The sequence below is a fragment of the Leptodactylus fuscus genome, chromosome 11 (genome assembly GCF_031893055.1).
Source record: "Leptodactylus fuscus isolate aLepFus1 chromosome 11, aLepFus1.hap2, whole genome shotgun sequence".
Taxonomy (NCBI): Eukaryota; Metazoa; Chordata; class Amphibia; order Anura; family Leptodactylidae; genus Leptodactylus; species Leptodactylus fuscus.
The window spans coordinates 14,375,146-14,519,324 of NC_134275.1; the positions used below are offsets into that span (position 1 = coordinate 14,375,146).

The 144,179-nt window shown below is 43.9% G+C and overlaps 8 protein-coding genes across 9 annotated transcripts in view; 3 read left to right on the forward strand and 5 right to left on the reverse strand.

Annotated features, from left to right (window-relative positions):
- Window positions 1-4,197, reverse strand: part of KIF4A (kinesin family member 4A) — an 18,403-nt gene extending 14,206 nt beyond the window's left edge. Inside the window, exons 1-7 of the mRNA XM_075260232.1 lie at window positions 4,090-4,197; window positions 1,940-2,073; window positions 1,753-1,867; window positions 1,303-1,493; window positions 685-777; window positions 433-599; window positions 1-32 (exon numbers count right to left, since the gene is read on the reverse strand). The exon at window positions 1-32 is cut by the window's left edge and continues 63 nt beyond it. Coding sequence (XP_075116333.1) covers window positions 1-32; window positions 433-599; window positions 685-777; window positions 1,303-1,493; window positions 1,753-1,867; window positions 1,940-2,056 — 715 coding nt within the window. The 5' untranslated portion in view covers window positions 2,057-2,073; window positions 4,090-4,197. The remainder of the gene's footprint in view (window positions 33-432; window positions 600-684; window positions 778-1,302; window positions 1,494-1,752; window positions 1,868-1,939; window positions 2,074-4,089) is intronic.
- Window positions 4,198-10,295: 6,098 nt separating this feature from the next.
- On the forward strand, window positions 10,296-18,932 carry PDZD11 (PDZ domain containing 11). Its single transcript, XM_075260461.1, has 7 exons — window positions 10,296-10,465; window positions 10,539-10,633; window positions 12,864-12,947; window positions 13,301-13,357; window positions 14,167-14,265; window positions 15,901-15,961; window positions 17,847-18,932. Exons 2-7 carry the CDS (start codon window positions 10,541-10,543, stop codon window positions 17,879-17,881), a joined length of 429 nt encoding a protein of 142 aa, XP_075116562.1. The 5' UTR covers window positions 10,296-10,465; window positions 10,539-10,540; the 3' UTR covers window positions 17,882-18,932.
- Window positions 18,933-20,239: 1,307 nt separating this feature from the next.
- LOC142185239 (START domain-containing protein 10-like) lies at window positions 20,240-32,746 on the reverse strand. The gene is made up of 6 exons (XM_075260532.1): window positions 32,408-32,746; window positions 26,917-27,064; window positions 26,297-26,400; window positions 25,321-25,438; window positions 22,428-22,480; window positions 20,240-20,862 (listed from the first exon to the last, which is right to left on the reverse strand). The coding sequence occupies exons 1-6, from the start codon at window positions 32,567-32,569 to the stop codon at window positions 20,626-20,628; spliced, it is 822 nt and encodes a 273-aa protein (XP_075116633.1). The 5' UTR covers window positions 32,570-32,746; the 3' UTR covers window positions 20,240-20,625.
- A 5,925-nt stretch (window positions 32,747-38,671) lies between these two features.
- RAB41 (RAB41, member RAS oncogene family) lies at window positions 38,672-52,411 on the reverse strand. Of its 2 annotated transcripts, none has more exons than XM_075259858.1 (8): window positions 52,241-52,411; window positions 46,668-46,726; window positions 46,127-46,180; window positions 45,463-45,571; window positions 45,260-45,371; window positions 43,173-43,266; window positions 42,342-42,408; window positions 38,672-40,618 (listed from the first exon to the last, which is right to left on the reverse strand). In XM_075259858.1, exons 1-8 carry the CDS (start codon window positions 52,314-52,316, stop codon window positions 40,554-40,556), a joined length of 636 nt encoding a protein of 211 aa, XP_075115959.1. In that variant the 5' UTR covers window positions 52,317-52,411; the 3' UTR covers window positions 38,672-40,553. The 2 variants fall into 2 exon arrangements, with proteins under 2 accessions (XP_075115959.1, XP_075115960.1); XM_075259859.1 differs by having other exon boundaries at window positions 45,463-45,568; window positions 52,241-52,409.
- A 4,120-nt stretch (window positions 52,412-56,531) lies between these two features.
- ARR3 (arrestin 3) lies at window positions 56,532-77,619 on the reverse strand. Its single transcript, XM_075259850.1, has 16 exons — window positions 77,575-77,619; window positions 72,428-72,456; window positions 72,018-72,048; window positions 70,204-70,264; window positions 70,066-70,110; window positions 68,341-68,537; window positions 67,149-67,208; window positions 66,586-66,653; window positions 65,554-65,689; window positions 64,916-65,000; window positions 63,421-63,493; window positions 62,138-62,275; window positions 61,869-61,952; window positions 60,497-60,520; window positions 60,270-60,332; window positions 56,532-56,790 (listed from the first exon to the last, which is right to left on the reverse strand). Exons 2-16 carry the CDS (start codon window positions 72,442-72,444, stop codon window positions 56,697-56,699), a joined length of 1,176 nt encoding a protein of 391 aa, XP_075115951.1. The 5' UTR covers window positions 72,445-72,456; window positions 77,575-77,619; the 3' UTR covers window positions 56,532-56,696.
- A 3,127-nt stretch (window positions 77,620-80,746) lies between these two features.
- On the forward strand, window positions 80,747-101,866 carry LOC142184784 (phosphatidylinositol 3,4,5-trisphosphate 5-phosphatase 2A-like). Its single transcript, XM_075259861.1, has 23 exons — window positions 80,747-80,786; window positions 82,549-82,704; window positions 83,590-83,653; window positions 85,372-85,501; window positions 86,699-86,885; window positions 87,921-88,008; window positions 88,252-88,323; window positions 88,573-88,674; window positions 88,769-88,847; window positions 89,961-90,154; window positions 90,435-90,552; window positions 90,659-90,755; window positions 91,220-91,358; window positions 92,272-92,371; window positions 93,975-94,060; window positions 97,304-97,385; window positions 97,711-97,794; window positions 97,885-97,983; window positions 99,276-99,364; window positions 99,449-99,536; window positions 99,624-99,800; window positions 100,009-100,072; window positions 101,652-101,866. The coding sequence occupies exons 2-23, from the start codon at window positions 82,571-82,573 to the stop codon at window positions 101,863-101,865; spliced, it is 2,487 nt and encodes an 828-aa protein (XP_075115962.1). The 5' UTR covers window positions 80,747-80,786; window positions 82,549-82,570; the 3' UTR covers window position 101,866.
- A 4,961-nt stretch (window positions 101,867-106,827) lies between these two features.
- Window positions 106,828-113,903, forward strand: P2RY4 (pyrimidinergic receptor P2Y4). Its single transcript, XM_075260544.1, has 2 exons — window positions 106,828-106,934; window positions 112,012-113,903. Exon 2 carries the CDS (start codon window positions 112,050-112,052, stop codon window positions 113,640-113,642), a length of 1,593 nt encoding a protein of 530 aa, XP_075116645.1. The 5' UTR covers window positions 106,828-106,934; window positions 112,012-112,049; the 3' UTR covers window positions 113,643-113,903.
- An 8,918-nt stretch (window positions 113,904-122,821) lies between these two features.
- On the reverse strand, window positions 122,822-131,069 carry LOC142184780 (diacylglycerol O-acyltransferase 2-like). Its single transcript, XM_075259857.1, has 8 exons — window positions 131,030-131,069; window positions 130,327-130,455; window positions 129,094-129,201; window positions 128,762-128,832; window positions 127,133-127,337; window positions 126,561-126,735; window positions 125,578-125,780; window positions 122,822-122,976 (listed from the first exon to the last, which is right to left on the reverse strand). Exons 1-8 carry the CDS (start codon window positions 131,067-131,069, stop codon window positions 122,822-122,824), a joined length of 1,086 nt encoding a protein of 361 aa, XP_075115958.1.
- Window positions 131,070-144,179: the final 13,110 nt, after the last annotated feature.

Here is a 144,179-nt window from a genome sequence, read left to right on the forward strand (position 1 = left end):
CAAGGTGTAGTTTTGAACGAAAACTGCTGTTTCTACAAAACAATTATAATAAAAATTAATAATAGCTTTATATAGCACCAACATATTGCACAGCACTGCACAATTTGTAGGGTTCAAGTACAGACAAGATAGATACAGTACAGAGTAATAGTCAATTCAAAGAATGGGACTGAGGGCCCTGCTCGCAAGAGCTTACAATCTATGAGGTAGAGGGGGTGACACGAGGTAGTAGGGGCGGCATCAGAGGTAGCAGGCGGTGGCATCGGAGGTAGCAGGGGGCGGCATCGGAGGTAGCATTACTTATACAGTGATGTGATAGAGAGAGTAGATTACAAATATTCACATGTCCACACAAGTCATTAAGACAAACATGGCGACATTGCGAGGGACACTGCTAGCACCTTGTCAGCTAGGCTGTAATCATTGCCTTACTTGTCTCCTTTTTTCTTCTGTTCTATGGAGATGGTGAAGATGGCATGTGATCGAGAAGACTGAGAATTCATAGCTGTAGAGGCCACAGTGCGAGAGCTGTTCCCCTGCTCCAAGCAAGTTATTGTATCCACATCAGTCTTCACATCACGCTCAGTCAATCCACAGATCTGAGGAGAGTAAGACCCCTTAGCTGCGCCATTCGATTAAACCCACAACCATTGTACAAATGCAACGCCCGGGGACATGACGTACCTTAATGCCTTCCTTAGGGTCTTCACGGATGCTAATTGGAGAGGCTTTATCTCGAGGAGAATATAATAAGTCAAGAATTTCCTCATTATAGATCTTGAAAAGAAAAAGACATTTATGGGTCATTTTTTTTTAAACATTTTTCTTAGTGTACGCACAGACATTTGGTGAACAAGTCGCCATTGTCTGGACCCACAAAGTAGGAAAGGGAAATGTAATTGTTGTTAAGAAGATATGGATGGGATAAGACTGCTGGCTATCAGGAGAAATTGCGCAGAACCCCCCCTCCCCCTTCAAGTTAAGTCTCAAACACCCTAGTATAAAAACTTAAGTTGCATCCTGGTCCATCCCCTTTGTCAAATAAGACCGGTCACCTTCATTGTTAATGGGGCCGGCTGCAGCTCCCCGCACAGCAGGGTCACCATAAAAGTCAGATAAATTAGCAAAGCACAGACTTTAGTTTATCCTCTGGTCCTTCATTCTTAAGATTGCTGTGAGTCTCAGAGCAGGATCATAAAATGTGGTCACATCCTAGTGATGTCATTACTTTATAAGAGGGGCGATCGTATCTCCAAGGACTCATTTTACAATGTTTGCACATAACGACGACAGGTTAGTTACCTCCAAGTAAGAAACTTTAAGAAGAAATTCCCAGTCTGCCCGTTGTTCAATTTCTTGAAACAGCGCCTTTACAACTCTTGGGATGACTCCCACGGTCGGTTCGTTCTCTTGGTCATGGGTGTAAGCGCCTCCCATCGAAAAGGTCTTTCCAGATCCAGTCTGTCCATAAGCAAGAACTGTTGCATTGTATCCTGAAAGAAAAACACATCAGACGCCATACAGACAAATAGTCCAATATCCAAAAGGAGAAGTTTGTTTGTAGCCACTGGATTTCCATGAAGAAAGGCAAGGAGACGTCTTGATCTCTGCTCTGGGGATCATTGGTGGTTTCAGAGTTTTAACCCCGCCCCCTGCGACGTACCAGTTATTTATCCTTTGGACAAGTGGTACTTGCTAAAAACTAGAAAACCCCTTTAACTTTACTTTGGTACATCATGTTCCAGGACTTACCTTTAAATAGGCCTTGAATCAGAGGAGATACAGCTGAGGTATATACCTCCTCCTGCTCAGCCGACGGATCGAACACAAAATCATACGTGAACGATTTTTCATTGCCAACAACCACCTGTAAATTAGAAATTACGTCAGTACGTAAAAGCAGAACCCGGAAAGAACAGACATTGTGTCATTCACCCACCTGAGGCTCCCCGGGAACAAAAGTAAGACACGTCTTACAGCCTTCATTGATCTCCTTCGGTACCAAGGGACGACATCTTAAAGCTACTCTCACTGGGATACCCTCATCCTTTCCCATGTTGTAACCAAACAAGCCTGAAAAGGAGGGAAAATACATTTTAATTCTGAATAAAGAATTCGGAAAATATCCTCATTGGTTACTTTAGGCAGATTACTCAGGATCATGCGATAGACAATGGAGTTTTGGAGGGGACGGTATTGCTGCACCATCCTAACATTAGGGCCACCAACAAACTTAAACTGATGGACAGTCTTAAAGGGGTTATGCCGGGGAATGTATGACTGCTAAGACCCCTACCAATTCTGAGAATGGGGGTTGTTTTCCCTCATGTTTTCTCCATGTTATTCATTCAGCTTGACCACAGCCAGGCAATGGACAGCGCTCTCATCCGCTGCAACGGAAGGGCTGGAGATAAGTGAAGTCATGCACCCTGCTATTTCCAGGTCTCCCAAATACTTGGCTTGGTGGACAGATGAAGTCGCAACATTGAGAAAACCTCCATCGTCAGGATTGATGGGGATCTCAACCATCGGACCACCGGCTGGGCATTTATACTCTATTCTATGGATACAGGATAAATACTTTTAAAGAGGTTTTCCCAGAAACGTAACTTTATTTAATATTTAACCCTTTCCCACTCAACTCTGTACTATCACGTCGCGCTGACTGTCTAGTTAAGGAGATATGCACACGATGGCGACCGAGAGGCACATTCATTGGGGACAGCGAGCACAGTCTGCGAAACAGACAAGTATAGGAAGCGCCCTGAGTTTTGCTCATGGCCCTGTACACCAGACTGTGAAAATACATGGTTGTGTATATGGGACCATGGAAATGAACGGGTCAGTACACAGCTGGTACACTGACTGTGCATAAGCCTGCACGTTCTTAGAAACTCCCAATCGTTACCCCCATGAGTGTGTCCAAAATAAAAAATAAATATGAGACTACAGTTAGCAAAAACATCTGCAGTCTGCAATATTGTATTCAGTGACAGCGCCCTGCAGCAGTTTTTCAATGTCACCACTCAAGCATGACTTGCAGCATTGTGAGCTTTGCAAACTTCACGCTGCATGACCAAAGTCATCAAGTATCCCAAGTCAAGGAAGGAAACTGTGTTGGCCATTGCAACCGGTTTTTGCTTTTCACAAGTTCTATAAGGCCCGGGTGACATCTGCTTTCGGTGTTCCATTCGGGGAGTCTAAAAGTGGTTAGCTAAGAAATCACACAGACCCCATAGACTATTGTCTGCACGAATCATGCGGAGAGAAAAGTACTGAAAGCATGAGGACACCACACAGACCCCATTGTAGTCTATGGGGTTGATGTGGTTTCTTAACCGCTTTTTAATGCGTTCATTGTTCCCCCAAGTAGATGCCCCGAACAGAATACAGATGTGAACCAGGCCTCTGGCTGGGGCTACGTTGTAATTTTTGCTGTGACTGCTGCTACAAGTGCAAAGATTGTCAGACAACCCTGAATGACCTGAACAAGGCCAATCTTTTTGCACCTCACCAGGCACTGATCAAGCTTTTGGTGAATTAGTGGACAACCCCTCGCTGGCATTAGTACAGATGTCACACAACAAGATTCGCGGTCCATCAGAGATCCAGAAATACAAACAGCAAGACTATAGTAGGCACAAACCTAGCCAAAGGGAACCCACTGACTATATAACGGGGTTCAGTCCATTCTTTTATCCAGCAATTTATGACCAATCAGTGCCAAGCGGACCCTCGGGATAGATGGGAACAACCCAAATGTGTGCGATTGGTTACTATGGACAGCAGAGTATATACGTGTAGTCTCACTTTGTTGGTGGGGAGGTCAGATTGTATGTATGCATGCATGCAGCTATATACAGTATATATATATACAGCTTCTCAGTACAAGGACTGCACATTAGTGTAGAGAGAACAGACCTGCACATGCACATAAAGCAGGAATTAGATTGCCCTGCACTAGAAATCACTAGCCCAAGCTGATACCAGGGAGCAATAGACTGCACAACAGACTTGACATAACGGTCAGACACCCCGGAGATGCCCAGTGATGAGCCAGCACACACCGCCCACATGTATAGCACATACCCGGGGAGCGCCCGTGCTGTCACCCGCGCCTTCCCGCTTGCGTTGCCGGCTTTGTGCTGGAGCTGATTCCCGCGCCCGCTGCAGTCTCCTCGGCCTCAGCTCAGTCCTCTGCCCGATACGTGCAGCCGGATCTCTCCGCTGCAACCGCCAAGTTTTCAAAATCCACAACGCCTTGAAGCAACCAATCAGCGCGCACGCCTGTCACCAGAGCCCGAGCACGCAGGCTAAGCCGGAAGACGGTGCATAGTACTCGGCCGCCATCTTTGTTAAGGTCAATGTGCCCGAAGCGTCACGGACTATGAAATGGAGGCGAGTCTAAGAGCGAATATTTATTTCACGGAACGCATCGTTGTGTAGCCGGTGGATTGACGGGAATCGCAGACTAGTGTGCGAGTTTAGGATCGTGGTAATTTGCACGTTCCCGCAGTTGCGCAAACCGGACAGCACGCATGCGCAATTTTTAAAGCCAAGTCTATGAACGGTTGCGTCTAGAATGGAGCGGCTCCTGGCAGGGCCTCCCTCCAGCAATCTAGTCACCTCACTAGTGACCGGGCTACAATGGAGTTGCTGGAGGGAGGCCCTGCCAGGAGCCACTGCAATCTGGACAATTCACTAGTGAGGTGGTGGCAGGAACTACTAGAATCAACTGCAAAGTACAGTCATGGCCAAAAGTTTTGAGAATGATACAAATATTCAATGTTACAAAGTCTACTGCTTCAGTTGTTCTAATGGCAATTTGCATCTTCTCCAGAATGTTATAAAGAGTCATCAGCTATTACTTGCAAAGTCAATATTTGCCTAGAAAATGAACTTTATCCCCCAAAACACATTTCAACATCATTGCAGCCCTGCCTTAAAAGGACCAGCTAACATCGTTTCAGTGATTGCTCCATTAACACAGGTGTGGGTGTTGATGAGGACAGGGCTGGAGATCAATCTGTCATGATTAAAGAGGACCTTTCATCAGATTGGGCACAGGCAGTTCTATATACTGCTAAATTCAGCGCACTGTCGGCTTTCCCGATCTGTGCCCGGTGTAAAGCGCTATCGGTCCCAGTACTGTAGGACTTTACAAGTCAGAAGGGCGTTTCTGACACTTAGCCAGGGACGCCCTTCTGCCTATCGCGCTGTATTGTGGAGCGGGGAGGAACGCCCCCTCCCTCTGCTCACACAGCTCGTCTATAGACGAGTATTATCAGGAGGAGAGGGGGCATTTCTCCCCAGTCTTAGAGCACAGCGTGATAGGCGCCGCGAGGCAGAAGGGCGTCCCTGGCTAAGTGTCAGAAACGCCCTTCTGACTGTAAAGCCCTACGGTACGCATATATATGCACACACACACATTCTGCAAAAGGTACAGGGAGTGGACTGCTGAGGACTGGGGTAAAGTCATTTTCTCTGATGAATCCCCTTTTCGATTGTTTGGGACATCTGGAAAACAGATTATTCGGAGAAGACGAGGTGAGCGCTACCACCAGTCTTGTCTCATGCCAACTGTAAAGCATCCTGAAACCATTCATGTGTGGGGTTGCTCCTCAGCCAAGGGAATCGGCTCTCACAGTCTTGCTTAAAAACACAGCCATGAATAAAGAATGGCACCAGAATGTTCTCCAAGATCAACTTCTCCCAACCGTCCAAGAGCAGTTTGGCCATCAACAATGCCTTTTCCAGCATGATGGAGCACCTTGCCATAAAGCAAAGGTGATAACTAAATGGCTCAGGGAACAAAACAGAGAGATTTTGGGTCCATGGACTGGAAACTGCCCAGATCTTAATCCCATTGAGAACCTTGCAGCAACTCCATTCTAGCTGTCTCACTACAGAATTGACTACATTGGAGTTGCTGCAGGTAGGTCCATGGTCTGGGTATATTCTGTAGTTACTATAGGTAGGTTCATGGTATGGGTATATTCTCTATAGGTTATTCAGTATAGGACCTATATCTTATGATAAGCTCCGTCTACAGTAATATTAATAAAACAAACATACTGTATATGCGCTCGCATATATATGCACTCACATTTTTTTTAGGACACCCTGTATATGCGCGCGCATATATATACGCTTGCATATATATGCACTCCCAAAAAAGTGCCGGCGCACAGGTGCGCGGGTGTCCCAAATATATGCGCTCGCAAAAAAATGCATGCGCACATGTGCACGGGTGTCCCATATATATATGCGCTCGCATATATATGCGCTCGCAAAAAAGTGCCGGCGCATATATATGCGCTCCCAAAAAAGTGCCGGCGCATATATATGCACTCGCAAAAAAATGTGCGGGTGTTCCATATATATGCGCTCGCATATATATGCGCTCGCATATATATGCGCTCGCATATATATGCGCTCGCATATATATGCGCTCGCATATATATGCGCTCGCATATATATGCGCTCGCATATATATGCGCTCGCATATATATGCGCTCCCAAAAAAGTGCCGGCGCATATGCGCTCGCAAAAAAATGCGCGTGTGTTCCATATATATGCGCTCGCATATATATGCGCTCCCAAAAAAGTGCCGGCGCATATATATGCGCTCGCATATATATGCGCTCCCAAAAAAGTGCCGGCGCATATATATGCGCTCCCAAAAAAGTGCCGGCGCATATATATGCGCTCGCAAAAAAATGCGCGGGTGTTCCATATATATGCGCTCGCATATATATGCGCTCGCATATATATGCGCTCCCAAAAAAGTGCCGGCGCATATATATGCGCTTCCATATATATGCGCTCCCAAAAAAGTGCCGGCGCATATATATGCGCTCGCAAAAAAATGCGCGGGTGTTGCATATATATGCGCTCGCATATATATGTGCTCGCATATATATGCGCTCCCAAAAAAGTGCCGGCGCATATGCGCTCGCAAAAAAATGCGTGGGTGTTCCATATATATGCGCTCGCATATATATGCGCTCCCAAAAAAGTGCCGGCGCATATATATGCGCTCGCATATATATGCGCTCCCAAAAAAGTGCCGGCGCATATATATGCGCTCCCAAAAAAGTGCCGGCGCATATATATGCGCTCGCAAAAAAATGCGCGGGTGTTCCATATATATGCGCTCGCATATATATGCGCTCCCAAAAAAGTGCCGGCGCATATATATGCGCTTCCATATATATGCGCTCCCAAAAAAGTGCCGGCGCATATATATGCGCTCCCAAAAAAATGCCGGCGCATATATATGCGCTCGCAAAAAAATGCGCGGGTGTTGCATATATATGCGCTCGCATATATATGTGCTCGCATATATATGCGCTCCCAAAAAAGTGCCAGCGCATATATGTGCGCTCGCATATATGCGCAGGCATATATATGCGCTCACATTCTTTTAGGACACCCTGTATATGGGTTCGCATATATATGCGCGCAACACAATGCATTGCATTAGTGATCAGACCTTTGCAATTGCATTGCATTGCAAAAAAATCGTCATTTCTTTTGCAGGCTGCATAGAGCAGCCTGCAAAAGAAAAGCACTGCAGAAAGGCCAGGGAGCCTTTACAAGCCTTTACTCCAGGTGCCGGTGATCACCGGCGCCAGAAGGGTTAATGCCCACGGTCGGTGTGGGCACTGACCGGAGGCATTAGTGCTGGATGTCTGCTGACACCAGCAGACACCAGGCGGCTATGGCGGCTGCCCAACTCCCGGGTGTCCGCGAGCAAGCGCCGGAGGAGGACGGGACCCGAAGACATCGGAGGAAGTAGAGGCGGGGAAGAAGATGAAGGCACACCCTGAATGCCCGCCCAGCGTGCACGATCCGTAAGTAGAGCACATTCTTTTTTAGGTTATTATTTTAAAACGGGGGGGGGGGGGTAGTTTAATATAACTTTACCGGTGCCTGAATAGCCTTTTTAAAGGCTATTCACGCATATGTGGGGCTCTATCAGCGTGATTTTGCTGATAGAGCCCCTTTAACTATGGCGGCCATCCAGGAGTCGGGTGGCCGCCATAGCCGCCTGGTGTTTGCTGGTGTCAGCAGACATCCAGCGCTAATGCCTCCGGTCGGTGCCCACACACGCTCCCATAGAAATGAATGGAAGCGCCCGGCACACCAATTAACCCTCCGCTTGCCAGCTACTTCCATTCATTTCTATTCACAACGTCTTACTTTCGGGGGAGCGCCTTATATTAGGCAAGGCAGTAAAATGTCTGCCATGCCTTACTTTCGGGGTACGTCCTATTTTCGGGGAAACACGGTATCTCTGCCAGATTCATGATGTGGCGCTGATTTTGAGACGAAATCCAACTCAAAATCAGCACCAAATTTACATGATAGCATGACTATATCATATAATACGGCCAGTGGCATAACTACCACCATAGCAGCGGTAGCAGCTGCCACAGGGCCCGGGGCATTAGGGGCCCGGTGACAGCTGCTACCGCTGCTATCATTATTCTCGGAGGTCTTTTCGGACCCCCGAGTATAATGATCGGGGCCCCCTGTTGGTGGAATACTTTCCACCAACAGGGGGCCCCGAAGCTGCAGCAACGGCTGAGACACAGGAGCTGCAGCTCTGGCTCCTGTCAGCACTTCAGGACGCTCTCCCTCTCTCTCCCCCCTCCCTTTCTCTGCCTGTCCTCTGCCCACCAATGAGAGGAGGAGGCGGGGCTTATCCCTGCCGAGCTCCTGCCGTCCTGCACTGGAGAAAGAAAGGAAGAAGGAAAGTGAAACTAAAGCTACACAGGTACGTACTGGGGTTACTTATTAATGTCAGGCATATGGGGTGATTACTTGTGTTTTAGTAACTCAATGTGCCTCATATTAATAGCAGTTAACCCCATCATCTCCCTCACATTAACCCCTGTGTGCCTCACCATAAGAGTTACTGATATGTGAGACATATGGGGGTAATAATAATGAAGATACTTTATTATTACCTCCATGTCTCTCACATATCAGTAACTCTTATGGTGAGGCACACAGGGGTTAATGTGAGGGAGATGATGGGGTTAACTGCTATTAATATGAGGCACATGGAGTTACTAAATTGTAATGCACATGACCAGATTTTTTATCCACAATTTGTCCTGGTATAGCGGTCAGCGGTGACGTGACAGTATTTAGTCCTGTAGGGGCCACTATTGGGTATAATACTGTGTGCAGGGGCCACTATTGGGTATAATACTGTGTGCAGGGGCCACTATGGGGCATAATACTGTGTGCAGGGGCCACTATTGGGTATAATACTGTGTGCAGGGGCCACTATGGAACATAATAGAGCGCGCAGGAATGCGTAGGAGGGACTCGGTCGAGATCTTCGGTGTCGGGGGGGGCCCCATGTCAAAAATTCGCCACGGGGCCCCGCCATTCCTAGTTACGCCACTGAATACGGCGGTTATTGTAGTCACAAGTGGGCGGGGTTTTGGCATCCTATGGCTAACATTTATTTATTTACGTGTATAGCGCCAACATATTCTGCCATATAAGGGCATGCACCCTAAATGGAGGACTGCTTCCCCCCACAATATGCCCATTATTGCACAAAATGTCGGATCATAACTTCTCGTTCATTGCGACCACATTGGCAGATCATACTAAGGTCCGGTTCGCATCTGCATTCGGGAAGTCTGCTTGGGGAACCCCCCGAATGGAAACCTATATGGATTAAAAAGCGGTTACCTTCAGAAAACCCATGGACCCAATAGACTATAATGGGGTCTGTGTGGTTTCTGCAAAAAACATGCAGAGAGAAATGTGGTTCTTGCAGGGCCTTCTCTCTTCATGTTTCGTGCGGAAACCACATGGACCCCATTATAGTCTATGGGGTCCATGGGTTTTCTGAAGGTAACCGCTTTTTAATCCGTATAGGTTTCCATTCGGGGGAAGGGGGGGTTCCCAAGTGGACCTCCATTCGGGGGGTCCCCAAGTGGACTCCCCAAACACAGAGATGTGGACCGCGCCTAAGATTTATTAGCAGAGGTTATGGACACCATTTCCTCTTGTAGCTGGGGATAAGAACATATTTAGTAAAGTTTCTTCCACTGCCTTAGGCCTCTGTAAACCATTTTAGTGTCTCTAGAAATAACTTTATTGACATAAAACTGAGACAAAGTCTCTTTGCGCCCCTATCATTACCGCACTGTTATGCTGCACCGCCATCTAGTGGCCAGAATTGTGCTTGTCGGGCGGCCGCTTTGCAGCTGTGGTCGGCGCTAGCACTAGCGCTATGGACAGCACACTGACTATGACTAGCGCTGACATCAGTGATCACAGCCTGGGAATCATGGAGGCGGGACCGGCAGCAAGGTGATGCCGGAAACTGGAGAGATGCTGGAGCTGCAGAGCTCGAGGATGAGCCCGGACAACCGGAAGTAGGAAGGGATCCGAGCGATCTGGTTGCAGGGATCGTCCTCTTACCCCGGAGCCGGTGAGTGCCGGGCTGTTGTTAGCGCACTGTGCACACTTATGCATCCTCTTGAAAACTGTACTTTCTGTTGCAGGGATGGAGGGGCGTCCGGCATATGATGAGTACCCCTACCCTGTGGTCTTCCTGCCTCCATACGAGAACCCTCCGGCATGGATACCCCTACAGGAGGTAATAAGCCACCAGGGGCCACTGCGCAGACTGATCACCCCATCACCAGCTGCTACAATGAAGGGGGCTTGCTGCACTTTTTTGGGCACCACACCTCAGGATCTTCTGCTGTCAATGAGCTGTCCTCTTAAAGGGCTTGTCCACTTGAGCGCCTCTCCCTATAGGGCATGTATACATCGTGCGTTGTCTGCTGTGGAAATCTGCAGCTGCAAAAACTGTCTTGCAAGGAGTAAAATCTGTCTTTAAATCCACACCACAGGGCAGTGTCCCCCTATGGATTCTGTAATCCACACCACAGGGCAGTGTCCCCCTATGGATTCTGTAATCCACAACACAGGGCAGTGTCCCCCTATGGATTCTGTAATCCACACCACAGGGCAGTGTCCCCTATGGATTCTGTAATCCACATCACAGGGCAGTGTCCCCCTATGGATTCTGTAATCCACTCCACAGGGCAGTGTCCCCTATAGATTCTGTAATCCACAACACTGGGCAGTGTCCCCCTATGGATTCTGTAATCCACACCACAGGGCAGTGTCCCCTATGGATTCTGTAATCCACTCCACAGGGCAGTGTCCCCTATAGATTCTGCAATCCACTCCACAGGGCAGTGTCCCCCTATAGATTCTGTAATCCACTCCACAGGGCAGTGTCCCCTATAGATTCTGTAATCCACACCACAGGGCAGTGTCCCCCTATAGATTCTGTAATCCACTCCACAGGGCAGTGTCCCCTATAGATTCTGTAATCCACTCCACAGGGCAGTGTCCCCCTATGGATTCTGTAATCCACACCACAGGGCAGTGTCCCCTATGGATTCTGTAATCCACTCCACAGGGCAGTGTCCCCTATAGATTCTGTAATCCACAACACAGGGCAGTGTCCCCCTATGGATTCTGTAATCCACACCACAGGGCAGCGTCCCCTATAGATTCTGTAATCCACAACACAGGGCAGTGTCCCCCTATGGATTCTGTAATCCACACCACAGGGCAGTGTCCCCTATGGATTCTGTAATCCACACCACAGGGCAGTGTCCCCTATAGATTCTGTAATCCACACCACAGGGCAGTGTCCCCCTATGGATTCTGTAATCCACTCCACAGGGCAGTGTCCCCTATAGATTCTGTAATCCACACCACAGGGCAGTGTCCCCTATGGATTCTGTAGAGATTATCCATCCCCTTACCTTAATGTAAAGGGTAAAATACTGACAGATTGGGGACACGTGGTGGGTTTGCACGCTGCTCGCCTTGCTACAAAGTGGCAGTGAAGGGATCAGGGATCTGCAGGTTTTGGAACATGCTGCAGAAATTCAGCAAAACCATTCTAGCTGCAGGGGTTAAACATGTTGACCGCCAGGTGTTTTCCAGATTTCCCACTGCAAGCTAAAGATAAAAATCCACAAAAATGTGCTTAGTGCAGTATTTTGGCGCCGTATAGGTCAGAATTTCTCATTCCTTGCTGCTGAACATGTATCTGCTGCTTATGTGTCACCAATCACTATAAGGTGGAGTTCACATTGCATTTGCTGAATGTTTGCTGTATGCACCTGAGGCACATGCTAAATGTATCCACCAGACAGGGGCAAATCAATTGTCCTCTGATCCCCTTTGGTGTCCCTTTATTCAGAGGTGTGAAATAGTGATGTACTAAATAGTATACAAGGAAATCCAATGCAGCGCTCGATGTGAGCCAGGGACTGCCAGAAGAAAACCACAATTGTGGGGTTGTAAATAACCTAATGCAGGAAAGGTTGGTGGTGGTGCATGGTGGAGGCAACAGAGGTATACAGCTAAAGGCCATGTCCTAAGGGGCTGGTCAGAAAGTGAAGAGGAAGATGAGGCGTTCTGGGAGGCCACAATTTGGAGCATGTTTGCAGCAGTGCTATTTACCCAAATTAGGATTGCAACAAATCTGCCACATACTTTATCAACCCTGATAGATAGATAGATAGATAGATAGATAGAGAGATAGATATTGATTGATTGATTGATTGATTGATAGGGCAACTCTATGAGTCTTGATGGGATTAATATAACTTCCATGTCACTGTGCCCGCAGCCCTATAGAAGTGAATGGACTGATCACACAAGCACTCTGGTGCTCCATTCACAAGGAGGTCTGATCACTGGGGCCCCAACAATCAGATACTTATATAAGTGTCCATGACAGCATAACCCTATATAAATGCCGACAGGTTACTAATCTCTGACTTTGTCTATTCCAGCGCATCTACAACTCAGACTACAACAATGAGCTGACACATTTTCTGCCTCGCTCTATCCTTTTGAAGAAGCCACCGGGGGCCCAGGTTTGTCTAGTTCTGAGTCTGAGCACCAGGAGTTCTTATTTGTACATGCTTGGAGGGATACTTGTTTGTCAGCTTCCCTATAAACATCCATGTTTAGCTGATCCAAGCATGCATGTCCATGAAAGGGGTTTCTCATGAACAGAACATATTTAAATTCCGTAGACAAACGTGAAACATTGTTGCAAATATAAATAAGTAAATAAACATTTTGCAGGATTTTAAAGACTTAATATTAAATATTACCATTATTCAGAACAATTTGCCCCACATCCGTCACCATTGCAGCTCCAGCAGGGAGCAGCGGATACTAAGCAGGACGCAATGGATTTATGCCGATTCCATTTTTTTCACAGCTTGGGTTTAATATCAGAGGTGGAAAGGCTTCCCAGCTTGGAATCTTTATTTCTAAGGTAAGGCTCTAGTACATCCGAATTGACATGACATCATGATCCTATGAGAATCATACACAATGACATCATTTTGAGTCCTATAGAAATGAGTAGGAAATGCAGACTTATTTTTTTTTTCCTTTAGAAGTTGTCTTATTTTCCCCACCCCCGCAGAGCTCAGATCTCATCCATGTCCAGCGATCATGGATATACAGACCCCACAAATATCAGCAGATCCACCATCCTCTGGTCACTACGGTGGATCGGAGGAGAAGCTGCTCCACTTCTATTCAAGTTAGAGTAGAATAGAGTTCATCTGTCCCTGCAAAGTACTGTAATCCATATGGGACGGTATCTCATGGGGAAACGGGGATTCCAAGCATCATAGATGACTATAATATCCCTTCCCTCCCCATAGCCTTCAGGCCAGTAAATCTGACAGTCCTTTATTCACATCAGCACAGGCCAGTACTGCAGTGTATACGTCCTGAATGGTCTAAACAAGAGAGAAACTTTTAGAGCAGATTCTCCTCTACTTACTGTATGGCAGCCATATTATATTCTACCCAGTACGCTCAGAGAGAACTGATAACTACAGATAGAAGCTGCAGTGATAAAATGAAGAATAGAAGTTGTATAATGTCTAACCATAGTGATATTCTGTACACACATGCCACACGGGTACACCTGAACTGACGGGTGCATATATGAGAAGTGTCTTTTCTTTGGTTTTATAAACACTTGTATAACAATGGGTATTTGAGTTCACTCTAAATTTGGGGACTGCGGTTATAAGATATCCTACTTAGCGGTCATTTGTGTTTGTGTAGGTCATCCCGGACTCGGACGCTCATCGTGCCGGCCTACAGGAAGGAGACCAGGTGCTTACTGTCAACAATGTGGACTTCCAGGATATCGAGCACAGCAAGGTACTGGTTTCATTTTTGGATGCTTTCATTCGTTTATATCACCGTTAGTACTAGGCTTACCAATCCATATTATAGGGGGTTGTTCTAGAATGGAGAAAAATAAACGTCCATTCATCCAGAAGACCGCCATTCTTAAAGGGATTCTACCATTAAAACCTCTTTTTTTTGTGGATAAGACGTCAGAATAGCCTTTAGAAAGGCTATTTGTCTCTTACCTTTAGATGTGATCTCCCATGCCGTTACTTAGAAATACCGTTTTTTACCGGTATGTAAATTAGTTCTCTGGCAGTGATTGGGGTGGGCCACAGCGCTGGAAATGCGATGGAGCGTCCCCACTGCTGCTCGAGAACACGATCCTGCGACGCCTCCATCTTCGGTTGGATCCTCCCCTTCTCTGTCGTCTTCCTCCTGCTTCACCGCCTGCGCAGTTGGCTCTGCCAGTGAGACACTAGTAGAGCCGACCGCGCATGCCGGCTGGCGGCCATTTTTGGGAGGCCGCTCTTGTAGTTCAATGCAGGAGCGGCCTCCCAAAAATGGCTGCCGACCGGCATCAGGAGCGGCCTCCCAAAAATGGCCGCCGGCTGGCATTCGCACTCGGCTCTGCTGGTGTCTCACTAGCGGAGCCAACTGCGCAGGCATCGGAGGTAACGCAGGAGGAAGACGACAGAGAAGGGGAGGAATCCAGCCGAAGATAGAGTCGTCACAGGAGCCTGTTCTCGAGCAGCAGTGGGGACGCCCCCATCGCTGCCAGAGAACTAATTTGCATACCGGTAAAAACCGGTATTTCTAAGGAATGGCGCTGCGGAGATCCCATCTAAAGGTAAGAGATGAATAGCCTTTCTAAAGGCTATTCCGACATCTTATCCACAAAAAAAAAAGGATTTTAATGGTAGGATCCCTTTAATGTATATGTAGATTTTATTTCTTTATGCACTTTAGCAGATCTATTTACATAGAGATTAGAGATGAGCGAGTACTGTTCGGATCAGCCGATCCGAACAGCACGCTCCATAGAAATGAATGGATGCACCTGGTACTTCCGCTTTGACGGCGGCTGGCTGCTTAACCCCCCGCGTGCCGGCTACGTCCATTCATTTCTATGCGAGCGTGCTGTTCGGATCGGCTGATCCGAACAGTACTCGCTCATCTCTAATAGAGATCAATCTTTCTCTTACACTGATCTCTATGTAAAAGGGATGAGCTGCAATATCGAGCATAGCTGCTTTATAATTACACAGCTTGGTGAGCCGGCCAAATACTGCAGCCAGTTCAAATAGCTGATCAGTAAGGGTGCTGGTCTAATAATGATGACCTCTCATTAATAGGTTATCAATATCTTAGTCAGGGAATATTCCTTTAATTATATGTATCTGTAGATTACTTAAACATTCAGGGCTCCACGCCCCGGAACTGGCCTGACGTTATGCCTAACTGGTTCATGGACAATGCAGCCTTTATAAGCATGTGCTTTTGTAGAGCTTACTTATTATTACACCCTGTAATACACTCATCACTAACATTATATCCATATTACATTGCGGATTATAGTCTAATTGTATCTGGTACTTTCTATACAATAGTCTCTGACCCGCATACAAAAGTTCTTAGACTATAATTATTAATATTTTCTTCTAGGCAGTGGAGATCTTGAAAACCGCCAGGGAAATCTATATGCAAGTGCGATACTTCCCATACAGTGAGTATTTGGTTCATATTACATGACAACAACTCTGAGAAGTGCATGGCTAGACTTGATATTCCCATATACATACTTAGTTCAGGAAATGCATCTGTCACGTGTACAGTGTTTCCCAGTCCAAACACTAACTGGCAGCTTATTAAACAGGAGTTTATGGCTGAGGCCCCACATTGCAGAAATGCAGCTTTTTTTTTTGTTGCAGATTTTGCCGAGGTGTTTTTGAGCCAAAACCAGAAGTGGATTGAGTAGAAGGTAGAAGTATAAGAACTTCCTATGTATCTCCCATTCCTTTTGTAACCATTCTTGGCTTTGGCTCAAAAAAACTCAAAACCCTGCAACAACAAAAAAGCTGCGTTTGGGGCAACACGGTGGCTAAGTGGTTAGCCTTGCAGTGCTGGAGTCCTGGGTTCGGATCCTGCCAAAGACAACATCTGCAAGGAGTTTGTATGTTCTCCCCGTGTTTGCGTGGATTTCCTCCAATTCTACAGACATACTGATAGGAAAAAAAAAAGAATGTACATTGTGATCCCTATATGGGGCTCACCATCTACATTTAAAAAAAAAACTGCGTTTCTGCAACTGGGGGCCTCAGCCTAACAGATGTAGAGCGACTGTAGCCCTTGCAGCTGAAAATCAGCCCGCACGACCTGCAGGTGGTCACTTCGTATGTACTATCCAAATATTCATGCTTTTACATCAGTGGGTCTGGCTTCTAGATATCTAAGAATGCGTCTCATACTCTTTACTATTGGGACCGGATAGCATGAGACTTCAGGGTCGTGGCTGCTACGTAGGAGGAACTGTTAGCACAGCTGTAGGATTTTCCAGGATATTAGGGCCTGTTTGTTTGGCTCTTACCATTAGCAGAACGTTTTCCCTTTTAGATTATTTCTGCTCTGTTTTCCATATCCTCCTACTAATCCTATCCTTCCTACAATAATAATAATAAATAATATATAATTAATTAATATAAATGTTAAAGTTTGTTCCTCAATCACGCAAAAAAGGCTGCAGGGATTCGGCTCATATTTGGAATATGCATACCTTGGAACCTGGAAAGATACATAGGCTACATATTAAGCTGCTAAATGCCCACACAATGCCACCACAATCCCCGAATTCGCTGTTCCACAAGGCTAATGGAGCCGAGATGACGTCATCCGCTCTGCTTCAGCCGCTTACCGATAGGCCCGCGGCATTATGTGGGCGGTGCTGAAGACGCTGGGGCACAGGCCTCCCGCTGCAAGCTCTGGCCTGTCTGGTGTGAGCGGCTGTGGTGTAGGTGCGCAGGACTCAACCGTTCAACCACTGCTGTGGAGAGGTTGCTTGCCCCGCTATCACCAACGGCAAGTCTGCCTGCAGTGGCTACTGTCTAGATGCACACGGCAGGGCAGTTTGGGGAGGAGTGGGATGGGTGGCATAAGTAAGGGGGCCAAAATGGCAACCATTTGGGGTGGGGAGCAGGGGATCCCGAGTCAGGGTGGGTAAATGGGGGGGAATGTGGGAGGGGGCAAAGGGTGAGGAGGGGGTTCAGGGACCCACAGTACTACGAGGGACCCCAGGATGGTGGTCACACGCATGTGCGAGGGTGCTTGGGGGTTACCAGATCACACCTGCATATACTGCACAGCGTGGTGGTGTGGGGGGGCAGCCGTTGATGGGAGAGAGAGCGCGCCGCGGATGACATCACAGGAAATGCTAAAATATATATACATTTTTTTGTTTTAGGTACCAAGCTGATAAGAGTATGTTCACACACCTACTTAGTGCTGACACCAGGCTGTAGGATGTTTATCAATGTCATTTAGTGATTGCAATCTCTATACCACTAAATATGATGGTGTTGGATAGGAAACCGGAAATATTGTGTTTTTTCTTCCAGATTACCAGAGACAGAAAGAAAGAACGGTTCACTAGTATCTTATGTTGGTGGCGGAATTCAGAACCACTGCTGGAGAGAAGATTTTTGCAACAGAGACCCCCGAATCTGGCTGCTACTGACGGGTCTGGCACACGGGCACGCGTCTGTTACATATATATGTGGTGCATTACTAAACATTTTACTGACACTAGAAATAATTTCTCTTTGCTAGAACACTATTAGGGTATGTCCAGACATTCTGCAGATTTTCCATGACAGACATTCCACAATAACAAACCGCACCAAGTCAATTGGTATCATTTGCAGAATTGCTGTGGCTTTCACCAGATGTATTGCAAAGGGTGAAAATCTACGGCCTACTCTGACACAAATGTACAATTCTCACCATAGGATAACTTTGAATACAGATACAGTATGGAAGTTGATGCATCATATGGTTGAGATTTGGTTAAGGAGTCTGTCACCAGAACTCAGCATAGCAACCCTGACCTACAGATGGCTTATAATGCCAAGGGACCATGGTCAAGGGAACACCAGTGGTGTCTATTGAAATTCCAAGGGAACACCAGTGGTGTCGATTGAAAGATAGATTGAGGTCACCTTAAGCAGTCCTTTCCCATTGGTGAGAGATCGCTATTTCGTCAGGTATTTGGCACACCAAGGGTGTTACTACTTACCTCTTTGGAGCAATAGAAATATCCTCATTTGATGACCTTGTCAACAGCCACTTATTCACAAGGCGAACACACCGCTTGATTCAGTTGACCCTATCCTATCCATCTGCAAGGCTGGGTTCGGATAGCAGACTCCCTCTAAATCTCATCCACTGTATACTCTGCTAACGGATCCATTCTGCCTGGACACAACCATAGAAATGCATGTATAAGAATGGGGGATCTACTGACACTTTGTAAATGGTTTGACTTATTAAATGTATTTTTATAACTTTTAGCTTGCATTAGGAGTAAATCTGAAATACTTTGTGTTTTACTACACTGTCTATTAATATTCATGTCTTGCAAAATATAGTACCGTATTTACCACCATTAACATTTGCAGTGCTAAGAGCCCAGACCATGTCAGTGTATTAGGCAGTGAACACCTCTGTACAGTCAGGGTTACAGCAGCTTGATGGCTTTATTGGTTTGAATTGACAATTTCATATTAAAAATACATGTATCAGCTTGGCTAACTGAATCCTAAAAGGGAATGTCTAGCAGGATAAAGTGGAAGGATGGGCTTAAACACGCACACACACCGACCTCACCGGTTCCCTGTCGCTGCTGTTCCAACACAAAGGCTAGCGTCGCCACAAATAAGGAGCAAAACGGCTCCGAAAAATGTCCATTTTTCATTAGTCTTGCACCTAAGTGGCACCTGTTTCTGCGGATTCCCCATACCTTTCAAAGTATGGAGCAATCCGTAAAAACGGACAAAAATAGGACATAACATTTTGACAGTCCGTGGCAAAGGGCCGTCGAAATAATGGACATGTGAATAGCGCTCATTCAGTGACATTAAATTAATGCTGTTGTGTGATGTCAGCCATTATTCACATTTGTGTGAATGTAGCCTTACCCCTTGTTCACATCAGTGTTTGGAATCCACATGGGGACCCCCCCACAGAACAGAATACCAAATGCAAGTGCTGTTTTAGTAAAAGCACACGGACCCCATAGACTATAATGGGGTCCATGTACTTACCGCCAGATCTATGCAGGGATCTTGCGGACAGGAAAGTAGTTCACAATCTACTTTCTTGTCCGCATGATTTGTGCGGGTAGCGCGCAGCAAGCACATGGACCCCATTATAGTCTATGGGGTCCATGTGCTTTTAAAGCACAGCGCTTGCAAGTGCGTTTGGATTCAGTCCAGTGGAGTGAGTCCATATGGGGACCGTCCAAACGGAATACAAACGCCGATGTGAACAAGGGCTTACACAATCACTGTGAGGGGTTTCTGTGTACCGAAACAGGACCCCAGTAAGGCTAAGTTCACATCTGCATCTGGGTCCTGCAAGCTTGACTTTAGCCAAATCTTAAAAAACCCCACAAACATTGACACATATGCAAATATAGTATCAACATTGGAACAGCAGCGGTGGCGTTTTGGCAAGTAACACTTCCTTTAACAACATTGCACCAGACAAGTCATTTATTACACTTGTGACTTACAAAAATTAACTAAAAACAAATTAAAATTTGGTAATTTCAGGCACTTCCAAAAATTCTAAATAAAAGTCAACGCTGTAGTTCTAGAAAATCATAGGAATCTCTTGCCCCCCCCCCCCCCCATAAGGATATGTGGTCAGAGCAGATCTTTCTGCCATGTTTGTAGGTAGCAGAACCGTTCCCCGCACTAACCCAGAGACCTCCATTAATGATTAGCAGGTTTCTCCTTGGTAAGCCATTAAAGTTTTTATATTTACATAGTTGTAAGGCAATAAGCGGCTCAATGGGAGTGTGACAAGAGCGAAAGGCACAGATCTGGTGACAGTCTTACAAGGGGCACAGGGATCCTTCTTTATTTGGAAGACAACGTAGTCCATATTTTTACTTGCTGGGCCAATCTATTGTGATGACACGGTAACACTTCAGATATTGCAGTGATTTCAGGGAAGGGAATAGGGCGGCAGTGTCTCTTAAGTCAAGCTTTGATTGTTTGCCAAGTCACGCCATTTGGAAATAGAAATCTGTAAACAATGTATTAGACTACACGCTGAACCTTCTCAGAATTCAGCAGACATCTTGCTACAATCCTACCAGTCCGTGTACATTGATTATCGTTTAGCCGTTTTGCCCTCCTCTTCTTCGCTGTCTCCTCGGTCGTCTTTATCCTCGCACACCTGACTTTCGTCCACATGTTCTAGCGACTCCGCTCGCTGTAGGGTCAGCTCATTAAGGGATATTCGAGGTAATGTGTTCTGCTCCGGGTTTAGCCAAGGCTTAAACTCTGGGTTATTCTTCTTCTTCCAGGCTGGATATTGTAAGCATGCCTTGTGTAGTTTCTTCAGAATCTGGATTAACAAGGGTCAACAGAAGGGTGAGGATCAGTCATAATATAGTGGACAGAACAGCACATGTGAATTGGAGTAAAGCGTTGTAGGAAGCCATAATGACTGTGCAGCACAAGCCACGTGTATCAGGTCTACTAACAGCCAGCAAAACCTGCTTATATAGGCTTCTATTCCAGACAGCCATTGCAGCGAGCAGCCAAAAAAAAAAAAAAAAACAGAAACACACCTTTTGTGAAACTATCCTTGCAGCCACATGAAAGCAGTGTAATACCAGGACTACGGAGCGTGTGAGCTCAGCAGACAGCGAACCTACTGCAATTTATAGGAGCAGAATTGTAGGGGAGATTTCTAGAAATCTCATCCATGTGCTTGAATTAAAATCTATGGTATAAAGTGACCTGTGCCGAGTGCTTTAGACTAGGGGTCCCCAACCGCCGGTCCGTGGACCAGTACCAGGCCGCGGGGCATGTTGCACCGGTCCGCAGGGCTGGTGTTAGGGGGAGGGTACTCGCTGTGCAGCGGCCGCTGGGCTTTGTAGTTTCTTCTAGCTGCGCAGCGGCCGTGCAAACAGACTCAAGGGAAAGGCTCTGTGAGCTGCAGTATGAGAGGTTATAGCCCCGTCTCCTCCAGCTCAGCAATGGGTGCGGGGCCGTGTGAAGCCTTGCTGCTGCTACAGCTCAGCTCCTGCCGTCTGCATCCTGCAAAGTCTCCCCCAGGAGAAGGAGAAGAGCAACGTAGAGCAAAGTGAAAGAAACCACCAGGTACCTACTGGGGGGAGGGGAGGGGGATACTTCTATTAATGTCAGGAATTTGGGGCTATTAAACTAATTTTAGCAACTCCATGTGCTTCACATTAATAGCAATTAACCCCATCATGTCCCTCACATTAACCCCTGTGTGCTTCACATAATGGTTACTAATATGTGAGACATATGCAGGAACTAATAAAGGACCTCAATGATGGAGAATTATTACCTCCATATGTTCCACATATCAGTAACTCTTATGCGAGGCACACAGGGGGTTAATGTGAGGGACATGATGGGGTTAACTGCTATTACTATGAGGCACATGGAGTTACTAAGCTGTAATGTACTTAACCATACTTTTTATTCACAACTGAGGATAAAAGTATGGACCCAGTGGCATGAGGGCGGGTTCACACCAGCACCCGGTCTCCGCTTTCAGGTTTCCATCTTCTGCCCGAGAAACTGGACAAGAGACAGAAACCAGCAGTCACTTTTTGAACCCATTCATTTATGAAGGAGTTTGCAAAGTGTCCACCGGGGAGTGTCTTCTGGTCTGCGCAGCGATCACCCCCATGCTTAACCCTGCCCCCACCGGGCCATAGAAAAATTGTCTTGCTGAAACTGGTCCCTGGTGGAAAAAAGGTTGGGGACCACTGCTTTAGACTACCAACAGGTCACTTGTTGCTATGAGTGTCCCCTGGAGCTTTCAAGCCTGCAAGTGAGACCCGGGGAGGGGAAAAAAAGATACCCAATGGAAATTCAGCAGGATATTTAACCCTTGCGGATCCAGCCAATAAATATACAAACTGCACTTACCTTTGGTGCCAGATACTGAGAGGATTTATTTACAACCCATTTAGGCAAGGAACCTAAAAGGAAAAATAAAACATGCTGACATACTAAACACAAATAGTGAACACCTTAGGCCCGGCATCTGCAATAGAAGTCCATAAGCCTGTACAAGTTACTGTTCTCCACCAATGTCAGAGCTGTCCTTATACAAGATATGAAGTGTTATACCATCTACAGTAAAGTGGAGTCTACAGGGCATATACAGGTGTCCAGGGTGCGACTATTCTACACCTGTGGATTTCCAGGGCACAGTGTCTGGACAATGGCTCTGCTAGCGCTGGATGGAGAAGCAGCACATGGACCACAGTGGAAAGAAGAAGTAGCACTGTCCACATAAGCCCCATATTGACCCTCAAATTACAAGTCCACTACACAGAATACAGGGCTGTCTGCTTCCTGCTCTATTCTCTAAGTAGCAGATGCTGGGAACAAATGATTGGTGGGGGTTCTTAGTGTCCTAACATTTTTAACCCGAAAAACCCTTTTGACGCTAGGTTCAGCTTTCCGTTCATCGGGTCAGCTTGCAGAACCCAAGAACGGACACCTAATACTTTCAAAAAGCCATCACCCACGTAAACTCACAGACCCCACAGACCATAATGGGGTCCACCGGGTTTCCGCCCAATAAATGCAGGGAATTTGGGGATGGAAACTATGAACTTAGGGCATTGGGTAAAAAAATATGCAAATCTATTCTCCAGGATGTAATTAGGAGAACAGTGCACTCTGTATGCTGCCCTCTAGAGGGCAGCCTCCGTAACATCATGCATGACTCAGTTAATAAGCCTACTGACATGATGCGGGGTTTATTGCCAAACTAGTATTTCTATTCCAAAAGGAACAGATTCCCAGCTATGGACAGCGCTGTTTCGGTCTTTTGGACCTCCTCAGCATAGCGCAGGGATACTGATTGGCAGAGTGAACCTAGTCTTGGTGAACCTAGTCTTAGCAACATTTTGTCTTTTTGCAGACAGAGAAAAACATGGAAGCTCCTGGTCCAGCCAATCACAGGACAAAGTGGAGAATGGCTGAAGGGAGAAAGGGCTGAAACTTTTTTTTCTTTATTTTTTTTTTGCACATTTTCTGTGTCAATCCTTAAAGAAAATGACCTATTGTGGCCCATCAGGACTGAGCAAATATCTCACCATCACACTCTGTATATGTGCCCTTGTCTACTTGTAAAATATACCACTATTTTAAATGGCACAAGGCAGAGAGACCTTTGGGTCCAGGGCCCGGTAAAAGCTTGTACTGCTGTACCCCTATAACCATGCTCTTGGAAATTCACATACATGGCATGCAGTGGGATACTCATAAAATCTTTCTATGGAAAGTGAATTAGTAAGAAGTATACCACAGTACTGAAGAATCTCTCTAAAGTACAGTAAATGCAATGATCAGAGCTTTGACCACGAATATGATTTACTGACTGTTTTATGGGCAACGTCACATTGTCTTTGCTATTCGGGTCTTAATGAAAGCAGGAGTTGCAATTCTCAAGACAGTCAGTTTACTAGGACAGGTCACACCATCACATTTGTTATGTATTTTAGACACTTTTTGCCTTGTCTGACCAGGGGATGTAGTAGCTTAGTGGGAAAGGAGAATGCAAACGGAAAAAAAAAATTGGGGATGTGGCCTAAGCTGAGAAAATGGCTCCATTTACAAAGACTTAGGCAGTCTGAAAATGTGTCAGATTTATCATAGGGGCCGATGCATCTTTAGACTGTATAATCTAACTTTATACCACCTGTTATAGCTGCCTTAGTCTGAGGCTGAATTTTAATGCAAAAAATTTTAGGGCACAATTTTGGTTACATTTTGTTGCATTTCAGCCACTTTTCTGAGAAGCCACAACCATATGTCTAGCAAGTCAGGAACGTTTCAGTCTAGTGGTAACTGCAATAGTAAATCTGCCCCAGTGTGTGTACAATTGCAAAAAATTTCTGCTAACAGACGGTATAAACTTGCAGCAAATGTTTCTTACTCCCCCATTATTGGAGAGTATTCATCAGGTTGACTAGGTCAGGTATGACATTGCAGCCAGTAGGAGGTCCCCGCACAAGGGTTAAGCTACCTCTGTGGGTGACGACCTAAGGCTCGATGGTGAGCATGTCCCCCTTTCCTGTAAGAATCCTCCACTGAGGCAGGAACTAGTCCCCTGATGACCACGCTCTATTAATGGGGGAAGTAACAAACGAATCAGGTTTGGGATCTTTGCTTAGACGTATCTAACCAGGGACAGTCACAGGGTCAGATTGGGACTGGTCATGTATCCCTTGTCCCTTGAGCCTGAGATGTTTGTGATAATGCATTATGGTTCTCAGCTCCATTTTTTTTTTTATGTAGATGGTGAGCCCCCATATAGGGATCACAATGTACATTTTTTTTTTCCTATCAGTATATCTTTGTAGTATGGGAGGTAATCCCTGCAAACACGGGGAGAACATGCAAACTCCTTGCAGATGTTGTTCCTGGCGGGATCCAAACCCAGGACTCAGCAGTGCTAACCACTGAGCCACCATGTTGCCCCTGGTTCCTATTTTGTCTCACCCTGGTAAGAGTTCTTTTTATATTTGAGCACGAGAGCACCTACTATTTTTGTGTTTATTCACAGTTACCATTTTAAGGAATTTTAATAAATGTTAAGTTTTATATATTATTCGATCCTGTGCTGTTGTGACTTCATTGATTTATATTGTATCAGGGGTTAAGCTATACTGGCTATATATCACATTGGCTTTAAAGAGGACCTTTCACCGATTTGGGCACAGGCAGTTCTATATACTGCTGGAAAGCAGACAGTGCGCTGAATTCAGCGCACTCAGCCTAGTTACGAGTTGGGATTCAGTCTCACCTCGGGGATCTACTTGTGCCAGGTATGTGAGCGTGCAGCTTGTAGGGCCATTGATTTTAACAAGGTATCCTGCAATAAATGACACCGCTCGAACCAAGTCTTTTCGAGGTGGATACATCTGCAATAGAAAATCTCAGATTAATTGTAAAGTTTACATATCTATTGGATAAAAATTATTATAAAACAGTTTAAAGGGATTCTATGACATTTTTTGTCCCCAACACATAGGAATAGCCTTTCTTCAGGCAATTCTTCTCCTACCTTTAGATGTCTTCTCCGGGCCGCCGTTCGGTAGAAATCCCGGTTTTCTTCAGTATGCAAATGAGTTCTCTTGCAGCACTGGGGGCGGTCCTCATCACTTAAACAGCACTTGGGGCGTCCCCAATTTTGCTAGAGAAATCTACAGCGCCGCCTCTATCTGTGGGTCAAACTTCTATGCATGCGAAGTCGGCTCTGCCAATGCCGGCGGCCATTTTTTTTATGGCCGCTTTTGTAGCATGTTCTGCCCGAGGCCCTATGGCAGAACCGACTGCGCATGCCTAGAAGTTTGACTCCCAGCGCCGAAAGAAGAAGCGGAGAGAGACCGTTCCAGACGAAGATGGAGGCAGCACTGGAGAGTTCTCTCGCAGCATTGGGGACGCCCCCAGTTATGTTTGAACGCTGAGGACCGCCCCCAGTGCTGCAACAGAACTCATTTGCATACCAACGAAAACCAGGATTTCTACGGAACGGCCGCGCGGAGAAGACATCTAAAGGTAGGAGAAGAATAGCCTTTCTGAATCATCAGCACAAGACTCCCAGACTATCAGGCCTATTCACCTCGGCCTAGTCTGTGGCAGAACACCAAAGATCTGCTTTGCATTTTACTGTCGAAGGCTGGAGGACTGGAAAATGAAGAGGAATCTCAGGTGGAGGAGTCAATTTCATTTTCAACCACCTTAAGGGTTTTGCAGACATGAATGGTTCTCAGACTTACTCTATGCTTGACGGAGAAATTGATAATTGTGTAACTATCAGGCAATACAAGCCACGAGCGTAGTGTGACCACGTCACGATTCTTCACAGGTTTAGGGCACTTCCCTAGAAAAAATAAGAAAATAAATAAAGGTTAGCGGAAGAAAATCCATTAATTGTACTGAAATCCATGGGATGTTGAAAAGATTTCTTGGAGTTGCCATATTCTGACAGTCGTAATTTTTTTTTTTGCATTTAAGTTACATTTATAGGTTTGTAGTTTGGGCATTTTCAGACGCGGGATGCGCAATTTGTTTTTGGGTATTTTTGAGATCTAGGCAAAAGGCATGATTAGAATTTTTAAAGAGGACCTTTCATGGTTTGGGCACAGGCAGCTCTATATAGGGGCCACATTGAAGGGATCGGGGTCCATAAAGTCAAAATAGCTTTGATCAGAAAGAACTTTGATTGAAGGCATTGGCGCCGGGTCTGCGCTGTATAGGACAGCAGAGACCCGACGGCTATGGTGACTGCCACATTACTGCAGATGTCAGCAAGGGGTTAAATAAAATAATATTTCATGAATATAAAGATAGTGAGAGCCTATTAATGATTTGGCTTTATTCTGTTAATTGAACTTACAGGAGTAATATCCCACATCTGCGTTGACAGAGAGCCGAGCAATGTCCCGCGATTCTATCACGTTTACATCCCACTTCTTGCGATACTCCGCATCATGTAAAACATCATATACGGTTTCAGCTGCGACATCTGGGAATGTCATACATCCCTGAAAAAGAAAAGGGACCGTTAAAATACAGACGAGATTCATTACAACCTCAAAGTTACTGATGTCTACACATCTTGATGGAACGAGATGCAGATGCTATACGCTGAAATTATTATAGTATTATCAAGTGCAAAGTGTAAAGAGAACAAGAAGGCAAGGATTTGGAAATTTCATAACCAGATTTTATTCTAAATAGAAAATAAAACACATATCTGACGGTGGAAGACAATGAACTTGTGCTACGTTCACAAGAGGTGCATAGATTAGGCAGTGGGCTATGCACCAAACTTGCATCTACACAAGGTCATAGTGGGCACAGAAAGGATGGCAGAAAACTGGTATAAAGGATGATAAAGCTGGCAGGGCTCTTTTTTTGGGAACGTACAAAGGAGTATCCCTGCCCCCAAACCCCCCCCCCCCCCCCAACCAAACCCTACACCCCACACATACACTAACCCCCCACCCATTGAGAGATGCTCATAGCCAAAAGGGCACAGCGCGCAGATAGCTTTAGGCCCCTTGTTTCAGGGATCGGAGGATGGGTCTTAGTACCTGGAAACCCACTGTTCACAATTCTGACACTATGACGTGCAAAAAGTTTTCAGAAGTAGTGACAACTGCATTTTCAGCATAGCACTGAGCTGTCAGCCGCATTCTAGGTGCACAAAATAGGTATTTGGAAACTAGAAATCCAAGTTTCATCGAAGACATTCTTGGCAGTAACTGAAACCAGTATTCTAAGGTATGAGTGCGTAATATACGTATACACATTACAATCCTTATGGACTTCCTAGGTTCAGACAACCGATATATCAGTTTGGTAGGGATCTCACTTGTGCAAGTGCAGCAGCCTCTTCGTTGTTGCACTGCTCTCCATCCAGAGTAGCCGCTTTGCAGGATATCACAGCTTTATCCTATTCACATGTGCTATGAAATCAGGTTTTTATAGAGGACCCCTTTTTTATTCACTCCATACATAAACCTCTATTGTAATGCCCTAACCACCGAGAGCTCACCCTAATGCAGTGATGGTGAACCTTTTAGAGACCGAGTGCCCAAACTGAAACCCAAAACCCTCTAATTTATCACAAAGCGCCAAAACGGTAATTTAACCTTAATAATGTGCGGATCCACAACTGCACACAATGACAGACCTGCAAAATATGGTCATAAGAATGGGGCTTTATAGAGTTTTCTGCTCCACTGTGACCCCCACACAGTACAATCTGCTGCACAGTGGTCGCCACACACTATAATCTGTTCCACAGATGGGTGCCCAAAGAGAGGGCTCCGAGTGCCACCCATGCCACAGGTTCGCCAACACGCCCTAGTGAAAGACAGTTCTCATATTTAGCTTGGTTTTGCATTTGTTTAGCATTTTTTTACATTCACACCCTGTACTTGAAAAACGCTTTTGCATTTCCGAGTGTGCTTGCCATCCATGTGTCTCAATTTTAAATACAACAGGAGAGGTGAACAAACAAAAAAAAGGAAGGGGGGGGTGTCAACAGACGAGAAGAGGGAGTCGCCCAGGAGAGGCGAGTAACACTTTTTTTTTGGGCCTCCGCTAAACATACTGTGGGGTGTGAAGAGACCCCAGCGTATTATAGCAGTTTTGGTTGGGATATCTGCAGTCCAAACAAGACCACCAGGTGAACTTCACAAGCTTCACTTCCAGCGCTAGTGCATTCACTTTAACCCCTTAATCACAACATACCATCCTCTGGCGGCGAAGGGTACAGGTCATCAGTTTGCAGTGATGTCATTGGCATGACTATAGCAGAGAAGGGCTAATGGTTCCTTGTGTTGATCCCTAGTCTCCAAACCCATTATGTTCTGGGAACAGGAAGCAGCAAAACCACGGCCTTTATTGGACCTATAGATCACGTGATCGCTGGACGCCCCGCAACATATCTCTAAAGAGCATCTGGTCAATACGGCCCTATCATGCTAGAATATTCCACGGGAGAGGGGTTTTCTTAGGCATGTTCTTGTGCAGAGGTCATTGTGTAGAGAGGGGAATAGATAAGCTGTGAAGGTGCCTATTATGACTGGTGGAGTCTTATCTACATACTCATGTAAGCGGTGATCATCAATGTGCAGATAAGAGGCCACTGCTGCAAAAATAAATTCAATTACACAACAGGAAGAAACACAGGCCACAGGCTTAAGTGTGCAATGTGAATACAGATGAAACACTAGGATAAAAAAGAAAAAAAAAGGGGGAACATTGTAACCGCTCCAAAAAAAAAAATGGACACTTAAAGGGACAGTCTTGAGATTATTTATTAGTAATGGTTGTCTCCTCACAGTGGCCCCAATTTACTATTATGGTTCCGATTAGACACTGGCACAATGTGAGTGGGCTAAAATTTTTCAACTTGCTAGTCGTGTGGCGTGTCCTAAAAAAGGGGACTGACTTACATGCGCCATGATGTGCCAACCAACAGATGGTATGAAGACTCACTAGACAGTAAAGATTTATCATCCAGCATCAGACGCTGATAAATCCGGTGTATTTTCAGAATGCCTAGGTTTGCAGTGTCCATCAGTAAGTCTAGGCTAGTGTCTTTCCTTATCCTGCTTTCACCTTCACCAATAAGTCACATGATCGCAGTGACCCCTGTTCCTTTAGCATGGGTTTCTGTGCAGACAGGAGGTTCTCTTCCAAACTATTGCAACCACAAATTTGTCAGTCCAACCCTCGTTCTTCTGCCCAACCTCCTTTATTATAATGCATCCACAAACTATCTTCCCTATAGCCCTCCCTCTCTCACAATCAGGTCGCTATGCCTCCACTACTTTCCGTACTGTAGACAGCAACAGCTGATGCAGCTTCCAGGACCTTTGGTGACATCATCATTATGGTCTAAGGTCTTGGAAAGGTCCATTTTAACATTAGGCCTGGTTCACATCTGCGTCCGGTATTCTGTTCGGGGACCCACGGCCAAAATATCAAATGCATTGACAAGTGGTGAGCAATGAAAGTATATGGACCCCATAGACTATAATGGGGTCCGTGTGTTTTGCACACAAGTCATGCGGAGAGGAAAGCACTGCATGCGTGCAGACACCACACGGAAAACACACGGACCCCATTATAGTCTATGCGGTCCGTGTGCCTTCATTGCTCACTGCATTTGGTATTCCATTCAGGGATCCCGGACCGAACCAGGCCTCGGCTGTACAGCATTCTGTAGAAACACAAACTAGACATTTTTACAGGTACCAGACATGGGTGACAGCATCAGCAGGTTTTCGATGACTAATCTGCTGCATAGCTTATAAAATAAAACGCTGGAGTGTGTTAAAGTGAAGGATAGGTCACTTCTGATGACACACTCCCTTTAAATACAGAACAGGCCGCTCTCTCCATTTCTTCTTTTACGTCAGCTCAGTCATTAGAACTTCCTCATTAGGTTTCCTGTGTCAAACAAGCACAAGTCGCATAAATCTCTCATTTTGGTTTACTGCAGATTATCAGATTCTTCTAAAAGGTCTAAAGGGGAATTCAGAAGAGGAAGATTTGTTGCAGAAATTTATACAACTGAAATTCAGTTCCAGACCTTAATGAAGTTCTCGGAGCGACATGGAAGGATTTCAGCAAACCTGAGCCTCATGAAATCTCTGCAATAAATCTGCCCTATGTGTGTTGTTGTTTGTGGCATTTTGGGGGTGAGTGGTGGTTTTCTGGGGTCCAAGGGGTTTTCTGGATCCAAATTGAATTTTCATACTGATGACTGATCTGCAGGATCAGTCATCAGCATGTGATCTGTCACGGTCCGACACCCAGCCCCCATACAGATCATGTGATCCAAGTCTCCAGGTGACAGAAGATGCTAGCGGACAGGCCGTGCATTTAGGGTCACTCCTATCAAAGTAATAGGTTCCCCAGAACCGCCGCTATACCGTTCTTACTCCAACTCCACAAACTTAGTGAACGGTAATATATTCTGAGCTCAGCATAAAGTAATGGCAGAGACCCCGTTTCCATCTGTACATCACTCTCTGGATGTCTTGGAGTAGTTTTCACACTGTCACCCACAGCCATAATTTCTCTTATTCATGAGTGGCACGCTCCACAGCGCCGATTGACAACTTTTTTCCTATATTGGGGAGCAGTCTGTCAATCAGACGTGAAGCCAGCAGCTCAGGAATAGAAGGACTCCACTACAAAAAATAAGTGTCCGGAGTCCTTCAGCTCTACGGTTGGTACAGGACTCCATTTTCCATAGCTTTCTGTAGCAGCCATTGATTTCAGGATTGCATCACAGAACATTGATCCACTTTATCGTTCAGTTGCAGTGGTATGTAATGAGAGGAGGGGGCTACGCTGTTTTAGATAAGTGTGGGGTCTGCTTCATAATAAGGGTTCTGGTTTGGGATCTAACTGTATACATGATATGATCTGATGTTTATTTAACAATTTCCCTTTCAGAGACTTGGGGGTGGGGTCAAGGACCGCAGTGGGGTGGGGTGTCAAGGCCAAGGACCGCAGTGGGGTGGGGTGTCAAGGCCAAGGACCGCAGTGGGGTGGGGTGTCAAGGCCAAGGACCGCAGTGGGGTGGGGTGTCAAGGCCAAGGACCGCAGTGGGGTGGGGTGTCAAGGCCAAGGACCGCAGTGGGGTGGGGTGTCAAGGCCAAGGACCGCAGTGGGGTGGGGTGTCAAGGCCAAGGACCGCAGTGGGGTGGGGTGTCAAGGCCAAGGACCGCAGTGGGGTGGGGTGTCAAGGCCAAGGACCGCAGTGGGGTGGGATCAAGGCCAAGGACCGTAGAGGGGTGAAGGCCAAGGACCGCAGGGGTACCAGCTGCACTTCATAGAAAAGATGGACATCAACGTTTATTGGCAACAATCCAGGCTTGGGCACCAGACGGCCATGGTTCAGACGCCCTTAGTAGCCAATGGATGAAGCTGGGGGCTCCGAGAAAGCCCCAATTCAAGACCTACAATCGGTCCTGTCACGGTTGGCAGGTTCATAGTGACCCCACTGACAATCATTACATAAAACATTGCGACATTTCACCGTATATACCTTATAGTTACTAATTTGAGCTGCATTCGCTTCTAAGTTTCCACGACATAATGACTTGTGATAATTGATTGTAACTTTGCGGCAACTTACGAATCCCTTCCACCTACTACAGGGGCTCTAGGGCCACGTGCGGTGCGATCAGACAGTCCTAGCCTGGAGAAAGCCTCTGATACAGCCTGTACTAGCAGAGAGGAACAGGGCAGGTAGCAGGCAGGGGTCAGTCACGTGTCACCCAGCCCTCTCCCTCACACAATGGCTCTCTATGAAGGCCGCGCACACTCAGCTCTGCTGCTCCGCACATCAGGCTCACCTTCACCGTGTGCACCAGGCACGTCTTGCCGCTGGGGGGCTTCATCCACACCCCGATGCCCGGCTTGTTGTAGTAACTGGTCCAGCCCTCTGTGGACTCGCACTGTGCCTGGAAGGACCGGAACGTGGAGTCATCGGGAATGTCAGGCACCTGGCCGGCCATGGAGCGACTGCCAGGAGGTGTTACTGAAGGAAAGGTCCGGCTGCGGGGAATGTCCTTGGAGAGAAGGCGTCTTGGAGGTCTCTTAAAGGAGAAGCTGTGACCGCCTGGACCGAGGAGTCTCCGCCGCTATAGCGCGCTCTATGTGCGGTCACCGGAGCTGGTGCTAGGGGGAGCCCCGGAGTCTGCGGCCGCTCAGGTGGAGACCAGGTAACAGGTGTCCGACTCCCGGCACGTCACCGCCCTGGCAGCAGCTAACCACACCCACAAGGGCCAGCCTGTATCCTGATTGGTCACTGACATGCCCGGCTCCCCTCCCCTTGTCTCCTACCCTGAATGAAGTTTCCAATGTAAGATGAAATGGCCGTCACTGTAGATGGAGGAGCTGTAAGCAACCAATCAGCGCTCAGCTCTCATGTCTTGAACTACACTGGAACATTGCAAGCTGAGCTCTGATTGGTTACCATGGTCAGCCATGCCAATGCTGGCTCCATTCACACCATGCTTTTTACATCTGTTTAGCAGGTCCATTTGAGGAATACAAAAAATGGTCACAAGCAAAAGTCAATGTTAAAAACACAAACAAATCTGCATTTTTGTGATCTTTGTCTTAATAAACAGCCCAACTGGTCCAGGGACCGGGAGAGGTATGGGCCTGCACCGCGCCGAGCACAATATGGCGGGTGAGGCACAGATCAGGGATTGAGAAAGGTCCTTGCACCATATGTAGGCCTCAGTATCATGCCGATATGCCAGAAAATTGGTGAATCCCCCCCAATTTATCCTTAGGCTGTATCCACAATATGGCGCCGCGCACAATATGGCGGGCTAGGAACAGATCAGGGATTGAGAAAGGTCCTCGTACCATATGTGGGCCTCAGTACCATCCCTATATGCCAGAAAATTGATGAATTCCCCCCAATTTATCCTTAGGCTGTGTCCACAATATGGCACCTTGCACAATATGGCGGGCGAGAAACAGATCAGGGATTGAGAAAGGTCCTCGCACCATATGTGGGCCTCAGTATCACCGCAGTCTGACTTCCCTGGAACCTATTACATAGTTGATGGGGCTTCAGCGCCGCTCCGATTATTTGAAAAGGCGCAGTCTGCACACGTTTCCCATCCAGTGCAGCAGCTGGTCTGTGTGGGATCTGGGTGTAGGACCCCTACAGATTAGATATGAATAACCTATCCCAAGGATAGATCATCAGTGTGAAAAAACAAAAAACGATTTGGGGCTAGAAACCCCCTTTAAATGATCATCTGCTAATGTCTTGTCATCAGACACTACAGGATTCCTTCAGATGTCTCGAGGAGTCTGTGCCTTCGTACGTCAGGGCTGTTTTGGAGGCACATGGGGTTTGCACAGTCTAGGCGGGTGGCGAACGCTATGATAGATTAATGTATATACTGTACAAACAGACGTATTGAAAGCTACCAAACCATGGGAAATGTTTTTTGTTTTTTTTTTCCTTTGAGGCTTTCTTCACATTTATTTCCTTTGGGCTTGTGAAAGTCAACATGAATGTTGTGTAGTTTACACGTGTTGTTTGGTGGCTTTTTTTTTTTTCTTTGCATGTGTTTTATTTTTTCTCTAGATAAAGTCATGGAAAAGCACCTTAAAAATGTGGCAAAAACTCCAAGAAATAAAACTGTGAAAAAAAGTCAAACTGCCTTTAGCCTAATTTTAATACAAAATCCAGTCGGGTCAATGTCCTTTCCAATATATTAAGATAAATCAGACAATAAAGCATGGGCATTAGCTGTCAGATGCATAAGGCAAAGTAATGCTCGCCGTGTTTCCCCGAAAGTAGGACACCCCCTGTAAGTAAGGCATGCAGGGGGAAGGGGGTTCTGTTGAATTGCCTAATATGAGGAACCCCCAAAAATAAGGCATGCCCAAAAATCATTGCAGCCTCTGCTGTGATATCCACTATCCCTGCTGCTGTAGGATGAGCAGCTCCCAGCTCATCCCAGAGGCAGAAGCCGGTTTTCCTGTGCACACGGAGCCAGTGAAGTGAGGTTCTCCAGCGCAACCGCCGGAAGCCTCGCTAAGCCCCGCCCACCACTTCTGCTGCCGGGACGAACAGCAGCACCAGCGCTGCTTTGAAGATGGGGAAGGTAAGTAGGATACCTCCCCTCCCCTACACTACACTACACTACCTACAACCGGCAGTCGCTAAGGAAGGGCCGGCATGACTGTCGGTTGTCATAAGACGTCCCCCGAAAATAAGACAGGTCCTTTACCTAGGACGACAAATTAATATAAGACACTGTCTTATTTTCGGGGAAACGCTGTACCTATAATGTTCCCTCTTCCCCTTCTACACAATAGAAGAATCTCTTCTCTATGCTCCTTCCATTTTTGGGGCCCTTAGGGGAAAAAACAAAACCCATTCCCAGTGATATCACTGTACCTCTCGCTCCTGGCTATGGATAGCCTCGGCATGGTCCTGTGTCTTTTTTAACCTACACGAGTACATTACAGGGTAGAGACCGTTTTCCCCTAATATTGCACTCCTTGGTGTTATAATGAATGGTGGTCTTATTCCGCCTACTCCTCTATTTACAGTCACAGCAACAACAAGGATCTCTCACGGATCTTCAGCACAAAATCATTTTTCCAAAGAAACTTCTAAAGCTGCTGGGTGACAAGTGAAGCCCACCAGACTGCGAAACTGAAACACCTCTGGAATAAGAGGAAGGTTGGTATTGTACTCACAAAATACAGATTAAAGGAAGTCTATCATTAACAAACTCAATTTGCAAGATCCTCCAGGTAGTTTCATAAAAAAAAAAAAATTATATATATATATATATATTTTTTTTTTAAAAAAAAATCACAGTGGGCATTATCCCTGTGCTCCGAGCACAGCCGCATCCTCATCTTTTGAACGCCTCTTCCCTCTTTATCTGTGAGCCTTCCTCCTGCTAGTCTTCATAGCTGCACTTGCAGCTTCACAAAATCTTGCGCATGCGCTGTACACTCCCCCCCAAAAAACAAACAAACTGTGTGCCATATATGGGGTTCAAAATCTACATATAAAAAAAAAACCCTGAAGGAATAAATGACGCAGCAACCTAGGGAAATCCCAAAACTGACGTAGGAATGGCACTGGACTGCAATTTGTGCCATTTTAATGATTTTTGCAACTGATTCACCACTTTTTAAGAAAGTTGAGAGAGGAAGATGAGAATCAAGGCAGACGTAGAGCTCAGGACCAGCCAAGATAGACTGGAAAATGTGACTTTTTTTGTTTGTTTAAAAAAAACCACAACAAAATTAAAAAAATAAACACGCAAAGTGTGCATGCGAATACATTTTTATCCTAAGACGACAAGAAAGCTCTATGTATACACAAAAGCAGACTTGTCTCCAGGTCATATCAGTATAAACACCACGTCACCAGGTTCTATCTGCACTTTGGGGGGAAAGAGGGGAGGGGGCACGGGCGTTGTCTTATCAGCAGCATTTGTTATTCTTGTCATTTCCAAGCACCTTTCAACTGTGTGTAAACTCTTCAGTAAACTGTAGAATGACAATATTCCCATCAGGCTCCTCCTAACTGGTAGAGCCTTTTTTAGTAAGGCCCGGTTCACATCTGCATTCGGTATTCCGTTAGGGGAGTCTGCTTGGGGAACCCGCCTAACGGAATACTGAACGCATTAACGAAGCGGATAGCGAATAAACTACATGATAGTTTCCCTGAGTGAAATATTTTGATTGTGATAAAAGCTCCTCTAGCTCCAGCATGGGACTAAGGCCTTATTCACATGTCAGTGTTTGTATGCAAAAAAAACAGAGAGGCCCAAATCCTTCCATAACACTTCACAACCACGGAATAAAACCGTGGCATGTCCATAAGGCCACAGCCTATCTCTGTTTCCTTATCACTTATACTTCCCTGCTCCCTCCTCTTCCTCACCTCTTCATAGGTATATAAGCATGTGCAATCTGTATCATGTGACTTGCAGTCCAACTCAAGAGTGACAGCAGGATTTTCAGAGTGAAAGTCAGTTTAGCGGAGGCATATGTTTTTAGTAATATATTACGGTGACCATGTAAGCTAGGTTCTGCTTTCGGAGACCAGTTAAGTTTAATTCACTTATACAAACAGAAGACTTAAAGGGATCCTATCATTCAGACGACATTTTTTCTAAGTACCACGTCGGAATAACCTTAAGAAAGACTATTCTTCTCCTACCTTTCATTGTCTTCTCCGTGCTGCCGTTCGCCTACAATTCCCGTTCTTGTCGGAACAACACTTGGGGCGGCTCCAATGCTGCAAGAGAACTCTCTCCAGCGCCGCCTCCATCTTCGTCAGGAACAGCCTCTTCAATCTCTTCTTCCGGCGGTGTCTTCTTACTTCTAAGCCTCGGGCAGAGCAGACTGCGCATGCCTACAGGCCCCGAGGAAATGGCCGCTTACAGTACTATGCAAGCGGACATTTTGTCGTGGCCTATGGGCATACGCAGTCTGCTCTGCCCAAGCCCTGGCCGGAAGAAGAGGCTGAAGACGACGCTGCTGAAGAAGAGGAGACGGCGCTGGAGAGAGTTCTCTCACAGGATTGGGGACACCCCCAGTGCTGTCTGAGCGCTGGGGCCCAGCCCCAGTGCTGCGAGAGAACTAATTTACATACCGACAAGAACGGGGATTGTAGGCGAACGGTGGCATGGAGAAGACAACGAAAGGTAGGAGACGAATAGCCTTTCTTAAGGCTATTCCGACGTGGTACTTAGAAAAAATGTCATCTGAATGATAGGATCCCTTTAACATTTGTAATTAGTTTACTTGAGAGCTACAACAATAAAAGCAGTGGGGTATTTAGCATGCCTGCCTGACAAGTCTCTTATTGCTTTTAACATATGCAGTGCGATAATTTAAAGCTATTGGGAAAACTCACAGCACAACTTGACATATTGCTCAGTTCAGGTCACTTTGCACTGCAGGGTATGATTATTATTATTTTTTTTTTTAAAAGCAATGTGCATTTTTTTGCTACTTACACCCAGTGTAACACAGCCTAGAGGGTTTTCACCTGTAGTTTCCACAAGTCCTATAGAGCAGCAGGGCGATTTTCTACCACGACTCCATTTCAACTGTCCCTCACTGTTGACATGTAGAAAGTAGCAAGAGTCATACCAAGGCTCTCATAGCAATGAACAGATACACATCTTTTGTGAGAACAGGAAACCATTGTGAGGGGGGTTCACACCTGCGCCCGGTCTCCTCTTTAGCCAATCCGTCAGGTTTCTGTCTTCTGCCTCGAAAAACTGGACAGGGAAGTTTTCAAACCCATTCACTTCAACGGGTTTGCAAAGTGACCTCCCATGTGCGTCTTCTGCCTCTCCGCTGCAAAACTTTTTTTAACCGGACAAAGTTGGACATGCAGGACTACCATGCTGCAACCGGCCGGCTGTGAATGAAAAGCATGGGCTGCACACGGGGATGTCCCCTTGTACCACCCGTACTTCATTAAATGAATAAGAGCCACAAAACAGGACAGGAATAGGACTGAGTTCTATATTTTGCAGCCCGGAGTGTCAGCCCACATACAGGACTGTGAAATTCACTATCGTGTGTAGGGACCCATAGAGAAGAATGGGTCAATATACGTGAAATACACAAATACCACACTGACCACGGCCATGGTCGTCTGCAAGGGGCCTAAGGACTGAGTACAAGAAGGGAGCAGATAACACACACACAGCCACAGATTACCTTCTCCAGAGTATTACTACAATTTTCGTGACCGCCTTCTGACAAGCCAGACAACATTTTTGTGGGACTTCTTCAAGCTCTATGGGTGACACAATTCAGCACTTATAATAGGCATTATGGTCCATTGAATGGTTGTCTTGGAGCTCTGCATTACAAAGCAAAAACCTTACTTTAATGGTACAGAAAATCTGATGCTCTTTGTACATCTGCATTGGCTGTTTTTATGTGAAAATGACAGACCCAGTCATAAATGGGCAACGGATCCCTGCAAGTGTCACAAAGCAGACGTGCACGCGATCCTTGCAATTCGATGTAATGCAACGAATATAACCAAGCCTCATAGATCAAAAGACAAAAACAAAACACAAGGAAACCACAAGTTAATAGGTGTAGATTTTATTCAGTGACACAGCTGTGTTCATATAGTAGTTACTCAGTAATAGTCACACCTACTTGTATTACAGCTATGGAGAAGTAATATGGGGCAGATACGCAATAGAAGACATCCAAAGAGTATTCAAGTGGAGAGAACGTTTTCACTATATAATTTATCCATTATCTGTTTTTTATTTTTTTACGCTTTTATTTATTTTGTACAATCCAGATATTTGCAATAACAATACAACTGACAGATTGAAGGCTCTATCCCAGAGTGCTGGGGAAACCCTGTACACAAAAAAAACGGCAAGGCGCCTTACCAGGATGCAGCACAGTCCGTGATCAATCTATAGAGAGGAGCCATCAGGGCACAGCCTGGGGTGGACAGGGATTCATGCCACAGAAAGGATGGGACGGTCCTATAGAATAAGATGTGTGTACAAGCCCTGGTCCACATGCGCAACAAATGGATCGGGCAACGTTACATTTTACAACCCGACTGGTTCTCGTTGGGCAACAAGGACACCATAGTACAGTATATGGATGTGCCCCATTCTTTTGAACAACGGGCACCCTTAGGTCTAGCCTTAATGGGTTAGGACAATATAGGCGTTACCTAACTCGATATATCTGGGTTAGGTAACGCCTGTATATCTTTTCTTACAATTCTGTTCCTCTATTATGACTACTAGAAATTCATTGATAAATTTACAATTTAGGGGTGAGTCCACTGGCACAGAGCCTGTGTAGGGACCCTCACCTAACTAGTAAAATCCTATGGTCATATATACTGCTACTAGAAACACCAGAATAACCGTACACCGCAGTCATAAGAAAAGATGTCCCAGAAGATAAGATAATCCTTTAATAGTCCCACATTGGGGAAATTTCAGAACTCTTATATTAATGAATATCCAATTATTCGCGAATGAGGACAGGTGACCGGGCTTCTTTAAAGTGGTAGTTTTTGTCCAACAAGCCATAAGCCGACACTATTTGTAAGTACTAGGTGGTATTTTAGGGTCTGTTGCTCAGGAACGACTTGTGGTTAAAGCCATTTTGCTAAACTTCAAGATAAGACTCTCGGTCACGATTAAGGCAGAATATTTTCAATGTTACACATTTATCCAGCTAGTAAAGGGTTACTAACACTCGGGCATCACATGCCTCATTGCAGGGCTATCTGTTAAGCTTAATATGTGTGTATAGGTATACATAGTGTTAAGCAACAGATAAGGAAAGAGACCTGTGGTCAAAGTGCAAACACGAAAGGATTTACATTAGTAATAAACAACTGTCAATCATGACAATAAAAGCGTATATACAACAAAAGACTAGCAGGGGACGCAAAGACAAAAAAAAAAAGCAACCAATGGTAAATCTAAGATACTCTCAAGGCTGTGTGGGCTTTGGTGCACCGTCTGTCCCCCCTTTTCTATTAAAGCATTGCTCAGATTTAGTGACTGAGATTTTCGATCGCTATGTGCACCCTGCTTCTTGTATCATGTCTGCATCCTGGTTCAGTCGCCGCAACGAACAAGAACATGTCAGCACAAAGTTCCATTTAAGTTTATCACATTGATAGAGTTAAGTAGGCACCGACCGGGTGCCCAAAGTGCAAGAAATAAAAACTATACATACATAAGATTCTCATTCTCCAATCTTACACGACACCATGCAGTTTGAGTGAGATGAGGCGGGTTGTGGCTTTTTTCCCCCCCTTCCCCCCGGGTACCCAACACCCCCCATTTAAAGATGTTGAAACACACACTGCATCCACACACTGGGAATCTAAGAGATAAATAGACGCTTTGCTTTTTTTTTTCTTTTAATGCATTTAGACAGCAGCGGACTCTCCGATGCAGACTGGGAGATCGGGAGGTGTTAGCATGAACAGCCGCTCTCAGTCACTGGCTGCTCAGGAGGCTTCTCCAACTTGATGTCAATCACTGAGGGACACGGGTTAAGGAATACACTGAAAGGGAATGCGTCACAAAAAAAAAAAAAACAACCTATTCATCTTTGATTATTTTATTTTTCCACATTATCTATATTAAAAATAAATACTATGTCCTGCAATTTTCATTCTAGCCATGAAGCCTAATAATAGACTGAAAATTGCAAATTCAGTAGGGGGTTTCTTTGTATCACTCACCTCATTTACATCACAAACAAGGCAGGAAATATCACAACTGAAGTTCACACCTCTACAGATAACACTCAGAGATCCATCCTTGCATCTACTACTGACAGTGTGTCACTGAAAAACTTTATAAAATAGTTTTTCCTCTCTGTTATGGTAATTTTGTATGGTGTCGTCGGGGGTGGGGCTATAACCTTTAATAACGTTGTTTTCTTAGCGTATTATTTATTTTTTAAAAACTTTTTTATTATTATTATTTTATTTTTTTCAGATTGTGTCCTCCTAAGGTCATAAGAGACCTTTGGGGACATCTGATCACATTTTTTTTTGTATTGGAGGCAAATTTCCTGATTTACTGAGGCTGGTACATTTAGCCTCAGTTGCAAGAGGAAAACAGCATCCTGCACGCTGTATATACAGCTTACTGAGCTGAGATGGGTCCTGTAGGACCCCACAGCTCTTGCAAGACGCTGCTCCCGGTGGATCACGTGACCGCCAGGTCAGAGGGCAGCCACATCATGGAGGCGCCCATAGCCATGTATACAGCGCTCATTGAGCGCTGTATACACGGCGATCGAGATGGCAGGGAAGGGAATAAACCTTCCCTGTCATCTCTCTGGGAGCTCCTGCTGAAGTTACAGCCGGCTCCCAGCTTCAGTAGCTGCACGATCTCTGTGCAACTGCTGTGTTCTGAATGGACGTACCGGTACGTCCTGTCAGAACTAGGCAACCACTATCTGGACATATATACTCTATGGGCGTTCCGGAAGTGGTTAAATACATAAAACATAGAAACACAAGCGGTAGTGGATAAGTTCCCAGTAATATTTAACCAATTATCTTTTATTACACCCTCTAAAACTTTAGCTATACTGTGCAGCATTGAAGTAAAATTACATATGGAGCTGCCGACTGACATTGATCACTTGGTACAAGCATGTGCTAGCTCATATTATGAGCCTCAGATCAGGAACAATCGATGCCCTGCATGGTCCGGTCACCTTTGCACCTAGTTACTATGGAATGCTGCAAACATGGCGGACTATAGATCATTCATCTCTTATGGATGAGGGGGGGGGGGCGAAGCTACAGGCAGGCGGTGTACACTGCCTGTCTGAGCTCAGTCCCAAAGCGAGTGGAGGGGGCAGGTGAGCGGGTGGCTTAGAACAGGTTACATGCCACAGTGACGTTTTGTTTGCAGGAAGCCTGTAAACGAAATGTGCGCACCAAGAACTTTCCTAGCACGTATGTTAAATGGAGGGGAGGGGCATAACATGAAATTGGTTGGTGCACTGCAAAGGTTAAATGCCGCCAGAGATATCTACAGCAATAACTGACATGCTGCGGATATAAAACCCACAACACAAGTGACTTTGCGCTGGAGATTTTAGTTGCAGTATGTGAGTGAGTTCTGGAGAAATCTCAATCTACACTACATATGCTGCAGGATACCCACTATGTGTCCCCAGACGAGCACAGACAATCCTAAGCAGTCATGTTAATATGCCTCAGGAGTAACAAAAGGATACTGTCTTCTTTACTCTTCTCTGGTGTACTGTCCATGCCAGGCAAAGCAGCAGCGACACGACGAAAGAGCTGAAATATGGAAAGCAAATGGTAAATGTCCATAGACAGACCTTTAACAACATTTTAATAGGAGGATTTGGTTTATAGTTCTTTAGTTTCCAGTTGTTTTGGTCTTCAGGAGCTTTAAAGTCGCAACACATGGACAGGATGGGAGTAACGGTCTGGTCGATGGGACCCCCAGAAGAATGGAGGGGTTTCACATTCTAGTTTGAGTGGAGTGGTGATCGAAAATGCACACTAGACTAGAAAATGTAGGACTAGAAAACATGGCTGATTTCGGTTTCTTTAAAAGTGACATCACGTCCGTTGGTCATATGGCCATGCTGCAGTTCAGTCTCATTCATTTTAACAGGACCGAGTTGTAGCATTGCCATATGCCCAATGGACGTGAGGTCAGTTCCAGAGAAACAGAAATCAGCTCCTTAAATTTGACAACACATGGCCCGTTCAACTATCACTTTATTGTTTTGACCAGTTGATCCGCGGGGGTGGTGGGTCATGATCTTCGATTGAGAACCTATGCAGTACACCTATTTCAGTGAAGCCTTAAGAAATAGGGGGAAGGCTCTATTAATTGATGACCTATCCTAACGATAGGTCATCAATTAACACTCCCAGCCCTTAAGGTCTCATTGAAATGGGCGTATTGTTCCAATGTTGAATAGTCTGTATTCTGCACCACCACGCCCATAGCAACTGAGGCAGTCGTATAGCACCATAGGGCTATAAACACATGCTTTTATACAGATATTGGTAATGAGGACGGCCCTTACCTGCTTGACATTGTAGCCTGTCTTGGCACTAGTTTCGATGAACATTACGCTTAGCTCCTTGGCTCTTTGCTCTCCTTCCTCAGTGGTGATTTGTCTATTTGTAACGTAGTGGACACAAAATAATATTGCAAAGTAAATTGGTTGTACACATTGCAAAGGGATGTACAGTAGGAAAAGATTTCATAACTGATCACGTACACAGCATTGCTTGCATTATAGATGACTGCAGAAGACCTGGCATGGCAGATAAGTATGTATGTATATATATATATATATATATATATATATATATATATATATATATATATATATATATATATTTTAAGCTTGGACCACTGATCTGCCAGATTGCAGCACCGCTACTCTCCATCTAATAATTTAATGGCAGAGGAGAGAAAGAGAGTAGTGATGTCCATAGTAAGGCTACCTATAGCCTCCACCAGCAAGACACGTACCTGTGTGCCAAAACATCTTGCTTTAGTACTTGTGTCAACATACAAGACATTCAGTCCCCGAGATGCCTCTTGCCCTCTGAACAGAAGCCTGTCTACAGCGATGGAACAAAACCAGATGAACGGAAATAAAAAAAAAATCAGAAAAATCAAAATGAAGTATGGAGAAATAAGAACTAAGAAAGTAATATACAAACTTAGAGAATAAGCAAATAAAAAAGGCAGTGCATTGATATATCTAATAGTGCCCGCAGTATAAAATATTCATATTAAAAAAGATAATGGATAAAAAAAATAAATAAAAAGATGAACAAAATAAATAAAAGACTTGTGAAAACATGAAGTTAAAGTGCACCCATTGCTATAAAGCTTGCTTAGACCGCAAGCCACAGTACTTGTCAATACATAACATTTGTAATGTGGACAAAATAACATCTTCCTCATCTCTCAAAAGCTTTATTTGTCTGCAGCCTCTCTGTAAATGTTAAGAAACCTCCTCAATACTACAAAAAAAAAAAAAAAAAAAAAAAAAAAAAAGGAAAAAGGGGAGAAGAGGGGGATGCAGCTGAAGCTTAGAAGACTGCATGCTATGGATGGGAAGGAAGAGCAGAAGTGGGGATCCGCTCATCGTGCTGTGAATGGCACTATGGGATGTCTGGGCAGTTAGAAAGGACACTAAAGTAAGGGCAAATCGTACTTCAGGCGGATCTTACCCTCTCACAGCATGCAAAGAAAAGTGATGCATTAGTAAGAGTCATAAAGGAATGTAGAAGACCCAACAAACAGACTAGATCATCTCTGACTACTAAATTGGATATACTGTTTGGCTGACTACATAGCAAATTATTTGTGTGAATTTTAAAGGGGTTATTCAGTATCCAGAATAATATAATATTAACCCTTCCCGCTGGAGGAATTTTTCAATTTTCGTTTTAGACTCACCCCCCCCCCCCCCCCCCCCCTTCCAAATCCCATTTCATTTTACCATTCACATGAGGGCTTAATGTGTGCAGGACAAATTGTTCTTCATAATGGCACAAGTTATAATTCTGTATACTGTACTGGGAAGATGGAAAAAAAAAAAAAGAATGGGGTAGGGTTTCTGGCAACCATAGGAACAGTCAACGCATGGGAGCCAGCTTGCAACAGAAAAGGTGTGAGGCTGGTGTGGACAGAAGTCGGGGGGGACTTTATTCAAATTTTTTTTTGGTGAGGATGGGGGTAGACACACACCACAGCGCAATGCCTGTGATCAGAGTGAACCCTGATTGCGGGTATTAGCTCTGGGTCTGCACTATACATTACAGCGGAGACCCGGCAGCTATGGTGATTGCTCTGCCATCCTTAAAGACCCGGCATCTGCTGTACTATTACAGTGGATGTTGAAAAGGCACAGCACAGTAATCAGACATCTGCCTGGTAACGAGCTGTGTATTTTACCATACAAACACCACAATAGACCACCTTAAATATTTTTGGTAAGCACGAGGAGAAGTTAATAAAACAGTAAAGAAATGTTCAACATAGCGATGTGATAAATCTGGTCATAGAAGGCATCTATCAATGAGTTAGACCTCCATAGCCTGGTAGAGCGAGACCTTGCCCTCCTGGGCCGATGCAGTGCTGTGTAGTTACCTCTTATCGGCCAGATCCGTTTTATTCCCCACCAGCATGATTATAACATCACTTCCTCTCTCTGTTCGAACATCGTCTATCCATTTGGATGTTTGCTGGAAGGAGTTCAGATCTGGATGATAAAAGAAAAATAATTCAGGTTAATAATGAATTTACTGCTGAGATATCCCTTTAAGATGAAAATTGTGATTGGGGTAACTCACTTGTAATATCATACACAACAACAGCAATAGTAGAGTCGCGTATATAGCTGGGGATCAAACTGCGAAAACGTTCCTGTCCGGCGGTGTCCCAGAGCTGCAGCCGCACCTGCTGGTACCAGGCAGGAAAAGAAACAGAACGGACAGATATTGTAAGGAGGGAACATTAGTGAACAGAAGAAAACAGACCTGGACGCATGACTAAGGGCGCTTTCACACCTGCGCTCATTGTCCAGTTTGTGCAATCCAGACGGATCCTGTCTTCTACCCCATGAAACTGGACAGGAGACGGAAACCCGGCGGTCAGTTTTCAACCCAGTCACTTGAACGGGTTTGCAAAGGTGACCGCCCGTGAGCCTCTTCTGCCTCTCTGTGGGGAAAATGTAGATTGTGAGCCCCATATAGGGATCACAATGTACATTTTTTTCTCCTATCAGTATGTCTTTGTAGAATGGGAGGAAATCCGCGCAAACACAGGGAGAACATACAAACTCCTGATGAAACTGCAAATGTTGTTCCTGGCAGGATTTGAACCCAGGACTCCAGTGCTGCAAGGCTGAAATGCTAACCAGTGAGCCACAGTGTTGCTCAATGGTTGACATATTATCACTGTAAGATCATATATTACTAACAAACATTGTCCTACACCAAGGAATTCCTCACTCACCGTGCGGTCCTCTAGGTACATAGTCTTAGAAAGAAAGTCAATGCCAATTGTAGCCTGTAAAGAGGAAGAAGAAGAAAAAAAAAAAAAAAACTTATTGCAAATGCAAAAATCCAGTAGCCACAGCAAATACCTGTTGGGCAATAACACTGTAGGTTACCACTTATGTATGGTGCTTTGTTCTACACCAGCCAAACGTATAACGCACAGAATATACCTATAAAAGAACAAAGGGAACCATTCTTCCCAGCAGACGTTGGGGAAGTGGGAGACGGTTGCACAATGCAGGTGTAGTGTCTGAATGTTGGACTGTAGCATTTCTTTATCAGGACGTGTACACACCGAGTGCAGCCGTAGCTGGCACAGAAGCAATAACACATTGAATGGGCGATTATAGGCAGACGACGCAGACTTGACAGGTGATTAGAGGCCGCCGCAAGAGCCGCCTGCTCCGACTAATCCTCCAGCAACAATAATCTCTAAACAATAAAGGAGTATTAACTTTAGTACTCCTGTGTCAAAGATCAGGACCCGGGACACTCACCTGGTACGTGTTGTCAAAGCTGTCATACATGAAGCGGGTGATGAGGGACGTCTTCCCAACTGCAGGAGAAAAGAGGAAATTACACTTCATGCATTACATCTCCACCATATAGCAATATGATCCTAACCCCTTATTGAACAGAGTTCACACATAGGATAAAGACCTGTCAGTTGTGGGGTCTGACTACTGAGACCCACCACAATCCTTCTGCACGTTCAACCTGACTGCAACCCAAGATGAGATACCCGTACAGGGTAACCCAATGAGCCTACACGTGGCAGCGTATCCTCGTCAGTCTAATCTGATCACAGGAATCTCAATTAAGTGAGCTTTGGTAAGCACTGGCCTCGCGCAACCTCTGACCTCTCAGCCTCATCGCTAAAAAGACAAGACAATAATCCGCTTACTGGAAATCTCGGGATTTGACAATAAAAGTGACATTTTTACTAAACAGCTTTGGAGGGCTACAGACTGTGCTGCAAATAGTGGCCCTATAAAAACACCGCCACCTGAGATCTGTAACCGCCAAAAAAAAGACTAGAGCGAAATATTTCCATTGTGAAAAACCTGTAGTGATAATATCCAGGCATAATATAAAGAGACGGAAAAATCAAGGGGGTTAAAAAGGACCAATATTGAAGACCCACTCTCACCCCTTGGTTTGTCTGTTTGTTCTTTATGTGCAACCAAACGATTGGAGCAATGTTCACCAAATTTTGGCACACAGGTACATCAGGTGCCCGGGAAGGTTTTAGACTAGGTCTCAGCTCTCTAGGATGTACCGTTCCAGAGATATAACCTGCATAAGCCAATAGAAGCCTGCATGTCTTTCACTCATATTCCAACGGCCATACACATGGTCACATGACCCGTATCAGCAAGTAAAAGCTGGCAGGTGCTTAGTCTCCTCATGCACACAGCTTTACTCTAGGTTACCATAATAACCAGGCCATTTGTCTTCACTGGTGGTCAGTTTTAAAGGCATAAGGCGCTGTGGATGACACTTACACAAGGTCACATACACAGAGCTTTACTCCAGGTTTCCATTAAAAAAACCATCGCAGGTTTTTCAGTAATACTGAGATACACATGATCACATCATGCTAATGGACCAATGGAATCTTGCAGTTTCTTCAGTCTTGACATACACACAGCTTTACGCCAGATTTTTTTTTTCCATTGCAACCAAGCTATTTATCACCTGGATTAGTCAATAGCAGTTTACATGTCCTTAAACATTAAGTCTGCTGCATGGCTGCTGCTCGAGCTAATGAAAACTCTCAGCAGACCCAAGCCCATCTCCAATCGGACAAGGCATGTCACAGACAACAGCTTGCTGCTGAAATTCCCCCAGCAGACCCAAGCCCATTTTTTTCAACACATACAAACAACGTACAAAATAGATAAGTGCAAACTGGCCAATTCTTATGGGGCCACTACACAAACTGCATATTTGCCAGCGGTGGTTAGTGATACAAGTCTGTTCACCCCCCTCCCCTTGTAAAGAGCCTGTATGCAACAGTCCATAGAGGAAGTCCATGAGGGCGTGACTTTTTTTTTTTTTTTTTAAACAGAGTATTGACTCGTGTAAATTTTATTAGGTCAGAGTGATATCACGTGTCCCTACTGAAGAGGGACTCAGCTAGAAAAGAGTAACCAAATACCCAGTAAATGATCTATAGGGGAAATGGGTACATAAGAGAAAAAGGTGCTTTTGTAATGGGTTACATGAGAACCGTCACCTATTTTGTACCTTGTGTTCCTCCACACTCAGACTGCATTCACATGCTTTGTGACAGCTGAGTAAAAAGGCAAAAAAGATTTTTGGTTTTTTTACATGCACATTTTTCCCATGCTTCACCTATGACAAAGGATATGTGTTCTTACTTAGGAGAGGTTAATTATTTCGACTGAAGGAATGACTCTAGGTGCACACGTGTGCCGTGCTCTCCATTGTACGTATGCACTGTGGGACCCGAACAACGGAGAACCCGCCCGCTAAAACATCGGTTACCGGCAGACCCCACTGACTATAAAACCAACAGAGAGAAGTGTCTTCTGTGCAGGACTTTTTTTCTCTGCCAAATTTCGGCGGAATCTACGACAGATTTTTTATGGAGACTCCAATGCAGATGTGAATAAAGCCTAAGAAAATGGGCAACTACACATGTGATCACTCAGGACACTTCTCAAGACCAGGACACCATTGCTTACAGACATCTTGATCAGGCGACTCCTGCTATAGTCCGCTCTCAGAAATATGTAAAAACATTGGGATGTAGATATAGATATAAGGCTGGTCTTACACGACCGTATTGAATGTATGGTGCGCAAGTTGCTAATCAACATAGACTCCGCAGACGTCCGTGTCCTGCTGCACTCGCCCATAGAGTACTATGGGTGAGTCCGTGCAGTGCCGCAATTCACGGCCATTATGGACATGTTCTATAAATTGCGGACCACGGTTGCAGCCCAGCCACACCACGGATAAAATATGGATAAAATAACCAGTGGTGTAAGAGGCCACATTGAATATAATGTGTCCGCAAATGGTCTGCAATTGAAAACCCTCACCATTTGCGGACTTACATTACGGCCGTGTAAGACCAGCCTAAGTGACATGTAAGTCTCAAACAAAGTTAAAGTATTGGGGCAGATTTACTATTAAGGGCATGCCCAAATTCCGCATTTGCACAAGAACCCCCCCCTTCCCCCAAATCTGTCATACTAGGATATATCCCATTTATTAACCATTATAAACACTTTCTGCGCCTCTCGTGACAGGTGCGTGTGGTTTGCCATTAAAGGAGCGTAGCTTAAAGGGAAACAGTCACCAGGACCCAGCATATCACATCTCTGTGGCAGAAACATCACCTTCTGCAAATTAGTTATTTGTAGCAACAAGGACATTGCTGTTACTCTATAGATAAGCCTCCCACCATTCTGTGTGGCCCTCCACCACTCCCTCCGATGGACAGGGCCAGGCAGTGACAACCTAATCTCGTCCGCAGTTGGTTGATGTGGTGACAAAGACTTTTTTTTAAATTTAAAGTATTAAAGACGACCCACTTTTTAATGTTGCCCACTAACATGCTGAATGGTGGGGGTCCGACGGCTGGGAGCCCCATTGACCATGAGAATGGAGTCCGTTCCCCCGTCTGAATGGATTGGCAGGTCAAGCAAGCATACTGATTTTTTGTATTCATCGTGAGAGTGAAACAATTTTTCTTTTTATTTAGCTATGCAAAGCAGTCAATGACGTGAAGTCATCACCTATACATGGCACCCGTACTCATATATAGTTTTAGTACCTGCAAAACCCTGCACAGCTCATTATACTATATACCTGACTCGGAAGATGATGTCACCAAAGGCTCTGAAACCTAAAGCAGACCTTTCACGTCCTCATAGATGTGCAGTATTTTATGCGCTAGAAGGCAGACATTGCACTTATGGCGTTCTTGGTACGTGCCCTGATGCTGGAGATATTGGATGGCACCGATATCTCCCCACTGTCACAGCACAGCATCATCACTGGGGGAGGAGGGGGACTTTTATGACTCTGAGGACACCTGGTAGATCTTTATAGTATCTTCAGGTAACAGAGAGCTCCAGTTACACAGCAATCCATGCTAGACGACAGGTCACACTGCGATCATGTGACTTACTGATGAAGGAAAAAGGAAGGATAAGGAAAGACAACAAGGGAGGGTTCACACCTGTGCGCGGTCTCCGCTTTGCAGGTTTCCATCTTCCGCCCAAGAAACTGGACAGGAGACGGAAACCGGCAGTCAGATTTCAAACCCATTCATTTGGGGCGCAGATGTGAACCCGCCCTAAGGAGAACAAAGGAAAAATACAGTTTTCGTTTATAAAATATTGAGGTTCAGAAAATACCAGGGGGCCTATTTAGCATTTATCATGTTTCTCATTCGCCAGGTGGATTGCAGCATTTAAAAGGCCAGTTGTGATTATTATTGAGGCAAATGGCGTTTTTGCACCTCCCATGTCACTCATGAAAGTTGCAGTAAATTTAAGATCCTGCTACACTCACCGCCATATCACAAACTTCTAACATGACTTCTATAGATTTGTATATTGGTGTACTGTATCACTTTCTAATTTTTTTGTTCTCACAGTGTTTTGCATATATTGTGATTGTAATACTAGTTCTTACTGTTATATTCATGTAGGGTCAGAAGGTCATTATATGTGTGTGAAGTCCATTCTTCTACTAAGACGGGTTTGGACCCTGCCGTCACACTACTGGAAGGACAACTGCATCCCTGATGCCTACGAAAGCTGTATACAGTCACAGAGCACATGACAGTATATACACAGTCACATCACAATTCTAAAGGGATGGGGTTCTACTATCAGTACAAAATGACACACCAGTTACTGTCACTGGGATGACAGGTATATACAGTCATGGAGCAGATGACACTAAATACAGTCATACATATATATTAGCAGATAGTACTAGTGCAGAATGACAAACCAGTAACTATCTGCTAATATATATGTATGACTGTATATAGTGTCATCTGCTCTGTGACTAATATATATATATATATATATATATATATATATATATATATATATATATATATGTCATCCCAGTGACAGTAACTGGTGTGTCATTCTATACTGGTAGTAGATCCCTATCTCCTTATATATGTGATATGACTGTGTATATAGTGTCGTGCTCTGTGACTGTATACATCTGTCATTCCAGTGATAGTACTAGTGCAGAATGACAAACCAGTAACTATCACTGGAATGACAGATGTATATAGTCACAGAGCACAACACTATATACACAGTCATATCACATATATAAGGAGATAGGGAACTACTACCAGTATAGAATGACACACCAGTTACTGTCACTGGGATGACACATATATATATATATATATATATATATATATATATATATATATATATATAGTCATAGAGCAGATGACACTATATACAGTCATATCTCACATAATATAAGGAGATAGGGATCTATTACCAGTACAGAATGACACACAGCACATGACAGTATATACAGTCATATCACATATATAATATTAGTACATGACACACCAGTTACTGTCACTGTATATAGTCACACGGCACAGGACAGTATACACACACGGCACAGGACAGTATACACACACGGCACAGGACAGTATACACACACGGCACAGGACAGTATACACACACGGCACAGGACAGTATACACACACGGCACAGGACAGTATACACACACGGCACAGGACAGTATACACACACGGCACAGGACAGTATACACACACGGCACAGGACAGTATACACACAGCACATACATGGTATAAGCAGGGGCAGATATTTATAGCTCTGATGACATCACATCTCCTGTAGCCATATCCACCTATTGCATGAGCATCCTATCACCCCGGTAGAATATACCGGAGCCCCCGGCACTGTCCCCCGGCACCTCCATCCATGTGTACACACAGCCCCCGGCCGCAGGCCTCTGCTCCTCCACACAACCACTCCCGTACAGCCGACATATCAACAATGAGGCGCCGCCGCCCGCTCACCGCTCTGCTCCCCCAGGAAGACCAGCTTGAATTTCCTCAGGGGGTTTCCGAACTCTCCGCCGCCGGTCGAGGTCATGATGATGAAGCCGCCGAATCACCGACCTGGAGCAGAACCGACCAGAACCGAGGAGCGAGCACGCACACCAGGCCGAGCGCGTCCGCTTCACGTGTGCGTGCGTGAGAGGGAGGGGCCGTGCGCGCTCCCGCGTAGCCTGCTGATCAGCCATATTACTATACCCAGGGGGGAGGGACCCAGTGCCTTAGGATGAGGGCTATGTGCAGGGGGCACCAGCAGGGGGCAGAACAAATACTGCTCATAGTACAAATAGAAGAGAGAAACATCTGACCTGCTACCATTAGACAACAGCCTCTCTGTACTCGTCATTGACAATAGGGCGGAGGCTTAAAGGGATTGTCCACATTCTATTTACTGCACCAGTTCACCGCCACAGTTCACACCTGCCTCTGGGTTTCCATTCTTTGAATCCAACTGAGGATCCGAAGAACGTGAACCTAATCCGCTTAGAAAGGGGTGACCCGTGGCGGATTCAGGGACGAAACCCCAAACACAACCCAGGCGCAGGTGTGAACGAAGCCCGTAGCAACTTTGGGTACTATTCCGTTATCGGGCCAGCAGCAGCGCATTTCAGCACCAGCTTTCGGGACAGCAGTTCAGTTCAGCAGCGGGAATTACAATGACATCCGAGGACTGCTGGCCCGATGCTTGTGCCCAGTAGCCAGTACATCAATGACCCCCCCTCCATCTCCTCCTCCTTCCAGTGCTGCCCCCCAGCTCTCCTTACATCTACCCCGTACCCTCTCCCCGCCACATGACTAAGCCGATGCTGGCCCGATGATAGAGGCCGTGCTTGTGTGTAGTAGGCAGTACATCGATCGATGCCCTCATCCTCCTCTTCCTTCCAGTGCTGCCCCCCAGCTCTTCTTACATCTGCCCCGTACCCTCTCCCTGTAATAGGCCTCACCGTAAATCTTGAGCAATGAATGCTACTAGATAGCCGCCGGACGCTGCAGAAAGTTTGTCCCTCCGGCTCGCTGTAGCTCACCGTTCCTATAGTCGGCGTGTTTCTTGTCAGGGCCTGGATTGAGCCCCGGTGTCTTTCCTTTCGGTCTCGGTACTAGCGCTGAGGTGAGGCCTAGTCGTGTGGCGGGGAGAGGGTACGGGGAAGATGTAAGGAGAGCTGGGGGGCAGCACTGGCAGGAGGAGAAGGATGGGGGAGGGGGGTCATCGATGTACTGGTTACTGGGCACAAGCATCGGGCCAGCAGTCCTCGGATGTCATTGTAATTCCCGCTGCTGAACTGCTGTCCCGAAAGCTGCTGCTGAACTGCGCTGCTGCTGGCCCGATAACGGAATAGTACCCAACTTTGTATCGTTATTATCAGACTGGTCCTGGTGTAGTCATGAGATCAAACTAAAGACGCATCTTATCAGACAGGCCGATCACAATTCCTAATGTAAACATTAGAATCCCTAAAACGAACCCTCCTCTGTTCCCGCTCCCCCATTACCCCACACGATATGATGCCGTTCAGGGTAACTTTATATGTCCAGGTACCATCTGCACGTTACAGGACACGACTGGTGACGGCTCATACAGTTTTATGTCTGTGTAATGACAGTCACCTCTATTACAGAATTGTCTGACCTCTGTATAAGCAATGCCACCCCTCCTATCTCTCGATGCCGCCCCTCCTATCTCCGATGTCGCCCCTGCTACCTCCGATGCCACCTCTGCTACCTCTTGTGTCACCCCCCTCTACCTCATAGATTATAAGCTCTTGTGAGCAGGGCCCTCAGTCCCATTGTGTGAAGTGACTATTTCTTTGTAATGTATCTGTTTTGTATGTACTAGACTATATACGTTCCCTCTTGTTCTGCACGTATGTACCGGTGCATCCTTGCAGTTTTCAGCAGCTGCACGAGATCGGGGAGCCGGCTGTAACTACAGGTGGAGCTCACCTAGAGAAGGCAGTGATGGTTTACTACCGTCTCTGCCTTCTCAATCACTGTCTACACACCCAAACAGGAAAACAATCGGGTACCTTTGGTCATCACGTACAACCCACACCTGGAGATCCTGAGAGGAATCACACGCAAATTACATCCACTACTGCAGAAAGACGACCGTTTCAAATCCATATTTCCAGACCCCCCTCTCCTGTGCTACAGACAGCCACCAAACCTCAGGAATATGGTTATTAACTGCTCACTGTCATCTCCTACCACAACTGGAATGTTTCCATGCAGACAGAAAAGGTGCAAAACCTGCCCTTCACATACTGACCACCGACAAGATAAAGATACCAAACTCTAACAGGGAATATAAAATCTGTATGTTGGAGAGACGGGTCAGAAGCTTAGAATGCGGATGAACTCACATCACCATAGAATTAGAGAACAAAGAATGGACCTTCCCGAGTCAAAACATTTCTGCAATGAAGATCACAATATCACCAATGACATGAAAATTTGGGTTTTAAGAGGAAATTTCAAATCTAAGAAAGAGAGAAGGATTTATGTGTACAAGTTCATGACACTGTTTCAAACACTCCAGGAAGGGTTAAATCTGTCACATGGGTTCATGGCCCCATACAGAAATCACTGAGCTGAAGCAGCCATAAAAGACCACTCTTTGAACTAGGGATAGGACCTTGGGAACTGACAATTGTTTACTTGTATGTACCAATGACATTGTATTCCTATGTGCCCCGTTGTACATAAATATGCATCTTTCAGAAATTGTTTTAAAATATACCCGAGGAAGAAGCCGAGAGCTTTGAAAGCTTGTAATCTGTCATCAATATTACTTAGCCATTAAAAAAGGTATCAACTACTGAAGACTTCCAAGTTTTTTGTTTTTTTATATTTCAGGAGGCTGTATTCCTTTTGCAACTGGGGCTGTATGTATTCAGGCTGGCCTATAAGGTAACATCACAAGGGGCCGACAGACAGTAACCCAAATTCATTTCAGTGTTTATCTATTACTTACTAATACTTGATATATAGAACTCCTTTGGGCCAATCTGGACGTAATCTAATGTGGGGCATCCTTCTATGAGGGGAGCTTACTGCCCCATTGTATACAAGAATACATAGGAAGAGTGTATACATATACAAATAGTAAGTCCATTTATAAATATAGACCAGCCTCAAAAGCTATATTACTAGGAGAAGCCTGGGAGCCGTCAGAAGGGTTCTGGCTATCATTGTAACTGGATGGCTCCTGCAATCTCGCTGTATACTCCTGGAGGACAATTATACAAGTTCTGACTTCCAATGCCCGCGATCAGAGTTCACTGCTCCAGATCTCTAATGTAGATTGGCACCAGTATGCACAATAGGAAGAAGATGAGCTGGCAGAGGCAATGTTATACTGGGGCAATGTTCTAATAGTAAGCCTTGGGTCCTTACGATCATGTGGAGACTACTCTGACATGTACAACCTACCTGACCATTTTTGCAATCCAAGTACATCCATTAATTGCAATTGTATTTCTTTATGGCAGTGGCTTCTGTCATGCTGCACAAATTGTTCAGAAATAGTTTGAGGGACATGACAAAGAGTACTTAGTTTTGAGTTATCCTCCAAATTCCCAACTCTTAAGCCAACCAAGTATTTGTGGGATATGCTGGAAAAACTAATCCATGAGGTCCTCCCTTGCTACCTCCAGAACTTAAATTATCTTCTGATAATGTTTTAGAGCAGGATACTATAGGACACAGCACAAATCTGCTACATAATCTACTGCCCAGCATGTGAAACATGATCCATTTTGAAACAGAGATGGGGGGAGGGCCAGGAAGCGGTTGAGATAAGTCATGTGTGATTTCCCCTAGGGCATATTCAGGTAGGCGCTGGATGGGGATGCCCTCTTGGATCCCTGTTAGTGCCGAAGCAGCAAGTATCCCACCCGCCAACCCCTTTGTTTTTGTACTGTGAAGATTATGGTTTCTTTTTCGTGTGTTGTGCTACAATGTAACATGATATACTTATTGTTATATCATATGTCACAGCGGCATATGGCAGGATCTTGTCCTTTTTCGGCGACGAAGAAGACGACCGATGTGTCACTGGGAGGAACAGCCAACGCATGCCCACCAGGTTAAAGTGTCTGGCACTTGGGTAACACACACCACATTGTTCGCTGAAGGGGTAACAGGGTTTCTACATACTGTATGTGTTTATGTTCATAAGACCACTAAACCTTAGTTAAGCTTCCAGCTGTGGTCTGACTAGTGACTAGTAGGTTTCGAATAAACAGGACAGGCATGCGGGAAGTCACATTTTATTTCATTACTTGCTGATTGAAATGAACATATAGAGATACACAAATTAGAGCTAAATGATGACTACAAGTCTTTGATCACCAGCTGAATTTGACAGAAGAAGACAACTTGCCATAGGCTTTTTTTTAAAGAAGTAAGTGAAATCCTGTCAACTTTGCTCTGCATCCTCCTTTTCATCGTCATCATCTTGTTCTCCTTGTAGCTTTTGTCTTGCAAACTCCTCAATGACCACATCCTCTGCACTGGAATTGAATAAGAGCTCAGATTAGACAGACGTGAACCAAAGAGATTTTTTTAACTAACCAGGTATTAATCTATAGGGAGGTAACTTCCAAAAGGTTTTGCTAGGAGCAAATATCTCTTTTTCACCAATAACTTATTTGCATATTGTCAGAGGACATTCACACGGAGTAAAGTGGCGCTGATTCTACCACGATAACTCAAGGCAGAATAAGCGCTGATAAAAAGCCTCCCATTGATTCCAATGTGTTCTGCGCGGAAAACGAGAGTAATCGTGGCAGAATCAGAGCCACTTTACTCCGTGTGAATGCCCCGTCAGCCTTGCGCAGGCTCCCATATTTTGAGCACATTTCAGTATATGGGTCCATTCACACAGAGTTTTTGGCGAGGAAAAAAATCTGCTTCAGGAATTAGGAAATGGTTTTTTGTAGCGTTTTTTGAGGCTTTTTTAGTTATTGTTTTTTCCTCCAGCAGTGTATGGTCTTTGAAAAAACCGCTAGCGATTTTTACCAATTCCGCACCCAAATCTACGACGTGCATTTTCCACCTCCCATTGACTGCGTTGGTTTTTGACGGCAGAATCCGCCTGAGGGTCGGAGGAAAATGGTGAGGAATTTGGTGTGGAATTTCAGCGCTGAAAAAAAATAGTCCCATTGACTTCAATGGGTTCCTTTTTCTGCTAGCATTGAAGTCAATGGGAGGCTTTTTTTTCAGCTTTGAAATTCCACACCAAATTCCTCACCATTTTCCTCCGTGTGAATGGACCCTGAAGGAAGCTTTTTTTCTGCTAGCGGAAAAATTCCACGTTTGGAAAATTAAAGCGAGCGAAAATTAAGATCTTGCACGATTTTGCCACTGAATTACCCATTCATCTGTGCCTAAAAGGCCTTGGCGGAAAGCTGAAGACCGGAAAATGGATTAACTTGAGACAGAAGTCTTTTTATCATGTGATTGACGTCTTAGTGACTGGATAGATATTGAATTCCAAACAAGGTATGCCTTGAAAGTTTGTCCAAAAAAGTATTGTTTGTGTTTGATCTGGTTATGAGACCCTAAAATCCTGCCATTTACAGTAACACCTGTTATCAGTTTTCAAATCCATTTCCTCACTTGCTGTTACATATTGTATTGCAATATTTCTCTTACCTTGCTGAAGCTGTAGGTGTCCAAGGCACAAGCAGAAGAGAAGCACATAAAGAGTTAATATGCCAGTACACCGTTCAGATTACAGTAAAAATTAATCAAATCCAGAGCGAAAATTTAAAAAATTTAAAGAAGACCTCTTGCCACCATCAAAAAGTCCAGATCTTTACATCAATTAATAATACGTAGGTGTGGTGCCAGTCATTCTGGCACAGTTGGAATTTTTTCTCTAGCTCCCACCTTTCTCAAACCATCAATGCTGGTAGTCTTGGAGCTTGATATGATATTTTGACTCTATACTGTCAGGAGGATGTAGACAAGGTGTGTGACTGTGAGCTTTGATATTGTCTGCCTCTGATTGGAGTTGTGAGTCATGACCCCCTGCTTGACACTGCCCTTCTAACATTACAGACCTTTAATAGCACATCAGGCACCAAAACTAACAGCACTTGTTGCTCAGGGAACAGTGGAGGCTGGAGGAAAACTCCAACTGCGCTGGAATCGGTGAAGTATCAACTATTAGCAGATGCTAAGAACTTAAAAGGGTTGTCCCATGAAAAGCATCCTATCTATACTGCTAGTTTGTATGGATTTAAGACATTTCCTAAATACATTGCTTTATCAAAACTGCTTTGTTTGGCTGCTATCTTAATTTATTCACTTCATTGTTGGCACTGCGTTTCTATGGCCACTGGGCTTATCTGCTCATTTGTAAACAATAGAGGCAAATATAACAAATTATGTGTGGGTAAATGACCATAGCAACAAAGTGAACCAACCACACAAAATATATGAATAAAAATTAACTTTTATTAAGTGCTCCTAAAAAGGTGTACAGGTTTCAAGGTTTGGTCCCCTGACGAAACCTGTCAAGCACAGGTGAAACGCGCGTTGGGTCCCTTTACTGTTGGTATGTATGGAGGCTAATCTTGGATCATCCTATGTGGGCAGTCTCATAGCTATCTGTGGGTTATTACACTGATTATTTGTTGTTTTCATTTACAACACTTTATTATTGGACACCTTCAGTTTTAGCTATGGTTGAGCCCTTTGTACCATGATATTAGTGTTGCCATCCAGTGTACATTCCATGGCTGACAAGTTGGTATTTGTAGCATTGTCTACCCCTATATGATTTTGTTTTATGTTTGTTTATATATTTTGTATGTATATATGTTGCTACACCTTTTTAGGAGCACTTAATAAAAGTTAATTTTTATTCATATATTTTGTGTGGTTGGTTCACTTTGTTGCTATTATCTGCTCATTTCCCAAGTGGGGGGGAGAGGGAGGGGGTGACTGCTGGGTGCAGCTCTGAGCTGTGTATGTCTGACAAGCAACGGAGCTCCTCAGATGGGGGATGTGAGAGCTCTGGGATTACTGTGCTGTCTATCTTCAGCTTTTTCCACTTATCAGCCGGTTTAATTGAATTTGGCTGATAAGGGCTGAGAGAAGGAGTCCGTTACCTCTGTATGTAATGCAAGCTGACTCAAATCCAGCTCTGCTACATCAGTTTCCACATCAGCTTTATACTGTGGTAATGCATTTACAACCAATCCCTCAATACTGACTGCAAACATAGCAGATAGAAGAGCAAGTGAAACCCCACCCTCCAATGTGCCGAGAAATACAGGAAGTGAAGACAGCACAGAGCTCAAAGAGTTATGGGAATACCCCTTTAAATTGGCCAACTCATCGCTGGTGCTCCTGGGGCCTGTGCAGTTCGGAGCACTGAAACCCAGGTAGAAGAACTTCGCCGGTGCGTGGAGTACAGGGCGAGTATAATTTTTTTAATATTTTTATTGTGGCCACAGATAGCTTTACAACAGGGCAATTTAGGACACTAAACTCCCAGGTTATTTTTTAACTAAAGTCCTTAATAGACCTTTCTAGTTTCCATATCTTTCCTAAATTAGGGTGAATTCACACTGAGTAAACGCTAGCTTATTCTGAACTTAAAACACGTTCAGAATAAGCGGCGTCTAAAGCAGCTCCATTCATTTCTATGGGAGCGGGGATACGAGCGCTCCCCATAGAAATGAATGGGCTGCTTCTTTCACTCCGTGCAGTCCCATTGAAGTGAATGGGGAGTGCCGGCGTATACGGCAAGCTCTGCTCATGCCGGAGCGTACACGCCGGCACTCCCCATTCACTTCAATGGGACTGCACGGAGTGAAAGAAGCAGCCCATTCATTTCTATGGGGAGCGCTCGTATCCCCGCTCCCATAGAAATGAATGGAGCTGCTTTAGACGCCGCTTATTCTGAACGTGTTTTACGTTCAGAATAAGCTAGCGTTTACTCAGTGTGAATGCACCCTTACTTTGAAGTGTTAATAACCTAGACTCACCTTCTGATGGTTTTGGGTGCATAAGAATAAGAGGCAGTTCCACCCCAACATCACTGTAGAATAAGAAGTATATGTTAGAATTGTTTACACCTGCGTGTTCAAAAATTGGGTTGCTATTAATATTTGATATAAAAAGTGCAAAAATTGAATTTTTATGGTTAAAAAAAAAGATTCAATAACACAATATTAAAAAGAATGAAGGTGATTGTGGCGTTACCTTGAGGTAAGGTCTCCTAGAATGCTGGAAACGGAAAAAAAATAACGTCAGGGACTTTACATGATAGTAACATCGCAGTGCATTGTTTAGGATCATGTTTGGAAGACCGAGAAGACCGGACCACATTGGGAGGCACGGAGCATCGTGAAAAGGCGAGTATTCCATTTTTGCCTGGACAACCCCTTTAAACTGTTGGCCATCCAGTTTGGCTGACATTAAAGGGATTCTACCATTAAAGCAACTTTTTTTCTAATTACCACGTCGGAATAGCCTTAAGAAAGGCTATTCGTCTCCTACCTTTAGATGTGGTCTCCGTTGTGCCGTTCCTTAGAAATACCGGTACTTACCAGTATGCTAATGAGGCCTCGGCAGCAATGGGGGCGTCCTTCTTCTTCATCTGCCTCCTCCCCTTGTCTTTCGTTTTCTTTCTTCGTCATGTCTGATGCCTGCGCAGTCGGCTCTGACAGTGAGACCCTGTTAGAGCCGACTGCGCATGCCGGCCGGCGGCCATATTTCCAACGCTGCAATTACGCGCATGCGCAGTACGCTGCTCACATCTTTGCTGAACAGAGTGTACTGCACATGCTCAGTAAGGTCCGTACAGTCCTCCGACGCCTGGATGAGCTCACTCGCGCGTCAGAGGGCTGTATGGACCTTACTGAGCATGCACAGTACATTCCGTTCGGCGAAGACGTGAGGAGCATACTGCGTATGCGCGCAATTGCAGCCTTGGAAATATGGCCGCTGGCCGCCATGCGCAGTCGGCTCTAACAGGGTCTTGCTGTCAGAGCCGACTGCGCAGGCGTCAGACATGACAAAGAAAGAAGAGGACAGACAAGGGGAGGAGGCAGATGAAGAAGAAGAACACGCCCATTGCTGCCAAGACCTCATTAGCATACCAGTAAGTATCGGTATTTCTAAAGAACGGCGCGACGGAGGCCACATCTACGGGTAGGAGACAAATAGCCTTTCTTAAGGCTATTCCGACGTGGTAATTAGAAAAAAAAGTTGCTTTAATAGAAGAATCCCTTTAAGCTAATGTACTGTATATAGCCAGCTTAATTGAGTTGTCTAAATGAATTCTGAATTAAAGGGATTTTCTAATAAATAATAATAATTATAGAAAGTGCAGAAGAGTAGCAATGTCAATTATTTTATGATTCCCTGCTCTGCTGTATTCCCTGGAAATCACCATTAATAACATACATGGGCCCCCGTTACAGCATATACAACATTTGCTATATTGCAGAGAGTCTATAAGATTTGTCCTCCTCCCTGGAAGACATGGCATGTCCATACATTACACGCAAACCCACTTTTAAAAAGAACATTATACTACAGGTATTAAATGTTTTTTGATCAGGTGACTTACCCTCCACGGGATGCCATCAAATTTATTTTCACTTTGTAAGACACCAGTAACCCCATCACCTCCCTGTCCATTCCTGGGCGTAATCTGGAAAAAACCCCGAAACCCCCCCAATTATTTTAGGTTTAGAAATAGGTAAAAAATGGCATGCTCGTATTTATTCTGAATATTGAAGTGGGAAAGGAAAAACCTAGCACGGAACAATCACTTTTTCTGTTTCACATCAAACATCAATAAAGTTCTGTGATTTTGCGGATAAGGTTTATATTCACATGGTTGAAGATGCCAGGTTAGTGTCTCCATGTTTCAGTTTGCCATCCAGTGCCAAGCCACGCTTTTCTCTGTTATTTGCCAGGAGTGGGATCACTGCATATGATCGGGAGAATGCTGAATTTGCTGCGACAGTATCACTATAGAGAAAAAAGTACAAAAATTTGTTAATTTTTATTATTTTAAGCTATTGCTATCCGGTGCCATAATACAATGCCAAACAATACTTCTATACAATGTTCACACAATAATGAGCGTCCAAATAATACTACTGTTACCATACAATGCCTAGATACAGTAGCCAAATAATACCACTATACACTGCCATGCATAGATGTAGCAAAGGATAACATGACTTATAACGCATTAACAACACTGTGATGAGTAGAGTGTTAACTCTACTTTTTCAATGGCCTTTTGTCAGGATTCTCATTCCAGCTGCTTTACCTTTAAGGTTACTGTGTCAAAAGAGAGGCTTCTTCAGTTTCAGAAGTTTCCTGGATTGGTCCAATTAACAGCTTAGGAGGCCTATATAAGGCCCCTCCCTCCTGACACAGGTGCCAGCTAATTGTTGTTCTACTCCTAGTTTGGCTTTGCTTCCTGTGTTCACGCTTGCTTCATACTGACCCTTGCCTTATTTTTGGATATTCTATTGCCTTCTGATTCTGCTTGTGATGTGCCGCTCTGATTTTAACCTTCGGATATCGCTTCTGCTGCTGATTTTGCCTCTGATGTCCTCTCCTTGATCTGACGCGTGCCTGTACTGTTCACCTGCTCCAATAGTGGGTTTTGGTTTGGTTTCAGCCCGGTTTGTGATTGATGCAGCCTTCTGTTGGTGACGATTCAGACTCTCAGATTCAGCACAAGTCCATCTGGCTTCGCGGTTGGCTCTGGTGAAGACGTCTGGGGGTCTGTCTTGGCTAGCAGTTTTATCCTGGTTTTAAATCGCTTTCTCTACGGCTCGCTGTTATCAGCCAGCTCCTGCTCTTGCTTTTGTGAGGCTGTGCATCAAAACCATAACACTTTTAGGAAATCAAGTTAAACAGTGGATCTGTGATTGCTGATGACGTACTGACATGATTTTTTTTTTGCACACATGTCTGTTTAGTCTAATGAAGGAGCGATAGCTCTAAAATGCCTCATCATCTTTTTCCTGACTTTGTAATAAAAGAACATTCAACGCTCTGTTTCATCCATTATTTCATTACTGCCCTGTGGATTCTGCGACATCTATCGATATACATAGCATATTTTTGTGAATTAATGTGGAATTTTGTTTACTTACTTCATTTCCTCGCTAAAAACCACCTTTGTGTATTTGTCCAGTGAATACAACACCACGTCTGTCACCTGCTCCACTAGAGAGATAAGGAATAAGGAGGAATGGCATTACTGCATGGAGAAGATTCTGTACAATTAATATAAAATGAAATATTCTTAGAATACAAAAAACCCTGAAATATGGCATGTTTGGTGAATGAACATTTATAAAGAAAGGGGGATAGCTTATAGGCTGTGGTACCTAACACTTACATCCTCTATTATCAGAACCTCCCCCGCTCGTATACAAGACTTCTCCCGAGCTGCACCACTTCTCTGGAATGCTCTACCCCGGACAATCAGATTAACTCCCAATTTCTACAGTTTCAAAGGCAAACTAAAGACGCATCTTTTCAGACAGGCCTATCACAATTTCTAACGTAAACCCTTCCGTACTATAATTAGAATCCCCAAAATTTAACCCTCCTCTGTCCCCGCTCCCACATGATACGATGTCATCTCAGGCTAACTTTATAGGTCCAAGCTCCATCCACATGTTACAGGACACCACTAGTGATGGCTCATAAAGTTTTATGTTTGTGTAATGACAGTCACCTCTATTGCAGAATTGTCTGACCTCTGTATAAGTAATGCCACCCCTGCTACCTCTTGTGTCACCCCCTCTACCTCATAGATTGTAAGCTCTTGCAAGCAGGGCTCTCAGTCCCATTGTGTGAAATGACTTTCTTTGTAATGTATCTTTCTGTCTGTATTTGAACCCTACTAATTGTACAGCGCTGCGGAATATGTTGGCGCTATATAAATAAAATGTATTATTATTAATGTTTGGGAGCACACAAATGAGCTGATGTAGTCTTATCATTGACAGTGTTAGGCCTGGTTCACATCTGCATTCGGTATTCCATTTGGGGACCCCCGAATGGAAGACCGAACGCATTAAAAAGCGGTGAGCAATGAAAGCACATGGACCCCATAGACTATAAAGGGGTCCGTGTGTTTTCTGTGCGGTGTCTGCACAAATCATGCAGAGAGGAAAGTGATTCTTGAACTACTTTTCTCTCCACATGACTCGTGCGGTCACCGCGCGGAAAACACACAAACCCTATTATACTTTACGGGGTCCATGTGCTTTCACTGTTCCCCGCTTTTTAATGCGTTCGGTCTTCCATTCGGGGGTCCCCAAACGGAATACCGAATGCAGATGTGAACCAGGCCTTACATTTTCTTATGCAGGTGAGATTATGAATTGCAGTAAATCCTCATTAAAAAAAAAAATCATTTCACGCTGTCCTTAATTGGCATTGCTGGATTTGGAGAGTCGGGGAGTAATTTTTTCCCTGGCATAGGACAATTGTCATTAGCATCATGGGGTAGGCACTAAATGGGTAAAGCTAATACAGTATAACGTTTATGTAGGTGTATTGTTTAGTCTGGGACCAGTCCTGTAAAGTCATTCCAGATCATGACTGTACTCTACTCTGTTCACTCTATATGAATACCTGTGATCTTGATCTTTTTCACAATTTTATTGGTTGAATTGTTGATTTTCACATTGATTGTGATTGGTTCACCATGATAATACATCTACAGAGATAGAAAAGTAAATGTATAAGGAAACATACAGCTATCCATTAGGTTTCACATACACTGAATATCTATGTCTCTGGGCTATGAGCTTACGTAGTGTTTATTTTTATAGGTTTAGTAGTAGCCGCACCGTGATAGTGTCCCATGGTATAGTAGCCGTATCTGCCACACAATCATGTAATTGTATAAGTTAGAGCAATGTATTATCAGTAATGTCACCAATGTCCCCTCTCCAAGCTATAACAGTACAGAGCTGTCTACAGTCATACAGATATATACTTCTACCATCCCCGCACTTCAGTGGTGTGCGCATCTCAATTGCAAAGGCGCTATTTCAGCCATCTTAACTATTTACATATATTGTATTGTTGGATCCATCCGTGTCTATGCACCATGGTTAGGTCATAGGATACATACTGTGAGTACCGAATAAATCTCTCCTCTTATGTGTCTTCCGCAGTGTGGGATTAAATAAGAATTTGTTTTCTACGTACATAAGGTGGAACCATGAAGAGGAGCAGAAGGCATAAATAATAATGAGAGCCGTCACCTCCTTATCTAATGAGGCCTCCAGATGCAGCGGCTTGTCTGACATCATGAACTGTCGTGTGATCTCGGCACTCGGGGCCGGTCCTTTGGCTTCTTGGGCATACTGGACCTTCCTAATGATAAGACGCGCTGTGTTCCTAAGATGTGGTAGAGAACATGAGATTATTACAATGATAGATCGACAGTAAGTGAGGCGATGCTTCTCCATATTGTAATAAACATCCTGTATATCCATGGAAACAGCATTTATATGACTATAGAACCCTATCCAGGTCTAGGTCTAGAGCCTCTTACTTTTCTTTATTATAAGGATTATTTTAGGGTGACTGGTAACGATCCTTTAGGCCGGGGCCCACGGGACGTAAACACCAGTTCTTAGTTTTATCGTTAAAGCTCACATTTCAGAGCAGCCATAGCTGATGCTGGTGATTTATACAATCTATAGATTTCCTGTGTACCCTTTGTCTGTATTATTATATACTGTCTACCAATAAGTATTCGGACACCCATGTCAATGAAGATATCTACGGTTGTGATGTACGTCGCGCCTTCCACCGTTAAATGGGAAACAGCATTGGCATTAGTTACATGCAAGATGCCACGAAGTGCAGAGTTGTCCGATTTCGAGAAAGGGTTAATTGTGGGGTATCACAGAAATGGTCGATTCTTAAGGGACATAGCAAGCGAACTGAATTACCCAATATTCACAGTGACCTATGTGATTACAAAGTGGGCGATGAACGGTGATTGTCGGAATGTGCCCCGAGTCGGCAGATCCCCGAAACTGGGAGATAGAGAGCGACGAGTGCTGGCCAGAGAAACCGCACCCAACCGATGGCTCCCATACCGATGTCGCTCAATACCATCCGTAAGGAAGCGTCTGCTGGGGTCTACCAACTATTCAATAGGAATAAATGTTGTTTTCTATTCTACCGCAGGGGTCCAAATACTTATTGGTAGTCAGTGTAATTTCGAGCGATGAGATTACAACATCATGATATGTAACCGTTGCAAAGAAAAAATACGTTCTTACTTTTTGTGCGCTTTTTCTTCTGCGTTTTCTCCACAAAAACCCTTCACCTCAAAATCCACTCCACATGGCTGTAAGAAAAGGAGAGACATCAGGGCAAGTATAAGGCGACTGTCACATCACTCAGGTCTGGGAAAAAGGGGACAAACAGCAGTCAGATAGCAACCTTGTGGTGTCCATGTTTTTCAAAAACCCATTCACCTAAGTGACTAAACCCAAATCACAAAACGGGCAGGAATAGGAGCAGTGCCCTCGTGGCCCCGACATGAACCTCTGAATGTTTCGTGGCAGAGATCTCGCTGGTTATCACTCTGACCACACAAGGGCCACCTATAGCCTAATAACAATAGTCACCCATCTCTGTCAATGGAGATAACAAGTGAGATCTCACTGGCAGGCAGGTTTTAATCTTATTTTTTTTTTCTAACACATTTTTTTTAATTTTTTTTTAAAGTGAGAGGTCCTCTTTAATGTAATTTTTGCCATGGTAAGGGCGGACACATTTGTACATTGTTATAATGAACGTGTTTGGACAGAAGTCTATCTATATCCATTTCCGTGCATACCTTCCCATTATCTTCTGGTCCTGGTTGCAGTGTCACAGAACATGGCAAGTTCTTGGCTATCTGAAAATTGTAACATAAAGGAGGCAGAATAAATTTTTTTGTCAAGGCGTAATTCTTAATCCAAACAGTAGCTGAACCTGTCACCAAGTACAAAATACTAAATGTCATCCATTATCTGGTTCGTGCTGTACCGCTGATCAATTTGATGCTTTTCTTTTAGAACCATCCACCTGTTCACTAGATATGACCACTGGAGGGTTAAAGGGATCCTATCATTAAAACTCATTTTTTTCTGCCTAACACGTAGGAATAGCTTTAAGAAAGGTTATTCGTCTCCTACCTTTAGATGTCTTCTCCGCACTGCCATTCGGTATATAATCTGGTTTTCGTCGGTATGCAAATGAGTTCTCTTGCAGCACTGGAGGCGGGCCCCAGCGCTCAAACAGCACTGGGGGTGACCCCAGTGCTAAAAGAGAACTCTCCAGCGCCGCCTCCATCTTCTTCAGGAACGGGTCTTCTTCCGGGGGTTGGCTTCAAACTTCTAGGCCTCAGGCCTAGGGCAAAGTCGACTGCGCATGCCTGCCGGCCACAAGAAAGTGGCCGCTTGCAACGTATTGTAAGCGACCATTTTCTTATGGCCGGCGGGCATGCGCAGTTAGCTGCCTGAGGCCTAGAAGTTTGCAGCCATTGCTGGAAGAAGACACAAAGAAGACCCGTTCCTGAAGAAGATGGAGGCGGCGCTGAAGAGTTCTCTCGCAGCATTGGAAACGCCCCCAGTGCTGTTTGAGCACTGGGGCCCGCCCCCAGTGCTGCAAGAGAACTCATCTGCATACCGACGAAAACCGGATAATATACCGAACAGCGGTGCAGAGAAGACATCTAAAGGTAGGAGATAAATAGCCTTTCTTAAGGCTATTCCGACGTGGTAGGCAGAAAAAAATGAGTTTTAATGATAGGATCCCTTTAAAGCTCTGATCCTCCAAGTGGGCGGTAACCTTATGTTTTTCCATCCCGCCCACATGGAGAATCAGAGCCAGTTTACAATGAATCTTCTAGGGGTTCGTATCTTTAGAATGGGTGGACGGATTTAAAAAAGAAAAACATCAGATTGTTCAGGGGACCGGCGAGAATGTAATAATGCGTGTTATTTCACATTTTGTATTTGGTGAAAGGTCCTTTTTAAGTTACTCACGTTAAAGCTGAAAGGAAAGGCGTTATTTCCCAACTTTGCCTTCAGCTTCTCTTGTAATGGTGTTAGCGGCTTCTTGTCCTCGGGCAATGGGGGGTACACTTGGCAAGACAACACATACAGGTCCTTTCTGAAACTCAAACCAATGAGCTCCATGTCATCACGACCATAACGGAAAGCACAGGTCAATACCACAAAGACTAAAAAAAATACAGACAGATATGAGAAAATTAATAGATACATAGGACATGTACAAGAAAGGAGATCTAGCAAAATACATAGGTTAGGCTACTTTTTTTTGTCATAGGTACAGAAAATGACAAAACAAATATGGTAAAATGGCATTGCTGGATCTATCACACAACATATCCAAAAAGTGCTGGACAGACTCTATTTTTTATGCAGATTGTGAGCCTCATGTAGGGATTTTCAGTATGTCTTTGTAGAATGGGAGGAAATCCACGCAAACACAGGGAGAACATACAAACTCCTTGCAGATGTTGTTCCTGATGGGATTAGAACCCAGGACTCCAGTGCTGCAATGCTAACCACTGAGCCACCGTGTTGCCCTCTGGACAGACTCTATTGACTCTAAAAAGGTTTATTGAGTTCCTTTATGGTGCCCCCCATTTTATTGGACAACATAGCACTATTACCGTCTTAAATTTTACAGAATCTGTGACAGAGGCTCCTCATGCAGATGAGTATATGGCTGTAGGAAGCCAAACTAAAAAGGTATGCCATATTTATGCAGCAAGACAAAGGCTTAATGGCTGTAATAGTTAACATCGTTACTTGAATCCGAACACCAATTTTTGCATTGGTCTGAAAATTTGGGGGAAAGTATGGGTATATTTTATTATATATGATCTACATGAGCACAAGAAAAGTGACAGCTCCAGGACTTCTTAAACTTTTTTTTTGGTTCGGGCCTCACTAGTTAATTTGTCATCATGCTAGGGTCTCACAATTTACTACCTTGCAACACCGAACCAATGCTACTGTCCAGCAAACATAATGTCACTTCACTTTCCTACTTCATCAGATTTATCATCATGATTTGTTCCAGTTTTCTGGAATAAACCACACCTGAATTTTATACCAGCAAGGTACTGGTGGGGAGTTTTGTTTAGGGTTCCCTATTTTAAGAGGAGGCATGCAGGACCTACAGATATTGCATATATGACTTTCCACTGTCATCCCAGAAATCACTCAAAACACTGCTAAACGTATTTGGAAGCCCTTATGAACCTAATAATAGCACTAACAGACCCTTTTTGAAAAATGATTATTATTACTTTTTTTTTGGCTGGAAAATCCCTTTAAGACCTGGGGCTGCTGGAGGTTGTTGTTCTCAGAGGGTCAAAGCAAAGTAGGGACTGTTCAGATGGGGGAAAATGAAGAGGAATTGAGGAGGACTTCAACTTCTGATCGGCCCTTTACTGACTCTTGCACAGTATAAAGCTCCCTTTACTGGCCCCCACATGGTACAACGCACACTTTACTAACCCCACATGGTATAATGCCCTCTTTAATGGCTCCCTCACCAAACTTCTGATGCTGCGCCACCTATTGGATAAACAACATACCCTATTTAAACCTCTAGAGACTGCACTGATAACACCAGTTTGTGAATTAGAGTCCCTGCTTTGTGTCACACTGGCATGACCTGCGCCTCACCAGCCAACCTCACAGTTAGAAACTCACTGATCTAGACCATTCATTTACCTTTCTTGTCCTTTTGATACTCCGGATCAATTAAAATGACCCCATCTGCAAAAAAAATGTGTTGAAAAACGTGTCTTTAGATGGAAACATAATGGATTCTACTTTTCTTAATGCTACAAGAGATGTATGGTAACTGACCAACAGGCTCTACATACTCCACATGGTCCACAAAGTCCCGCTTTGCCAAATATATTGACAACTAGAGGAGGAAGGAAATAGCCAGGTTATCGTATGTTATAGTATTTTGTGTAAAATCAATCTATATCGATATATAGATAATAGATCATCATCATCCATATATCATAGACATATACAGTCCTATGAAAAAGTTTGGGCACCCCTATTAATCTTAATCATTTTTAGTTCTAAATATTTTGGTATTTGCAACAGCCATTTCAGTTTGATATATCTAATAACCGATGGACACAGTAATATTTCAGGATTGAAATGAGGTTTATTGTACTAACAGAAAATGTGCAATATGCATTAAACCAAAATTTGACCGGTGCAAAAGTATGGGCACCTCAACAGAAAAGTGACATTAATATTTAGTAGATCCTCCTTTTGCAAAGATAACAGCCTCTAGTCGCTTCCTGTAGCTTTTAATCAGTTCCTGGATCCTGGATAAAGGTACTTTGGACAAACAATTCAAGTTCAGTTAAGTTAGATGGTCGCCGAGCATGGACAGCCCGCTTCAAATCATCCCACAGATGTTCAATGATATTCAGGTCTGGGGACTGGGATGGCCATTCCAGAACATTGTAATTGTTCCTCTGCATGAATGCCTGAGGATTTGGAGCGGTGTTTTGGATCATTGTCTTGCTGAAATATCCATCCCCGGCGTAACTTCAACTTCGTCACTGATTCTTGAACATTATTCTCAAGAATCTGCTGATACTGAGTGGAATCCATGCGACTCTCAACTTTAACAAGATTCCCGATGCCGGCATTGGCCACACAGCCCCAAAGCATGATGGAACCTCCACCAAATTTTACAGTGGGTAGCATGTGTTTTTCTTGGAATGCTGTTTCTTTTTGGACGCCATGCATAACGCCTTTTTTTATAACCAAACAACTCAATTTTTGTTTCCAAAATGAAGTTGGCTTCTCCAAATGTGCTTTTTCATACCTCAGGCAACTCTATTTGTGGCGTACGTGCAGAAACGGCTTCTTTCTCATCACTCTCCCATACAGCTTCTATTTGTGCAAAGTGCGCTGTATAGTTGACCGATGCACAGTGACACCATCTGCAGCAAGATGATGCTGCAGCTCTTTGGAGGTGGTCTGTGGATTGTCCTTGACTGTTCTCACCATTCTTCTTCTCTGCCTTTCTGATATTTTTCTTGGCCTGCGACTTCTGGGCTTAACAAGAACTGTCCCTGTGGTCTTCCATTTCCTTACTATGTTCCTCACAGTGGAAACTGATGGGTTAAATCTCTGAGACAACTTTTTTTTATCCTTCCCCTGAACAACTATGTTGAACAATCTTTGTTTTCAGATCATTTGAGAGTGGGCTGTCCATGCTCGGCGACCATCAAACTTAACTGAACTTGAATTGTTTTGTAAAGAGGAATGGTCCAAAATACCTTCATCCGGGATCCAGGAACTGATTAAGAGCTACAGGAAGGGACTAGAGGCTGTTATCTTTGCAAATGGAGGATCTACTAAATATTAATGTCACTTTTCTGTTGAGGTGCCCATACTTTTGCACCGGTCAAATTTTGGTTTAATGCATATTGCACATTTTCTGTTAGTACAATAAACCTCATTTCAATCCTGAAATATTACTGTGTCCATCAGTTATTAGATATAACAAACTGAAATGGCTGCTGCAAACACCAAGATATTTAGAACTAAAAATGATTAAGATTAATAGGGGTGCCCAAACTTTTTCATAGGACTGTATGAAAATCAAAAATTAATTTTAACATTATTTTAAAAGACGTTGTTACCTTTCCATCAGGACTGGTTTTCTTGAAAACTCTGCAAATAAATTAAAAACAACAAAAAAGTAAGAGTAAGAACACAGCAGGCCGCTATGGCTATTAGTAAAATAACCCATTTTAGGCTGAGGCACCATATTGCAGAAAAGCTGCTTTTTTTGTTGCAAATTTTTGGTGCAAGTTTTTGAGTCAAAGCCAGAAGTGGATTGAGCAGAAGAGAGAAGTCTAAGAACTGCCTATATCTCCCCTTCTGTTTGTAGCCATTCTTGGATTTGGCCTCAGCCTTAAACTAAAAAATTGCATATAAATGTCTTTTCAATAGGTAGTAGTAACATGATACGGCTAGGAGATAACAGAGTCTAAGATTTTGCAGAGTCTACCCACAATGTTTAGTGTAGCATCTGTGACTTTGAACTTACCTGGAACCTTCTGCCATATTGATTCCGACCTGTGCAAGATAACACAAGATAAATAAATCGGTCTTTAAAAATAAAGGGAAAAGCAAGATTTACAACCCCAAAGCACATATGACTTTAGGATGGTATTAAACACACAGATTTTTCCTAATGATCGGCTTTTGATCCTGTGACGGCCTCAATACACAGGTCAGTGCCGAGCTCATATAGGAGAAGCGATCACTAAATTATTCTCCTGGCGTATACTTTCATCGTAAGCCCGATTCACATCTGCGTTCCGTATTCCGTTTGGGGAATCCGTTTGAGGACGCACTGAATGGAAACCTATACGCATTAAAAAGTGGTTAGCTAAGAAACCACATGGACCTCATAGACTATAATGGGGTGCGTGTGGTTTCCGCACAAAACATGCGGAGAATAAAGTGTGCTTACAGGACTTTTCTCTCCGCAGGATTGATGCGGACACCAAGCAGAAACCACACGGACCGCATTACAGGCTATGGGGTCTGTGTGGTTTCTTAGTTAGCTGTTTTTTAATGTTTATAGGTTTCCGTTTGGGGGGTCCCCAAGTGAACTCCCCGAACGGAATACCGAACGCAGATGTGAACTGGGCCTAAGAGATAGTTGAGAGGTGATTCTCCTTTTGAACAGATCTTCATTGCTCAGCTACCGATTGGCTGTACCAATCTCATGAGGACCAAATGTCAGGAACACTACAGACCTGAATGGGGATCTAATACGAGTTCCCTGGCTGAATGGAGAGGTGAGTACACAGTGTTTGTTTTCTTGTGGTTTCTGCAGGCTTTAAGACAGGATTAGGAACACCCCTTTAAGAGGATTGTACAGGATTAAAAAATCTCGCCTGATGTCTTCCAGAGATGTAGGATGAATCCCCTGGCCCCAATGACAAATTTGTATTGGTGCTCCTGCTTACCTTGTGTTATTTAGAATAGCGGTATATTTTATGTGACAGAGGAAAATCGGGGGCCAACTCAGGGTCCAATAACAACTGTTAGCGTTGCAACCCCTATAGCTGCACCCCCTCTTCCTGAAACATCACCTGTTCATGGGTTGTATCTGATATTGCAGCTCAGCTCCATTGAATTATATAGGACTGATCTGCAATAACACACATAACATATAAACAGTGTGGTGATCTTTCTGCAAAAAAAAAAAAAAGCATCCATTTTTTTTAAACTCTGTACAACCCCTTTAAATTGCAAACGCAGAAATCATCTCTGGATTGGTAAGTTTAGGACATTGCTTTAACCATTTATTTGTAGTTAGGGATAAATATGGTAACTTTTGCAAATATAGGGATAAAAAAATAGGACAGAGATTGTAAAACGGAGCAGACATTGTGATGGCAAGGACTACGCTTGGATGGGAATCGAAAATAGAAAAGAAATAGAGTGTACAGTAGAGGGCGCTGTGATACTGATGTTATCTAACCAAGAACCCCTGAAAAAATCATGAGCAGAGGAATTTAATTGCACTATATTGCCCAAATGGAAGTAAAGAGTAGTAAAGGTAGTGGTCTGATATTGAAACACAGTTACAAGCCCCCATATGCCACCCAGTGCCCTGTCTCATAAACCTAATACGGAATTTTCCCCCCACATACCTACATATCAATCTGCTCAGGTCCTCCTGCTCTATAACATGCTGCCTGTACATTGCAAGGTGTAAGGACCTTTCCTGAGCCAACCATGCCCATCAAGCCCAGATCCGCACCTTGCCCATCACATTAGGTTCACATTAGCGTCAGCCTATCTGTTGTTCGGGTGCTCCAACAGCAGACAACTACAACAGCAGTCACATACGGAGCCTGACAAACCGCATTAACTATAACGGGATAAGTCTTTTAAATTGGCGTGAGTTAGACTGGAATGGCGTCAAACATACGCTAAAGCTACGAGCCGGACATTGCCGCATAGTTCAGTATACCAGAAAAGAAAAAAACAGCGTTGAGCGTCAATAGTGTGATATTGTTACGGTAATAAAGTTGTGATAAGCTCACAATTACTGTAAAAGCATTTCAGGCGTTTTCCATTGGGAATCCAGACTCTTGGAGCAGCTGGGCACTTCCTTTACTTGGTGAGTCTCATGTCGCAGAGATCCAATAATGGGATAAGTCCCACATAAACACCTATATTCCGGCACGTCATACCTAATTTTTTGATATTTATCTCCCCACAAAAACAGAGGAACCAGTGCTGGTCCAGTAAAAATGTATTTATCAAAGCATAACAAACCATCAATTTTATATACCGTATATACTCGAGTATAAGCCGAGCTTTTCAGCACTCAAACCAGCAAAAAAAATATATATATATTTTTTTTTTGGGGGGTGTCTATGACCAGCCGCAATATCAATGTATAGAATCTCCCATAAAATAGTGGGGAAAAAAAAGAAGCTTAAAAATTTTTTTAAAAATAAAAGTTGTAAATCCCTCCTTTCCCTAGAATACATATAAAAGTAGAGAATGTGAAACACAAACACATTAGGTATCCCTGTGTCTGACAGTGCCCGGTCTACTGAATATAGGGGATCTGCAGTGCTCCTGTTCCATCAGGAAGGGGTTAATAGGAGCACTGCAGATCCCCTATATTCAGCCAGACTGAAATCCAAGTGGTGGTGGTGGTGGGGGGAAACCCAGTCCTCAAGCTCAGGGAAGGGGCAGACAGACAACCAAAACACCCCCTCCCCTTCCCCAGCCACTACTGCACCCAAAAACTCCAAGCATTTTAATTTTTGAAATTTTCCAGTAGCTGCTGCATTTCCCCCCCTCGGCTTATACTCGAGTCGATAAGTTTTCCCAGTTTTTGTGGTAAAATTAGGGGCCTCGGCTTATATTCGGGTCGGCTTATACTCGAGTACATACAAAAAGGGCACCGTTTTACCCGAAACGCGTAGTGTTTTATGCATTAATAAAGACATATTTAGTGGACCAGAGCTGGTTCCTCCATTTTTGTGGAATTTATCCCATTATTGGATTGCCGCATTGTTTTCTGACGTGGAAATATATGCCTGTTCCTACCTGGCTTAGATTTCCATTCTGGCACTGGGATGTTCAACAGATTTAGGAAGAGGCCACCAGTCTTAATAAATTTGCCCCTAAAAGGCCCTTGGATCAGCTATCATTACATGTCCTTGTACAGGTTTTCATCAGGTCTTCTAAGCGAGCACAGATCAGCTTGTTTTATTACAGATCAGTGATCGTTCCGATCACAGATCGGCCCTTGTAGCAGGAATGAGGAGGAAGGAATAGATTACGCCTTCATTGCAATAAGTACAGTAGCTTGCCCTAAGGCATTATAAAGACTTGCTAGTATTAAGTAATGATTCAGACCGGGGTTCACCGCTATTTATGGCCCACCGATGGTCTCTACAGGATCATGCCGGTTAAAACAAGAGCCACCGATCACTTTTACTTTTAAGAATTATGGTGGTTTACCTATAGGTTCTTATTCCTCACCAAAGTTAGAGGACAAATGATACGATAACAGGAAGAGGATGATATGGCCGACATGTGATGACAAGTACAGTACAGGAATTGTGGTGAATGGGGAAGAAAGGTAAATTGTGGCATGAATCATAGCAGTGGGCTGTATGTTGTGTTTGTACCATGTCTGTAGGAGTTGTGTATGAGTGATTGCCTTAGATATGGATGACTATGTATGATTAGTATGTGTGCGGAGGAGTTTGTGGGAGTGTTGTTGAGTATGATGGGGACAGTCATGGGAAAAATGAGGCAGTTGGTATCCTTGGACCATCAGGACATCCGGGACGGAGCTGACTTACCAATAAAACCTCATTTCACTTTTCTTTTACAAAACATCTATATTGCATTCTGTGCATGTGCATCAACCCATCAGGATCAAGCATGTTAATACCCAACATTCCCCAATATTTTGTAAGAACATGCCAATGACCCTGGAACGTTGGTACATCCGAAACATGCCATGTATGAAAGGGTAAAAACTATAAATATTCGAAAGGAAGAGCGGGAAAAATCCTAAAAAACCCAAAGGAAGACTTGTCCTCCATCTATTGAAAGGCTTATCCTAAAGTGCAAATGCATACATCCTCATATCTGAAATAGTTCAGTCATTTAGATAAAAAATCCCATATAAAAGATATTTTCTAGAAATAAATTAATGAAAGTTATTGAAATAAAAACATGAGACAGGAAGCCCACTTAACGGAAACGGAAATGCATAAAACCACATTCAGTAAAGCTGCTGTAGACAAAGTAAGACAGAGGTTTGTAATACTAAATAAGGAAATGTGAGATATCTATATAGTCCACAGTTATGGTTACTAGTAGGGTCGAGCGATCGGGATCGGAAAAGATTGGATTCCGATCGGCGATCAAATAAATTTCACGATCGCGATCGGAATTCTGATCTCGATCTTTTCCGGTGGGATCGAGGTCTGAGGTTGTCTCAAGATCGGCTCAACCCTATTCATGTATATATCATGAATAGGGTTGAGCGATCGGGATCGGAAAAGATTGGATTCCGATCGGCGATCAAGCAAATTTCATGATCGCGATTGGGATTGGCTGGAAAATGATTGGAAATCGGATTTTAAAATCGATCCTGAAATCTCAAGATCGGGTCAACCCCAGTTAGTAGCTATATAGTCCACAGTTATGATTACTAGTAGGGTCGAGCAATCGGGATCGGAAAATATCAGATTCCGATCAGCGATCATGTAAATTTCACGATCACGATTAGAATTCCAATCCCGATCTTTTCCGGCAGGATCAAGGTCTGAGGTTATCTCAAGATTGGCTCAACCCTATTCATGTATATATCATGAATAGGGTTGAGGGATCGGGAAAGATTGGATCCCGATTGGCGATCAAGCAAATTTCATGATCGGGATCGACTGGAAAATGATTGGAAATCGGATTTTAAAATCGATCCTGAAATCTCAAGATCAGCTCAACCCTAGTCACTAGCAATACAGTCCATAGTTATGGTTACTACTCATAACACACCGGCATCGGAGAATCACCGCTATTCCTTCTATATAGGATACATATACAAACCTATGCCATGTATACCCCAAACTCATATCAATGTACTAAATATATTTCTACTACTTACTAATAGACAACAATAAAATATACGCTTGTTACCTGAAACTGGGTTGGTAGTGTGTTTGGTGTTTTCCAAGATATAATCAGCGACTTACATCCAACCTCTCTTCCCTTTATATACTTTTGATCCGCAATCTCTGTGAATGGGAGGGGTGTCCTGAATCCTATTAGCTGACGAATCCTATGAAGTGGTAGTAACGTAACTTATAAATAAATATCTGAAGAAGCTTAAGCTTCAGGGGATTACAGGATGAGGGGGGGGAGAAACACGTCTTAACCTTTAGGTCTAAAGGTGAACCTATTGACATCGACCATCAAGAATTATATGGTCACATAGGCAATGTTGTAGAGAGTAGCACGTGTGGAAAAATACTCCAACCATCTGCATCGCTTGCCATATGAAGGCTGAGGCTTATTAAGTGTGGCTCGGCTGTTTTAGCTGAAGTCAAGTGTACAGTACTATAGTAAATGTGTTACAAGACTTCAAGGGGTATATCCACAATAACAATACTATTTCATGAAGTACTTTGCAAAATACAGTTGTCCCAGACGGAAAGTAATTTGCCAAATTGTATATAATATAATTAATTAAAGGGAGTCTAGAATTGGGGAAACATGTTTTTAACTGAAGCCAAGTTGGTGAAGTTGCCAGTCACATGATTCATAGAAAGGCTAAAATTGTAATAGAGTTATGGAGGGATTTGGATCTTGGAGGTGAGGGCATATAGCGGTTACAAGTCACAGTTACAATACAGTCAGTTTACTTACACGGTTGCTCACATTTTGGAAACAGTTGAATGATTGGAAAATCCCTTGAATGCTTTTATCGCAACCTGTATGAATCATATTCTCATATTATCCTATTATATACTAACCTAAGGTCTAACATATATAGTTCGTAGAAGTTGTATACACTCATTGGAAAAAAAATATTGCACCAAAAAAGAGTTGTTGGAATCAGATGAAGCTTTCTATGTGTGAATGTAATGATATATGTAAGTGATTCTAATATTAGAGAGAAAGGCGAAGATTATTGGGAAAACTGTACAGTTGAAAGGAGGGTCTAGGATCCTGTTGGGCTGCTTCTAGCCTTGAGATATGGCCAGGCATGGCGGCATATGGGTTCCATATGTTATCCTGCCACACATTTGCCAATAGAGGTTACAAAAGGGGCTATAGTTCCTAAAAACTGTTGTCCCATCTGGTCCCATAAATGCGAATAAAAAATGTTGTAATCTGGCAGAGCCATTCCTTGGCTTGAAGGAAACGTTTCACCACCTCCAACAAGTCCAATGGTAGTCAGACACCAAACAGAAGCTACATTTGAAGCTTAAAATGATATGTTCCAGTCCATAGCAGTCGTTTCTCGTTCACGGGATGGTTGCTGACTGTCTATGCTGTCATATCAAATTTTTTTCTGCTACGGTCCTGGAAATGGTCTGGGCAGAGACAAAGGTGTGTAATGAAGGTGTCATCTGTGGCTGGATGGTGGACAAGGAAACTTGGACGTCTTCATCCTCGTGGTTTGACTGGGGGGTCTGGAGTCTGTTTGCTGACCACTGCTCACTGCACATCCTAACAGCTGGGTCAGAACAACCTACATAGCTGGCACTTGGTCGAAACAACCATCCTGCTTTTTCTATAATAAATATATTTCCATATTGGACAATCCGGTCTTCACGTCATCCTTCTACCAGAGAGCACAGATCTCTACCCCAACAAGAACCTTTGGTTCCTGGTCTTCACACATTTTCTTAGTACAATGATACTTAACCTTTTTAAAGTCTGTCAGCTGGGCAAAACGTCTTCGAATGTGTCATAGAGGCATACTGTATCTGGTGGTCAATGTCATAAAACATGGTAAAAGCACCATATCATTAACAAACCATGTGAAAACATGTCAATCTTGCAATCCTAATGCTCCTAGAGCATGTGTCACCTTCCCTAAGACACCGGGGATCCCTGGGTGGCCACAGAACACCGCTGTCTCCTGCTCTTGCGCTCCGCCCGACCCCGTCCACACGCCCGGCCCGCCCACAGACACACACCGCCCCACCCACAAGAAGTGGGTAATAGATCTTTTGCCTTGGTCAGTTTATAAAGTAGCTCACATGCTGAAAAAGTGTGAGCACCCCTGGGCTAGGCCATAGCATCAAACGTGAAATAAAACACACATTTCCTAAATTTTTGTATCTATTTCTATTAATCACAGAGCCTCGATCTAAGGGTTTAACTTGAATAAAATCTTCTTCAACTAACTCAGTAGGATAGCCCCTACTCAAAAAGCGTACCTTCATCTCCTGTGCCTATTTCATGAGACTGGCATCATCTTTAGTAACTCTTCTCAACCGCATAAATTGTCCATACTAAACGGTTCACACTAGTGTTCAGGCTTTGTTCTTGGGGGCCACATGGGCACCCAAAGATGGAAACTATCTGGTTAAGAAGTGGTTACACGCAGAAACCCACAGAGCCTATGGTTTTGGAGATCACAGCTGGTCCACTGTGCTTATTTTACTGGAAAGCGAGGATGGGATTACCTAGAATCCCATCCACTTTGCTGTGACTTTCCGTGGCGTTTCTGCCACATGGCCCATAAAGTAACGCTAACTTTGAAGTAGGGATAACTTTGATTCTGTCAGTAGAGCTATCTTAATGGATTTCCCATAATGTCCACTAGAAAATTCATTAGGAGGTGCATGTGGTAACCTGGTACAATCCACTTACCAAATCAAACTCTACAATAACAATCCACAGAAAATCTGGTGAATTTTGGATGCAAATTCCCTTGAAATATGTTCAGGATTCTCAAGTATAAAATCCTGGACATAAGAAAATAGCTGAAAAAGTATGTGACCACAAGACCACTCCCCAAGTGCTTCACTATTGGTAAATTATGGGACAGTATTTTAGGCAAAGGAACTGGAACAAACCCAAAAACACATATAACATTTTATCTATAGATTTCCAATAAATAATGGAAACAAGGGAAAAGTTCTTTGGACAAGACCAAAAAAAGCAGCGCGTTGTGCATCAGTTTATTCCCTTCTTGTGTGTTTTTGCCTAGCGTGCAGAGAAGAAACTCCCTCGTCTAAACTCTTACAACACAATCTTCATGCTTGAGCTTAAGCCTCAGGTCTGTGGGTTATGAGACGCCTTATGGTTTCCTTCCGACTCAATCCTCCTTAATACCATGCCTTTACTGCAACTCAACACATTTACTTTACAGCTGTAAACCCATCCCATAGCAGGTGAGCATTTCTCCAAACTCTCCGACATTGCATTGGCTGAAGCCATGTATATACTCCTAGCTCATATAGTGTATATATAGTCAGGGAAACGATATGTATAATATAAAGCACATTCCTCTTTTTGTGTCTTATATTACATAAACAGGATGAGCTGGCATTAGCTGTAACAGTTCAGTGATTCATGCCACTAAATACAGGCATTAAAAGTAACCCCATACGATATACTGCAGACCTGTATTGTTATCACGTGTATACATTTATTTGTTACTTCTATACAAGTGAATGATACATAGTGCCTATTGTGTCCAATCTGGTTGTATGTGTATCTGGTTGTAAAGTTTTCTTCTCGCTTCCCCTGCTATAATAAGTGTATATTTCAGTTATTATTTGTACACAGGCGTATCCTGCGATACATAGATGTATAGATTTGATGTTTATTACCAGGTCACGGATTACTACTAATACTTATTAAGATATGCCCAAAATATACAACCGTTACCAATAACCAAAATAAGGGACAGAATCATAGCTACATAATACTGGTAAGAATTGTAGCAGTAAATATAAAATGCAAACAATATGAATAGAAGTATTGGATGTGCCCATAAGTCTGCACTTTGCATTGCTCACGGGGATGCGCGAGGTCATATGTCCTCCGAGACCTTGGAAACTGACCTAGGTCTAAACATTAATCTTTTGTACCAATACTGATTGGTACTGATCGGACATAAATTGGTGCATTTTTGATGCTGAAAAAAGTCAAAAGTTAAAATTGTGCCACAATTTCCTAAGTAAAACCTATGATTTGTGCCATGTGGTGAACATGTAATAGCTAAAGCAACAGACAGGTTAATCCCTTTGACGTTTTATCCTGGTGGATTTACTATGGCATCTTGCAGCCATACAAGTTGCAGGACATTGTGGTTGACTTGAATCTCCTTCTTAAGATTTAACCGTATATTTGCTGAACCTTTATCACTAAGGCTGGGGTCATACCAGTGCTTGAACTCCGTTCGGGGTTTCTGTCCCTGAGCCTGTTTAGAAAACGCAGAGAGAAAAGTGCTGAATGAATATTTTATGACTCCATCATAGTCTATGGGGACTGCAGGGTTTCAATGGGTAACCGCTTTTATAAGCAGACTAGGTTTCCGTTTTGGGGGTCCGAGAATGGAAACCCGAACGCAGGTGTGATCCTAGTGTCAGTAATGAATCTGCTTATAATATAAGTTATCTTTGGAGATGAGATTGAAGATTGTATCACAACTGACTCTTATTCACGATCATTGCCGAGACTCATACAATACATACATTCAATATCAGCCCTCTTGTCCCTTATTTCTCTTCAGATAACATGAAATGCAAGTAGTTTTTTTTTATGAAATTAGCCTCTGTATCTACTATATACATATACATATCATCAATGGTCAATATTACGATGAGTTGTAATATTGTAAAAAACGAGCTTACTTTGGCTCATTGAAATTGATTTTATTGTATTAACTTCTCTTATTAATGATTTTACATTTGGGCTAAAAATCATCATTTTTGGGTAATTTATATGAATTGCTATAATCAGTGAAATCATCCAAATAATTATGTAGAATATCTGAAAGAAGTGTCCATTGTAATACTTACAATTCTATTCTATCAAGAGCTACATATTACCAGGGAAGAATGTAACTTTCACATGCTTTGTACTTCAGTAAAATGTGTTATGATAATTTTATACATTATTTTTTCAGTATTTGATAATTTTTTACAGTATCCTATAGCACCTAAAGAGAATGTGTGAGTGTTGGTACCATGCCGAAATAAGCCAAACCGTTGCAGAACAGTTACTGATCCGAGATGGACGTGATGGAGCCTTTCTCGTACGTCAGAGTGAATCCGTCAGTGGAGCATTTGCCATCTGCCTTTTGTAAGTGATCATCTGCATTGTGTGGGGTTTGCTTTATACTTTTTCTATTATGGGGAACAAGGCTTGCAAATCATGACTATTGGATTTACATATAGGTTATTAGGATTGAACCATACATGTTCAATATGGCGCACACTCAGAAGTAGAGGGAGTGGCATAACCATCAGGTCCCGCTGATATACACAGTGGAGATCCGATAATAATGCTTGCCGCCAGGGTTTTGTCCAATTGTGATCATTTGTGGCCGCTATGCCCCCTGATCTCTGCTACATGACCCCTGTCCTAGCCCCCACCTCTCAGCTAACTTAATGCCACCAGTACTGCTCCCTCACGGCGAGATCGCCTTCTGAAGGCTCTTAGTTTTGTCTTAAGCCTCACGCACACAACCATAGTTTTTATCTGTAATTGCTGAAAAAAGTACAGTCCTGTTAATTTCTATGGGCCCATGTTTTTGTATGGATTACAAATCAGTATTTGCTGACCGTAATTCCAATGTGGTTCTGTGCAGGAGGCCTTAGGAATATAACTAATGAGGCTCGGCTGTAGCAGTTATGCAGTGTATGGAACCTACTGTAATAATTGCAGGTTCAAAAAGGGCTAAAAAAATGTAGTTTAAAAAAAAAAGAAAAAAAGAAAAAAAAATAATAGAGAGAGAGAGAGAGAGGAAGGTAGCTAGATAGCTGGGTAGCAGCAGTGGAAAAACTAAGCGAAGACAAATTGTGATCATTCTTGTGTCGTTTGACCATGAGCTACAGATTTATATTGAACACATTTGTTGTGCTCTCATTTTCTTACGTCTGTGTAATTTTTAATTCTTTAATGTATTGAGTTACAAACATGAACTAAAAAAAAAATTCACACTTTTTTTTTTACTGTTTCCTAAAGATACCTTCAGCAGGTGCATACATATCGTGTCTTACCGGACGAGAACGGCTTACTGTCTGTTCAGGTATGAGCAAAGAGGATAAACCATATGTAAGAATGGAGTATAATAAAGGTACTATATTGAATTGAGTATGTCAGTTTTCTGGAGTAAGGCCGAGGCCCCACGGGACAGAAACAATGTGCCTATCTGCTTTCCACATGTGCTCCAAATGTAGGTTTTATTTTAGAAGATATCCGCTTACTTACTTATATGTCAGTCAGTACTGCATAAAAATTCTTCTAGCCGTAGAAGTGCCAGTAAGGTTAAGCCCCATGTTGTGGAAATGCAGCTTTTTTTTTTGTGTAGATTTTGTTGTGTTGTTTAAGCCAAAGCCAAGAGTGGATTGATCAAAGGTAGAAGTATAAGCTCTTCCTATATATCTCCCATTCCTCTTGAATCCATTCTTGTCTTTGACTAAGAGAAATGCAACAAAATCTGCAACAAAAAACCCTGGAGCCTCAACCTAAGGCCGGTTGCAGACGACCATGTGCGACCAACGTGCCTTGAATTAAAAGCACAGGCAGCACACAGAGAATACATGGTTGTCCCCCATGTGCTGCCTGTGCGTGGGCCGTTCGGTTTAGGTAGATTTCGAACTGTCCAGCTGAGTATACAACAGGAATACCAAAAAATACATTAGGCTCTATTCGGATCATGTTTTTTTTACATCCGTTTAACAAATGCAAAAAATGGACACAAATGGATACAAACAGATGGCCAAACCATTTACATAGATATCAATGTTAAAAAAAACTGGATCTGTTGTGGTGCGTTTTTTTGGGTGGACACAAAAGTAGGGTATACTATGGTATACGGACCACAACAGATGTTTCTTTTTTAACATTGATGTCTATATATTGTAAATGTTAAATCCGTTAAACTTGTAAGATATAAGGGCAGATACAGACCAAACATATGGTGTTCTATCTAGTAATTTAAAAATTCTCCATTCCAGTGTTTTCAAATAACATTGTATCAATTTCTGTGTGCTAATTTAATCCCTATTCCCTATGAATGAATACTCGACCAGAGTTATCATCTTAGGTCAGCCTTAGAAGCGTTTCAAGCACTGTATACAAATATGACAGCATGCTATCTATCTCACTGTCTGGTATAACCCACCTCTCCATTTCTTACTCCTTGACATTATTTTTTTGCATACTTTTCAAAATATGGTTTCCTTTCAAACCCACAGAAATGAGAGGTGTTACAGCTTTGAGCAAAGTGTTTCAACCAACCGCATGTGTCAACCAATTCCCACATGTCAAAAATGAATAATGCTTATTACAGATCTACAGAAAGCCATCTGGGGGCGTACGAGCCATTATTTGGCTCTGGTTGATATTCCTTGCTTTTCATAATGCAAAAGCAAATTTTACAATCTCCATCAGTTTAGTATGACAAACCTCAATAGATTGCTGTCACATCAGTAATACGTTCCTACCCAATGTGAAGATCGATGCTGCAAAGCGTGTTGTTAGTGATCGAATAGTCGATGCGTTTAACCCCTTGGTGTTCAGCCGCTTACATGAATACCTATGGCGGGGAGGTATTCGATCGAATACTACTCGCTCATCTCTATTCGCTATCTCTTGGTACACCAAGAACCAAACTGTTTGCCTATGGGCTCCATATGAGCTGCATATTTGTTGGGTGTTTTCCATAGCATTCAGTGGTTTTCGGCTATTGCAGCAGTTTGTCGTTTTCCATTCTGTCATGATGACTATTCCTTTATTCTTCAGTCTTTCCAAGGTGTAGAAGTAAAAAAATTCCCCAGGCTTAGAGAACTCATTGCAGCCTACAGATACAAGGGAAATGGACTGGTGACTGCTTTACACTACCCTCTGGGCCGACCAGGAGGGGCTAAAGCTGGTAAGTGGTCTATTGTTATGAGTTCTATATGAAGAATCAATGCGACCCTAAGCTTAGTAACTCTTATCATTAGCAACAACTATAACCAAAGTTATGCAAGAATTTTGGTGAAATCATAGTAACATAGTACGGTTGAAAAAAAGACATAGGTTCATGAAGTTCAACCAGGACAGAGAGACTGAAGGGACAAGTGAAAGGAGAAAGTTTCTATACATTTTCATAAGCATCAATGCAATTTTGCTCTAAAAAGGTATCTAAGCCTTTTTTGAAGCAGGGTAGCCTATTCCACAAATTCACAATCCTTATAGTGAAGAAGCCTTGTCGCCTCCAGAGGGAGGGAGTGACCCCTTGTCTTTTGAGGGTATTTCACATGGAACAGCTTTTCTCCATAACATGTCTCCCTCTTCTTCTTTGCAGAATTACTTAAAGAGGTTGCTCAGAATAAAATTATATTTCTACTCTAGGTTAAGCCCCTTCCTCCCCATCCATCTGCCTTCTAACTTAGGCCCGGTTCACATCTGCATTCGGGTTTCCATTCAGGGAGTCCGCTTGGGGACCCCCCGAACAGAAACCTTGTGGTTACCGCATGAAAAATGCGGAGAGAAAAGTGATGCTTATAGGGCTTTTCTCTCCGCATATTTCATGCGGATAGCGGAATGGAATGGCCCGAATGCAGATGTGAACCGGCCATAGCTTACAAAAAATGTATATTTACCTAGATTACTGGCCCCAGGCACATTTTGTAGCCCCCCACTCCATCATACTTACCTGTTTTCCTGTCCGGATCTTCTGGGCATGGAACACGTCTTCTGGGGGTTACAGCACATGCTTTGCACGCTGACTGTATTGTGCAGGCGCCGACAAATGGTAGAATTTACGGATTAGTCAAGTATTATAAGTCATCCAGACCCACATACCATCAGCCTACCATTACTATCTTCTTATGGATTGCTTTACACCAAAAGTAATGTGAACCTCAACTGATCAGCCGTAACCTCTGAGAGAACCATGAAGCAAATGTAAAATTCCCCAACACCACTGAAGAACATACATTGAAGGAGTGTGTGTAATACGGGGACAGACTGGGTCCTCCAGAGAAGAGAATCTCTTTGCAGCTGCTCTCCTCCAGAAAGATTATGAAGATATGATTGATGTGGATTGTGCTTTTTAGAAAAACTTATCTCCTTTTTCTTTTAGGGGACCATATTTCCAAATGTTCATGCTGGAACGACGCAGATTCAAGATGTGGTTTATCCCAGCGCGATGGATCACATAGAACCCATAACACATCCTTACAAGAAAGCCATCAGGCTACAAGAAGACAAGATCTAGGCCAATGTGCTCTGATGGAAGAGTTGGAGAAAGAGTGCAAGAATCTTGACAGGTTGGTTTTTGAGAGCAAATACAGTTCAAAACTCAGACAGACATGGTTAGCTCCAGAAAACCAGATTTTACCAGAAACTATGGTCTAACACTACGAAGCACCCCGCACCTCACAACAGCCTCCAGACATAATCACCCCTAGTGGTGGGGTTGGACTTGGCAGATTCCTTTAGCCAGAGTTAGCAGCTGTTGAGAGGGTCCTGCAGGCCCAGCACATCACAAGTAAAAGCATATCCAGAAGAACCAAGACTGTGCTGGACCTGGCAGAAGGTCAGAAAGCGTCCAAGGTTGCAGTACAGCAGCTTCAGAGTATAATCGTGGTCATTGGTCCGGTCGATAACAAAAGCACCGCGGAGACAAAAGGATTAGGCAATAGAATATACGACAGTCCGTTTGGCAGCGGGATATCAGCGCGGTACAAAATCGGTTCAGTGCAGAAAAGTCTAGGAGGCAAGCAGAGGTCGTAACAGAGAGGAATGTAGAGGTAGATTTGGAAGGCAGGAACGTAGTCAGATAACGAAGCCAGAGGTCAGATACGAATAAAAAGCAGGTTCAAGTTCAAACAGCTAACAATCAGGAATACTAAATAGCTAGCAGTGAGGAAAAGAGGGAAGCGGCCTAATAAAGATTTGGGAAAGACAAATGAGCAGTTCAAAAAGGGGAATACACATAAAAACAGAAAATAGTAAGAAAAGACTGGCAACCTCACAGTAGCAACTGTAGAGGTCCCAAGTCTATTTCTAACATTGGTGGTATTAGAACAGAAATCAAAAGAGTATTAATATAAAGAGGTCAGAACAATCCCAGGAGCCTTGGTCCATATATTGTTCTAAGTACAATGTACAAATATATGAATGCACAGTACGGAGATCTTTCTAATGATAGGTCTATAACCACGACAAGGGACAATCCCCGGTAAACGCTTTTTTATGCGTATAGGTTTTCCTTTGGGAAGGTCCCCAAGTGGACTCTCCGAACTGAAACCAGAACGCAGATGTGAACCGGGTCTTATTTTTAACCATTTTTATTTCTTCAGAGAGATTACAGAAACGTGGCAGAGTTTGAAGACACTTGCTGAAGTCTTTGGACACACATCCACAGTATTACTTTCTAGGGGTGACCAGGTAGGTAATATTCTAAGTTTTTTATAAGGGTTTACCTACCAAAGTATTTTATTACATGTTGATACAACACAATGACTAGGGAAGAAGCCAGGCAGCTTCTAGAAATCCAAGATGGTGACAACTAATGTAGATTTACCAAAAGTTCCAAAAATACAGCTGTGTGTACTATGGATATTTTAATATTCATTGAAAACTTGACATTAAATACACTTTAAGTCATGGCTTCTTTCTTTTCCATCTTAGCTTTCTATACTTGACAGTCTCATATGCAGCGTTTCGGGTGTTCTGCAGTTACTTTCTACTTTGGAAAACAAGGTGAGTTGTAAAAAAAATGAAAGGGATCAAGAGAAAATGAAAGGTTTTTTTCTGGAATAAAAATAAGTAACTTGACTCTTAGGATAGGTTTACCAGAGGTTCAACACCCAGGGCCCCCAAAGATCAGCTAATCAAAGGTCATGAGACGGCACAGTCACGTCATTTCACAGCCAGACATGTTGGCTGATGTCCAAGGATAGAAAGACTAGTAGTACATGTTTCTTCACTTGCTATGTTTCCCTTCTACAGGCAAAACAGACATGTAGTGAGGGTGTTTCGGGTTCCCCTACTACTCTAGTTACTCACAATTCGCCTGGCATTAAGGCTTGCAGAACAAAAGAACCTCTGCATGTAAGTAGAATATTCAATATAATATGAAGTAGAATGTTTTTTATATTGCTGACAGTTCTGACTAAACCGGCACAACATTATATTATTCCTGCAGATAAAACAAAGTGACCAGACCTGGCCACAAAGGACTGTTCCCCAAAGCCTGTCTGTATTTGTCGGGACCTGGAATATGGGTAAATATGACTAAGACATCATCTATATCCAAATATCTTATATATCTTCAAATATTGATGGCCTATTCTTAGGACACGTTATCAATATTAGAACTGATAGGGTCCTACAGCTGAGACCTCTGCAGATCAGCTGTTTGGGGACAGTGTGGCTCCCAGTAAGCTTTTTTAATGGCTTATTCTCAGGATAGGCCTTCAATATATTGTGTGGAAGGCCCACACTGATCAGCTATTCAGGACTGATGCTGAGCCTGGTACTATACAGGGTATGGGACTGACAGCAGGGAGCTCCATATAGTGTAAAGTATCTATAGGATGGTACTAAAACTCTGCTCCCCTTTAAATGAATTGTAGCTGATATGTAATAGGACGGCTTGGCCACTATACGATATACAGTGCTATCTGCTTCTGCGTCCACAGACTGTAAAGTGCCATGCCTGGCAGCAGTCCTGAAGAGCTGATCACTGTGGGTGCTTGGTGTTGGCCCCACAGATCAGATATTTGTGGCCTATCCTAAGGACAGGATAAGGATAGGCCAGGATAATAAAAACCTGGAAAACTACCCTATCAATATAAGTTTTAAAGGAATTCTATCATTAGAATCCCTTTTTTCTGTACTACCATCTCGGAATAACCTTAAGAAATGCTATTCTTCCCCTACCTGCAGAATTCCTCTCTGCGCCGCCATTCCGATGATATTCCCAGTTTTCTCCGTATGCAAATGAGTCTCCAGACAGCACAGGGGGCGGTTCCCCTGCGCTCAAACAGCACAAGGGGCGGTTCCCCTGCGCTCAAACAGCACAGGGAGCGTCCTCTGTGCTGCCTGAAGACTCTCCAGTGACGCGCTTCTTCTATAGCCGGGTGCGTCCTCCTGCATCTTCTTCCGGCGAGATTGCTCTGTACGGGTATCCAAGGCATAAGTGATGCTGGTACAGAGCTACTGAGTTGCTGATTTTTGGCGGAACCCCCTACGGATGCAGAATATGATAAAGATGTGAACCTAGTTTTAGCACTATACAATAATTGTATAATAATTGTTATTATTATTATTATTATTGGTATTATTATTAATTATCTCTTTTTTTCTAAGGTTCAGTAATTGCTTTGACTCCACAGGTAACTCATCTCCTCCTCGTTCTCTTTCTTCATGGCTGTCTGCAAGGAAGGTTGAAGGGAACCTTGATAACTCTTCGTGTAGGTCACATGATCTTTACTTGATCGGGACACAAGAAAATCCACAAGGAGACCGGGATTGGGCAGACTTCCTTAGAACAACATTGATATCTCAGACAATGAAACAATATAAATTGGTAAGTTCTAATGTCAAGGCTTTATTTTAGCTAATTAGAGGGTATTAAATGTTTAGAAAAGGCGCTGAAGATATGACTATTATATTTCATGTAGCATTCAATTTAGCATAGAAAGATTTCAATGGGTCAGCGCTGTAAAACCTACACTCACCACTACAGATCTTACATACTTATTTACATTGGGACAAGGATCTTTAGGTTATGTCACCTGACTAATATTGCATGAAGTGATTTATAAGATCTATATCCCGGGCTGTAACTAATTTCTGTTTCTACCAAGGTCTGTGTACACTCTATTGGTGCAATAAAACTTGTATTACTGGTAAGAGAAGAATATGAACATCTTGTCTCTCATGTGCAGACGTCGACGGTGAGAACAGGAATCAGCAATACCTTGGGTATGATTCTCAGTGTGGTATAACCTATACAATATGTACCATGTCTTATATATAATGGAGAATGTTTGGAATTACTAGACTAATATTATTCTAATAATTGATTCAGGTGTTAGAGGAGCTGTGGGTGTCTCCTTCAATTTCAACCGGGTGTCAATGGGTTTTGTGACTTGTCACCTTGTATCTGGAATTGAGAAAGTCCAAAAGTGAGTAGATCCATTGTGTGTGTGTGTGTGTGTGTGTGTGTGTGTGTGTGTGTGTGTGTGTATATATATATATATATATATATATATATATATATGTAATTGCCTTTATGTTGTCCTGTTTCTACGAGCCTATATAATGTACAGATTATTAGGCTCCGTTCTCACGGAGTAACGCGCCGCTCATTTAGACGCGTAATCACGTGTCAGAGTGAGGCACTTCAAAACAGATCCCATTGACTTCAATGAGTGCCGGTTTACGCGCGCTACACTTTGAAATCAATGAGAGGTTTGGAACCCATTGATTTCAATGTGTAGCGCGCGTAAGCCGGCACCCATTGAAGTCAATGGGATCTATTTTGAAGCGCCGCGCTCTGACACGTATTTACGTGTCTAAATGAGCGGCGCGTTACTCCATGAGAACAGAGCCTTACAGTGTTTTGTCCTGATCAGATAAATTGTTGCAGGAGAAACCAGCGTTTTGGGGAAATCCTACGAGGTCTAGCACTTGGAGATGAAACTTTAAGAGGTTTCCAGCTGCCTCTCAGACTGACATATCTGTTTTGGGCTGGCGACTTGAACTATAGACTAGACATGCCTTTTCAGGTACAAACCTTTGTCCTCCGTCAACCTTTTTTTATCTTTGTTACAGAACTCTTGAAACGGCTTTTCCTACTTCCCTTTTATAGATGTTTATAATCTCCATTAAATGTATGATACATGGTTAGTGTGTTCCTTCTGTAACCTGTTACCCTAACATGATGTCTATACATCGTTCAAATATACCCCAAGCTCCTTGTTTGGCTGTTGGAGAGCAAGGACGGAACTTGAGAGGGTGCAGTCGCACTGGGCCCAGGAGCCTTAGGGGGGCCCATAAGCCCAGGCATCAGTATTGAGATTGCAGCTTCCATCTGGCCCATATACCAAGGAGACCCACAGGTTCCCCAACCACACTAAGGTGGATTAAACTCCTTAGCACCCATAACCATCACTATTAAGAATTGACTGTAGGGATGAGGTAGGGGGCCCAGGACAAAAGATTGCACCGGGGCCCACACTTTAGTTACGCCACTGCTGGAGAGTATATTTAGCCTATAAAATGGAGACCTTCAATATACTGTCCCAGTCCCCCTCTGCAGAGTCGCCTCCTTCACACAAGAGGATACAAGAAACACTATTACGGTACTTACCTCTCCCTGGCTCCGGAGCACTTTCCGCAGATGCATGTCGGCCATCTCATGGGACGTCACACGAGCAGGGGCTTGCGTCGCGATGCATAAGGACACAAGCCCTGGCCTATGTGACACCCAACTAGGCCTGAAGCCTTCCGTAGCGGAGAGAGCTAAATAGCTGTGTTTACTAGTTTTATGTCTTTTAGTATATACTAAGGCACCGATTTATATACACTGTGCATTTTGGTATATTTTTATTTTCTACATGTGGCCATAAAAATGCAGAAAACTAAAACCCATTTATTTTGCACCATTGTATCTGAGGCCTAGTGTGCTTTTACTTTTAGGATGTCCTACAGTGTATTTACAGTGGCCAACACCAGCTCTTACTCCCTGTGGATCAACTAAACCAGGAACGTGAAAAGAAGAAAATTTTCCTAGGATTCAGTGAGAAATTAAATACTCTCCTACTTGCACAAATATGTAGTACATGCATGGAAAGATACCCCCCTATAACACAGTCCAGTCACATTAATGTCCTGAATAACCGCCTTCGCAGAGCGGAAGGAAACCTATACTAATCTAACTAAATGTTATTTACTGTATGTTATTGGGAGTTACGGACTCATTTTATAGTATTTACTAGGAAGAGAGGAATAAACCACCCAAGACACCTCCCTTGCCAATGAACAGATGAGGAATGTTACATGGGGTTTTTTGGTCCAGATTTTGAGGCCATATCTGCCTCAAAAACCAAAAACATGGCTCCCATTGAAATCAATGGGAGATGGTCAGGTCTTTTTTCCTGGAGCCATTTGTTCAGGCTCCGGGAAAAAAGAACGGACATGCTCATTCTTCAGGCCGTGTCGCGTCGCGAATCCGCCTGAAGACACTCCCTCCTCCCAACTAGGCCCATTCATTGGGCCTAATCCGAAGCGGAGTGCACGGCTGGACGCTGGTGCCTCCGCCTCAGTTTCTGGACCAAAAAACCCTGTGTGCACTCAGCCTTAGGGTCCCCAAGTGGACCCAAAGAACAGAAACCCAGCGTAAATGAAACAGGCCCACACACTGAATAAAGCCTGGTTGTGCCTAGCAAAGGCTAACTCAATCCACCATCTATAAAACACGGAACAGGAGTCACCCCCGTTCACATTGCAGCATAGGAATGGCTGGTTACCGTATATACTCGAGTATAAGCCGAATTTTTCAGCACAGTTTTTATGCTGAAAAAGCTAACCTCGGCTTATACTCGAGTCAAGCAAAAAAAAAAAAAAAAAAATTTCTTTTTTTTTGGGAGGGGGGTCTATGACCAGCCGCAATAGTATTGTATAGAGTCTCCCATAAAATAGTGGAAAAAAATATTTTAAAAAATATAATAAAAAATAAAAGTTGTAAATCCCTCCTTTCCCTAGAATACATATAAAAGTAGAAAATGACTGTGACACACATACACATTAGGTATCCCTGTGTCTGACAGTGCCCGGTCTACTGAATACAGGGGATCTGCAGTGCTCCTGTTCCGTCGGGAAGGGGTTAATAGGAGCACTGCAGATACTCTATATACAGCCAGGCTAAATTCCAAGTGGGGGAAAAAAAAAAACAGTCCTCAAGCTCAGGGAAGGGGCAGGCAGACAACCAAAACACCCCTCCCCTTCCCCAGCAACTACTGCATCCAAAAACTCCGACCATTTTAATTTTTGAAATTTTCCAGTAGCTGCTGCATTTCCCCCCCCCCCTCGGCTTATACTCGAGTCAATAAGTTTTCCCAGTTTATTGTGGTAAAATTAGGGGCCTCAGCTTATATTCGGGTCGGCTTATACTCGAGTATATATGGGGTAACTCCTTTATGACCAGAATAAAGATGAAAAACTGCAAAATTGACTATGGATCAGCACAAAACATGATAAAACATATTATACATAAATACAACCCCCAGTTTACTACTAGTAGTGGCCCTTCTTTGGGGGACACATATTCCACTCACTTATATATGTGTGTGTGTGTGTGTGCGTTCTGCTTTCCATGCAACTTTTAATCTTATTTTTTCCAGAGGAGCATCCCATTACATTTCCACCCACATGTCGCTATGAGAGAGGTTCCCGTACGTACGATCTGCAGAAAGCCAGGACAACCGGAGTGAGAATCATTTACTGTTTTTGTTCCTATCCTTTTGTTATCCATAGTGAATAATGATGGGAAATATTGTTATTTACAACTGAAGCAACTGTAAGGCAGGGTTCACATTTGCATCAGAGTCTCTTTTTGGAGCGTCTGGCGCAGAGCTATTTAGAATCACCGGATAAAAAATCCTGCAAACCAGATGGCTATATAAAGAGGTCTTCTTAGCACCTTCACCAACTCCAGTTCTTGGAATATATTCTCTAGCCCCCACCATTCCTGAGCAATCGATGCTGTTAGATTTGGTGCCTGATGTGTTATATAGACTCTGTACTGTCAGGTGGGCGGTGTCAGGCAGGAGCAGACAAGGGGGTGGGATTCTGAGCCCTGACACTGGCTGCCTCTGACTGGAAGTCTGAATCACATCCCTTGCCTGACACTGCACTTCTGATATGTGTTGTTTGACAGTACCTGCAAAGTGCATGGGATTTTGGCTAATCCGCAGTGGACATGCTGCAATTTCCAAAACCATTTTATTTTTGTAAATCGCAGCATGTCAATTATACCTACGGAAATGCTGACATTTTCTGAATGGGTATAATTGAAGCAGAAATTCTGCAGAGGAAAAATCTGTGGACTTTCTGTGAAAAGCACAGTGATAAAAACCGTAATGCGTTTCCAACATGGACCATGTTACAGCAGTAAATCCCAACCTGCCTGTGGCTCTAATGGCATATGGATATTGATCAATAGATACAGTCCTATGAAAAAGTTTGGGCACCCCTATTAATCTTAATCATTTTTAATTCTAAATATTTTGGTGTTTGCAGCAGCCATTTCAGTTTGATATATCTAATAACTGATGGACACAGTAATATTTCAGGATTGAAATGAGGTTTATTGTACTAACAGAAAATGTGCAATATGCATTAAACCAAAATTTGACTGGTGCAAAAGTATGGGCACCTCAACAGAAAAGTGACATTAATACTCAGTAGATCCTCCTTCTGCAAAGATACCAGCCTCTAATCGCTTCCTGTAGCTTTTAATCAGTTCCTGGATCCTGGATGAATGTATTTTGGACCATTCCTCTTTACAAAACAATTCAAGTTCAGCTAAGTTTGATGGTCACTGAGCATGGACAGCCCGCTCTCAAATCATCCCACAGATGTTCAATGATATTCAGGTCTGGGGACTGGGATGGCCATTCCAGAACATTGTAATTGTTCCTCTGCATGAATGCCTTAGTCGATATGGAGCGGTGTTTTGGATCATTGTCTTGCTGAAATATCCATCCCCGGCGTAACTTCAACTTCGTCACTGATTCTTGAACATTATTCTCAAGAATCTGCTGATACTGAGTGGAATCCATGCGACCCTCAACTTTAACAAGATTCCCGGTGCCAGCATTGGCCAACAGCCCCAAAGCATGATGGAATCTCCACCAAATTTTACAGTGGGTAGCATGTGTTTTTCTTGGAATGCTGTTTTTTTGGACGCCATGCATAACGCCTTTTTGTATGACCAAACAACTCAATCTTTGTTTCATCAGTCCACAGGACCTTCTTCCAAAATGAAGCTGGCTTGTCCAAATGTGCTTTTTCATACCTCAGGCTACTCTGTTTGTGGCGTGCTTGCAGAAACGGCTTCTTTCTCATCACTCTCCCATACAGCTTCTCTTTGTACAAAGTGCGCTGTATTGTTGACCGATGCACAGTGACACCATCTGCAGCAAGATGATGCTGCAGCTCTTTGGAGGTGGTCTGTGGATTGTCCTTGACTGTTCTCACCATTCTTCTTCTCTGCCTTTCTGATATTTTTCTTGGCCTGCCACTTCTGGGCTTAACAAGAACTGTCCCTGTGGTCTTCCATTTCCTTACTGTGTTCCTCACAGTGGAAACTGACAGGTTAAATTTCTGAGACAACTATTTGTATCCTTCCCCTGAACAACTATGTTGAACAATCTTTGTTTTCAGATCATTTGAGAGCGGGCTGTCCATGCTCGGCGCCCATCAAACTTAACTGAACTTGAATTGTTTTGTAAAGAGGAATGGTCCAAAATCCCTTCATCCAGGATGCAGGAACTGATTAAAAGCTACAGGAAGCGACTAGAGGCTGTTATCTTTGCAAAAGGAGGATCTACTAAATATTAATGTCACTTTTCTGTTGAGGTGCCCATACTTTTGCACCAGTCAAATTTTGGTTTAATGCATATTGCACATTTTCTGTTAGTACAATAAACCTCATTTCAATCCTGAAATATTACTGTGTCCATCAGTTATTAGATATATCAAACTGAAATGGCTGCTGCAAACACCAAAATATTTAGAACTAAAAATGATTAAGATTAATAGGGGTGCCCAAACTTTTTCATAGGACTGTACATATTTTATTATTGGGGGTCTACCCTGATACTGAGGATGCGGCCACACACGACAGCACTAGCTGCATCACCATGCATTTCACTTAAAATGATTATTTTTTGGTTGCTCCTTGTTAATGGTTGTGCAACAACTTGCAAAATTACACAGCCAATATATAGGAACATCAGCAATTCACTTTGTTGAGTGAAATCACCAACAGCCCAGCCCGACTGCATGTGGTGGCAACCAGAGAGCGGGATACCAGGTGGCCGCTCATGTGCTGTCTCTCTCCATCTACAGCAGGGGTGCTCACACTTTTTCCGCATGTGAGCTACTTCCTAAACTGACCAAGGCAAAAGATCTACTACCCACTTCTTGTGGGCGGGGCCGGGACGGGTCTGTGGGCAGGGGCGCGGTGCGTGAGAGCAGGAGTCAGCGGCGTTCTATGGCCGCCCAGGGATCCCCGGTGTCTGCTTTTTCACAGTGCAGGCTGAGAGTTATCTCTGGACACTGGCAGGCTGAGGCTGCGGCAGCCCTGCCTGCCAGTCTCCGGAGATGACTCTCAGTCTGCGCTGTGAAGAAGCAGCACCCTGGCTCCCTCCATCCCTAAGAGCTGGGAGCGCGTCATCCCCCGGAGCTGCTGCTGCCCGGCCTGCACGTGTCCGGAGTGCTTGTTCAAAGCGCAGGCTGAGAGTCGATTCTCAGCCTGCACTGTGAACAAGCAGACACCGGGGATCCCTGGCTGCATCCCGCGATCGACCAGTAGATCGCAATCGATGTATTGGGCACCCCTAATCTACAGTAATAGGTGTGAAATTACTTGTAGTGAATATTGACCACCAATCTATCCTTAATTATTATCCTTATTCTTAATTGTTCAATGTGTTTTATTACCTAGACTAAAATATTTGCACCATCCTGGAGCGATCGTATCTTATGGACATCATATCCAGGCACTGAAGTTAAATGCACCTCGTACGGTAAGATGGAGATATGGACACTGAAGGGGGAGGATTTATGACTACATCTATACCAGTTTTCTGGCTTAAATGTGTTAGAATTTGATTCATCTTTGGCACAAGGCCCAGCTCGCCATTTGCTGCAAATATGGATGGACCAGGGCGCAGAGTGTTGTGGATCGGCATGGGGGCGCATGGGGGCGCCTTGGCCTGACATATTATATCATAACTCAGGCTAGTTTTCTGAGATGAGTTATAGAAGACCTCTTTGTTCGGGCGCACTATACCTTCATGGAAATTGAGGAAGTATTCTCTTACATCTCCTCTGTCTTGTTCGGTCTCACAGGCTGCACAGATGATATTGTGACCAGCGATCATTCACCTGTTTTTTCCACATTCGAGGTTGAACTTAATGCTTTGTCTCGCAGAGGTAAAACACAAAGTACATTGTGGTATAACAATACCAAGCTTTGTTTTTGGATGAATATTAGTTCTACTGTTTTTACATTTCCTTTTTTAGATTGCAGTTATAGCCTTAAATTCCTGAGCATTGAAGCCATTATTAAAACTCATAGTCGGTCTAAAGGATATATTGAGTTCCGATCCTTGTGTCTAAAAGGTAAACCAGTCCATTTTGCAGACATTTCTGTATCCTTATTGTTCCTACATAATTTATACCATGCAGCCCCCTATAAGCTGTAGTTACTATATTATAATTGTTGCACTAAATAATAATTTGCAATAAATCTATATAGTGATCTAAATTAGGATTATTGTTCCTAAGAACGCCGTTCCAAATTGCATCCCTTTCTGAATTGCACGTTGGACTTTTTGCACCCTGACTACTGAATCTTCAACAATCTTTCCTATGCATCAGATCAATCCATGATATGCTGAAGCCCAGCGCCCAGAAAATAACACATTGTATGTCTGTAACATTATGGTTGCCTGCACTTGCCCCTGCACTTTAACCCTTTACTACCATTATACATTAAACTCATAATACAGAATACAGCAATGTATGTGTTAGGATAGCAGATGCAGATCTGAGCCAACAGTGAAAACCAGTACTAAATACACTGATCAAAATAGTAAATAAGGCGCTGTGTGTCCAACACCCCCCGGGCCACACCAACTCCCCACAATGGTGTTCACCAGAGCCCCAGATGGTGGGGATGGACTTGGCGGCACCAAACACAGCGCACCACAAATCGCAGTAAACCAGACACTGAGATCTCTTACCAGCAGATGTTTAGGGTTGTGGTGTGGGCTCAAGGATTCAGAAGGCTGTGGTGGGTGGTCAGCAGGAGGCGGCAGAGAGTAAAGCATAATCGTATGGCCTGGGTTGTCAACAAGAGGGCAACGCAGTACAGTGGGAAATCCAAAGGGAAAGTCAGGCCGGACAAGTTGGTAAGAGGAGCAGTGGAGAAGTACAAAAGCAGTGTTCAGGAAGCGGAGGTCTAAAGTCAAGCCGGGGTCATAAACAGGAGCAGGCACAGTACAAAATCAGTAGGCAAAGGTAAGGTCAAGGCAAGGGGTCAGAGCAGAGGAAAACAGGACAAGAGAACACTTGTACCAGGACACAAGGTACAACTGAATAGCCAGCGGTGGTCCGAAGCCAGAGCCCTCCTTAATAGGCTCCGACCCACCACTAGGCCGAAAACCAGAAGTCCCCCATCTGGCTCAGAAGGAGACCGGCAACCCCCTCACAATGCTGCAGAGGTCCCGGCCTGCCTGTCGAGACCTGCAGGGACTCAGGAGTGCAGGAAGGCCAGGGCCGGCAGCCTCCATACAGCGCTGTGAAACCTCCGGCCCTGCTCCTGACAGTAGGAATATTCATAAGATGAAGAATCAATATTCCTATGATCTTATCTTATTACTATTTATCATCTTTTGTGTCTTTACTCTCAGGGAACCCACAAAGTAGTGTAAACAGTGCGCACAATTCAGAAGGGGCAGCGTTTGTAAAGCTTGGCTGGTTAGAGCAAGACTTGCCAAAGGTGAGAAGCAGAACATCTAATACGAATAGTATTTCCTCTTACAATTCTGTGGTACGAATATCGATCGCGTGTTTATGCTCATAGCTCACCCTGGTTGAAGATCTCGCCCAATCTACATGCGCTGGACATTTACTCCTGAGTATCCGTTCCATAGATGGCAGTGAATCCTATGGTGAGTGTAACGTTCCTGCAGTTGTATATGTACACTAGTTTGTGAAGCATACATGAATGTGTTATGCTTATTTTTTCTGCTTTCTAGGTGAGTGCTGTGTCTCTATTCGGGCAGAGCACATTAATACTGAACATCATTTCCAGGTTTTTCTGTCCCAGCGAGGGGAAGAAACAGGGTCTTTGAGGGGCCGACTAAAAGTGAGCAACCTCCAAATAGTAAATCCAGAGAAAAGCCCTAATAGGACAGGAAAAGAAGCTGAGAAAGGTAGGACTATCATCTTGGACTCTCGATACTATGTACTGTATATGTGATGTATTGAATTGTATATGTAATCAATACTAGGAATGTGTCCACCATGAATCCAATACTATGAATCCACCATGGATTGGAAATGTGGAAATTTTCTCAGTTTCTCAAGCCACCTTTCCACCATTTTCGCTAATAATTTTATACTATTTTGGTGACCCCACAGTCGTGATAACCCGAGCCGCTGATTCTCTCTGTAGTCATTCACGATCATCAAGACGTCCCAGCAGGTAAACTAATGTGTATGTCTTATTCTTGTCGATAACTTGTATCGAATGCACCTTTCTTGTTTTTTTTGACTGTGGTTTTAGGATAATGGGACCTATAGCGTCTAGCAGATGTGTAACAGGAAGCTTGCTATCAGGTGGTATAGCAATGCCCCACTTGGCAATCTACAGGATTTAGCCTTCAGACAAATTGGGAAATAGATACCTGTGGATAAGATACTTACGTCTTACCTGTAGGGTGTTATGAAACAAATTCAGTACAAGACAGATAGTTAGGCCCGGAAACAGGACTATCCCGCACAGCGTTGAGCATCCAGCACCCCCCAGACCAAAGCAGAACAAGGCCCCAGAGGTCTTCACCAGAGCTCCTAATGGTGGAGATGGACTTGGTTGTCTCTGAGGCCCAGAACCGCAGCCGCCCAGACAGAACCAAACGCACAGCGCATCACAAGTCACAGCAGGACCCAGAAACCTAAAAACCACTCACCTGTGGAAGCAGATGGAACAGGCAGCCGAAAAGGGTGAAATTGCAGCAGTACTCTAGAAGATGGTAGAAGCATAGTAGGATTGTCGTAATAGCCTGGTCGGCACCAGAAGGTCACGCAGTACCGAAGGATGAGACGTAAGTGTCGTCGGGCTAGACGTGTCAATCAATGGAGGTCATGCAGTACAGAAATCAGGTCAAGGCGAAGTGGTCTAGGAGCGAGCAGGGTCACAGCAGGAGGCAGAAACGGAGGTACAAAATCGGCAGGCAGGAATGGTAGTCTGGAAAGCAAAAACGGATAGTCAGACAGCAGGACACCAGGAACACGCAGAGTGGAGCTGAACACCAGATTAACTGAATAGCCAGCGGCTAGCTGGAGCCAGAGCCTAACTTAAGGCCCCCTGTCCCGCTGCATGACCCCCAAGCTACTGAGAAGGTTCTGATCCTCCACCCAAGGAAACTGAAAGTAGTGGGCTAGGGACCACAAAAGGGGAAGGCCGGCAACCGCTCCTGACATAGGGATTTTTACAGTTCTTTTTTTGTGAGTGGACATCTCCTTTAAAATGATGACTGATCTTTTCCATGGATTATGGATTTTCCACAGAGATTGCAAAAGTATAGAGAGCTACTGTATATGGCACATGATGTTTAAGGACCCTGGTTCAGTTTTTCATTGGGGTCTAATATGTTGAAGCTACAGTACGTCTCCAGTTCCATAGCCGATTTCTCAGCCATTCCATAAATGCAGCCTCATTTCTTTTGCAAGTTTCTTTTGTTACATCTATCCTGGCCAAACCACTTATCTAGTCTATTGCATGCTACTTCAGATGTCCAGACACAGACAGATGGGAGTCTGGTCATAACAGAAACACAACATGGAAATGACAGCAGACAGCTTGGCTGGAAGTCATCATGAGTTGGATCTTCACCAAGCCTTGCTTTCTCTGTGTTGTATACCATGTCAATGTGTATGTAAACATTTCAGGGTAATCTTTCAGGAATTCTACATCGTCCTTGTGTTTTTGGCCACTACAGTCTTTACTCTTTGTATTATACATTAGCAACTTGAGCAGTAGTAAAATGTCTTCTCCGTTCCAGGCAACGTCCTGCAAGTATCTGCTGTGAGAGCTACAGTAACGCTGAATATTTTCTGTTCGAGAGCTTAAGTTGCTCTTCCACGCCAACGTCTCCAAGGCCTCGCTCTGCGCTACTGAATGGAGAGAAAACACCAGAACATTCCCAAAAATTATTTATGGATGACTTAGAATGGGCAATCGCATCATCTCAAGCTAAAAGACGCACCTTCAGATAAAGATAGTAGTGAACGTTGTGCCATTATGGTTATTTCTATGGTAGACACAACAGAGCAATGATTTTTGTTTGACCATTGTATCCAAACTTTTTTTTTGTCTTTTAATGAAATATAAACTAAATATTTAAATTAATGAATTATTTATTTTTTCATGGTTTTTTACGTTACTTTTCACCAATCTTTACGCAAGAGTAAATCCAGCAAAAATAAAACCTCATTATTATTACCGTATTTTTCGGACTATAAGACGCACCTAGGTTTTAGAGGCGGAAAATAGGGAAAAAAATTTTGAAGCAAAAACTGGTAAAATATTTAATATATAGGAGTTGTAGTTTTGCAACAGCTGCAAGGCCACATTGACAGGTGACCCTGCAGCTGTACGGGGATGTATAGGGCGTTTTTTTTTGCGGGGCCAGACGTACTTTTTAGTTATACCATTTTGGGGGATATCTATTGCTTAGATCACCTTGTATTGAAAAAAAACAGGAGGTGATTTAGAACTTTTATTTATTTCATATTTTTAAAGTTTTTTTTTTTTTTTTTTTTTTTTACTATTTTATTCCCCCCCGGGGGCTTGAACCTGCGGTCACTTGATCACAAGTCCCATAGACGGCAATACAACTGTATTGCCGTCTATGGGACATTCTGTCTATTAGTATTACGGCTGGTCATAGAGACCAGCCGCAATACTAATATAGCCGTGACAGGCCGGGGAGCCTCATTAGGCTCCCGGCTGTCACCCGAACAGGTCGGCTCCTGCGATATCGCCGCGCAGGAGCCGGCCTGCAACTTCACAGGTACGGGGCCGGTGGGGACCGGCCCCGGGGGAGAAGGGGCCACCGATACTGACCCGGCATCCGCTGTACTAGAGAGGCGGATGCCAGGGAGGGATAGACGCCGGGGCCTGAGACATCGCTGCCCTGCCCTGCATGAAGCCAGCGGCGGGGGCACGGAGGAGCGGAATAGCAGCATCACTCCTCCCGCTGCTGGCTTCATGCAGGGCAGGGCAGCGATGTCTCAGGCCCCGGCGTCTATCACTTGCCGGCTTCCGCCTCTCTATTACAGCGGATGCCAGGCGCCACCTTCAGACTATAAGACGCACCCTTCTTTTCCCCAAAAATTTTGGGGAAAAAAAGTGCGTCTTATAGTCCGAAAAATACGGTAATTCATGCTAAAATGAGATGCCTATGTGACAAACCGATGAGTGGTCATGGCATAGTCGGCAATAAACATAAAGAATATATACGCTGTCTACCAATATGTATTTGGACACCTGCGGTTCGAGCGGCAGTTTTAGCCTCAGCCCTTGACGGCTAGTGGTATTTTATTCCATTGGGCTTGGAGAAGACAGGTAAGTTCTTTCACCGATTTTGGTCGGCTGCTGCACCCCTTAGTTCGGTGATCCAACTCATCCCAGAGGTGCTCGATAGGGTTCAAGTCTGGGCTCTGGACAGGGCAGTCCAGTCGGTTAACCTGATTGTCATAGTACCAAGCTATGGTAGACCTCACTACGTGACAGCTGGCGTTGTCATCCTGGAAGTAACATGGGTCCGACCCATAGAACCGCCATAATGTAGGAAGCACACTGTTATCTAAAATAGTGCAATAGGTGTTGGACGAAGGGTCCATACCAGGAGAAACACCCCCAGACCATAACTCCACCTTCACCGAACTTTACTGGGTGTCCAGTAGACAGTGTATATCTGTTAGAGTTACCATACACACCATAGGTAGAATATTGCAATGCCATGAGTAAGGACAGGACTGTGGTCCTAATCAACATTGGATTCTCTCTGAGGACTTGCATCTTATTTTATTATGAATTAATAAGGATATGGTTTTATTATTGACCTTAATATGAAGATTGACAAGCTGACCTTTTCTATCCAAACGCCAGCGACCTGTTGGAAGGGACATACTGACCACTGGTGAACTGAACAACTGAACAGTTTTTCTACTTTTCGCTGATACCGAAGCAGTTAAAGGGGTTTTACAGGTCCAAAAAAGGCTCTGACCCTATAGCAGTGGGAAACGTAATCCTAGAATTCTATCCATGAGAAAAATGCATGTTAATCCCCAGGTCTTATTTGTATACATCCATGTTAAAATTACTGCTATACCGTAAAGGATGACTTCAATATGTTTTTGCATATTCATGAAAAATATTAGGTTTCTATGGTTGCTCGAAAGGAAATCATACATCTTGTGAGCGCATTGAATAAAATGTGGAATAATTCATAAACATATTTATTGCATGTCAAATACTATATATACAAGGAAAGTCATTTTCCTATGAGTAATGGAGGATGTAACAGAAGATTAACGGTTGACTGAGAGTCATATTCTACATATCAACCTATATACATTGGCTAGGCTCACACCTGCACCCGGTCTCAGCTGGGGGATTCCATTCCCCATTCCGCTTTAAGGCCGGGGCCCCACGAACAGGAAACGCCACGATTTGCCCACAGCAGAGACGCTGCGGGAAAAATCGTGGCGTTGTACAGTGCAGGCAAAGTGAATGGGATTCATGCGAATCCAATCCCCACTTTGCAGAAAAGATTACAGCGCCGTTGCAGCTTTGCAAATCGCAGCATGGCAGTGGAAATGCCGGCGGCAGTAGGTATAATGTTAAGAGAAAGCCCGCAGAGGAAAACTCTGTGAACTTTCTCTTAAAAGTGCTGCCGAAAGAACCGCAATGCGTTCATGCAGCGGTTCTTCCCGCAGTACTTTAGTGCTGCAGATACGGCCCGTTGGGCCTCAGCCTAAGAATGTGAAGAGAAAAGTCCTGCAAGGAATGCTTTTCTATCCACATTTTTTCACCCTTCTTAGGCGGAAACCCGATGGACCCCAATATAGTCTATGAGGTCCACGGGTTTTTGAGGATAACCGCTTTTTGAAGTGTTTGGGAGGATCCCCTGAACAGAAACCCCAATGCAGGTGTGAACCTAGCGATGTCTTGCTTTCGCATTGTTCGCTACAACTCCATCGCCAGGACTTTCATATGTTGGAAACAACTAGGGTGCAGAAGAGAGTTGGGGTCACCAATCCAACCTGATGTACAAGCAGGACTGATTCTAGCTTTTCTGCTGCCTGAGGTTAAAATTTCAATGGTACCCTTCCCCTCCCCCAAGTTAGAAAATGACATTGGATTACCACTGCACAGGCGCACCACTCAGCACTGAAGCTGTCTCATTCAAAGTGAAAGAAGCCGGGGACACACGTCCAGCTCACAGTATAATATCCTGTAGTGGCTTCCATACCATTCCATTGAAGCTCAGCTCCCACTTAAATGAATGGGAGCTGATCTGCAGTACCAGGTCTCACCACTACATAGAGAACAGCGCTATCTGCTTCCTGCTCCATTCCTTGTGCATCAGCTGCTGAGATCCTCTGATTAGTGAGGTGCTGGCTGTCAGACCCAACTTCTGCTGCTGTAGCCTTAGGGTAGGTCATTAATATTTTAGGCTGGGCCCAGCGCTGCAAATGCGCTATGTTTTATATTACCCGCAAAGTGGAAGGGATTCTTCCTGACCCCATCCACACATTGCAGAAAAAAGTCTGTAGTGGAAATGCTGCGATTTAAAAAACCATTGCTATTTTGTAAATCACAACATGTCGCAACCTTGCAGAAAAATAAATAAATATATATATATTACAGTTTCCTTTCTTGTGTGACTGTGTAGTTTTGACTCTATGCACAATCTATTATTCCCTTATTAAAGAGTTAGTAGAGTAGTAAACTAAGCCGCATGTCCTGGACGAGAATTAAGCAATGCCATACCTTCTTAAGAACCAATCCTACGTTTTAGGGGATGTAGTAAAAACTTAATGCTACCCAGATTAGATTTTGTTTAATATAAATTCTCTATTGCTTTACACATCACTGTCCTCATGTAACGGTGACTATGACCTGGTGTAAGTGGAAAATGTTTGTTTTGGTACCGTGTTAGCCAGTGGTTATAAAATATAAAAAACAAAAAAACTTTGCAAGTCTTCAGTAGGTGATACCTTTTTTAATGGCTAACTCATAATGATATATATCTGAAGAAGAAGCTCAGAGGAAGCTTCGAAACGTCATATTCTGTCATCATTATGAGTTAGCCATTAAAAAAGGTATCACCTACTGAAGACTTGCAAAGTTTTTCTGGTGTAAGTGATCATTCAGAGGTCTGGACAACTGTAAATTCAACATTTGGTCAGTAGGTGGCAGCACTTATTTATGATCAGTAAATATTTAGACTCTGGCGCTTCTCACTAATTCAGACTTCTAAGATTCCTTGTAAAGGCCAGGCCAAGAAATGCAGCTAAAAAAAAACATACAAAAAAAATGCAGCAAAAACCTGTTAGAACTTTAAGCCTGAGCTGCAATGGTGAAAGCTGCAATCTGATATCTCCCATACATTGCAACGGCTCCATACAGTTGGACTTACAAAATGGGTAAATGGGTTTTCTGTCACCTTTGCTTGCCTGTGCATTGCCACCCCCAAATGCCTCATCCTCCCCTCCAACACCTGTTCACGTAAATTTCCAGGGTGCATCCCTGCTGCTGCCCCCCGTTACTGTGTTTGCTGCCTGCTCTCCTGCTGCCACCCCCTAATATTGTTTCTGTGTCTTTCTCCCAACTTTACAAATGAAAGTAAACTTTGCAAAATTTGTGTGAAACCAAATCGCAACTTATCAGCAGATTGTATTACGTTAGTATTGTCTAATTAGTTTTCTAATATCATTATTACATTATTAATTATCTCGTGTTCTTGCATTAGTACTGAGGCATTTCCCTGTCCCATCCCCCTGCCCCCAATAATTCGGTTTATCCCACCCCCGGTGACATCACTCCAGCTGTAAGGCAGCTTCACAAGAATGTGGAGGAGATACAAGGAGAGACCTGGCAGTACAGGGGACAGATGAAGACGTCTCAGATACCGATGAGCTAGTGGTGTGCTGTTACAGAGGATGAAACATCTTTGCTTTTTGGTACAAGACTGAACAAATTTGGGTAAAGTTGACTCACTGGAACTGAAGACGGGACCATGACCATGCTGGAATCCTAAGGATCAGACTGACAGGTAAACCTATAATATAACCCAATGCTGCAAACTGAGGACTAACACAAGCAAGTGATGACGCCTCTGTGGTACCAAAACCATTGCATGTGATAAACTGGAAACTGGTTCGAAATATTGGTATATTGAATATTCTCGTCATCAATGTACTGCAGGCAGTATAGGGTTAATTGATACTTTATGCAATGATCAATTCTCTACGCCATAGCTGACCAAGTCATATCGAATGTTTTACATTTTTATAGGTGAAATTCTAGATATGTGATCATACAAATACAACTTTCCCAGGTTCCTGAATGAGAAGACTAGCTTATCATACATCAGTATAGGAGCGTGACGTGTATTCCTGCATTACTAGGCAGGTTTGCCATGCAGGACTCTATGAATCAGAGTGACAATCCTGTAGGATATCTTTATGAGGTGTCACCCAGCTTTCCCATAAAGTGATCTTGTCTGTCTGGATTTCTAGTATTTTGCAGCTCATGGAGAACATTTGACAAATCTTTTTTATAATTATCCGTCACAATTTTTCTGTATACATTTACAAATTCTGTATTTAACCGGGACATATCAGCCATCCATAGCTACATAGCAGATCTGTCACAGTAAAATCCAGAATCAACTATATTCACGTGACTGTGCCGACTCTCGACTCTGTGGGTTTGTTTTTACTGATCCATTTACATCAATGGGTGAGAATCTGATCTTTGAATAAATAGTGTCTGTCCTATCTTTCCATGGATCCCAGACAGGACTCCGCCAGGGAAACCTGGTCCTGTGACTATAGCATTAAAGAGACAACTCAAGGGCCAGATTTACATTTGTATGCATTTTAGGAGGAAATATGGTTTTAAAATAATTTAATTTTTTCTGTAGTCTCTTTGCTGTTCATATCAGTGGATTATACAGCACTAGTTATTCATGGAAAGGGTTAACAACCCAGTATGGGCAGAGCCGTTCTCTACACAAGGACTTTTGTATACAAGCTGTCCAGTTTATTTTTCTATGCACTTGTGTTTATGCACATTTGCAGCAAGCAAGGGCCGAAAATAGGCTCATGTCTTCATGTCCGCATAAAACACATCTATAGATCCGCCGTTAAGCTTGGACACATCCGCCATTAAGCTTGGACATATCTATAGATCGGCCATTAAGCTGCGTTCAGTATTCGCATGGGAACCCCCCGAACGGAATACTGAACACATTGAGCTTATGGAAGCACATGGACCCCATAGACTATAATGGGGTCCGTGTGTTTTCCGAGAGATGTCCACACGAATCATGCGGAGAGAAAAGTAGTACTTTCCTGTCCACATGAATCTTGTGGACACCGCACGGAAAACACATGGATCCCATTATAGTCTATGGGGTCTATGTGCTTTCATTGCTCACCACTTGTCAATACGTTTGTGAGCAATACTAAATCTTGCCTTGTAACCAGTTGTAAAGTAACAAAACAGTAATTCTTTTATTTCTTTATCTTTCTTTGTATTTGCTAACAGTCCTAGTAACTATGACCACGAGACACATAGAAAACTGGACCGCAAGGCAAATTCACAGCAGTCTTTGTAACTCTTGGGAACCAATTGTTTCGTACACTACATGCCTTTGTTTTTGTTACTGATTGTTTTTGGAACCCTCTCAGCTGTTCTTATTCTGGACTATTGTTAGTGCTGAGATCTCGAGTAGAGGGCTCCAGTATAGGGCTCCAGTACAGGGCTCCAGTATAGGGCTCCAGTATAGAGCTCCAGTATAGGGCCCCAGTATAGATCTCCAGTATAGGGCTCCAGTAGAGGGCTCCAGTATGGGGCTCCAGTAGAGGGCTCCAGTATAGGGCTCCAGTATAGGGCCCCAGTATAGGGCCCCAGTATAGGGCTCCAGTATAGATCTCCAGTATAGGGCTCCAGTATAGGGCTCCAGTAGAGGGCTCCAGTATGGGGCTCCAGTAGAGGGCTCCAGTATAGGGCTCCAGTATAGGGCTCCAGTATAGAGCTCCAGTATAGGGCTCCAGTATAGGGCTCCAGTATAGATCTCCAGTATAGGGCCCCAGTATAGGGCCCCAGTATAGGGCTCCAGTATAGGGCTGCTTCTCCGAACTGCAACTGGTTCCACCGCTCTGTCATTGTCATTAGGGTAACTGAGTTCTGAGCCAACAGTGAGAACCAGTACTAGATACTCTGATCAAAACCATTAATACGGCGTTGTGTGCCCAACTCCAACCCCACAATAGTGTTCACCAGAGCCCCAGATGGTGGAGATGGACTTGGCTGCACTGCTGAGCAGAGCGGTACAGGCTGGGAAACGCCAAACACACAGCGCACCACAAATCACAGTAGAACCAGACACTGAGATCTCTAACCAGCAGATGTTTCGGGTTGCAGTGCAGATCCAAGGAACCAGAAGGCAGCGGTGGGTGGTCAGCAGGTGCAACAGAAAGTCAAGTGTAGTCGTACAGTCCAGGTTGCAAACAAGAGGGCAGCACAATACAGTGGGAAATCCAAAGGGAAGGTCATGCAGGCCGAGTTTGTAACAGGAGCGGTAGAGCAGTACAAAATCAGTGTTCAGGAATCAGAGGTCTAAAGGCAAGCCGGGGTTATAAACAGGAGCAGGCACAGTACACAAATCATGAGGCAAAAGGCAAGGTCAAGGCAAGAGGTCAGAGCACAGGCAATCAGAACAGAAGAACACTGACCACTAGGACACAAAGAACTATTGAATAGCCAGTGGAGGTTTGGAGCCAGTGCCATCCTTAAATAGGCTCCGGATAGTCGCACTACCAAATTCTCACCCCAACCACCTGATCTTAAGGCAGCTTGTGCGCACAGACATTTTGTGTGGAAGTCTTCATAATAGTCTGGGGCCAGGTAGAAATGGAAATGTAAATTCTGCAAAATTGTATGCATAGAACAAGGCTGAAGTTGGGCAGGGGTCCCAAGATGAACTTTTGCAGCACGGCTAATGAATCTATGGTTACGTCCCTGCAAGTATGGATCAGACAGCGTCTATATAGTAGTGCAACAAGGCCATGCATCCTCATAATAAGGAGCTATGCAACCCAATGCACAGCCCTACAGGCTTCATTCCTGTGTGCATTGGCACTTGCTATAGCGATTTCTGTCTCATGTAACCAGCCTGCTTCTTACACGCAGTGTAGCTAATGGCAGCAGCTGTGCCCATCTGGACCTGCACAATGTTTCACATTTGCAGACATGGCTGATAACGTCATGACATTTCCAGTGAGCTTTTGAATTGGATACGGCTATACATACAGAATATTGGAAAAACAAAACATTCTTGTTAGTTTGGAAGAAACATACAGAAGCTGTCGGGAAAGTAATAAGATGTCCGTAATGATTTGCAGCTGTAGATGGACTTCTCTGGTGTCAGAAACTTTCAGAAAGTAAAATTGTGTACTGGAATATGGGAGAAGAGGAGCTGTACAGGCAAACACATCTTTCAAATACAGTCATGGGAAACAAGTGCACCCTTCTAGAATTCTCTGTATGGTATATGGAAAGCAGAAGCCGTGTATGAAAAAAATGTAAGTACACCCTTACTGCTTCCAAAGGAATTAAGATGTTCACTAGAAGCGATGTATTACTATTGAAATGCTCTTCAATAACTGGTCGCGAGCAAATGTGACCAACTCTATAAAAACAAACTTTGGGCAGTTTGCTGGTCTGGAGCACTGAATTTTTGCAGGCGGATTTTGACGCAGAATCTGCCTGCAAAAATGGCTCCTATTCACTTCAATGGGAGCCGCTCGCTTTTTTTTCCTGCTAGCGATTTTTTTTCAGCCAGTGGGAAAAAGAAGCGACATGCCCTATCTTCCCACGGATTCCACGGCTGACTGAGCCGTGGCATCCGTGGTGCAAGACTCACTCCTGATTAGGCCAATTTATTTGGGTCTAATGAGGAGTGGGATACGGTGATGGCATTGGCATCCCACTGCACCTAGTCGCACCTAGGCTTCTACCGTGTGAACATATCTCTCCTCTCTCCTGTACTCTCTTTCTGCCTCCTTCTGTGCTCTGGTCTGTTTTTCCTTAGCCCTGTCTGTCATTTATAATGTGGTTAATCCTCATCCTAGGCTTCTGCATAAAGCGTGTATGCTTTCCCCTATGTTTTATGTCCTATGATGAAGGCGAGGTAAGGGTTAATTAACCCTCTCCAGGGGCAGCGTTCTGTGTTCCTGTTCTCAATGGTTCTACACCTTCTCTCTACAGCGTCTTCCACAACCTACAGTAAAGATTACTCCTTCGTCTTTGACCTCTGGTACTCAGATGGATTCCCAAGTTCTAATCCTCAAACTTCAGAATGATCATTAACTCTTTCGATGCTGCAATCATTTTCCCTTTATACAATGTTTAGAAAAAGAGTTGTAAAGAATAAGAAAATCTGCAGATTGTTATTGTCATCATGACAACCAATATATGTACTGATCGTGGATTACATTACCAGACATTCCTATCACATTCAGCATTCACATTTCCTAAAATGGCCTGGCCTCACATCTGCTGCACATGTCCCCAACAAGAGCTTGCCTCAATGCAGTTTTTTTTTTTTTTTTTTTTTGCTGGTACATGATGTGCTACTTAGTAATCTGGCAGCAATTATAGCTGAAGGGTTTTTCCAAGACTTTAATATGGGTAAAATCCTGCGGATAAGTCATCAGTATCAGATCATTTGGAGGTCTGACTCCTATCGCACCCCAATGATCAACTGATTGAAGAGGCTGCAACACATTGCTTTCTCTTTGTAACCCTGACACCATACCTCCCAACAGTCCCGATTTCTGCGGGACATTCACGATTTCGGTGTCCTGTCCCGCGGTCCCGGTTGGCGGGAGGTATGACCTGATTTCAACTCAGATTTGCGTCCAGAGGACGCAGATCTGAGTTGAATACATACGCGACTAAAGCAAGGAGCTGTCACAGCTCAGCTCTTTGCTTTGCTGCAGCACTCCAACTAGTGTGAATTCCCCCTAAGAAGACACCAGTAATGTAGGTAGCACATGGTAAGTGGGACTCGCATGTTTGATACTCACGACTTTAACTTCGTTTTTTTCTTTCCGTTTCAGGACAAGTTCATTTTATCACGACAACTCCACTTGCTATAATGGATCATTTCGATACAACTACGTCTCATCCATCCATCCTCCCGCAGGATGAAGCTAACCAGACAGACATCTGCGTCTTCAATGAGGAGTTTAAGTTTATTTTGCTGCCGGTGTCTTACAGCGCAGTCTTTATCATTGGTTTGCCATTAAATCTCGCAGCCATATGGATTTTCCTTGCCAAGATGCGTCCATGGACCCCTACGACCATTTATATGTTTAATCTGGCCCTATCTGACACATTGTATCTGATGTCCCTTCCCACTCTGATCCATTACTATGCTGATCGCAACAACTGGCCCTTTGGGGAGCCATTATGCAAAACTATACGCTTTCTTTTCTACACCAACTTGTACTGCAGTATCCTATTCCTCACCTGTATCAGCGTTCACCGCTATATGGGCGTCTGCCACCCGCTTTTTTCTTTGCATAGGATGAAGGCGAGATATGCCTATATGTTATGTGTTGGGGTATGGCTGTCAGTCAGTGCCTGTCTGATACCGAATCTTATCTTCGTTGCCGTCAGCCCCAGAGGTAATGAGACGATATGCCATGACACGACACTGCCGGAGGAGTTTGAGCACTACGTTGAGTATAGTACAGCTGTTATGAGCCTTCTGTTTGGTTTACCTTGCCTTGTGATTGCCGTCTGCTATGGACTTATGGCGAGAGAGTTAATGAAACCAATACAAAGTGGTTGTCGTAGGACAATGCCCTCCTATAAGAAAAGATCCATCAAAACCATTGTTATGGTCCTTACAGTCTTTATCATTTGTTTCCTGCCATTTCATATTACCCGTACAATGTATTACTATTCTCGACTACTAGATGCAAATTGTCAGCTACTCAATGTGATAAATTTAGTATACAAGATAACTCGCCCTTTGGCCAGCGCCAATAGCTGTTTTGACCCCGTCTTGTACTTCATGGCCAGTGACAATTATCAGAAGAGACTGAGTTTAGCTCTGAAAAAACTCTCATGTACATGTTTTAGACGTCCCCCTACTAACCAGCCGGGGACCCTGCCACCCAAAAAACCAACCAGTCTAGCAGTTGTTTCGGCAGAAGCCAATAACGCCAATGGTAGATTGGGAGATGTCTTCGCTGTCAAGGAGGAAGATGGGCAGGGAAATAATACAGACCAGGGGGAAAGTGCCCAGAAAAGGAATGTCCATCGAACCAAGGAAAAGCCTGGGACAACTAAAAGCCATAAAGACAACATAGAGAAAAACATTGAGAGTAGAATATATGCTATACTCACTATAGGCGACCATCAAAGCGACCACAGGAAAGGTGGAAGGGAATGTATGGAAAGCATAAATGCAAAAAATTGCCAGCAAATTAATAAAATTGAATGGAGAAAAAATAAGCAAAAATCAGAGAGAAAGAAAAGCATCGGAGAACGCAGAACTGGAAGGGGTTTGAGAAAAACAAAAAGTTTGGAGAAGCCAAGTGAAGACAACTCCTATGAAGTAGACAGCGGCTCATCCTGGAACTTACTGGACTCCATTCACCAGGATATACAGTGTGTGTGGTCTGATCCCAACGAGGACACGGCCGGGGAAAGGGGGCTGCAAAGCCTTCCAAATATGTGACTAAACAAACAACATAGTAACATTGTCTAGTAAGACACAGAAGACGACTATGGTGAAGCCACTCGGAACAAGACTTTATACTGAATCACCGTCATGGCCAAACATATAACAGTTACATTTATTACAGTGTGTAACATAATAAAACTCATTTTTATTATATCAGGGGTTTTTGTTGCTTTTCAGGTAACATTTTGTATTACTGGATTTACAAATGTATTAGATTTGGGATGGGGCCCCACAGGGTGCAGAGGCTGTGGCATTTTACAGGCGAAAAATATAAGCAGTGGAAACACTGTGATTTCCAAAATCATTGCAGACAGCCCCGATTTACACCCTGTTGCCCGCTCTGTCACAAGACCACCCACTTGATAGTAGGAAGCCAAACTATCCTATCAGTCAACTTCCTGAACTGAATGCAATGGGGGATAGAGAAAAAAAACTCCAACTGCACTGAAATAAGTGGAGTGACACCAATGGAAGGATGCAACGAGGAGTTCGTGGAGATGGTAAAATAGTATTTAAAGGGTTACTTCTCATCTTACCATTTCTGGTTATTGGCTTGTGCATGTATTTCTTTGCACTTTCTGGAATATCCTATAGATAGAGTCTGATATGTTACCATCTTATGTGTCATATCTGAGCGCGGCAATTATGACCCTTAAGTGAAAGGTGATTACATGTGTCCAAGTGTTTTTACAAAATATGCACTATGGCTAGATTCATTTTGTGAGGAACGCCCCCCCTTCCCGATTGTACTCGTCCATAGCTCTGTACTGTCAGAGGAGATGTTCCTTACTGTCCAGAGATGACGCTGAGTTATGAAGAACACCCCCCAGTATTAGTCTATGATCGAATACTGTCGGGGGGGGGGAGTTCCTCAAAGCCCAGCTAGAACTGTCAGGAATGCCCTTCTGACAGTGGGCAGAGATCAGCGCCATATAACGGCACCGATATTTCCAACTCCATATTGGCACTGTCGGCTTTCTAGCAGTATATAAAACCGCATGTGCAGGAGGACATGAAAGATCCTCTTTAAGTATAAACCTCGGGTCATCTACACAACTTCAGGGAATGGGCGCAACATGCCAAAGCAACGTCTGAAGTCCTAGTCTGCAACTAAAACAGAAGGTATGGCTCAGGGAGGGCAAGCTAATTGTCAAAAAGCTGCTGCCCCATTCTGAAATCCCTGAAGACACAAGTATTCACATTGTCTACAGTTACAAGTCAGTAAATATTGCCAACTATGGCCAACGGCATTGCCTACAAGAACTCCTTAAATGATATCATCAGTAGCATGTGGTGGCTTCCTAACATGGATGTGTTTTCCATCCAGTTGCAAAACTTTGCATGCTCCATAAACCCATAAGCAATTTGCAGCCTGTCTACTGCCTTTATCTCCAAGCAGTAAGGATTTCCATGGTGATGGAGGAGAAATTTGTGTCCAGCAAAGTAGCTGTAATAAGATAAATTGTCCGTGGAGCCCTGGAATGTCCCGCCCTGGCTGAGCAATTCTGTACCTTTGTGGGATCACTGAGGGGGATATAAGGAAAAATATCTTTGTACCGTGTTAGCCAGTGGATACAAAATAAAACATTTTTTGTAAAAGTCTTCAGTAGTTGATACCTTTATTAATGGCTAACTTAAAAAATGATGACCTATTGTGAGCTTTCGGGATAACTAAAGTGATCATCAGGCTGGTGTAACAGTGTCTGAAGGCAGGCATATTTATACAGGAATAGAGTGTTAGATGCAAAATAGATGGAAAGCAGAACATGCAAATAAACAGTTCAAAAAACATATATATATATCAGTTCACAGGAAAGTTCTCTGGGTTTATGGTACCTTTGATCAGTCACGTGGTGTTGTCACGACCTGAAGACTTGTATAAAAATTGTGCCTTTTTCTGGTGGGGTTTGGATCTGGTGGTCTGGGGTCTTCTGGTGGTTTCCTTGCCATTGGGCCATCTGTTTGGGCATTGAGTGTCGGCCTTCAGAATTTACTTGAGGTTTTTTGGATCGAACCTCAGGTGTTGGTTGTTACCATTATCCTATGGGACCATTCTGTGGCCTTTATTAGGAGGAGGGCTGGCTTCACTAGTTGCTGGTTTTCGTTGTTACCAACTGGAATTTGTGGCTCTGGGAGGAATAGTGTTTTGTGGAATTACAACTGACTAGGAAGTGGTGTAAGTGTCGCCTTGTGTGTCAGTCTGGTTTGTCCCTCCACACTTCCACTCTACCCTGTCCTTCAGTCCTGTTTGTCTGGCACTATCTGGTTATTTGTGAGGTTTGGGTTCCAGTTTGTTTTGCCCCAGTCCTGTGTTAACCCTTTCCTCACCTCTCCACTGTCCCTCTCCTCATTCGTATTGTGTTGTGCTGCGTGTCTGTTGTCCAGCACTTCCCATCCTGTTTGTTTTGTCTGCAGCTGCACCTTGGTTTCTGTAGGGGTGACCACTTTAGTATCCCCAGTCCCTAACTCTCTTGTAGCTCTCGCCCTATCTGTCGGCTAGGTCTTCGTGTTAGAGAGCCAGGAGTTGTCGGGGCCAAGGCTAGCTTGGGAACAGCTGACCACCACCCGCAGGCAGGGCCTAGCTAGCCGCCGTAGCGTCAGGGAAAGTCTCCTTCCCCTGTTCCCTTAGCGGTGCAGTCTGCAGTCCAGATTCTGGGTCTGGGCATAGACATGAACGTAACAGGTGTCTAGTTGTTGTAAAACGTCATAAAACCCTGTGACTGGTTTAGCCCCATTTGGAGTGTATGAAAGGTCATCATGAGTTTATATTCCCGAATCCTCTGATGTTTCCTGTTTTTGAAATTCCCTCTTAAAACCAAGATCTTCATGTCATTGATGATATTATGATTTTGATTGCAGAAGTGTTTTGACACAGGGAGGTCCATTCTCTTCTCTCTAATCGTATGTCTGTGTGAGTTCATCCTCATCCTCAGTGCCTGGCCTGTCTCACCTACATACAGGCGCCCAGGACACTTGGTACACATTACTAAATACACCACATTAGGTGTGCTGCAGGTGAAGGTACCTGGGATCTTGTAGTCTTGATCTGAGTTCGGGATCTTTATTTTACCCGTGGTCAGTATGTGAGGGCAGGCTTTGCACTTTTTCTGTCCACACGGAAATGTTCCTGTGTTAGTTGGAGGTGACAGTGAGCTGCTAATAGGGAGGGGGTTTGTTCTGTGCTGACTGTAGTGATTCTTCAGGGAACAAGTATTCGGTCAAAAGACACCTATGGAACTTATTGACAGAATCCAGTGAGAAACACAGAACCTCTGAAAGGAAGATGAATGAACTGTGAAACGTCAAGGTAGATAATAAAGATACTTTTTTTCTTTTCTTTTTTGGTAGAGTTGGAAGGGACCTCAAGGGCCATCGGGTCCAACCCCCTGCGAGTGCAGGTTTTCCTAAATCATCCCAGCTATATGTTTATCCAGATTGCGCTTGAAGATTTCCATTGATGGAGCGCCCACCACCTCCCGTGGCAGCCTATTCCACTCTCACTACCCTCACTGTCAGAAAGTTTTTCCTAATGTCTAATCTGCATCTCTTTCCATTTAGTTTCATCCCATTGCTTCTTGTACTTCCTTGTGCTAATGCAAATAGGGGAGATCCCTCTGCACTGTGACTACCTTTCAGATATTTGTAGACTGCTATTAAATCTCCCCTCAGCCTTCTCTTCTGCAAACTAAACAATCCCAATTCTTTTAGCCGCTCCTCATAGGACATGGTTTGCAGACCTTCCACCATTTTGGTTGCTCTTCTCTGGACTTGCTCCAATATATCGATGTCTTTCTTGAATTGAGGCGCCCAGAACTGTACACAGTATTCCAAGTGTGGTCTGACCAGGGAAGAGTACAGCGGAATAATGACCTCTCTTGATCTAGATTCAATGCTTGTCTTACTTACTTACCGCACTGTTGGCTCATGTTGAATTTGTGATCTGCTATTATGCCCAAGTCCTTTTCCCCTATGCTATCACTTAGTTCTATTCCTCCCATACTATATATGTTTTTTACATTTCTGTTACCCAGATGTAGAACTTTGCATTTGTCCCTGTTAAATACCATTTTGTTGGCCTCAGCCCATTGTTCCAGTGTGTCTAAGTCCTTTTGAATACACTCTCTCTCCTCTCTAGTGTTGGCTATTCCTCCTATCTTCGTATCATCTGCAAATTTTATGAGTTCCCCAATAATTCCATCGTCCAGATCATTTATAAAGGTATTAAAAAGTACTGGGCCCAGAACAGAGCCCTGCGGCACCCCGCTTTTGACTTTCTTCCAGTTGGATGTGTAGCCATTTAGTATTACTCGTTGTGCCCGATCATTAAGCCAGTTGTGAATCCACCTAACTGATTTTTTGTCAAAGCCATACTTAATCATTTTTTCAATAAGAAGGTTATGTGATACTTTATCAAATGCCTTACTGAAGTCAAGATATACTATGTCCACGGCATTCCCTTGATCCAACCATTCAGTGATTTTGTTGTAGAAGGAAATCAGGTTAGTCTGACAAGATTTATTGGTCATAAAGCCGTGCTGGCTCTGGTTAATTAATGCCTTCCCATCCTTCCCATACAGATTAACCAAAGTCACAAGCCCTTAGAATACAAACTATTGACAAGCGTAGAAACAGCGAACAGATGAATCAATTCCAGGATCTTCATATATCATACCTGATAATGATCCTGTGTTCATGTGATGAAATAAAACCATATACAGTATATACCTCTATATCATCATTTATGTACAATAGTTGACCATATTGTGTCCACTGGATAGTGAACCATTTATTTACAAATTAGATTATTTTGCTTACTTGTATAGTGACATCATATTCTTCAGCGCTTTACAGATATCGTCACTGTCTCATCTACATTCACCATCACTATATCTTTGGAGTGAAGGAGGAAACTGAGGAAACCCACACAAACACGAGGAGAACATACACACTCCTTGCAGATATGTTCATAGAGTGGATCCTGAGCCGACCTCTTTCTATTACAAAAAGGGTATTTGCACATGCAACATTTATGTTGCAATCATATATATACTAAAATACAGAAAAAAAACACATGTCTGAACATACCCCTATACTGTAGATGGCTCTTTGAATAAACAGGGCTTCACTATAATTGAAATGTAAAAGTTTACAATTCTTTCTCTTCACTATCTACCGTAAGTCCAGGTTGTTCTACAGCTAATCTGTGTTTTTTCAGGGTAGAGACACTTATAAATTATCCAGAGGTCTCGTAGGACAATGACAGGGTCACAGACAGTTTCTGCTGCAAGCCATATCTTTCAGGAGTCCGAAACCTGTATGTATAGAGCGGGCTGGTGACTAGGACCCCTGCTGTAATTAGCAAAGCAGATGAGGAGCGAACAAAGGCCTCTAAAATAACGTTGTGTCCTGGAATTCACAAACATGAATTCATTCCATTCACTGTGCTGGGATTGTTCTCAGATCCCCTCTGAATACTGGTAGAAAAGAGAATGGGACAAGGAGCTCAGCTGTAGGGCAGGACAAAGCCCGGGCAGACAAAGCTGAGAAACTGCACAGATAGTATACAGGTAGAAAGCACAGATGGGCACCAGGATACAAATCGTCATTTTGGCACTAGATGTTGTTACACAGTGGCTCAGTGGTTAGCAGTGTAGCCTTGCAGCGCTGGAGTCCTGGGTTTGAATCCCGCCAGGAGCAACATATGCAAAGAAGTTTGTAAGTTGTCCCCGTGTTTGTGTGGATTTCCTACCATTCTACAAAGACATAGTGATAGGGATAAAAAAATGTACATTGTCATCCCTATATGGGGCTCATAATCTACATAAGAAGAAAAAAGTATAATAATTGTTCATGGGTGTTCACAATGGGAGATAATACTGTGTGCAGGGGCCACTATGGGGGATAATACTGTGTGCAGGGGCCACTATGGGGGATAATACTGTGTGCAGGGGCCACTATGGGACATAATACTGTGGGGGAGGAATGTTGGTCGGTTGGGGTCCTTGGCATCACTCAGAGGTGGCCCCATATCAAAATTTTGCCACGAGGCCCTGCTATTCCTAGTTACGCCACTGCACATGTGTGAACCTAGAGTAAGTTTGCTAACTCAGCAAATGTTATAGAAGTGATAGACAAAAAACAGCACATGACGTTTAGACTAGAATCTGATAAAAATGTAATAAGCTAATATTCTAATAGGCCAGACTTACTATTATACTAGAGGCTACATCCAGAAGGGTACTGTTAAATTGCTCCTACAGCAAGCAAGAGAAATGAGCACAAGCCCAAACTATGTCTTAGTGCTCCTACTTTGTAGTATTGTACCTGCCCTGATTTTTTGGGTACTTTCATTACTTGGACCATCATAATTATTCTGTACACCTATGGACAAAAATCCAGTATATGCATTAAAATAGCCGATCTGTGCTGTAGAATTTTAGGCGTGATCACATATCGCTGCTGGTTGTGTTGATGCAATGAAACCAAGATGGACCCCAAAGTGGAATCTGTGCCTATTGTCCTAATCTCAGGAGCCAGCAGTAAATACAGGATGTCATAAATGGAAGCGAATCCTGAGTGGTGAGGGAACACAGGCCTGGCCTTTTATTGAGGTATTAGCAGGGAATCATTGTCTGCTAAGGGGGCGTTCACACTACCGTTAGTAATGTCCGTTCTTAGTATCCGGTACAAAACATTAACAACGGACACTAACAGATCCGTCATAAATCCATTAAAAATCCCATTGATTTCAATAGGAATTCATCTGTTATCCATTAGGGTTTGTTAGTAATTGGTGAAAACGGACACTATCACAACGGACGTCCAATGGTAGTGTGAACGCCCCCTTAGAGAGTCATCTATGTAATTACCTCTGTCTCCAAAATAATGCGGAATCCCATGGTTGAATAAAGACACATGTCCATCATTTCAACCAAGCGATGAGAAGGTGAAGAGACCGGTCATGGTTACATATTAGAAATTAGGAAGCAATAATAAGACACTGGTGAATGTGCACCAAAGAGGAAATATGTCCTTCTGGATCAAAGTGGTGAACAGGGATTCTATACATTTATAGGAGGAATAATATAGGAAGAACACAACCTAGAGTTCTAAGGAATGATGCTCTAGAATTATTGGGGGATACATGTATATACTAAAGCAGACACGCCAGCAGAGGTGACAGATCATCTCTAAATGGAGCCTCTAAAGAATGGGAATTGGACATAATGGGAGCCATTGTTAGACTTCCAGACTATCAGCTTCAAGATTACTGGAACTTTGCTGTGAGTTGATCCTGGACATTGGGATCCCATATCCTGCTCCTGTCCTATAGACCATGATGTGCTCATTCTGTGATATCAGTCTTCACTGGGTTAGTGTAACTCAGGGTCACTACTGAGGTTTTGTATTAAGTAAATGCATTTACCTTGTGCTAGGGAACAATATTTGGACGACAAGTAGGTGAAGAATACAGTTTACCACCAGTGTTTAGGAAATATAGGGATCACAATGTACATTTTTTTCCCTATCAGTATGTCTTTTGTAGAATGGGAGGAAATCCACGCAAACACTTTGTTCCTGGCAGGATTCGAACCCAGAACTCCAGCGCTGCAGTGCTAACCACTGAGCCACCGTGTTGTCCCTCAATTCATAAATACTGTTAGAACATTGCAAAAATGTATCTGTACATGTGTGGGTAGAATAACATTTTTCAGCTCTCAGTCAGGTTACACTTGAATGGATTGCTGGATGGAGAGAGAGAGAGAGAGAGAGAGACAGAGATAGAACCAAGATATTTTTGTAGCAAACATGGGAAAAAGATGGAAATGTCTGTAAATATAAAGGAAGTCTAGACTAGTGAAGTTCAGCTCTTTACAGATAACAGACACTGCACAAAATATAGACCTATATCACCCCCTGCTGGCTAAGAATCATAATGACCAAAGTGCTGAAGATCCAAACCAGACGGCAACATTCAGACCCAAAGTATCTGCAGGGGACTCGGGACTCGTATAGAAGAACGAGGGGTTGTTCTATCACAAGCATCCTATCTATACTGCTAGTTTATGTGGATATAAGACTTTTCCTAAATACATTGCTTTATCAAAACTGCTTTGTTTGCCTGCTATCTTAATTTATTCACTTCATTGTTTACATGCGTTTCTATGACCACAGGCCCGGACCCGGGCTTATCTGCTCAGTCCCTCAGTAGTTGCCTGCTCTCAGGGGGGGAGGGAGGGGATGAGTGCTGGGAGCAGCTCTGAGCTGTGTATGTCTGACAAGTAACAGAGCTCCTCAGATAGGGGAGGGGGGAGGTGAGAGCTCCGGGATTTCTGAGCTGTTATCTCCTGCTCTTCCACTTATCAGTCGGTTTAATTGAATTTGGCTGATAAGCACTGAGATAGGGAGTCCGATACCTCTGTATGTAATGCAAACTGACTCAAATCCAGCTCTTCTACATCAGCCCCTACATCAGCTTCATACTGTGGTAATTCATTTACAACCAATCCCTCATTACTGACTGCAAACATAGCAGATAGCACAGCAAGTGAAACATAGCAGATAGCACAGAGTTCTACTGGGAGGCTTTTTTTGGAGGCTGATTTTGAGACAGATTCAGTGATCTCATCTGATCTCATCCCCGGCCTTAGAATTGATGGATATCCTATGTGTCCTATGTGTTTGATGTGTTTTAGTGGAATCTGGTGAGAGCAATCACTTTACACATCAGTATTTCTATGTATCTATTTATTAAGTATATTACATGATTGACGCATCACGGTGACATGGCCTCCTAATATGCATCCATTGTGTAAATCATTGCATGTTCAGTTTCCTTAGCATTACATTCCATGTATACATCTATGTATAAGTGTCTGTAATATACAGAATAGGCACATTTAGTATCCACATATAGTAATGTCTTATCTTTGAACATAGCCATAGCCTAGCCATAGAGCCTGTAATGGTTATATTTGGAACATATGGTAGATGGATATAGTCAGTCACTCTGTTCTGGTAATATCTCCATGCTTATTCCTCTAGTAGACCTCCATACTAACAAGCAGGTAAAAATTTAGCATAAAGTATGATGTCTTGTAAGCTTGAAGTGGCCATTGCATTTCATATCAGGAAACCTTGGCATTTCTTCCACGTAACCGTTCTGCAGACTGTCACAAGATGCGCAGCTCCGCGTTCTCTCCAAGCCCGTACTTGGTCTTGTGCTCATGGAAAAGTTTCAGCAAAGAACATTTGTACATGTTGTGATATCGATCCACAACCTCCGGGCTCGGGTCCTTGATCTGGGGCACAGTGACTGGCTCTCCAACTAGGAAAAATGGGGGAAAAGTGGAAGAGCTTGAGAAAATCCCTACAGCAAATAACACGAACGACTGTATGTCATAGAAGTTTCATGTTTATACATTTAGTTGTACCAGATTTGTTCTGTAAAGTGTGAATATCCCATTCGCTTAAAATATTTGCACCAAAAACATCCGACTATTCCACAACATGTAAAAAGTAGCCTGATATGGAACGTCACGGAATCACAGAGAACAGTTACAATGTGGCAAATTCATTGATGGTGGGGGCACTCAAGAGAACAATTCCACATGAATAACTGAACTGTATGATCAGTGGGCAATTTTGTGCAAGGGAAAATTTGCAACGCATTAATTTTTTTTCCCAGCAAACAGAAGTCTACCGTTGGAAGAGGATGAAGTGGTAGTTGGCCAAAGCTTGGCTTGTAGCGGCTGTAGTCAGATCCACTATAGACCTCACAGGGGCAAGTGCATCATTGGGACTTGGAGATGGTTCTAATGTGTATGGACAGCTTAGGCTAAGGCTCCACGTTGCAGAAACTCTTTTTTTTTTTGTTGCAGATTTTGTTGCGGTTTTGTGACCCAAAGCCAGGAGTGGATTGAGCAGAAGGTAGAAGTATAAGACCTTTATGGTTGGAGTCTGTCACCTGAATCCCGAACTGATCAGCTGATGCAACCCCTGGAAGCTTTGGCTCAAAAAACCACAACAAAATCTGCAACAAAAAAAGCTGCTTTTCCGCAACGTGAGGTCTCAACCTTAAACTGCAAACAGTTTGCATGCAATCTTTGTAAGTATTAAGTGTGGAAGGCTTATGTGTATAATTCAGATATTAATATTACGGACATAGAATAAGCACCATAAATACATATCTATTATTTCTTCATATTGACAATGTTACTACATGTTATCGATTATGGGCTGAAAATCACAGCGACAGCTCAATGTCATCAGAGTAAAGAGTTTCATAACCTCACATTGACAGCAGGACGTACAGAATATTTATTGCCATTAACTTCTACTTGGAAACAGAACTTTTTAGAATATTGCAACATAGGAGATGACACAGAGCAATGACATCAGTGACTTTCCACCTAGTTGGGGGCAATCAGTTAGCGGTGAAACAGAAGGTGCTTCTTGTAATGTCTGCTTCTATGTTCGCGTTTACTTTGTCTACAAATCCAGGTTGGTTTAGAGATCTCTTGGAGTAATTTACACCAGACTAACAGAAGTGGATAAAAAAGAGAGACGGAAGGAGAGAGTAAGGAAGAGCTTGTGTAGCTTTATGCTAGGTGGGTGACCAAAGACATTTTAGCCTCCAAAATGGCTGATCACAGTTGCAGCTTTCTGGCCTCTGTAACAAATAAAATATTGTAGGAGGATATATCAACAGGAGATGACGTATGTCAATGATATTTACAGTTTTTGATGGTGAGCCCATATGGAAAACATGGATGACTTCTAGTCTTTACAGAAGAACTGTTGTCATTGCTAGTGGGTGCACGCTCTGAATAACGCCCACACCAGTAACAGGCTGGGGCCCCACATTGCAAAAATGCAGCGATTTGGCCGTGGCGAATATGAGTCAGATTATGTATCGGTTATTAATAGAGATGAGTGAGTAGTATTCGATTGAGTAGGTATTCAATAGTATACTACGGTATTCGAAATACTCGTACTCGTTCGAATACTACTCCTATTCGTAGTAAAGATTCGATTCAGAACCAGCATTGGCCGAATGCTATACACTGTACCAGGGGTGCACCTTCCCCTTTCGCCACCCGAGGCGAACTACAGAAAGCCACCCCCCCCCCCCGCCGGGGAGGGGGCGGAGTGGGGGTGTGGCTTAGCAGAGGGGAGTGGCTTAGCGGAGGGGGCGTGGCGAGTGGAAGGGGGCGGGGCTTAGTGACGTTCGCCGGCAGAGAGCAGGCCCGGAGACTGCCTGCGCTCTGCCTGAGCGTGAGGGGAGGCTGCTGGTGCAGCGCTGCTCCAGTGGCCTCCCCAAACCACCGCTCGGTGCTAAGCCAGTCCAGGACAGCTTGTCCTGGACTGGCTTAGGTTAGCAAAAATGCCGCCCTCCCTGAGGCCCTGGCATAGCGCCGCCTGAAGCGCTCGCTTCATTTCGCCTCATGGGAGGTGCGGCTCTGCACTGTACAGCATTCCTAAACACTCTCCTCCTGCTACTCGTGCACTTGGTGACTCTCCTTTAGTCTAATAGTGGTTTCTAGAGATGAGCGAGTACTGTTCGGATCAGCCGATCCGAACAGCACGATCGCATAGAAATGAATGGACGTAGCCGGCACGCGGGGGGTTAAGCGGCTGGCCGCCGTCAAAGCGGAAGTACCAGGTGCATCCATTCATTTCTATGGAGCGTGCTGTTCGGATCGGCTGATCCAAACAGTACTCGCTCATCTCTAATGGTTTCCCCTGAAACAAGCATTTTTCCCATAGACTATAATGGGATTCGATATTCGATCGAGTAGTCGAATATTGAGGCTCTACTCGAAACGAATCTCGAATATTTCACTACTCGCTCATCTCTACTTATTAATATTACAACAATGATACATAGATCAACAATCAGCAATAAAATGCCAAGCTTAAAACTTACCCACAGTTGTTACCGGCCTAGGGTAAGGGATAAAACCTTTGGATTTGGATGATGTTAAGCCTCGACCATAGAAAAAACAAGGAGCAAACCCAAAAACTTTCTGGAATTTGCATTGAGCTGCACGAAGAAAACTCCCCTCTGAGAAATGGACTTGGTTATACAAGTCAGTCTCCCCAAAAGAGAAGGATGGGACCAGGTCTGCCCTATAAGATACCAAGAGAAAGATAGTCAGCGCCGCCTATTAATAGATAGGCTTTAAGGGTATGTATGTATCACCATTTACAAAAAATAAAACAAGACAGTGAAATCTATCACTTTTTTCTATTATTTTTTTATTGTCAGTTTACCGTCTTTTCGTTACATTATTATAGCGGCTGCCATCTTGCTTATACTTCTCACTGTTTCGCCTCCGATAAAAATCAAAGCAATAGACATTCCCCAAAATTGTAGAACTAAAAACTACACCCGGCCCTGCAAAAAATAAGACCCCCTATGCATCCCCGTACACGGAAGTATAAAAAAGTTACAGATGTCAGAATATGGCGACTTTTAGAAAAAAAATTTTTTTTGCAATGTTTTAGATTTTTGTTAATGGGTTAAAATGTTAATAAAACCATATACATTTGGTATCCTTGGAATCGTACCGAAACGTAGAATACAGGGGACGTGTCATTTTGGCTGCCTAGTGAACGGCGTAAAAATGAAACCCGTAAGAAAGTTGCACAAATGCACTTTTTCTTCAAATCCACCGCATTCTGAATTTTTTTCCAGCTTCCCAGTACATTGAACAGAATGATAAATTGTAACATTATGAAGAACAATTTGTCCCGAAACAATTTGTCTGAAAAGACCCCCGAGTATAATGATAGCAGCGGTGGCGGCTGTCACCGGGCCCCTAATTTCCTGAGCCCTGTGGCAGCTGCCTCCGCTGCTATGGCGGTAGTTACGTCACTGTGTCCGAGGTTGTATGGTCCAGGACTCACCCGTGTTCAAGTGCTAGTCGCACGAAGCCCCTTCTCCTACTTAGGATTAATGTTGTGACCCCGGGTTGACAGGACAATGACTCAGCAGCGCCACCTACGACTATAACAACAGCATTACCACGCCCCTTCTGAGATAAAGTATATCCTATGGACTTTTGATTCACTGGACACAATCCTAAAAGAAGATAGTGGGGTTAGAAACATTGCTTTTGTTGAATGGAGAAATATGGACTATGAGTATTATAATATTAATAATTGTGCTAAAATTTTGGCAACATTAGATGCGATGATTTGGTACATACAATTCATATAATCTATCCAGAATGTTCCTATCATGTATGAGACATCCCATAGGATTCACCTAGGCCAGAAATTGTCATAACTTAAGAGACCTCTCCACCATGGAGCACGGGGATCAAGACCGGTGTAGATAACGCCTGTCGTGATAACTTTCCCTATGGTTTCCATTAGACATGTCCAGAAAACTAACATGGGGCGCCAAGTTCTTTCTAACCTATAAAGCGTCATTATATCATAATGTAACAAAAACGGTATAGAAGCGACCAACCTACCTCCACTCATTAGGTATTCCCGTAATATGGGCATTCGGAAATTTCCTGCAAGTGTCGCCAGGTGAGGCCGAATTCCAGGGAATTTCTGAGAGAATCCAGTAGATTCTGTGACAAAATTACAAAATGCTCCAATGCACAGAATCCCATGAGGATGTGAACCAATAATGTAATTACGTCCTGGAGGGAGATTGTGCATCTTCACAAGCTGTGCAGGAGAAACAACAGGATAAAAACAAGTTACATACATATTATGTATAAGATAAGATAATCCTTTAATAGTCCCACAGTGGGGAAACTTCATAGTATCATAACCGGCTGTGTCCTGTGCCAGGCCTAGGGCCCAGCAGGAAAATGTCTTCTGGGCACCCATTGTCCTGCTACATGTAAATATTACCTGCCACCCATTCACACATCCTAAAAGTGCACAGCCAAGCATTGGTTTTCAGTGCCTAACGTTTTGCAGTAGCTTATAGACTGTAGCCTTAGACTAGGAGCTACATGCTGACACAGTAACAGGCCTCAGTAAGACACTGTAACATTATAGAGGCGTGATAGAAACAAACTTAAAGGGGTATTCCCATAACTCTTGTTCTAAAGCCTGAAGGCTCTGTACTCTCTTCACTTCCTGGATTTCTCACACATTGGTGGGCAGGGTTTCACTTGCTCTGCTATCTTCTATGATCCACAGTATGACGCTGATGTGGAAACTGATGTAGCAGAGCTGGATTTGAGTCAGCTTGCATTACATACAGGGGTAATGGACTCCTTATCTCAGCCCTTATCAGCCAAATTCAATTAAACCGGCTGATAAGTGGTTAAGCTGAAGATAGACAGCACAGTAATCACCACGGAGCTCCTTCCCCCTCCCCTATATGAGGAGCTCTGTTGCTTGTCAGCCCTCCCCCCCCCCCAGAGCAAGCAGCTAAATCACTTGACAAAGGAGCAGATAATCCCAAGCGCCAGTGTCAACAATGAAATGAATAAATTAAGATAGTGGCCAAACAAAGCAGTTTTGATAAAGCAATGTATTTAAGAAAAGTCCTATATCCATATAAACTAGCAGTATAGATAGGATCCTTGTTATGAGACTTTGGTTGTGATATAAAAATGATAATAATTTTTAGTAGGTTGCACAATAAAATTAAAGAAAGATACAAGACAGCTCAGGAGCAGTTCTATGAAAATTCCCCTTCTTCAGCAGGCTCCTGTGGGTAGGGAGGCTCCTTCTCCTACATACTATGTTTCCTTTGGGTTCTATCAACAACAATCTAAATGAAGGAGCAACCAATATAGCTACAATTTAACCCTCGATAACAACGATATGTACTTGATGAACTATTGGAGACTTGGCTACTAAATAGACACAACTGCAACCAAGTTGAGAGGTATTTTTAGGGATATTACATAACCCTTATGGCGTATTTGTACTATATCTACTACTTTGCAATATTTCCTGATACCTTAAAAATAATAGATACTAAGTACAACAAATTGTTACATCAGAGTTCTTTATATCTCTATAGGAGAACATCATGATCACTTTATCCTGTTCTCTGAGATCTGAATATTTCACAACTTTTTTTTTCTACTTTTTCATTTTTCACCTCATATTTGTTATGGAAATTTTACCTGTATAGGAAAATAGTCCCGAAAATAGTTCCAGACAGACCAATTCCGCACCCATTCACTACGTCGACCCTCTATAAATTAGCAAAGGATAGTCAATTGCGTCAGACCATTGGATTATAACGTGAAGAAATCTGCAAACTTTGCGGACAAACTGTTCAGGATTGGTGGGGTCCAGAGGTAGGACACCCACTGATCATACTGATATGTCATATTCTTGCAACATGATAACATTCCCATTTTTTACATACCCCCGAGATCAATAAAAACACTGAATTGACACTTTTGTGATATATTTGTAAAATGTCATCTTGTATCCCAATGTCTTATCTTACCTGTTTCTGGTGTGTCCCAATCCAATAAGATCCAGCTGAAGTACATGGCAGATATGGGCCAGAGATGTGTGAAGAAGAGAAAGATGAATACCACAAGACACATGAACCCTGGCGAGAGATGGCAGAGAGTATGGTCATATATTTCATAGTCTTGAATGTTTAGTATGTTTTACTTATTGTGTATCTAATTGTATCTCTTACCGTTAAGTAATTCCTTTCTCTATACCTTGGGTGTTGCGATTAGTCCGTACTTCTGCATTAGTGATATACTGTAACTTCCCCTTACTAATTCTTTATCTTAGTTTTGCGTCAGTTTGCTGTGTATGTAGGACATTTATATTGGGAATCCACCAGATACAGTATATAGTAATCATAATTGGATGTACATTACTCAGTTTATACGATATTATATACCTATAGTATTTACTCATCCTTTGTACCATAATACACTTGGTACCAATTGGTAGAATAGAAAAACAACACTTATTCCTATACAATAGTTGGTAGACCCCAGCAGACGCTTCCTTACAGATGGTATTGATGGACACAATACTCCCGGATGCCTGGTGAGACTCCTGGTGTATGGGAGCCATTAGTTGGGTGCGGTTTCTCTGGCCAGCACTCGTCATTGGTCTCTATCTCCCAGTTTGGGGCACATTCCAACAATCACCGTTCACCTTCCACTTTGAAATCACATAGGCCACTGTCGATTTTGGGTAATTCAGTTTGCCTACCATGTCCCTTAAGGATCGACCATTTCTGTGATACCCCACTATTACCCCTGTCTCAAAATCGGACGACTCTGCACTTCGTGGCATCTTGCATGAGACTAATTCCAATGCTCTAATACCAATGCTGTGTCTTACGTAACGGCGGAAGGCGTGATGTACATCACGACCGCAGATATCTTCAATTGCACGGGTGTCCAAATACTTATACAGTGTATAGCACCTATGCACCATGGAGATATGGGATGATAGAATATGTTGGAACTACATTATTCTGTCATTTTTACTGATAATTTTATTTAATATTCATAGATCTCCGGTGGCATTTTAGGGTTGCTCTGTATTCTGGGCCATCAATGAATGCTGAGTCTATTCTAGTACATCAGCACATTCTACTCTATGGAGCATGTAGATAGTGGCTGGTGACATGACACAACCTATGTGTATAGATCCGCTGACAGATCAATGTGCTTCTATTTGTTCCAATCGAGATGACATAACTTACCCATCAGTAAAAAGGAGAATATCCATTGAATGATAGAGAACAGTTGTATACATGATCGGAGCTGTGCTTGGGGTGGGGTAATGGCAGCGGACAGAGACTGTAGTGCCGAGCGCAGGGTAATTCTGCTTCCTAAAATGCAGAAATATTTCAGGGCCACATGTAAGAAAATACTATAGAACTATTACTTTCATATGCAAAAAGTGGATGTTTTTACTTCATATATATGGCGACTGTATACAGAGAATAACGTCATCACTAAATGAAAGTCTATGATTTGTGCACTTTGCACAGAAAGTCGTCAGAGGAAAACTTTCTCCTTCCATTATACGGACAGTGAAATCGCTGGTGTTTCTGTAGGTATAACTGACGCGCAGCTGCATTTTTGCAACATGGGGCTGCTCAACTTTGATTTGTTTAGGTGAATCACAAACCTGTGCACAAAGCATGGCATGATGGGTACTGGTGGTACCTGATGAGACCAATTGATTTATAATCGAATGTGTAAGGTTTTGCAAAGTCAGGGGGAAAAAAGTAGAACTGCTATTTTTCCCTCTTATGTGATAGAGACTGAACTCAATCTCGGGAGCAGATCTTATGCAATGGCTTCTCCACCATAGACCTAATACATGAAATTACATGAAATTGTGGTAAGGGGTTTGCAGTAATATTGATAAGATACATATATACGTGTTTTTTCGCTTACCTTGCAGATCCCTGGAATACGCAGCTATGATGGTTTTCATGACTCTCGATGGTAAGATCTCTTTTTTGCTGTCAAGTTTGGTGAAGTTTTAGTCTATTGGTGGGAGATGTCACTCAAGTGAAGGGAGACAAAGCTGACTTGGCTTAACCATCCGAATAAGAATGATTCCAGACTGCACAGCGAGGGATTCGCAATGGATAGTTTACCTGACTTGGACCTCTATCATATCCGAATGACGTTCAGGACCTGCAAGCTAAAAGTTATTGCAAGCACCTGTAATGTTGCACCCTCTATGTTGTACAGTGGAACAGTCCACATGTTGTGATGAAACTTCACTGTCCTTGGTCCGGGGTTAATGGGATGCCGTCCAAAACAAATTGAAGTCCTTATCAGTGTACATCCCAGACAGTGCTCAATAGGAGGGGCCGCCGACCTCCCCTTAATCTTCCTATCTGGTAATTCCTGAGATATGCAAAAATGGAAACAGCTAAATAAATTAGAAATCATATCCAAACCAATAGAAAGTAGTAGTAGAAACTACATTATTATAATATTTCTATAATATAGTAATTATAATCACTGTAGCAATCAGGGCCGGCTCCAGGTTTGTGGGGCCCATAGGCAACAAAGCCACAGTGAGACCCTTTGCGGGGCCACTCAGGTAGTGGCAGTACGTTCCTCTAAAGTCATTGCAGAAAAATACACGAAATTTGAGAGCAGTAAGTAATAAAGAAATCTGTAGCAGCAATTGCACCCCGGACTGTTAGCAGGCACCAAGCATTTCTACCCTTTCTGATGGAAGCGCTCACTGCTGACAATGGGTCCCAGGAGCATTGGGCTGCGACACATACTCTAGTAGGCTCTGTACGGGCCTCTGTAGCAAGATCTATAGTCAAGAAGATCTTCAGAGGATGAATAACAAGATTGCACACTACAGTATCTGTTCACATCTGTTCATATATTTTCGAGGCAGGTGAAAAAAACTGATAAAACAACCACTCATGGAGTCTGGCATAGACCATGATGGAGTAGAATGCTGGAACCAACCCTAGCAAAAATAAAGCACAAACATAGCACCCCATGAGAGCTGAATATAATGAACCTATATATAACCACTCTCAAGTAATAAGGCCTGTCCTACCATACAACAATACACGAGTCTGGAGAAACCAGGAAGGTAGAGCACTCAACATGAATAATACAGGGGCCACACAGTGGCTCAGTGGTTAGCACTGCAGCCTTGCAGCCCTGGGGTCCCGGTGTTCGAATCCCACCAAGGGCAAAAAACCATATGCAAGGAGTTTGTATGCTCTCCCCGTGTTTGCATGGATTTCCATCCCATGTTCCAAAAAAAAAAAAGGACATACTGAAAGGGAAAAAATTTACATTGTGAGCTCTATGTGGGGCTCACAATCTACATAAAAGAATATTATAAAGACAACATAAATGTCAAGAAAAAATGCACAATTTTATTCAGTTATAAATTATGTATAGCCCCGTGGAAATCCTATATATTTGTGCACAGCCGGAGACCATGAACTGTCTGCTGTAAATCAAGTAAAACCCATAGTGGCAACAAATCTTATCTTACCCATGGCGCAGTAGGGGCCAGGTGACAGGATCAATGTGAGCAGACCATCCACCCGACGCGCGTTTTGGCACGCTACCCAAGCCTTCTTTGCTGTAAGTTGCTGGCTCTGTCCGGGGGGCGCTATTACCGTCACTATATCATCAATTATATTATGATTGGTACCAATAATTGGTTATTTAATGGCTTCCTCGGTGCAGACACCATATACATTATGTACATATTTTTCCTACAGAAGTATTGATTTCTATGTATTCAGTTATCGCTGATGATTAACAGAATACCTGGCAGAATAATTCACTGTGTGCTCTCGGGTTACCCGGCAGAGAAGCCGAAAACAACATAGAGGGCAGGAAGTGTTACACAAGAACCTATTGGATGATCTGTAATCTCTCCCCTGACCTCTGACTCTACACTAAGGTACACATAGACCGAAAAATTGTCCAGAGTTACATTACATTAATATATGCAAAAACCGCTCCACTTAAAGGGAAAATCCAGAGACCATGCCTGGTTGCTCGGAACCAGACTCCACTGTCATGGAGTTGATAAATAGAAAACAAGAAAAAAATATTCCAGCAACCAAAAATTTAACTAAAACATAAGTTTTACTATGAAAAAATAAAACATGGGCTTTACATCACCATACAGAATGAAAAGGAGCATTCGCAGACATCCAAACGCATTTTGGGACCTTGCTGTTGTCCGTCGCTTACTCATGGCACATGAGGACATGAATCTGGGGACAGAGATGGAGGGGACATGAATCTGGGGGCAGAGATGGAGGGGACATGAAACTGGGGGCAGAGATGGAGGACATGAATCTGGGGACAGAGATGGAGGGGACATGAAACTGGGGGCAGAGATGGAGGACATGAATCTGGGGACAGAGATGGAGAGGACATCCATCTGGGGGCAGAGATGTGGGGACATGAATCTGGGGGCAGAGATGGAGGGGACATGAAATTGGGGGCAGAGATGGAGGGGGCATGAAACTGGGGACAGAGATGGAGGGGGGACATGAAACTGGGGGCAGAGATGGAGAGGACATGAATCTGGGGGCAGAGATGGAGGGGGGACATGAAACTGGGGTCAGAGATGGAGAGGACATGAATCTGGGGGCAGAGATGTGGCGACATGAATCTGGGGGCAGAGATGGAGAGGACATGAAACTGGGGGCAGAGATGTGGAGACATGAATCTGGGGGCAGAGATGGAGAGGACATGAATATGGGGGCAGGGATGGGGGGACAAGAATCTGGGGGCAGAGATGGAGGGGACATGAAACTGGGGGCAGAGATGGAGGGGGGACATGAAACTGGAGGCAAAGATGGAGGGGGGACATGAAACTGGGGGCAGAGATGGAGAGGACATGAATCTGGGGGCAGAGATGGAGAGGACATGAATCTGGGGACAGAGATGGAGGGGACATAAATATGGGGGCAGAGATGGGGGGGACATGAATCTGGGGGAAGAGATGGAGGGGACATGAAATTGGGGGCAGAGATGGAGGGGGACATGAAACTGGGGGCAGAAATGGGGGGACATGAAACTGGGGGCAGAGATGGGGGGACATGGATCTGGGGGCAGAGATGGAGGGGGGCAGAGTGGGCAGAGATGGAGGGGACATCTCTGCCCCCAGATTCATGTCCCCTCCATCTCTGCCCCCAGATTCATGTCCCCCCATCTCTGCCCCCAGTTTCATGTCCCCCCTCCATCTCTGCCCCCAATTTCATGTCCCCTCCATCTCTGCCCAGATTCATGTCCCTCCATCTCTGCCCCCAGTTTCATGAATCTGGGGGCAGAGATGGAGGGGACATGAATCTGGGGACAGAGATGGAGGACATGAATCTGGGGACAGAGATGGAGGGGACATGAAACTGGGGACCGAGATGGAGAGGACATGAATCTGGGGGCAGAAATGGGGGGACATGAATCTGGGGGCAGAGATGGAGGGGACATGAAACTGGGAGCAGAGATGGAGGGGGACATGAAACTGGGGGCAGGGATGGAGGGGGGACATGAAACTGGGGTCAGAGATGGAGAGGACATGAATCTGGGGGGAGAGATGGGGGGACATGGATCTGGGGGCAGAGATGGAGGGGACATGAATCTGAAGGCAGAGATTTGGGGACATGAATCTGGGGGCAGAGATGGAGAGGACATGAAACTGGGTGGCAGAGATGTGGAGACATGAATCTGGGGGCAGAGATGGAGGGGACATGAATCTGGGGGCAGAGATGGAGGGGACATGAAACTGGGGGCAGAGATGGAGGGACATGAATCTGGGCAGAGATGGGGGGACATGAATCTGGGCAGAGATGGGGGGACATGAATCTGGGGCAGAGATGGAGGGGACATGAAACTGGGGCAGAGATGGAGGACATGAGTCTGGGGACAGAGATGGAGAGGACATGAATCTGGGGGCAGAGATGGGGGGACATGAATCTGGGGGCAGAGATGTGGGGACATGAATCTGGGGGCAGAGATGGAGAGGACATGAAACTGGGGGCAGAGATGTGGGGACATGAATCTGGGGGCAGAGATGGAGGGGACATGTATCTGGGGGCAGAGATGGAGGGGACATGAATCTGGGGACAGAGATAGAGGACATGAATCTGGGGACAGAGATGGAGGGGACATGAATCTGGGCAGAGATGGAGGGGACATGAATCTGGGCAGAGATGGGGGGACATGAATCTGGGCAGAGATGGAGGGGACATGAAACTGGGGGCAGAGATGGAGGGACATGAATCTGGGGACAGAGATAGAGGACATGAATCTGGGGACAGAGATGGAGGGGACATGAATCTGGGCAGAGATGGAGGGGACATGAATCTGGGCAGAGATGGGGGACATGAATCTGGGCAGAGATGGAGGGGACATGAATCTGGGCAGAGATGGAGGGGACATGAATATGGGGGCAGAGAAGGGGGGATATGAATCTGGGGGCAGAGATGGAGGGGACATGAAATTGGTGGCAGAGATGGAGGGGGACATGAAACTGGGGGCAGATGAAGGGTGTATATGAAACTGGGGGAGAGATAGAGGGGGGACATATAATTTACGGGTGACTGTAGGAGGATTATACTGTGTGTGGGCACATGAAAAAAATTAATAAGAATGGGCGGACTCAACACAAAAAGTGGGCGGGGCTAATTTTGCGGCGGCGTGCTATGCGCGCCACACATTTTGTCCCTCTTTCGGTTCTTCAAAAGTTGGGAGGTATGGTGATGGTGGTTTTTTCTATCTTCTGAGCCAGAAAACTGGCGTGCCTTTTTTAAAACCGGAAATTCCCTCTCAATGAGAGTGCATGAGAATTTTCCCATATCTGATTTTTAATGAATATGTTGTATATTCCTACATTCTGAAAGACACAGACAAAATGGAAATCAATTAATTTTAGTGGCCACATATGAGCAACATTTAAAAATGGATGACTGGGTTGTTTTCTATATCTAAAAAAAAAAGCAATGAAAATTTTTTTTTTAAACAAACGATTAAAACCAGACGTACCACAATAATGAGATGTACAAATAATGACATTCGCCCTCAAAAATGGAGAAATGGGTAAACAGATGGAAAGCGGATGCATAACATAACATCCATGTTTCAAGCCAAGAAATGGATATGGTCATGCGAATACGGCCATAATGAAGGGGGTGGGGCTGTGACAAATTTTCATTATTTCTTATGGTAAATAAGGCTAGTGCAGCATAGCAACTTTGGCCATGGCATGTCTCGTCTCATATGACCAATGATCACCGAGGTTTTCTTGTAAGTGAACAGAGCCGCGCATGAATAGTGAGCACTGATTAGACTTCTAGTAGTCGCAGTAGCCTCAGGGTTGCAATGTGACCCAATTGACTTACATTGGTGAAGGAGTCACAGGACAATATACCAATTTTTGGTCACACAACAGAAGTCACAGAATGGTACTGAGATCAGCAGATCAGACTTTGGGAACATGTTGGTAATAAATGGACCATCTCGCCTTCAGATTTGCATAATTTCCCATGGTGCATTGCTTTTATCTCTCCTTAAGTTAAATAGGTATCCCACTGAAGTCACCAGTGTATGAGCCTGGGGGTTGTTTCTGTTATTCTCTTTTGAGATGGCTTGTCCTGCTGAGGGATTCAGAGGTCACCATGGTCCTCCTGAGTGTGTCAGTCCAGAAAAGGATATGTCCAAGTGTAAACTACAAGAGTGATTTATAGTTTGAATCATGGGCCCTTGCTCCATGTGCACTTCAGGAGGACCATAAACACTGAGGTGACCTGCTCCTCATCTGTGACTCCTCGATAATAAAATTGCATTTGCTGTATCTTCCACCTGTTGATTTGCATAAATTCCCACAAGGCACTGCCTGGGTTTCTCCTTAAGTTAAGTGAATGTTGCATTGAGGTTGTCCATTTAACTTGTAGAGAGTGTTTTGCACTCAGGAGGTCCTTGTGGGCTGGACTCAATTCCACCTAAGGACAACATCTGCAAGGAGTTTGTATGCTCTCCCCATGTTTGTACGGGTTTCTTTCCACATTCCAAACACATACTGATAGGGGGGAAAAAAATTGGACCTGTCCTAAGTTTTGGGACACGGGTTGTTGACCTGCAAACAGTCATGTGCATTAGCCAATACAAATGAATGGGTCAGTGTGCATAGCTCCTTACTGTGCAAAGATTTTTTTTCACACCTTACAACTTTTGCACAGTACTGTATATTAGCACAATTAGCGTCTAGGCGTGAAAACTAGCGTCTTTTTTTAGTAGAGGAAACTCCCTCTCAATGAGAGTGCATGAGAATATTCCCATATCTGATTTTTAACGAACATGTTGTATATTCCTCCATTCTGAAAGACACGGACAAAACGGAAATCAATGAGTCCAATTTTAATGTCCATCGAAACACATCTGCATAGGAGCGACATTTAAAAATGGATAACTGGGTTGTTTTCTTTATTAAAAAAATAAGCAATGAAATTTTTTTTTTTTTTTTTTAACAAACCATTAAAAATAGATGTACAACAATAATGAGATGTATAATCAATGACATTCACCATCCAAAACAGAGAAACGGATAAACAGATGGAAAACGGATGCATAACGGTTGTAAAAAACATCATCCATGTTTCAAGCCAAGCTATAGATATGGTCATGCGATTACAGCCTTAATGAAGGGGGTGGGGCTGTGACAAATTGTCATTAATTCTTATGGTAAATAAGGCTAGCGCAGCATAGCAACTTTGTCACTTCTTCTCGGTAATGCATATAGGTTCAACTTTTCTAATTTGCATAAATTCCCACAATGCACTGGGTGAGAGTCTCTTTAAGTTAAATGAATGTTGCTCTTAGGTTGTCCCTATGAAGACAAGCTGGCTTAGATATTGAGTGTTTTCTGCACTCGTGAGGTCTTTGTGGCCTGGCCCATGTCTATGTTCTACTGCATGGTGGTGACAGAGTGGTGTAAGGCCCTGTCCTCTGGATATTCAAACTGGAATCCCACTTATTATAGTGGAATTTTAGATCTTTCTATGGCTACAGGAGTGATGCTGCCGCTGCCATGTATGGAGGTCGGTGCTGTGCAGTAGTACCAGTCATTCTTTATATGACCAGAAAATATTTTTTTTGTAAAATGTTAAAAATGTACACTAAGAAAATTGTTTTTAGGCCCTGAAGTGTAATCCCTCAGCCAGTTCCTGTACCAGAATACACCCACCCCACCAGACCACAGCAATGTTCCAGATCACTAGAGCGTTTGCTTGATTTGATTTACTCTTTACACAATTCATTAAACTCAGGGAGAGATCCAGCAATGCATTCTGGGAAATTATGCAAATTCTACACTTTTGATTAGATAAGAATTAAATTTAGTCAAAATGGCTGTCAGGAAGCCCAAATCGGGACCAGGAGCATGGTCTTCTACCCTCCACATGCTCTGTAATACACAGCCTGCCCCTGGATGGCCGACCTCCTGATCACCAGCTGGTAACGGTAGCAGAGATCGCTGATCGCAGGGATTGTGGAGTGTGTTATAGTAGGAGTCGGTGGGCCTGGCCTCATGGTGCACGTCCTCTCGGTAATTAATATATTTTCATCTGTTCTAATTTGCATAAATTCCCACAATGCACTGTGTGAGAGTCTCCTTAAGTTAAATGAATGTTGCTTTTAGGTTGTCCCTATTAAGACAAGCTGGCTTATTTATAGAGTGTTTTCTGCACTTGTGAGGTCTTTGTGGCCTTGCACAGGTCTGCCTGCTACTGCATGGTGGTGGCAGCAGAGTGGTTTAAGGGCCTTGTCCTCAGGGCATGGTCTCCACTTGTTATAGTGGAGTTTCAGGTCTGCCTATGGCTGCAGGAGTGCTGCTGCTGCCCACATGTATGGAGGTCGGTGCCGGACAGTAGTACCAGACATTCTTTAGACGACCAGAACAATTTTTTTTGTAAAATGTTAAAAACATACACCAAGAAAAAAAAAATTTCAACCTTGAACCGCCATCCCAGCGATCCCTCAGCCAGGTCCTGGCTGGGCCAGAATATACCCCCCAGCTGAAGCTCCGCCCACCCCACCAGATCACAGCAAAATTCCAGATTCTAAGAAATTTTCCTGGATTTAATTTATTATTTACACAACTCATTAAGCTTAGGGAGAGACAAAGCAATGCATTCTGGGTAATTATGCAAATTAGGCACTTTTGATTGGATAAGAAATTAATTTATTCAAAATGGCTGTCAGGTAGGCAGTCCATGTCATGAGGAAGCCCAGATTATGACCAGGAGCATGGTCTTCTACCCTCCACATGCTCTGTAATACACAGTCTGCCCCTGGATGGCCGACCTCCTGATCACCAGCTGGTGCAGGTAGCAGAGATCGCTGATCGCAGGGATTACTCGGATTAGTCTGAGCACCTATAGATCTGTAACCACTTCTGGACCATCCATAGACTATATTGTCCAGGCAATTGTAATCCTGTAAGGAGGTTCAGTCTGCCAGACATGTCAGCTCATCCAGTATTCCCGGGGGTCGCCTGGTCTTTAGGTCCCTGGTAAAAAAAAAAGAGCAAACACTCGACTGCCGGGTCCTTAGTATTCACCGAGCAATGACGTCATCTCAGGGCCGTGAATATTATTGAGGAGGTTCCCGGAGATCGTCCATGAATTTAGAGAGATCTCTATATACTGCTGTGCTTTCCTATATAATGTATTGTATATAGAGATCTCTATACGCCAGGACATTGTGTGCTGAATAATAGAGTTACTAAGCAGACAATGTACTAGTATATAGAAAGAGAGTTCTCTATATATGGTATATAGCGTACACATGCAGGATAAGGAAAAGGTTGGTACAAGAAAAAACAAACCTAATGGGAAAAAAATATATTAAAATAAGACTTTAGCAAATTTTAATTATTAAATAATATAAATAAATCCCAATGAGTCGCCAGGGCCCTTTCCCAATAAAAGTTTGCTCAGTGGAGGTGAAATAAAATAAACTTTTACTCTCACCTGTCCCGGGCGTCCGGCGTCATCTTCTGCCATATCTGACCTTACATGACCCTGATGTCAATGCTGCAGCCTGTGCGCCATGTGACCGCTGAGGACCAATCACAGGCAAGAACACCAATGCAATAGCGCCCCTTGTTATTTCCTAGCCATATATAAACGGACACTACTGTAGGGATTTACCCCCTAATTATAGTTCCCTGTCGTCCTCAACAGCGGCACAATGTGGGGTATTTCTGCCCCTGTGTGCTGGTAGGACAGGCGGATATTTAATTAGCCAATCAAATGCGTGGCAGGCCCTATAAGAGGGCACAAGAACCTCCCCTCTGCGTGTTTTTTTCTGTCCTGTGTGGACAGAGGACAGGTGGGAGGACTTGTGTCCTCTTAGAGAAGCTCAGCAGGATCACTACCAGGGCAATGTCCACTTCACAGGCAGGAAGAAGTGCTTTGTCTGTGGACCAAATATATGCAGCTGCCTCTTGGGCATCTGAATCCACCTTCATTCGGCATTACCGCCTGAAGGACTAAGTGGCAGATTCCACTGCCTTTGCCCAGACCAGTTTAAGTTCGGTCATGGGTTTGTCCCACCCATCTTGGGGACCTGCTTGCTATATCCCCACATTGTGCCGCTGTTGAGGACGACAGGGAACGAGTGATTATGAAGATAATCTTGTTTCCCTTAGTCCTAACAGCGGCACAAGATTTCCCACCCTGGGAATCATATCTTATGTATAAAACTGTATATAAATGTAATGGAGGTACTTTTGTATTTACACGCAGAGGGGAGGTTCTTGTGCCCTCTTATAGGGCCTGCCACGCATTTGATTGGCTAATTAAATATCCGCCTGTCCTACCAGCACACAGGGGCAGAAATACCCCACATTGTGCCGCTGTTAGGACTAAGGGAAACAAGATTATCTTCATAATCACTCGTTATCATCCAACTTTCTGAGACTCCTGAATGACACGGGTAAATCCTAAACAGCTCACCAAAGGTAGCTTCACCCAGCTTTCTAGAATTCTGAATAGCAAATCTTGGCATATGCTCAATACATGTCACAAATAGGCATTCTGAACTCTAGAAAAGCTTCTTGGCAACCAATATGGTGTCAGTTACAGCTCACCCAGCTTTCCTAGAGTCCTGAATGACAAATATTTATTACTTTACATCAATACATCCATTCACATAAATAGACCACTACCTGCTGGGGAAACTCCAGGAGGTAGCGGCCTATTATAAAAACAAACAAACAAAAAAAGGTATGTTACTTACCGACCTCGCCGCTGCTCCCGCTGTCGCCACTTCCTCTTTTCATCCGGCAACGAGACGTCTGCGTCTCAGCGCAGCAAGCATGATGACACCTCTGCGCTGAGACGCAGAGATCTAAACCAGTGCAGGAGAGGACCTCGCGGGTTGTTTTCAGAGCGGCCCTCTCCTGAGCTAATTTAGAAAAAAAAAAGAAAAGAAAAAAGTAAAAAAAATTAAATTGCCACGGTTGCCGCCCCCTCCGGAGTGCCGCCTGAGGCCGCCGTCTCACCTCGCCTCATTACAGGTGCGACGTTGGCTTCACCGCTGGCAAATGTGAGTATATTCTTTTTGTAAAATATGTACTGAATATTTAATATGTACTGTATATGTGTACATTTGTGTAAAGTATGTGTCTTGTATACTGTGTGAGTGCTGCATGCTTGTATACAGGTATGTGTAAGTGTATACTCTATGCTATAATTATGTGTATGTATATATGACATATATGGTATATGAATGTATATCCTATTAATATTATAAAAGGTGAATGTTTGTGAGTTTGTGTGTTTGGATGTTCGGATGTTTGTTCCTCAATCACAGCCAAACGGCTGAACGGATTTTGGGGAAATTTCACACTCACTTTTCCCACGAAAGTGCAATAGGCTACTTCAAATGTGGGTCACTCACCCCAAATCGCCACCGTCACCCTCCAAAGACCCCTCCGGGCTCGGCTATAGAAGCTGGCATTCTGCCAGCGCTGCTCTGTCCGCGCTCCTCCTATTGGTGCATGGCAGGCTGTGGGTGGGCTATAGAGCCAGGACTGCGGCACCATAGGTTGGGGGCTCAATGTGAGCATGCCGATTCACCAGGGACACAGTGAGGAAGATGACGGCCGCCCACAGGGTCCCGGAGCTGCAGCTATACCACGCTGCCTACACACATCGCGGGGGAGGCTGCTGCACCCCACACTACACATACAGGTCAGTGCAGCGGAGGGAGGGGGTGTCCCAGGGGGGAGGAGGTGTCCCCAGGTCGGTGTCCCCAGCTTCAGTTCTCTCTGCTGCTGTCTGTGTCCTGTATGAAGCACAGCGAGCTCCGGCGTCAGGTTGCTCTGACGCCGGGCCTGCTCTGCTACATAAACGCCACAGGGAGCAGCACAAGAAGTGTGTGCAGGCAGCCAGCAGGTGAGAGCTACTACATGGGGGACGATGTAGGGGGTGGGGGCAGGGATGGGGGAACATGAAACTGGGAGCAGAGATGGGGGGACAAGATACTGAGGGCAGAGATGGGGGGGGACAAGATACTGGGGGCAGAGATGGGGGGGACAAGATACTGAGGGCAGAGATGGGGGGGGACAAGATACTGGGGGCAGAGATGGGGGACAAGATACAGGGGGCAGAGATGGGGGACATGAATCTGGGGGAACAGATGAGGGGGACATGAATCTGGGGGCAGAGATGGGGGGACATGAAGCTGGGGCAGAGCTGGGGGGGAAGAAACTGGGGCAGAGATGGGGGGGAAGATACTGGGGGCAGAGATAGGGGGGGGGGACAACATACTGGGGGCAGAGATGGGGGGGGAAACATACTGGGGGCCGAGATGGGGGGGGACAAGATACTGGGGGCCGAGATGGGGGGGGAACAAGATACTGGGGGCAGGCCCGCTCTGGCCACAAGTAGATGGGCGTTGGGCCCACGGCCCGTGCTGCAGGTGGTTTGCGCAGGCATCAGGGGGCCGCCGATGAAGTCGCGGGTTATAGTAGTAAATGTATATGTGTGAGTATACAAGCTATAATAGGTAGGTCATACAGACATGTGGAGGCCACACACACACACTACTGAGCCTCATACTGACATGTTTTAAGGACATTACATCACACTTGGATCAGCCTGTAATGTGTTTTTCCACTGTAACTTTGGGGGTGACTCCAAATCCAGGCCTCCATTGGTTAATAAATTTGATTTGATGATTTTTGTGTGATTTTGTTGTCATCACATTCAGCTTTGTACAGAACAAAGTATTCAATGAGAAGATTTCATTTATTCAGATGTAGGAGGTGTTATTGGAGGGTTTAGGACAAATTGTTCTTCCTAATGGTATGATTTACTATTCTGTACAATGTAGTGGGAAGCTGGAGAAAAATTCAGTACGTATTAGAGAAAAAGTGAATTTGTGCAACTTTCTTGTGGACTTCGTTTTAACGGTATTCACTGTGCAGCCAAAATGACACGTCACCTGTATAACATGTTTAATTTTTATATGTATTCTAGGGAAAGGGGATGATTCTTTTTTTTGCATTTATTAGACCCCCTAAGGATCTTGAACCCAAGGGGGATTGATTACTAATACAATGTATCACAATGCTAAGGAATTGCAAAATATTGGCCTTTTTATCACAGGCTGCATAAACCAGCCTGTCATACAAATGAATGGCAGACAAGCCTGAGAACCTTCAATAGGCATACAGCGGTCATGATAATGGAACGCCAGCCTCGATCTCGCTCCGGGTGACGACGATCCCCCAGGAAAATGGCGGCGCTGGAAAAATGGTGGCTCAGTCAGCTTTGACTGAGACAAAGCGGGGGGAGGCACAGAGTGGGCCCTGATCGTGGGCATTAGAATTGAGTTGGCCGCCATGTTTAAATATCTGAAAGCCACCATACTATTATTTAGCGTTAAAGGGATTGTATCATTAAAATGAAATTTGTTGTCCATAAGAAAGGCTATTCTTCTCCAACCTTTAGATGTCTTCTCCACACCGCTGTTCGATAGATATTCTGGTTTTCTTCAGTATGCAAATAAGTTCTCTCGCAGCACT

Excerpts from the sequence above, each read along its gene's own strand:
- PDZD11 (XM_075260461.1), top strand. The coding sequence starts at position 10,541 with ATGGAGGGGCGTCCGGCATATGATGAGTACCCCTACCCTGTGGTCTTC. Across the intron at positions 10,634-12,863 it reads CATGGATACCCCTACAGGAG|CGCATCTACAACTCAGACTA; the intron begins GTAATAAGCCAC and ends TGTCTATTCCAG. Across the intron at positions 14,266-15,900 it reads AGGATATCGAGCACAGCAAG|GCAGTGGAGATCTTGAAAAC; the intron begins GTACTGGTTTCA and ends ATTTTCTTCTAG.
- LOC142185239 (XM_075260532.1), bottom strand. The coding sequence starts at position 32,569 with ATGGCCGGCCAGGTGCCTGACATTCCCGATGACTCCACGTTCCGGTCC. Across the intron at positions 27,065-32,407 it reads GCCTGGTGCACACGGTGAAG|GGATGTATGACATTCCCAGA; the intron begins GTGAGCCTGATG and ends TTTCTTTTTCAG. Across the intron at positions 25,439-26,296 it reads ATTTCTCCGTCAAGCATAGA|ATGTATCCACCTCGAAAAGA; the intron begins GTAAGTCTGAGA and ends TTTCTATTGCAG.
- RAB41 (XM_075259858.1), bottom strand. The coding sequence starts at position 52,316 with ATGACCTCGACCGGCGGCGGAGAGTTCGGAAACCCCCTGAGGAAATTC. Across the intron at positions 45,572-46,126 it reads TGTACCTAGAGGACCGCACG|CAGGTGCGGCTGCAGCTCTG; the intron begins GTGAGTGAGGAA and ends GCCTGGTACCAG. Across the intron at positions 45,372-45,462 it reads TGTTGTGTATGATATTACAA|ATCTGAACTCCTTCCAGCAA; the intron begins GTGAGTTACCCC and ends TTTATCATCCAG.
- ARR3 (XM_075259850.1), bottom strand. Across the intron at positions 67,209-68,340 it reads CCTTTCCTTTCAGCTTTAAC|ATAGCCAAGAACTTGCCATG; the intron begins GTGAGTAACTTA and ends TACAATTTTCAG. Across the intron at positions 65,690-66,585 it reads GAAGAAAAAGCGCACAAAAA|GAACACAGCGCGTCTTATCA; the intron begins GTAAGAACGTAT and ends ACCACATCTTAG.
- LOC142184784 (XM_075259861.1), top strand. The coding sequence starts at position 82,571 with ATGTGTGAGTGTTGGTACCATGCCGAAATAAGCCAAACCGTTGCAGAA. Across the intron at positions 88,848-89,960 it reads TGTCGGGACCTGGAATATGG|GTAACTCATCTCCTCCTCGT; the intron begins GTAAATATGACT and ends TTGACTCCACAG. Across the intron at positions 99,365-99,448 it reads TAGAGCAAGACTTGCCAAAG|CTCACCCTGGTTGAAGATCT; the intron begins GTGAGAAGCAGA and ends TTATGCTCATAG.
- P2RY4 (XM_075260544.1), top strand. The coding sequence starts at position 112,050 with ATGGATCATTTCGATACAACTACGTCTCATCCATCCATCCTCCCGCAG.
- LOC142184780 (XM_075259857.1), bottom strand. The coding sequence starts at position 131,069 with ATGAAAACCATCATAGCTGCGTATTCCAGGGATCTGCAAG. Across the intron at positions 130,456-131,029 it reads GTATTCCAGGGATCTGCAAG|GAAGCAGAATTACCCTGCGC; the intron begins GTAAGCGAAAAA and ends TCTGCATTTTAG. Across the intron at positions 127,338-128,761 it reads GGGACTATTTTCCTATACAG|CTTGTGAAGATGCACAATCT; the intron begins GTAAAATTTCCA and ends TCTCCTGCACAG.